The sequence below is a fragment of the Pinus tabuliformis genome, chromosome 7 (genome assembly GCF_031772625.1).
Source record: "Pinus tabuliformis cultivar Carrire ecotype Pingquan chromosome 7, CPIR1, whole genome shotgun sequence".
Taxonomy (NCBI): Eukaryota; Viridiplantae; Streptophyta; class Pinopsida; order Pinales; family Pinaceae; genus Pinus; species Pinus tabuliformis.
The window spans coordinates 1699866129-1700010307 of NC_142293.1; positions in this window are offsets into that span (position 1 = coordinate 1699866129).

Here is a 144179-nt window from a genome sequence, read left to right on the forward strand (position 1 = left end):
AGGGTGTGGCGCTTCCAGAGAAGCTACTGGAAGAAGATGTCTCGCCTTGGGTAGTCACTGAAGGATTTGGGCAAAGTTTTCCATCATCACATTCCTCTGTCACTTGAGGGATTCTTCAAGCAATATTTTGCAATGATCTCCTACCCCCTCATCTTTCTTCCCTTCTGCCATGGGAGGCCGTCGGGATTTGCGAGGTTGGTCTTGCAAAGGTTCGACAAATTCGAGCCCTAACTCCTTATATCTCAACCTCGTTGGGGACATGTAAGGAAACAGAGAAAGAGCGGACCACTATGATACCACCAATATGAAATTAAACAAGGATGCAACAAAGTACCGATATAACCATAAATACAAAGATGTAGCAGAAATAACACTTCATTTCATTAATATCAAGTACTCTTACAAACATAATGGAAATAAAACTAGCTCGGATGATGGTAGCTTATCTCAAAGAACAGATGTGGTGGATACATGCCTCTAAACTGTGTTATAATCAGGCTCAAAGTCCTATATATTATTGAGAAACAATGGAAAACCCTAAACATCCAAAAACCTAACCCTAGGAGATGAAGCACCAAAAATGTGGGCCTCGTTTGGGTAAATTGTTACATCAACTTCTTGGAGTCGTAACTTTGGCATATGATCTCAATTTCACTATAATAATAGCTCGTTTCAAATATCTTGAAGAGGAGGCTAAAAACATATCAGCAAATTGATTTGGGGTTTTTTCAGTCTCTCCGTTTTCCCTAAAAATGTCTTTTAGTCCCTCAAAACAGCTCTGGAAGTTTAGGACCCAAAAAACTACCAAAAATAGTAAGTTGTACTACAATTAACGAAACTGAAAAGAAACAACCTTGGGGGTCCAAGTGGAATAGGTGGGTGGCCACCAATATCCACCTGGATCAGTCCTCCCCCCTTAGGAAGCAATGGTCCTGTTAACACCCAGGTTGTTCCCTTTGACTCCCAAGGGAATACGGCCGGGGTAACCACTAACCAATCTTTGGATTACAGTTTCTAGCCAAACTGTAATCAGAGAGGGCTCTCTCTTTAAGATTTGTCTCTGTTTTGTGAAGATTTTAGGCTAGTTATAAGTTCAGGGTTTGGTTTTTATATTGGGTTGAATGATGTCTTTCAGTACCTAAGGTGGAAGTCTTCAGATAGTTTTAATCCATTGGGCAATGGAGTCTGTAGCTACAGGTAGTTTGGAGTATTGAGTTGGGTTGCTGAAACTGCAGGGCCATTTAAATATTTCATGAAACAAACTTGAAATTGTGATGATGAAATGTATTTAACCAGTGAAAAGCAATTAAGAATTTTCCACTAAGCTGGGGGTGTGAGAAAGAGATATATTGCACAGGAGAAAACTTGAATTCCTGAAACAATAATCATTGTGAAAGATATAGTGTGGAGGTGCAACAATTAAGAATTACACCTTTATAACTATAACAGAAGAAAACATTTATAACGGCATAGATTGAGTTTAGGGTATTGTGTGAATAAATCCTGGAACCATTCTTTTTCTTTGCCATTAACTGTGAAACACAGAACATGAATGAGCTATGAAGAAATAAAAAAAACACATAACGAAGAGTTTGAAGAAAACTTATTGTGCCATGAAATACGCAGGAATCCTTTAGCATCCAGCAAAACACCACAATGCCTCAGACAACACAGAGTTTTGGAAATTCCATCAGCCTTGGTATTAACACTCAGAAAATTTACAGCATAAGATCTTTATAAGAGAAAATCAACAACAACCACCCTGCAAGCTTATGCGAGGGGGAATATATACAATCGGTTACACAAAATATCTGAACTGCTGAGTCACTTGGGAAATAAATATGTTCAACAACTTTACAGAATAGCAGATAAGGAAGTTATTACTGCTATGAATACAAAACGAATGCTCTTAAATACTGTCAGGAGTCTTTTTGACCTTTGGAGGCCACTGAGTCGGTTGAACGTTCTGTTATAAATGCTGAATGATGTGTCTTTATGTCTTTTTCATCCTGTAGATTTCTCGGCCCTGTCATCTGTAACTGTCAGTGCTGCTTTAGTGGCCGAATAGGTTTGCTGAGTTGGCTCAGCCCATCCTTCTCCAACATATTGAATACATCAACTTTTCCTGTACATGATAACTTATTTTTATGATGAAAAAATTTGCTGAATGGCTCTTGTCTATAATATCATCTGTATCATCTTGGTCCACCATTCCTGTGTGGGCAGTTGATGTCTTAAGATTGCATCTAAGGTCTCATCTGCCTCTGTATATTTGTAGAAGTTTGGAGGCACTTCAAACAAATGTTTGATCTCATTCATGATAAAAAATAAATTCTCTACTCTGTCATAGAGACTTTGTCCTAATGCTGGCCCTGTTTCTTCTGAAGTACTTGGCCTTTCAGTGATCTGATTTGTGGCAAATGTGTTGACCCTCTTAGCATAATTTTCATGTGAAAGTAGCCTTCCCGCGCTGTTCAGTAAGCCAGGAAGACCTCTGCCTTGTAGTGCTACAAACTTGTCCATGAACTTATTTACTTCTATCTGCATGTCCTGGCTTCTTCTCTCCAGTGTTTGTACCAGGCTTCTTAGTGTAAGGACCCTCTTTATCAGCAAAATGGTTTCAGTCCTATTTGGAATTCCCATTGCTGCCAGCTGAGGACTTGTTCGGTTATTGAGCACATTAATCATTCTATTGGTAACCTCAGGCATATTGCCTAGAGATTCCCTTGCTCTCTGGATTTCTCTGTGTGCTTTTCCTATGAGCTCCATTTGCTCATGAATGGTCTCAATGTACTGCCATTGATCAGTGATGGATTGGCCAATTTTGGCCCATAAGACTGTCTTGAGCTCAGCCACCACTTTTTCAAGGGTGAGCTCTTTCTCCAGCTCCTTTATCTTCTCTTTGAGAGCCTTTACCTCTCTTCCTTTCTCAGCTACGCTTTGTTTTTATTTGTCATATTTTTCATTTAACTTGGCTAAATTCTCCCTGGCTTCATTTAGTTCTGCCATTTGGGCTTCCAGGGCTTGAATTTCACTCTTCAGCTTCTGCATATCCAGGCTTGGAGCTTGCTCTGTTGTTGGTGCTGGTGCTGATGTAGATGGTGCTGTTTGTACTGTCTTTTCTGTGGGAGGAGCAGTAGTTTGAAGAGGTTCCTCAAGGTTGATTATTTCTAGAGGGGGCTGAGAAGTTTGGCCTCCTTCCTTCTGTTGTAATGTTGCCTGCAGTGCAGCCTCTGACTCTCCTAATTTCTCCTCTATTTGGATCAGCTGTTTGTACAATGAGATCAACATAGCTGATGCATCCTGGTCATGTCTCAGTTGGGCAACCTCTTCTGTTTGAGGATGAAGAGTTTCTGGAATCTTTATCATTTTCCTCAATGCTGCCATGTCTGCATCTCTCAATTTCAACAGTGCTTGGATGGCCTTGGTGTCCTTGGGATCATGCCCAAGCTCTATAATGATGTCCTCCAGCGCTTTGATTCGGTTGTCCTTTGCCTGGGAGGAAGCCTTTTACAACTCAATTTGGGAAGCTGTATTATTTAGGCTGTTTTCCAGCCTGTAATTCACTAATGTTTTATCTGCCAAGGTGGCATATACCATCTCACCCGTTTGCTTATGCAATTCAATTTGATCCATCGGGTGGATGTCCTTGGCAAGGACCTCAAGGTTGGTCCTTATGTAGTCGGCAGGTGACTGTGGCTGCAGCATGGTTGGCATGAAGTGGCTCATGATCATTTTGCCCTCTTGGACATCATATGCAGACACCAATCTCTGCTGGTTAGTGGGAGCCATATTCAACAAATGATTGTAGAGTTGTATCTTGAGGGGCTCATTCCTCTTCTTTATCTCAATAAACTGCTGCTTGATGCCTGTTTCAGCTCCCCTTTGGTGGCTTGAGGAGCTGACTTCTCCTCCAACTGTCCTTTCTTGTTCCTGCTGAAAGGAACTTGCAGATGCTTCCATGCTTGGTGGGCCCATGCCCAAAGATTGCCCAATAGGCATTTCTTCCTCGGAGAGGGGATTCATTCTGTGCCTTTTCTCCCCTTGATTTGTGGATGTGGTGAGGGGAGTCTCTCTATCCCTCTTTCGGTTTCTGTCCTCATTCTGTGGGGTTTGGAGGACTGAAACCTCCACTATTGTTTCCTGCCTAGGAGGCAGAGTTTCTTGAGCCTGCTGCCCAGTGGATATTGGGGCCTGTGATGTTTGCTCTTGTTGCACTGGTTTCTCTTTTTCTTGTTGTTTTTTCTGCTGTACCTCTTGCTGTTGTACTTCCTGTTGCTGTTGCTCTTCTGTGGGAGCTAGCTGTTCTGGCTCCATCTGTTTCTCTTTGCCCTTGCTCGAAGTTTGATGAGTAGTTCTGGCTGCTTGCTGATGTGCTATGGAAGATGAGGCAGCTACCCCAAGTTGCCTTTGATATGATGAGGAAACCTGTCCACATGTTTCCAAGTCAGCTTCTTTTTCAATATTCTTTGCATTTCTTTGTATCATTTTCTCTCTAGTTACTGCCTCTTCTAGGGTGCCTTCTTTCCAACTCAATAAGTTGGCATACTTCTCAATGTGAGGCAATCTGACATGAGCATAGCCACCCAATTTATGTTTTACCCTCCTGAGAGAAATGAAATGATTAGGGTCATAGGGTACCCAGCGAAAACTAGTTTCCAATCGGAGGGCCTCTAGCATGGCATCTACTTCCTTCCATCCCTCCTCTCTTATGTTGTACAGAAAAGGACCTAGCTGATTCCTGGCCTTTAGTTGGAATTTCTTGCTTTTACTATGAAAATGGATCTGGTCTGCATTCCCAAACTGCCTGAAGTATTCCAAGGCAAATAGTATCATGGGGACATATCTTGGCAGCCTGTAAGGGTCCAGCTCGCAGCCATAAACTCTGATTACTGTGTGGTGTTGGTAAAAGTACCAATCACCAATGCTGTAGGTCTTAGAGAGATGAAGTATTCTTTGCATTTCATCAGTCAATCTTGGAGGAGGGACACCAAATAACAAAGTCATAGCAGGGTGAATGAAAAGGTCAATGAATTCACAGTAAGTGTATGGTGAATAGGAGGTATGATGAAAAACTGAACTCCAAAACACAACAGACCTTGGATTTCCCTGGGCATCAAGTTTCTTGAGAGGAATAGGGAATCCGTCAGGTTAATAAAATAGGAACAGATGATATATGTATGAGGTGTATCTAAACACCCTTTCCCTTTCTAGATTCATCAGTTGCTCATGAATCTTGTTTGCAATGTACTCAGCATAGTCATAGTGCACAGCAGGAGGCTTTCCAGGAGAAAATATGGACATCATGGCCATTATGGTGTCATCAACATCCTCAACTCCCTTGTACCCCAGGATATAGCTGATCAAATCTACAAGCATTTTTCCCAAGTCATTCAGATATGGATATCCTATGGGAGGTGTTCTCAGAGCTTCAGAGCTGGGCTGAATAAATAACTGATTGATTTTGATGACCTGGGCACTGGACAGCTTGCCCCCCTTCTTTAATAAGTCCATCATGGATAGAGGAGTCAATGGTCTTGCGGTGTGAAAGTGCAGCATCTCATTTATGGCCTCAGGGGTGATATGGAACAGGACTGCACCTGAGGAATTGAGGACAGCTCTTTGATAGGGATCATAGTTCTCACAGCATTTATGGATCAAGTCTGGAAGGACTTTGACTTGAGGGAGGTTGTAAATGGGCAAATTGGAGTCCCAAATTCCTAATATATCAGCTCCACTAAGGTGTTCAGCCTTTAACTCATTCAGCATATGGATGTTAAATTTGGAATTCATTGGAAATGAGTGTATCATCTGGTAATCTCTATCCCCCATGGCTTTCCATTCTAATTCTCTTTGTGGAGCATTCAGAGGTTGAATATTCAGGGCTACTGGTGTTTCGATGGCTACTTTAGGACTCTGTTTTTGTATATAAACTGGTGTTACTGAACAGAGCAACACAGAGGAGTATTTCTTGGACCAGAGAGGTGAATTACAAAGGAACAGAGGGTAAAAGGTAGTGATAGCAGTTGAAATACTGCACAAAGCACTGATAAAGCAAATGCTCGGCCTTAAAAACTCTCTTCACGGTGAATTGGTGCAGCTCGGGTTCTTAGTTCACGAATGCGCGAACTAACTGTATGTTTTGTGAAAACTTGGATAAACAAGGCCCTGCAGGTGAATTTCGACTTTACAATTGAAAATGCAGGCTGCCCACCGGGGACTTGCTGGTAAATACAAGCTTCCTCACTCTTTTTAAGCTATGTTTGGATAATGAAGGATACAACCAGGCGCAGGGGGAGTAATTTCGATAAATACCTGGTGAATTGCGACAATGGTTAGAAATGCAAGTGGGTTGAAGGTGCCAACGGTCTCCTGGTCGATTTCTGCAGGTTGGCGCCGGATGGTCGTAATTGCATGCAGAGTAGAACAGTTTGTTTTTTGCAAAAAGTGAGAAAAACCGCGTTTTTCGACAAAAATATGGACTTTTGGGTCATTGGCGCTTTTTTCGGATGACGTCAGCATGATGTCATCAGGTGGGGTCAGGTACGGAATGGCGACGTGGCAAGCTGTGAGTGGTTCACGGGGATGGTGAGGTGGTGGACAGGTCAGTGCAATGACGGGCCGGGCGATGATGCGGTGGTGAGGAAGCAATGACGTGGGCCTGACGTGGTAATGACGTGGGCATGGCGGGACCGGCCTAAAACCACAAGCGGTAAGTGGATTTTCTCGGACCGCCCTCGATACGGAAGTGGTTTTGTCAGAGGGCGACCCGAGAAAATCTAGGGGCGACGCGTGGCAGAGGCCTGACGTCACCCTCTGACAGTTTCTCGAGAGCTAACTTACAGACGTCGGGCCCGACCCGATATGCATGTGGGCCGTCGGATGAAAAGACCCAGATCCGGCGGTCGACGGATCGCTAAGGTGCCAGGACAATACGGCAGCAGGCGGGGAATATTTTAATATTTTCATTGATATACACGCCTGGCGGGGACTTTGGACTTTGGCAAATTATATGGTTTTTCCAATGTATTTTTTACGAAAATATGTATTGCGCCAAACTTTGGATAAAGCATAAGAGTGGGTTTTTTTGGTGCATTTTTGCCAATAATGCGGGTTAGGGGTAATAGTGGCTTATTACAAGGGTTTTTTGCAAATGAAGTGGGTAAATGGTTTCAAAGGTTTCTGAAGGGAAAAGAAGGGTAGGGCTTAAGTTGTTAAACTGACCAGAGGTCAATTTAATCCCTGACTTTGAACATATGGCTATAATGCCAGTGGGGGAATATTTATAGATTGCTTGGGGTTTATACACCATAGTGTTTATAATAGTAAGGGAAAAAGGGGAACATAGGGGATTTAGATAATAAGAAGTTAGGGGTTAATATGAATGGAAGAATAGAATGAGAAGTGATAATACCAAGTTTTATATGGAAACAACTTAGTTTAGGAAGTAGATCAAAATGAAAAGAATTTTACACAAGAAATGTGGCTCTTAAAGAAACAAGAACCAACATAAGACCTTGAATTGTTTCATGAACACAACTGGTGTAGGGATGTTAGTAATGAATGTGAGGGGGGGGAGGGGGGAATCAGGAAGTTAGACATGCTTCTTTGCGTCACTGCCAAATGATGGAGAAGAGGAGCTTCTCTGTGCATTGATGTTTCCTTTGTGTTAGATCAGCAAAATTCAATTGAAAGTAATGACATTTCAGCAACCCCATCTACCTACCCATCTACCTGCCTAACATTTTTGTTTCTTCATGGAGGGTGCACTTAGACTTGCAGACCCTCATGTGCCCTTTCTTTTCCTTTGGCTTTTTCTTGTGATTTTCTATCTAGAACTACCCTTATTCCTTCCAAGGTCCCAGATTAAGCAGTTGGGAACCTTAATTCTCTACCTAACTATTGGTCTGCCAAGATTAAACAGTTTGGATAGATTTCTTTCTCTATTCTACAACAGAAAATTGTAGCATGGCATGATCCAGATTAGGCTGTTGGACCATCCATCAAAATTGAGTAAACATCAAGCTATGTACACACATTACCTTCTCTTGGAAAATATGGATCTTTGCATCACCAAAGCAGAGCATATTTGGAACTTTCTTTGCCAATCATGAAATATGAAACCTATTGGTATAGGTAGCTAACAGTGGCTCCACATGGGGATGGTTTTTCCATTTTAAAGACCAAGAATAGCAGGTCAGAATGCCTTGGCCCTTAACTTCTTGTACCAAAACTTGGAATATTCTTCTTTGAAATCTCAAAATTGTGCTCTTCCCATCTTGGTAGATGTCTGAACTTATTTTCCTTTTGCTGATAACTTACAAAACTTGGGAAGCTGCATATGTTAGCAGAAAGTAATATATACACCTGAATATGTACAAGGGAGAATTGAGTTACAGACATGGATAGTAGTCAAAATAATGCTTCAACATCCTGCCATTCACAGGACCTTCATCCAAATCAGTTTCATTAAGATTCTTAAGGAAGTAAGTATTGTTTCCTTGCACTGCTTGAATAGCAAATGGTCCTCTCCAAAGGGAATCAAATTTTCCATGTTTTCCTTTATCTTCCCTCCTTGAATCCCATTTGAGGACTTTGTCACCAATGTTGAAATCTTCAGCCTTAGTCCTTCTATCAAAAGCTTTCTTTAACTTTTCTTGCAAAACTTGAACTCTGCTATAAACTTGGTCTCTAGTTTGCTGCAAACATATTATTTGATTGATCCTTCTTTGCATATCATTTGGCTCAGCTTGACTTTCTTGAAGTAGTTTCATAACGGGAACTCCTAGTGATGAAGGAAATTTGGCTTCTAATCCATAGACTAACTCATATGGGCTGACCCGAATAGATCTCTTGGTTGTTAGTCTATCTGCCCATAAGGCATTCACAAGCTTCTTATGCCAATTCTTCTTATTTTCTTCCAACACCTTCTTTATGATGTTTACAAGGCTTTTATTTGATGATTCAGCTAAGCCATTTCCTTGGGGATAGTATGCAGTGGAATGGCCCAAGGTAATGTGGAATTTGTGGCAGAAGTTCACCATCTTCTTAGATCTGAAAGCAGCAACATTGTCTGTTATTATCTTATCAGGACAACCAAATCTAGCAAGGATATTGGTCTCAAGGAACTGAATGATAGCGGAATCATTTGCTTGTCTGCATGGAATAGCTTCAATCCATTTAGTAAAGTAGTCTGTAGCTGTTAGAATCCATCTATGTTGGCCTGAAGATGAGGGATGAATTTCCCCAATGAAATCCAAGCCCCATTGTTGAAAAGGTCTCTCTGTTGAAAGAGGCCTCAAAGGAAGTGGCAGTAACTTTCTCTTTCCCTCAAACACTTGGCACTTATGACATGAAGTGGTAAATTTTTTGACATCTGAGAAGACAGTGGGCAAATAGTAACCAACCCTCAGTATTTTGTCCATAATGGACTTCCAATACAAGTGTCCACCACAATCACCTGCATGAAATTCTTTCATGACATTGTTAGTCTCATTCTCAATCAAGCAGTTTAACAATATACCCTCATGGTTTTTCCAAAGTAAATTGCCATCCATGATACAAAATCTTGAAGCTTTCATTTTTAGGAGCCTACATTTGGTTCTGGATAATCCTGGGGGAGCACACAGGTTTTGTAACACATAACAGATATCAGAATACCACGATGATTGTTCAAAGGCTACATTGATCTTTGGAGTCGCCAGCTCCGGTTCATTATCCAGTTGGTTTATGTCTAAGGCTTGGAAGTTTGCTTCTGTCATTAATTTGGCCAAACCTTGCCCTTTTATCAGTTTTGTAGGTTTTATTTCAATATCAAATTCCAAGATGTTGGCAATCCATTTTCCTCTTCTGCCCTCTAAGCCTTCTTGAGTGAGTATGTCTTTTACAATGGGACTTGGCACATAAGCTATAACATGGGAGTATAGGATGTAAATCCTAAAGTCTTTAATGGCCTTGACCAAAGCATAAGCTTGCTTCTCCATGATCTGATATTTCAGAGGTGCATCTCTAAGAGCTCTACTAAAGAAAGCAATGGGTTTTTCATTTCCTTGGTCATCTTTCTGTAATAAAACAGCAGCAATGGTATGCTGGGAGGCAAAAGAGAAAATGATAAATTCTCTGTCAAATTGAGGATTTGTTAAGACTGGGGTTTGGGTAAGGGCCACTTTTATACCTTCAAAAGCTTGATTTGCTTCTACTTTCCATTTCACTTTTGAATCCTTCTTTAGCATGTTATTTAGTAATCTGATCAATTCTGCTAAGTTTGGGATAAACCTCCTTAAGAAGTTGATCTTTCCCAAGAAGGCTTGTAATTCTTTAATGTTTCTTGGGTGGGGCATTATATAAGATAGCTTGTATCCTTTCTGGGTCAATTCTAATGCCATCCTTTGAAATGATATGACCTAATAGCTTACCTTCTTCCAAACCAAATAGAGACTTCTTGGGATTCAAGGAAATTCCATATTTCCTGCATGTTAAGAATATCTGTCTCAAATGCTTCAAGTGTTCTTGGTCAGATTTTGAGAAAGGTGTGAGGTCATCTAAATAAATAACAAGGAAGTCATGAATCTCCTTTGAAAAAGCAATATCCATTGCTCTTTGAAATGTAGCCCCTACATTTTTCAAACCAAAAGGCATTTTCACATATTTGAAAGTTCCCCATGGGGTTGTGAATGCAGTTTTGTCTTGATCATCAAGGTGTACTAGGATCTGATTAAAGCCTGAGAATCCATCAAGTAATGAAATCCTTGAAGCCCCTACCACTCTTTGGAGAATGTGATCCATATTAGGTAAGGGATAATTATCCTTGAGGGATACTTGGTTTAGATTTCTAAGATCAACACAAAGTCTTATCTCACCAGTTTTCTTTCTTGTGGGCACCAAATTTGAGATCCAGTCTGAAAACCTAATTGGTGCTATGATGCCAGCTTTGAACATTTTTTGCAGCTCTTTTTCAATTGAAGGGAGAAGCATGGGATTGATCCTTCTCAATTTCTGCTTAAATGTCTTTTGATTATGTTTGAGAGGGATAATGTGTTGGATAACAGAGGTGCCATAAGATTTTAAATCCTCATAACCCCATGCAAAGACATATTGAAACTCTTTGAAGAGGTCAATGTATTTAGGCTTCTGATCAGGAGGTAAGGATGCAGACAATTTTATTATCTTGCGTTTCTCAATGGTTCCAATGTTGCATTCCTCAATGGCAACATTAAGGGGCTGCATTTTTGGTTTTCTAGGGATATCATTTGAATAAAAAATGTCCTCCAATGGAGTTAGGCCTGTTGGAAGAAAATTGTCTTTCAGCTCTATGATTTCAGCCTCTGTACGAGCTATTTCTTCACAACTGATTTGTTGAATTTCTTGTATGTTGTCTTTATTAAAAATTGTTGGATGTAGCATTTGGTTAGCTGTTTTGGGTGATAATGCCTTGTGGTTCTGTTCACCTAGTATTTGTGATTGACTTGCACCCTCAGTATCAACGTTTAGTCCTGCAAATTCTTGCTGCAAGGTCAAGAAATTATTTATTTGTGTATCATCTTCAAACACTTGCCAGCTTTTAACATTGTTTGGGACAGAAAGTCTGTGTTTTATCTCAGCTGTGAAGCAATGGCTAGGTTCAAAGGGTAGTTTACAGGTGCTTGAAAATGTGGCTAAACTATGAGCATGAAGATTGTGGGCCCTAGAAATTTTGGTGATTTGAAAGTCAATGAAGGAATTTAATATTTCAGCAGCAGCAGACCTATAAGATCTCAATCTTTTGTCATTGGTGACAAAATTTCCCTTTACTTGTTGGATAATCAGGTCTGAATCTCCCATGATCGAAACTTTTGTGGCTTGTAAGGATTTTACTAGTTTGAGGCCTAGTAAAAGAGCTTCATATTCTGCCATATTATTGGTGCATCTGAAATTTAGTCTATAGGCTTGACCTTCTGCATGACTGTTTTTCTTGTTATATATCCAAACTCCAGCTCCTACCCCTAATTTGTTGACTGACCCATCAAATTCAAGAAACCATAAGACCTCTTGGTTTAGGGGAGGCTTAGTAGCTTCTCTGTAACATGGAATTGTGAGTTGAAGTTCTGGTTTTTCACCTGGTTTGTCTTATAGGACAGTTTCATCACCTGATTGCATCAGCTTGATTAAAGCAACAGTTTGTTCATTTATATCCTGATTTTGTTTGAGTGTCTTGACTTCATCATCATTTGTGGGACCTGTATTGTCATTGAAGAGAATGTAGGAATCTATATCAGAATGGACAACATATATGGGAAAATTTTGAGTTTTTTCTTCACTGCTGACCATGTATTTCATGAGTGTTTCTCTGTATAGTCTCTTTGGTTGCCCAAAGACAGAGATGGTAGCATATGACATGTCTAACTGCAGGGAACCTTGAAGTTTAGCCCCCCATGATCTTGATAACGACATTCCATATTTGGGTGGGATGTCAGCAACTACAACATCCATTAGGATTGTCTTATTAGGGTATTGCACAAGTGATACACAGAGATCTTTTATCAGACCTAAACACTTAACTTGGCTGGAGTCAAATGAATATAGGTCCTTATATGGTCTTGTAATATCTAAATTTAATCTTTCCATGACTGATTTGGGCATCAGGTTGTGAGAGGCACCTGAGTCAAACATTGCATTGTGTAATATCTTGTCATGCACATGCAGGCTGACATAAAAAGGTAGGATTCCTGTAACTGCTTTTTTTCCATCAACCTCTGGACCGAAAAGTAGTTCTGGGGTGTCATCCAGTACATTGACATCATCCTTGTTATGAGTAAGTTGAAGGGATCTCTTGATTTGTTGTTTATAGATGCTATGTTTGGCCAACTCTGAGAGAGGAATAGCTATCTTCAATTTTCCAATTTCAGCTTCTAAGTCAAAAGGTTTATCAGGTTGGGTCTTAGTGTTTTGGTTAACAACATTTTTCCTTTTCAGTGGAATCCTTAGTGCCTTCCTCCTGATTTTCCTTTTGATTTTGAGGCTTGTCCTTTTTACTTATCTTTTGAAAAATGTGGCTTGGGTTATGCTCCAAGGGTGATGTAGCCACCGGTTTTTGATTTGAGGGAGATGCTTCAGTTATTTCTTCAACTGTTATTTCATTTGTGATTGAATCAGTTTTGTCAATTGGCTGTGTGACAATAGCTTTCTTAGGCTGTGGGGTATCCTTTGTTTTGTTAGGCAGGGTCACATTTACTGTCCTACTTCTCATTTTATATTGCTTGTGAACTTCATAAACAGCTGTATCATAGCCTTGTTTGAAATCAAATGACTCACCTGATTTGGTTTGGAACTGCTTGACATCATCATCCTCATGATCTTCTTGACTTAGAAAAATTTGCTGATCATTGTTCAGGCCCATCAGGTTAATGTGGGTGTCATCTATTTGGTCATTTGAAGTTGATGCTTCAGTATAATTCTCTTGGAACGGGGGTCTAATCTCTGATTCAGCACTGGCTTTACCAACGTTGGGGTTCTGATTTCTCCTAAAATTTGGATTCCTGACAGGGTTATTTTGTGGTGCTTCCCATGATGACTTCCTCTCAACTGACTCTACTCTATCACCTAATCTCTACATACCAGTGATTATTGCATCTAACTTCTAGTCCCAGCCTGAAGGCTCTTCTTTAAAGGTAGTTTTTCTCTCAGTTCTTGTTCTATTTCTCTTGGCTATCAGGTTGGCTTCCACACTTACTGCTATGTCCTGCATTTCAGCTAGAGTTCGGGGAGCCCTTTCTCTTAGTTGATATGCCATATGTGAATCAAATCCATCAGGGAAAGTATATAAGGCAAGATCAGGTGGAGGCCTAAGATTTTGAGGAATAGCATTGTAGACATTGTTAAAACGAGCACAGTAATCCAAGACAGTTTCTTGTGGACCTCTTTTGATTGTGTTGTATTCAGATAAAATATGGAGTGGGTCCTTTTTCTTTTCCCATCTGTTGATAAATGTTTGATATAGGACTTCAGGGTCAGCTATAGAGTTTATTGGAAGTGACCTAAACCATGTTCTTACATCTCCTGTTAGGCTTTGCACAAATATTTTCATTCTAACCCCATCATCATCTATCTCATAGTTTTCAAAGTAATCTTGCATTTTCTTAGTATGTTGGAGGGCTGGATAAGAACCAGTACCATCAAAGTATGAAATCTTGCTTTGGTACTCTTGAGGCATAGGAGCTTGATTGGCTGGTAACTGAAGTGGAGCATATCTATTAGCCATGTTTGGAGGAACAACAGGGATGACAGGGATGAATGGGATAAGCGGAGGAGAGGGGATGACAGGGGTATTTGTAGTTGATAGAGGAGTTAAAAGGGTAGCTTGTGGGGTGGATGATGAACTAGTGAATTGTAAACCAGTAGTATGAGGACGAAGAGAGACCTTAGCAGGGGTTGGGATATTAGTTTGAAGACCTACTTCTGTGCTTGATTCTGATAAAGTCCCTTCTGATTTATGTCTCTTGAGGATTCTTGCAATCAAGTTTGGGTTTTGAAACTCAGGTGATGGGTCAGGATCTGGGTTGGATCTTGCATAGCGAGTTTTCTTCTTAGGAACCAGTTTCTAAATTTCCTTTTGGTATTTTTTAGGATATTTTTTGTACTATTTCAAGGGACTGCTCAAGCTGTTTTGGAAGCACTGTCTAAAGACAGACAACTGTTGAAAAATATGCTTTCTCTCCAGTGGAGTCGCCAATTATGTTAACACCCAGGTTGTTCCCTTTGACTCCCAAGGGAATACGGCCGGGGTAACCACTAACCAATCTTTGGATTACAGTGTCTAGCCAAACTGTAATCAGAGAGGGCTCTCTCTTTAAGATTTGTCTATGTTTTGTGAAGATTTTAGGCTAGTTATAAGTTCAGGGTTTGGATTTTATATTGGGTTGAATGATGTCTTTCAGTACCTAAGGTGGAAGTCTTTAGATAGTTTTAATCCATTGGGCAATGGAGTCTGTAGCTACAGGTAGTTTGGAGTATTGAGTTGGGTTGCTGAAACTGCAGGGCCATTTAAATATTTCATGAAACAAACTTGAAATTGTGATGATGAAATGTATTTAACCAGTGAAAAGCAATTAAGAATTTTCCACTAAGCTGGGGGTGTGAGAAAGAGATATATTGCACAGGAGAAAACTTGAATTCCTGAAACAATAATCACTGTGAAAGATATAGTGTGGAGGTGCAGCAATTAAGAATTACACCTTTATAACTATAACAGAAGAAAACATTTATATCGGCATAGATTGAGTTCAGGGTATTGTGTGAATAAATCCTGGAACCATTCTTTTTCTTTGCCATTAACTGTGAAGCACAGAACATGAATGAGCTATGAAGAAATAAAAAAAACACATAACAAAGAGTTTGAAGAAAACTTATTGTGCCATGAAATACGCAGGAATCCTGTAGCATCCAGCAAAACACCACAATGCCTCAGACAACACAGAGTTTTGGAAATTCCATCAGCCTTGGTATTAACACTCAGAAAATTTACAGCATAAGATCTTTATAAGAGAAAATCAACAACAACCACCCTGCAAGCTTATGCGAGGGGGAATATATACAATCGGTTACACAAAATATCTGAACTGCTGAGTCACTTGGGAAATAAATACGTTCAACAACTTTACAGAATAGCAGATAAGGAAGTTATTACTGCTATGAATACAAAACGAATGCTCTTAAATACTGTCAGGAGTCTTTTTGACCTTTGGAGGCCACTGAGTCGGTTGAACGTTCTGTTATAAATGCTGAATGATGTGTCTTTATGTCTTTTTCATCCTGTAGATTTCTCGGCCCTGTCATCTGTAACTGTCATTGCTGCTTTAGTGGCCGAATAGGTTTGCTGAGTTGGATCAGCCCATCCTTCTCCAACATATTGAATACATTAACTTTTCCTGTACATGATAACTTATTTTTATGATGAAAAAATTTGCTGAATGGCTCTTGTCTATAATATCATCTGTATCATCTTGGTCCACCATTCCTGTGTGGGCAGTTGATGTCTTAAGATTGCATCTAAGGTCTCATCTACCTCTGTATATTTGTAGAAGTTTGGAGGCACTTCAAACAAATGTTTGATCTCATTCATGATAAAAAATAAATTCTCTACTCTGTCATAGAGACTTTGTCCTGATGCTGGCCCTATTTCTTCTGAAGTACTTGGCCTTTCAGTGATCTGATTTGTGGCAAATGTGTTGACCCTCTTAGCATAATTTTCATGTTAAAGTAGCCTTCCCGCGCTGTTCAGTAAGCCAGGAAGACCTCTGCCTTGTAGTGCTACAAACTTGTCCATGAACTTATTTACTTCTGTCTGCATGTCCTGGCTTCTTCTCTCCAGTGTTTGTACCAGGCTTCTTAGTGTAAGGACCCTCTTTATCAGCAAAATGGTTTCAGTCGTGTTTGGAATTCCCATTGCTGCCAGCTGAGGACTTGTTTGGTTACTGAGCACATTAATCATTCTATTGGCAACCTCAGGCATATTGCCTAGAGATTCCCTTGCTCTCTGGATTTCTCTGTGTGCTTTTCCTATGAGCTCCATTTGCTCATGAATGGTCTCAATGTACTGCCATTGATCAGTGATGGATTGGCCAATTTTGGCCCATAAGACTGTCTTGAGCTCAGCCACCACTTTGTCAAGGGTGAGCTCTTTCTCCAGCTCCTTTATCTTCTCTTTGAGAGCCTTTACCTCTCTTCCTTTCTCAGCTACGCTTTGTTTTGATTTGTCATATTTTTCATTTAACTTGGCTGAATTCTCCCTGGCTTCATTTAGTTCTACCATTTGGGCTTCCAGGGCTTGAATTTCACTCTTCAGATTCTGCATATCCAGGCTTGGAGCCTGCTCTGTTGTTGGTGCTGGTGTTGATGTAGATGGTGTTGTTTGTGCTGTCTTTTCTGTGGGAGGAGCAGTAGTTTGAGGAGGTTCCTCAAGGTTGATTATTTCTGGAGGGGGCTGAGAAGTTTGGCCTCCTTCCTTCTATTGTAATGCTGCCTGCAGTGCAACCTCTGACTCTCCTAATTTCTCCTCTATTTGGATCAGTTGTTTGTACAATGAGATCAGCATAGCTGATGCATCCTGGTCATGTCTCAGCTGGGCAACCTCTTCTGTTTGAGGATGAAGAGTTGCTGGAATCTTTATCATTTTCCTCAATGCTGCCATGTCGGCATCTCTCAATTTCAACAGTTCTTGGATGGCCTTGGTGTCCTTGGGATGATGCCCAAACTCTATAATGATGTCCTCCAGCGCTTTGATTCGGTTGTCCTTTGCCTGGGAGGAAGCCTTCTCCAACTCAAGTTGGGCAGCTGTATTATTTAGGCTGTTTTCCGGCCTGTAATTCACTAATGTTTTATCTGCCAAGGTGGCATATACCATCTCACCCGTTTTCTTATGCAATTCAATTTGATCCATCGGGTGGATGTCCTTGGCAAGGACCTCAAGGTTGGTCCTTATGTAGTCGGCAGGTGACTGTGGCTGCAGCATGGTTGGCATGAAGTGGCTCATGATCATTTTTCCCTCTTGGAAATCATATGCAGACATCAATCTTTGTTGGTTAGTGGGAGCCATCTTCAACAAATGATTGTAGAGCTGTATCTTGAGGGGCTCATTCCTCTTCTTGATCTCAATAAACTGCTGCTTGATGCCTGTTTCAGCTCCCCTTTGGTGGCTTGAGGCGCTGACTTCTCCTCCAACTGTCCTTTCTTGTTCCTGCTGAAAGGAACTTGCAGATGCTTCCATGTTTGGTGGGCCCATGCCCAAAGATTGCCCAATAGGCATTTCTTCCTCGGAGAGGGGATTCATTCTGTGCATTTTATCCCCTTGATTTGTGGATGTGGTGAGGGGAGTCTCCTGCTCTCTATCCCTCTTTCGATTTCGGTCTTCATTCTGTGGGGTTTGGAGGACTGAAGCCCCCACTGTTGTTTCCTGCCTAGGAGGCAGAGTTTCTTGAGCCTGCTGCCCAGTGGATATTGGGGCCTGTGATGTTTGCTCTTGTTGCACTGGTTGCTCTTTTTCTTGTTGTTTTTTCTGCTGTACCTCTTGCTGTTGTACTTCCTGCTGCTGTTGCTCTTCTGTGGGAGCTAGCTGTTCTGGCTCCATCTGTTTCTCTTTGCCCTTGCTGGAAGTTTGATGAGTAGTTTTGGCTGCTTGCTGTTGTCATGTGGAAGATGAGGCAGCTGCTCCAAGTTGCCTTTGATATGATGAGGAAACCTATCCACCTGTTTCCAAGTCAGCTTCTTTTTCAATATTCTTTGCATTTCTTTGTATCATTTTCTCTCTAGTTACTGCCTCTTCTAGGGTGCCTTCTTTCCAACTCAATAAGTTGGCATACTTCTCAATGTGAGGCAATCTGACATGAGCATAGCCACCCAATTTATGTTTTACCCTCCTGAGAGAAATGAAATGATTAGGGTCATAGGGTACCCAACGAAAACTAGTTTCCAATCGAAGGGCCTCTAGCATGGCATCTGCTTCCTTCCATCCCTCCTCTCTTATGTTGTACAGAAAAGGACCTAGCTGATTCCTGGCCTTTAGTTGGAATTTCTTGTTTTTACTATGAAAATGGATCTGGTCTGCATTCCCAAACTGCCTGAAGTATTCCAAGGCAAATAGTCTCATGGGGACATATCTTGGCAGCTTGTAAGGGTCCAGCTCACAGCCATAAACTCTGATTACTGTGTGGTGTTGGTAAAAGTACCAATCACCAATGCTGTAGGTCTTAGAGAGATGAATTATTCTTTGCATTTCATCAGTCAATCTTGGAGGAGGGACACCAAATAACAAAGTCATAGCAGGGTGAATGAAAAGGTCAATGAATTCACAGTAAGTGTATGGTGAATAGGAGGTATGATGAAAAACTGAACTCCAAAACACAACAGACCTTGGATTTCCCTGGGCATCAAGTTTCTTGAGAGGAATAGGGAAACTTTCAGGTTGATAATATAGGAACAGATGATATATGTATGAGGTGTATCTAAACACCCTTTCCCTTTCTAGATTCATCAGCTGCTCATGAATCTTGTTTGCAATGTACTCAGCATAGTCAAAGTGCACAGCAGGAGGCTTTCCAGGAGAAAATATGGACAGCATGGCCATTATGGTGTCATCAACATCCTCAACTCCCTTGTACCCCAGGATATAGCTGATCAAATCTACAAGCATTTTGCCCAAGTCATTCAGATATGGATATCCTATAGGAGGTGTTCTAAGAGCTTCAGAGCTGGGCTGAATAAATAACTGATTGATTTTGATGACCTGGGCACTGGACAACTTGCCCCCCTTCTTTAATAAGTCCATCATGGATAGTGGAGTCAATGGTCTTGCAGTGTGAAAGTGCAGCATCTCATTTATGGCCTCAGGGGTGATATGGAACAGGACTGCACCTGAGGAATTGAGGACAGCTCTTTGACAGGGATCATAGTTCTCACAGCATTTATGGATCAAGTCTAGAAGGACTTTGACTTGAGGGAGGTTGTAAATGGGCAAATTGGAGTCCCAAATTCCTAATATATCAGCTCCACTAAGGTGTTCAGCCTTTAACTCATTCAGCATATGGATGTTAAATTTGGAATTCATTGGAAATGAGTCTATCATCTGGTAATCTCTATCCCCCATAGCTTTCCATTCTAATTCTCTTTGTGGAGCATTCAGAGGCTGAATATTCAGGGCTACTGGCATTTCGATGGCTACTTTAGGACTCTGTTTTTGTATATAAACTGGTGTTACTGAACAGCGCAACACAGAGGAGTATTTCTTGGACCAGAGAGGTGAATTACAAAGGAACAAAGGGTAAAAGGCAGTGCAGCAGTTGAAATACTGCACAGAGCACTGATAAAGAAAATGCTCCGCCTTAAAAACTCTCTTCACGGTGAATTGGTGCAACTCGGGTTCTTAGTTCACGAATGCGCGAACTAACTGTAGGTTTTGTGAAAACTTGTATAAACAAGGCTCTGCAGGTGAATTTCGACTTTACAATTGAAAATGCAGGCTGGCCACCGGGGACTTGCTAGTAAATACAAGCTTCCGCACTCTTTTTAAGCTATGTTTGGATAATGAAGGATACAACCAGGCGCAGGGGGAGTAATTTCGATAAATACCTGGTGAATTGCGGCAATGGTTAGAAATGCAGGTGGGTTGAAGGTGCCAACGGTCTCCTGGTCGATTTCTGCAGGTTGGCGCCGGATGGTCGTAATTTCATGCAGAGTAGAACAGTTTGTTTTTTGCAAAAAGTGAGAAAAACCACGTTTTTCGACAAAAATATGGACTTTTGGGTCATTGGCGCTTTTTTCGGATGACGTCAGCATGACATCATCAGGTGGGGTCGGGTACGGAAGGGCGACGTGGCAAGTTGTGAGTGGTTCACGGGGATGGTGAGGTGGCAGACAGGTCAGTGCAATGATGGGCCAGGCGATGATGTGGCGGTGAGGAAGCAATGATGTGGGCCTGACGTGGTAATGACGTGGGCATGGCGGGACCGGCCTAAAACCACAAGCGGTAAGTGGATTTTCTCAGACCGCCCTCGATACATAAGTGGTTTTGTTAGAGGGTGACCCGAGAAAATCTGGGGGCGACGCGTGGCAGAGGCCTGACGTCACCCTCTGACAGTTTCTCGGGAGCTAACTTACGGACGTCGGGCCCGACCCGATATGCATGTGGGCCGTCGGATGAAAAGACCCAGATTCAACGGTCGATGAATCGCTAAGGTGCCAGGACAATACGGCGGCAAGCGGGTAATATTTTAATATTTTCATTGATATACACGCCTGGCGGGGACTTTAGACTTTAGCAAATTATATGGTTTTTCCAATGTATTTTTTAAGAAAATATTTATTGCGCCAAACTTTGGCTAAAGCAGAAGAGTGAGTTTTTTTGGTGCATTTTTGCCAATAATGCGGGTTAGGGGTAATAGTGGCTTATTACAAGGGTTTTTTGCAAATGAAGTGGGTAAATGGTTTCAAAGGTTTCTGAAGGGAAAAGAAGGGTACGGCTTAAGTTGTTAAACTGACCAGAGGTCAATTTAATCCCTGACTTTGAACATATGGCTATAATGCCAGGGGGGAGAATATTTATAGATTGCTTGGGGTTTATGCACCATAGTGTTTATAATAGTAAGGGAAAAGGGGAACATAGGAGATTTAGATAATAAGAAGTTAGGGGTTAATATGAATGGAAGAATAGAATGAGAAGTGATAATACCAAGTTTTGTATGGAAACAACTTAGTTTAGGAAGTAGATCAAAATGAAAAGAATTTTACACAAGAAATGTGGCTCTTAAAGAAACAAGAACCAACATAAGACCTTGAATTCTTTCATGAACACAACTGGTGTAGGGATGTTAGCAATGAATGTGAGGGGGGGGGGGGAATCAGGAAGTTAGACATGCTTCTTTGTGTTGCTGCCAAATGATGGAGAAGAGGAGCTTCTCTGTGCATTGATGTTTCCTTTGTGTTAGATCAGCAAAATTCAATTGAAAGTAATGACATTCAGCAACCCCATCTACCTGCCTAACATTTTTGTTTCTTCATGGAGGGTGCACTTAGACTTGCAGACCCTCATGTGCCCTTTCTTTTCCTTTGGCTTTTTCTTGTGATTTTCTATCTAGAACTACCCTTATTCCTTCCAAGGTCCCAGATTAAGCAGTTGGGAACCTTAATTCTCTACCTAACTACTGGCCTGCCAAGATTAAACAGTTTGGACAGATTTCTTTCTCTATTCTACAACAGAAAATTGAAACATGGCATGATCCAGATTAGGCTGTTGGACCATCCATCAAAATTGAGTCAACATCAAGCTATGTACACACATTACCTTCTCTTGGAAAATATGGATCTTTGCATCACCAAAGTAGAGCATATTTGGAACTTTCTTTGCCAATCATGAAATATGAAGCCTATTGGTATAGGTAGCTAACAGGTCCCCAATGCGTTGAGTGCCTGCATGAGATGGGGAAACTTCTGTTGAACTTGGTCCCTGGTGAGCCACTTGCCTCGGTGTAGGAATTGGCCAGTTTTGACAACCCGATACAATTGGATCTCCTGCTAGAGAGTGTTCTTGATTTGCTTTTCCATGATCTAATCAGTTGTGGCATGTTCCATGCAATTTGGTTTTAGCTTTATTGGTGTGAGTTGTTCTGCAATGTCGGATATGTGTAGCAATGGTGTAAAGTATGGCCGAAGGCGGTCTACATTGAACACTGGGTGCAGACCAAGGAAAGGTGGAATGTTGAGCTCGAAGGCATTGTCTACTACAGCCTTGGTGGTGTATGGCCCATGTCAGACCGAGCGAAGCTTGCAATGGGGTCCAATAAGGCGCTCCTTCTGCAAATGTAGCTAAACTTTGTCTCCCACCTGGAACTTCTGTGACACCCGATGTTGATCATGGTACTGCTTGTACTTAGCATTGGCTTTGTCCAATATATCATGGACCTGATGGTGGATGTGTTGAATGCATTCAATGAAGTTGTTAGCCTTGTTGACATCAGACTGGACATGAGTCGAATCCTCCTGAGTGGATGCAAATGGTATGGCCACATCAATGAGACATAATCACTGAAATCCCAGCCCAACCTAAAAGAGATTGTCGCCTATTGAGTTGTGGAGATCTCTATTGTATTTGTGCTAGACATAGGGGATGCTTTCATCCCATGTGCGTAGATTCTTCGATTTGTACATGCACAGAATTTGTACGATCATCTTGTTGGCAACCTCTATTTGGCCATCAGTTTGGGGCTGGAAAGTCGTGGACTTAGTAAGTTTGGTATCCAGCTTCGAACAGAGACTTGACCAAAATGCACTTAGAAATCTATTGTCCTGATCTAAGTCAATGTACTGTGGGATCCCAAAGTGTACCCACACTCGCTCAAAGAATAACTTAGCAGTGGCCTCTATTGTAATACTCATCTTGCAGGCCGCCATAATGGCCATCTGTTGTAGCGGCTACAACCACCCTCCAAAATTTTTCCTTAGCCTGTTTTGGGGCCTTCCTACCAACCTTCACAACAGCTTGCCTTGCTTCGTCAAGTCCTCATGCTTCAGTGTCTTTCTTGCTCAAATGCAGCCTGTCAATCACAGTTTGATCTTTTCCCTTCATAGGTTTCTCACCCAGACTTGGTCTAGCTGCAGGCTGAGTAGCTTCCCAGTGAAATTTGCGCATTTATGGAGGGAAACTAGCCTTACCTCCAGGAATTGTGCAATTCACTCTGACAGCCTATGGGGCTCCAGGATTGCGCAATCCTGCCAGCCAACCCTCCCAGCAGGATTTGTGCAATTTTTTCCATCAACAGGCTGTTCATCCCAATATTTGCGCAAATTTGGGCAGCAGTCAGCTGCTCTACCCAGAAATTGTGCAAATCCCTTGGGCAATCAGCCCAGCTTACAGTCATAAATGTGCATTTTTCTCCAACAGTCGAGTAGTCGCTTGCATGTGCAGCTGAGTTGACCAGTTCCCTCCGGGACTGAGCAAATCAAACTTGCATGCATAGGCTGCTTCTCCCAAGGCAGCATGAAAAGGCATCCCTTGTTTCAGGGATATATGTTTCACAGCTGGAGGTTACATGCAAGGAGTAATTCCGAAACCTCCCACCAAGTGTCGCTTCCCCTAGATTTGTGGCATGCGTGTCACAACTTTGATGTTATCAAAACTCATCAACCGGACGTTGCAGAGCTCATTCCTCACATCAACCTTGTACCTCTGACATCCCACATCACATCTAGGAGCATTTGGCACATTCAGCTCAATTGTTTTGGGGTAATCTCGCTTCCCATGCCTTGTGTTGCATTTCTGTCGCTTTTTTTGTATTCGCTTGTGTGAGTGTTGTTTGCTTGATTTATTTGAACGCATGCTATCGTTTACATGTATTCTAGCTTGTCTTATCTATTTCAATTTTTGTTGTTATCTCACTGTTGTCGCATGCATGAAACTGTTTTCATGGACGTTCACCCAACTGGCGAACGACCTCACCCACATGCATGTTGATCTATTTGCTCAATCCTCCATCCATGTTTTGCCTGCATTGTTTATCACTTCTACTATCACTTAGTGTCTCCATGCATTTCATCGACTTACTTGCTTTCAGTTGCCTGTCGGCGAGTCGGGTCAACCTTGGCCTGGTATTTGCCTTCACCAAGGCTTCATTGCACAATCTGGAGAAGGAAGGCTCACATTCCTCTCCATATTTGCGCATTATAGCCCAACACTAGCCTTCTGGACTGCCCAACTAGGCCAGCAGCCAACTGCCCAACTGGATTGCGTATTTTTCAGTTCTAGCAGTCAATCAGTCTCCCAGTAAACCGGATTGTGCCTTGTACAGTCTTGGTAGTCGGTCTCTTGACCTCCCGGCCGAAATTGCATAGCCTTCATGATCATTCACCCAGGTATGTTGCAAGTCAATTCTCATGTTCATTTTGGTTTTCGACTGACAGATTGCCTGCTATGAGTGTTTCTATGTCTCCAGGTATCAAAAGTGTTCATATTCCTCTCAACAGTACAGCTACAATGGTTTCCAAGAGAGCAGAGATGAAGACACCATTCAAAGCACGCTTGGGGATGCAGTCAATCAAGTGTCCATGGGCTTACCTAGTCACGAAGACATCAACTTGTCTGTGGACAACGACATCAAGCAGCAAAATCACAGCAAGTAGCATCATAAACAACAGTTGAAGGTATCATACAGAATGCAGTGAATGCAACAAATGAAGCGAACACAATGAATGCAAGAGGAAGGTTGTTGACAACATAGAGGCAAAGAAAAGTTGCAACATCAAGCAGATCCACTGATAATGAAAGCAACTTTGGAGACTCAAGCTATGAAGTGATGGCGTGACATAAAGATTGTGTGAAGGCAAAATATGGAACAAAGAAGGAGTTGCATGTGCTGAAGCAGCAACTCAGGAAGAACATGAAGTTGCATAAACAGTCCAGTGAGTTGTAGCAGGAACAGGAACAACAGTGGATGCAACATGCACTCACGGATGAAACTGTGCCAGTACGAGTTAAGGATGCATCCCAGCAGCTGACGCAGAGCAAACATGGTGAGCAGTGTTGTTGATCGCATGCAAAGGATCCAACAACATGCATGTCATTGAGCGCACGCATGCAATCCAACCCATTCAACACACTCACCAAGGCGAAGACAAGAAGCAAATCCAACTGGGGCTAAACATGCACTTCGGCGAGTTGATGCGCATGACCACCAACACACACTTGAAGATCGGCGTGGACACTATGCATAAGTGTGTTGCCGGTTCAACCGTACCCAAGAAGACCATGTGCATGTTAGCAGACAATTTGGATGAAGGGGCCAAACCAATACACTAGTTGCAACAAAGGCAAGAGTTCGCTTCAGCAATATGTCACCATGAGGTGCATGCACACCATCAGAGACGATCAAGCTTGGCATCATCTCACCAGCTTCACCATCACAAGCATGTCAAAGAGTTGGTCTCACCATAGCAGACCGAGTGTCAATGATGTCTTGCAAGTCTTTCTCAAGCCATGTTGTCTCACATGAGTACATGTGCATTGTATTGTTGAGTCATGTCAAGTGTAAGTCGAGTGTCAACAGTCGGATGTAACAGTCATAGAGTAGGTGAAGAGTCATGAGGGTAGTTGAACTGCCACAAAGGGGAATGTCAAGGGTCACCCCACCCTTTTCTATAAATAGTCCCTCATAACTCATTGTATAGGCTTTTGGTCAGACAAGCTTCTACTAAGACTATCTTGAAGAAGGCTTGGACAGTATTGTAACGTACCTTGGCTTCTCCACTGCATAAAGCTAGTACATCTCTTTGGAGGAGTAGGCAGATGTGGCTGTAACGTTCCACTGATGGCGCTAGCAGGTTACATGGTGTATCGTATGATTGTGACTTACACTTCTTTTATAATAAGAGGCAACACATTTTCATGTATATGTTATTATTGTAGTTGGATTGTTTTGGTTGCCTTAATGATATATGTTGTTTAACTTAAGTACTTGTGTATGAACTGATTTGTATGCAATTATATGAATCTTGTTGTTAATGTGTTGCATATGTTATTAATATTTTCACCATCCGTGTCGACTACTCTACCGGACATCAGATGTACCTTTCTCATGAACCTGGTTATATTAACCATCAAACTCGTCTCAGACTGATCCATGAGTTTTGTTCATGTTATATTACCATGGATGTTGTGACTGCCTCATCCATGTCGACTGATCTGATGGAAGTTGTGCATGTCCTTTGTGTTGTGTGTTCTTGACACCCTTTCTACTGACAGAGTTATCTGTGCAACATCGCGGTCAAGGCATTACATTACGACCCACTGTTGGGACTCCTACACCAAATGATCTGAGGTCTAATTGGGACTTCTTACTAGGAGATCCCCTTTACAGGTTGGTGGGTCCAACACCGTCAAAATTTATGGTGCTAGAAGGAGGGCCTGATGACAAGCAGTGTCCTGTCATCTAGTTTTGAACCTTTGCATATCTTTCATAGAGTATTTCATTCTTCTTCCCCCAAGGTGTTTTTCAAATCATGAAGATGTCTCCATCTCGGGGAGGCTTTTCAATCTCTTGTTCACTCACATGTATGATGGTGAAGGAAAAGTGGCCTGGCCTGAGCACTTACATAACTTTCTTTACATGATTTATGAGGAAGAATACTTTACTAACGAATAGGTTGGTTTGTTGCTTACATTCACACTTCGCGAATCTCCATTTTGTTGGGTGCTCAGCCTACTCGCATACACCGTACACTCATGTGAGCACTTATGTGATCTTACTGAAGACATGTTCTATCATTTAGATCCAAACCATCTTGACCAGAAATTGTTACAGCAACGAAGGGCTCCGCATGAATCTGTTATTCATTTTTGGCAGCGCTTCCGAGACTTGCAGTTTCAAGCTCCGAAGAGCCAGATGAAGTTTTCTTATCTTTGGGACCGGTTCGAGAATTTCCTTAAGAAATCTGCCCATCCCAAGAGAAATCTTGATATCAAGCCTCACTCAACATTCTTCATTGATGGAATTGCACAATCTCATGTGGTAGCAGACACTGTCTCAACGGACCGTCTGCCTCCCTCTCATTCAACAGTTCCACCATTGTCCTGTGATGTTGAGGATCATGTTCACACACCTATTCAACCTTTGCACCCTCCCAACATCACTCCACAAAATTTTTGTGCAGATTTGGTTGTGAGTCCTTTGAGTTCTCATATACATTCTTTTGTTTAACCTCTGTCTTCGCACCCAGGTGTTCCTCCAGATGATGTTGTCTTCTGTTTGTCCATTCCAGACTCTTAACTTGTTGTGAATGAGGAAAAACCCGCTAACAGAGTTGGTGTTGCACAACCAACATGTGCTGTCATCATGAAGAGTATGAGTGGGAGCTTGAGCATCAACACTCGGTGAAGGATGAGTCCCTTCCGTCCGAGCCCCCTCCATTCTTTCCTAACATCATTGGTGAACCTGCCATCCATGATTTTGCATGTGTGTCTTCATCTATGGATGCAACCATTGTTGATCTTTTGCAGGACACACCGTATGTTAGCCCATCATCCAACAACGGAGAAGACCAATCATTCATTGAAAATCCACTTGATCTTTTATCTGCTCTTTCAGAAACGTAGAGGGTGAACATCCTTCCTTCTCATCTACCCCTTTGTGTGATTCGTCAAATCATGAGGATGTCGACCAACATCCCGAATTTTCTGATCATGGTTGTCATGACCTCTTCACCTCATCATCTGATCACGATGTTGATTCACTCTTTGTTAATCCATCTAAGCCATTGGTCTACAAATATCCATCTGTCAACGAATTCGAAACCCCACAGACCGTCGAGGGTCTTCAGCCCGAGTTGACGGTTATGTCAGGCCCTCGTTGTCCTGAGGTTGTTTCGCTTCTGATCAGGAAATTGTTCAAACACTCAAGGCTCCTCATCACTCATTTGTATGGACTCAATATCAATCTAAAACTCAGATCACACTTCCTCCACTCGAACTGCACGATCCCATTGCTCATGCATTGGAGGAGTCTTATATTTCAGGCACTCGCACTCGATGCAAGTTATCTTTGTTTCTTTCGTTTGCTTGCATGTCACAGTCAAGAGCGTGCTTGTGATTCAAAGTTGCATGTAGTGTCATGCAACACCATGATAAGTCCACGAACTATCCGTCATGCACATGCACTCACTTATGTCCCGTGGGCACTTTGAAACACGAGGTGTGGTTGTCTTCTCTCTTATATCTTTCTTGTATTCTAGTCCGCACGACTGGGTTACTCGCGGACCAAGCCTTCACCCACATGGGTCTACCAATGCGCCGGTGGTTGCATTGGAAGTATCACTTCACGTGATCAGGCCCATGAATTGTTAGTGTAGGTGGAGTAGTGTTTTCTTTCAGTTGTTTGCTTGCATGCTTATTTTCTTTCATGCTTTGTTTTCTTGATTGTTTTCTTTCTTGTTTTTCTGCTTGCTTTTCTCTCATTTTTTCTTCTGATTTTGCTTGGATTTGTTGTTAGTTCGTTCGCTTGTTTCGTTTGTAGGTTAGTTCGCATGAAACCATGTGTGACTCATGAAATGAGTTAGGTGAAGTACAAGAGGGCTTGTACAGCTATCACTACTTGGTTATCTATCATCTTTCCTCTGTATGATGAGCTTGTTACTTTTATTCCATAATACACAGAAGGAAAATGCGTACTGTTCGAAGTGAACCTTGGCGAAAACACAATGCTTGCATGCTAACTAGTGTCACTTGCTCTAGTCGGTTGTTTTTGGGTTAACCCTTGTCATCTCAATCAAGTAGAGTAAGGTGAGGGGAGAAACCTTAACAAACACATCAGAGATACAATAAAATACTTCTCTGTTGGAACAACCTCTTCTTCTCTCAATAAGTCAAAAAAATTCAATGAAAAATGAATAAGGTGAAAGAAGAGAAAGGCTTCTTGCATAGGGAGGTGATGCAAGTAACTTTGCCGGGGTACTTACCAAGCTCGGTAGTAGCGGAGCCATGCTTGTGTTCCTATGTGACTCCACGAGGTATTGTCCAGGCCTGCTGGCAGTGGAGAAACATCGGAGATGAAACTTAGACTCTTACGACTATACTGCTTGTGCACTTATATACCCCTCAAACCTAATCAAAACAATTGTGTTTCCTTGGCTTGTAATGTGTGTCAATAGACCAAGAGTCTGGAAGATGCTACATCTTACAATCAATCTAGTATTAAGCCAAGACGAGCTAAGAGCTGACCAATACTTCCGGAGGTGTTAGACTGGATTTTCATGAACAAGGTCCATTCAGAAAGATAGAGTTCTACCCGTGTCACCAAATGTTGTAGCGACTACAACCACCCTCCAAAATTTTTCCTTAGCTTGTTTTGGAGCCTCCCTACCAGCCTTCACAAAAGCTTGCCATGCTTCGTAAAGTACTGAAGCTTCAGTGTCTTTCTTGCTCAAAGGCAGCCTGTCGATCACAGTTTGATCTTTTCCCTTCATAGACTGCTCACCCGGACTTGGTCCAGCTACAGGTTGAGTAGCTTCCCAGTGAGATTTACGCATTTCTAGAGGGAAACTAGCCTTCCCTACAGGAATTGTGCAATTCCCTCTGACAGCCTGCTGGGATCTAGGATTGCGCAATCCTTCCAACCAACCCTCCCAGCAAGATTTGTGCAATTTTTTCCATCAATAGGCTGTTTAGCCCAGGATTTGCGCAAATCTGGGCAGAAGTTAGCTACTCTTCCAAGAAATTGTGCAAATCCCTTGGGAATTGAGCCCAGCTTACAGTCATAAATGCGCATTTTTCTCCAGCAGTCAAGCAGTCGCTTACATGTGTAGCTGAGTTGACCAATTCCCTTCGGGACCGAGAAAAACATACTTGCATGCATAGGTTTCTTTTCCCAAGGAAGCATGCAAAGGCATCCCTTGTTTCATGGATTTATGTTTAGCAGTTGGAGGTTACATGCAAGGAGTAATTCCGAAACCTCAAACCAAGTGTCACTTCCCCTAGATTTGTGGCATGCACGTCACAATCTCGATGTTATCAAAACTCATCAACCGGAAGTTGCAAAGCTCATTCCTCACATCAAAATTGTAGCTTTGACATCCCACATCACATCTAGGAGCAGTTGGCACATTCATCTCAGATATTTTACGGTAAGCTTGCTTCCCATGCCTTGTGCTACATTTTGTAGAAATTTTGAAAAAATTAACACATATTCACAGAGATTATCCTGATTATACACTATTGCGGAATGCATGCATAATACATAACCTCCTCTACGTTGATCAATTCAATTTGCGGAATCAAAACAAATCGCATGCACAATTTCATACATCAAACACACATATCAACACAGTATGTAACCCGGGGAAAGCATCTCGCTAAAAACCCCAAACTATCTGTATATTATATTGACTGAGAACATGTAACAAACATAGTACAATACTCCTTGCAAGTAATCAGTACTAGCTCCACCTGTTACACACAAAACTAGCTCAGATCCAAACAGGTCACAAGTTCAAATCTCCTCTGCTGCTTTGCCTGCCTCTATTGCACAATACTAAGTGAAAATCACGTGAGCGCAAGCTATATTTCACTGGGCATGTACTGTGAAATCCTCATGGGCAACTCAATCCATGATTGTGCAAATCTCATGCACAACTGATAGTAGCAACTCACCCTTTCACTTACCCCTAACACCTGTCTCCACTGAACTGAACATGCACTGACATGCACTGAGTTAACTAATGTATTCTTTAGTTGCTTTATTATGGTTAATTTTGAATTTTGCTTCCAGCTCGGGTTATGAGCATTGATTCTCATGAGCTGTTTCACTGTGGAGAATTTTGAGCTAAATAGTGGGTTTCACTATGGATGTATTACTGAAATTTATAGTGTTTTGGTTAAATTTTTTTTAAATTTTTGGAACTATAGCCCCTACGAGGGCAAAATGAACTTTCCTTACCTCATTCTCGAACTGGTTTCCCCAACTGGGGCAGTCGCGATTTCAAGGCTTGATGTTTAAATGGTCATATAACTGACCCAGTACTGCAGAGGCCGGTGCCTCTTTGTACATTATGTTTTTATTCATAGATCAGCTTTACTTAGAAAAAAAACTATTGACATGGAAATTCTAGTCGAGTAATAATATTCTGATTGGTTTTGACCCAATTCTGGGTGCTGATCCGAATCTATCCATATCAAACTATTTCTTGCAGTTCCTAAATGATCGTGGTGTCTTTTCTGGGGCCAAGTCATAAAAGACTGGCAAGGAAATATCCCTGTCTGGAAAAACGTAGATGAACTGGGTTTAACCGATTTTTGAAAAGAAAAATGGATTCAAATCACAACATCTATGAAACAATTGGGCATTTGTAGATCAGGGACACAGGACAAAATAATATGGTCGGGGAAAATGCAATCTGACAACATAGTGGTAGAAGACATCTACCAAACATTAACAAAAATAATTGTGAGGAGAGAGGAGAATCATACCCTTTATACCTTCTGGAAAACAAAAGCACCAGTCAAAGTTATTATCTTTAGTTGGCTAGTTTACCATAACAAGAATCTTGTTTGGGAAAGCTTGTAAAAAAGAAATTGGTATGGGTCAGGCATTTGCCACATATGCAAAAACCATTCAGAAGAAAATGATCATATTTTTCTACATTACCCTCCCACTACTTGGGTTTGGAAAAAAAATTATTCCCTTATAGGCTTCCCCTATATTCAACATTCTTGCATTAGAGAGTCCTTGGAATGGTGGAGTTCTCAGAAACCTGCATGGCGAATTATACCTCTTTATTTTCTAGGAAATTTGGAAATGGAGGAATAGAAACATATTTCAAAACAGTAGGGATGACTTCCTTATAATCATTGAAAAAATAATAACAAATCTTTCTTTTTATTCTACACAGTCATTATGCTCTAAAGAGAAATCCAAAATGAAAAATGACTTACATTTCTCTTATCCTATGGGTTTTTTGATGGGGCAGCGCAAGAAAACAAATGTGCAGGTGGATTTTGGATTGCTATAAATGCTGACTTGATATACAGGATGCATTGGAAATCTGGTGATGGTACCAATACCAAAGTTGAAGCTGTAGCTCTCTGGGGTCTCCTATGGTTCAATAGCTTCCTTGGAAAACACATATATGGTGACTCAAAAATCATGATCGACCAAGTCATGGGGAGAGCAACAATCAACAATCCCAGACTACAAGAATGGATGGAAATAATTGATTTTTTATGGAAAACAAAAGACAGATACACAATCCAACACATTGAAAAATGTTATAACAAAGATGCAGACAGATTTTCAAAAAAAGGATTACAAGGAAGCAATGATGATTGGCACTTAGAGATTACATGGGAGCAAACCATATTTAACACGGAGAGCTTCCCAAATCCAGGTTAACCATTTCTATGCAAGCCTCAAAGTTTTTTTTTTGTATAAAATACTATTTATATAGTGTGATAATGTACTAATTCCTCATGTTCTCTCACCAGAAGAATGAACACTCAACAAAACTCCTAAAAAAAAAAAAGAATGACATTCCATTTGTAACTGTTGTCTAAATTGTTCAGGGATACATAAATGTTTTTTGTTTTTTCTGAAGATATATGCCTCACCATTGGGAAAAAAACAGTGTCCTCTACGAGGAGCTTTCTATAGCTTCTTCGCTAGATGGTGTCATTACAGATCAAAAGTCGTGCTTCATAACTATGCTGACCATACTGTATTTTTTGTATGTGGAACTTTTTTTTCTCTGCACTGGCTCTTTACATGCTATAGGTCATACAGTGCCTACAGGTTTTCTCAAGGGAGGGGACTACTACTCTTCTATATGATGACTGTTCAACAATACAACAACAAATGATGTTTTCTTGTATATTCCTTACAGTGTTTTCCACTCTATATGGTGTTATCACTCAAGTTGTTCCCTTTGACTCCTAAGGGAATACGGCCGAGGTAACCACAAACCAATCTTTGGACTGCAGGTCCTAGCCTACTTGCAATCAGAGAGGGCTCTCTCTTTATGATTTAGCTTTGTTTAGGGGTGATTTTAGGCTAGTTATGATGTGCATGGGTTTGATTTAAGTTTGGGGGGATGGTTGATTTTTTTAGACATAGTTGGCATGCAAAGGCTGAGAAATTCAGACCATTGGGCATGGAGTCAATGAATGTGACCTGTTGGGTGTGTTTTCTTTGGTGGAAGAGAGGAATACAAAACATGATAGCTACACATGGCACAATGTTTAATGCTGGAACAAGGATGAAATGGAGGTCAGGGGATGAGAGGCAATTAAGGATCTCTCATCCAGCCAAAGAGGGAAAGTGGATGAAGGCTAAATAGGAGCAATGAAGGATTCCTAGACAACATTCAAAAATGAGAGAAATAGCTTAAACATGATCAATTAAGTATGCATATTCATCACTAATTCAGAGGAAAACATATAAAAACCACAGAAATTGAGCACAGAGCACATAGAAGGAGTTCTGAGCTATTCTTTCTTTCTGCAGCTTAGATTGTGATATATAGATGATCATACACATATAAACTGAAAAACAGAGGTAGGAAAAACTTATTGAACCATGAGGAAGCACGATAATTCCATATTATGCTCTTCAGCCATTAAAACCACAACTAGCCAGTTCAGAAGCAAATATTCCAGCAATCTTTGATTATAGAAGCTCTCAGGCTTACAACGCAAGTCTAGAATGAGAAAAACAACCAACCAACCCTTTAAACATTGCATAGGGTGGTATATATAGGCAAAATATCTACAAACACAGATCTCATAGCAGATCTAGGGAAATAATTGTCTTTAACCTAATCTCTACTGAAATAAATGCAAAAAATATCTATTTGAGCTGCGTTGGGGGCAGCAGCATCAAAACTGAGTTAATATGGGTCCTTTGTGCTATGTGCTGGCCATCTTGCCATAACTGTGCCTTGGGCGCCGCAGCGCTGCCCTCATATGGCTTTAATGTGCACAAATCTGTCTTGGTGAGCCTTAAATGGGCCTTTACTGCCTCTTTGACTTGGATGGAGGCCTCTTTATTGTCTATTTGCCTTGAAATAAAGATTTCCACTAAAAAACATTAACTGATACTCTCTGCCGCAACTTCTGATACACTTTAACTTGAATCGGGTCTCTTTCCTCCCACTGATACACTTCAAACTGTCAAATCACCCCTTTTCTGCTACTTTAAGGCAAAAATAGCTGCTGCAATACTTTCCGCGGGCTTCTGGAGGTTTCGGCGCCTGGACGATCAAAAATAGTGCTCAAATCTGAAGAAATGCTGCAAAAAAGGAGGATTTGTGGACTGATAGGTTGCTGAGGCTGAAAACTTGCATTTTGGAGCTGAACTGGGCATAAGCGATCTCAAAATGATGGAGGAATGACCCGCTTCCTTTGCTGAAGAAGCACGCGCAGGCGCGAATTGAAAAACACTTGAAAAAGCTCTTTTCCCCTTATAAAGCGAAAAATCACTTTACACAGGAAAATTGGTGAAAAATGGAGCGGGAGCGACACTGTAGCTCAAAATAAATCTTGGCTGTTGGATCTAGCGAAGGCAGATCCAACGGCTGCAATGAATATCGCAATATCGCAATCGGCAGGGGAGCGGGGGCGGAGTGGTTAACATATGTATGAGCCTCCCGACATAGCGATCGTCGATATCGCATCGGCGATTGCATGTCGGGGGGGAATGGGCGATGGTTATAATACATATGTGATGGGCGAGCGATATGGGGTGGAGTGACATGATCTGGACCGTTGATGCATGGGGGCGATCGGACGGCTGTCGCGCGATCGCAATATCGCGTCGGCGGGGGTCAATGCGATATGTGCTTTGTATATAAATGATTGCGATAGCGAAATGCATGATTTTTGCGATAAACACGGCTTAGCCACAAAACATGGTTTTGGCGATAAAAAGGGAATAATAATAAAAGCGGAGATATATATGGATTACAGGAGATGCGATAGGAGTAAACTGCGATAGCGATATCGCTAACGGATGCGATAGCGATATCACATAGGCGGAGGGGTCGGGGATATGTAATATGGCGCAGAACTCTTTGCAAATGCCGACTACCGATTGCGCATCAGCGAAATGATATCGGGGCACACATAAAAAAGGGCCAACAATGTTATTGCCACCTCCGACAGCGATATCGCGTCGGAGGGGGGGGGAATGTAATTTGGAGGGGGGTTCCAATGCCTTAGAAGGTTTTTTCAACGATTGGAGAAGAGAAACTAGGATCGGATGGAGGCTAATATGCATGAAAAAGGGTTGTTAATGCATCGGAAGGGGTATTTGTGCAAATGGAAGAAGTCCAAGTGCATCAGAGGAAGGGTTTTATGCCTTGAAAAGGTAAAAACAAGGTAAGAATAGGGCTTTTACACATCAGAGGAGGGGATTTATGCATAGGAAGGGGTCCGATGCATTGAAAACTGGTTTAAGAAGCAAAACTGAGGGTTCTTACTAGGTTTCAGGCAAACTTAGTAATTCCCAAGCATATTTATGGTTATATTTCAACCAAAGGGAGGGGATATGTATATAAGGGGATTTTTAACATATTTTTAGTAGGGGGAGGGGAAACAGATAGGGATTTACATAATAAGTTAGAAGTTAATATGAATTTTGATCAGAAAAGCGCTAAGGATAGAAATCTTAGGCTACAAAGGGGAAAAATGACTTATAGAAGGAATATGAGCACCCCTAAGCAAAGCAGATCTTTACTTAGGCAAATATTATGGAATATGATGAATTTTAGAGATATCAAGCAGATCTTAACACCTTTAACTGTAACAAAAGTGTTGATTGCTTGGAAATATGGAACCTTTGCAGCAATGGAAAGGATGAACATATTTGGCCCTTCCACAGTCAATCATGAAAAATGAAACCTATGGCAATAGGAGGCTAACATATGGTACTCTTTGTCATATCAATACAGAACAATATCATGTTTTATATGTAATTCATGTTGCTCAAATGTGTTTCTGGCTCTTGGTTTCTCTAGAATCACAATTAACATTTGATATCGTAAACACTGTTCTTAATTATCTTTTCTCGCAAATACTAGCATCTAAAAAAATGATACATGTATATTTCCTACTCATATAATATATATATATATCAAGCTTTTTTCACACTGAAAAAAAAAAAAAAAAAAAAAAAAAAAACCCACAACAACTGTAAAAATGAATTAAACCGAACTAAAGATGAAGCTCAATTTTTAATAATTTATTCAGCGCCTAAAAAGTGCTACTCGATCTCTTGAATATGATATGTTTTAGCCTCCAATTGTGATCTCAGCATTTTATAGGAATCAATCACAAACACAGTGGATATTCGTGGCCTTCAAACAATCAGTGCCCACAGTCCAAGTAAAATACGCTCTACGCTTAATATGCTCAACCTCCAAATAATGATCAATTCGGCCACAATAAGAATGTCTTGGTCCCTTCAATTGATTAGTCTCATTCATGGCTCCCTTCAACAACGATTTAATCTCCAGCTTCGCAATAATAACCAATTCGTCCCACTGAACATTGTCTTCCAATAACATGCAATTTAAGCACAAATGGGAAACCCGTATGATTTTCCCACAATTTCAACAACCACAAACAATATTACTCCAACGAATAATAGATTAAAAATTTTAACCCACTAGCTTGGCTCTTTAATTCTTTTGGAACAATACAACGAACTTAGTTTTTAACTCACAACTAACTAAATTCAAACTCATGATCTGATATTACTGTAATATCCCCTTTTGAGATTTTACTAAAAATATTTATGCCATAATTTTTTTTCTTAAATTCAATCAAATGGCATACTTGTATTACGAAATTAGCAACATAATAATTAAATTTATCAGAATAAATCAAGAAATAAATAATGCCAGCAATGATAATAAACAAATTTTTATTTTATTATTTACTGGGACAATTCACATACAAAACTATCAATAGAAAGTAGTTGTGGTGATGGCCTCAATAACATTTGCTACCACTATGAATATAAATGACACTAAATTGAGAATTTGGGTGATTCTCACTCCAATCTTCATATCTACTCTAGATCTGATCTCCAAGAGTGCTGTTGAAGCTCCGTGAGATTCTTACATGAATCTCTTCAACAGTGGGTTGGGTTTTCGTCCAATTCACAATATGAAACCCAAGGGTTTTGTCCTTGGGCTTGCTGAAAAATGAGAACCTCATTCCCAAACCTCTCCAGTAAGAAAATTACTCAACTCCAAGATATCCCAAATGATTTGCTTCCTTTCCATTTAAAGATTTGATGGATGACTCTCCAACCTTCTAAAACTATTTATTTTTATTATTTTGTTGCCAATTTAGAAGCTTCTCCGTCTTATTTTATTTTATTTTAGTCACTTTCCCCCTTTGGCCATTTTCTCTTATTAAGCACTTCCCCCCTCTTTTATCTAATAAAGTGACTAATTAAAATCACTTTTTAACCTTGAGAAATGATTATTCAACCACCATGCTTTCTCCAACCACTTGAAGTAACCTTTCACCATCCCATCCTATAGATCTCTTCTTTTTTATTCCAACCAGCTATTACACTAAGGTGTCTTTTCAATTATTCTTCTCCCAACAACACCTTTAGTATTTTAATTAAAATATGCTGATTATAACCCAATTTTACTCTCACTAACACCTTTAGTGTTTTTAACTAAAATATACTGATTATAACCCCGTTTTACAAAAAAATATTAAAATGCAACAAAACCAAGAATAATTTGTGCAAAATTGACCTCCATAAAACTCCTTAAAATCCTTTAGGCACCTTTAATAACATAATCAGGGTCTTATGACCTGGTCATCACACACCCTCGAAATCCATCCTAACTGAATTATAAAGCAAACTATATTATAAAGAAAACTGAAAATGGAGTAGTAGTCTAGTTTATTTCTGCGATATGATCCCAAGAAATACAATAAAAAACACTGTAAATTTGGAAAATTTAATACGATGATTATTGCCAAGAATTTATTTAGATGTGCAACAAAGTCCAAAAATACACAATGCAACTACTGTGACAACTTCATAAAAATATTGCAATATGATAAATAAGGTAACACTAAGAAAATATAGCTGATATCAATTTTATTATGTCAATATAAATCTAATGGTACCCAGAAAATGACTAAAATAATATCAATTTTATTATATCGATATAAATCTGATATTACTAGTGCCCAGAAAATGGCTGAGATGATGAGAACCTCCACAACAGTTGTAACACTGAATCAAACTAAAACTAAAGATGAAGCTCATTTTTTAAATAATTTATTTAGCTCTAAAAATGCTACTTTGTCTCCTGAATATGATATGTTTCAGCCTCCCATTGTGATCTTGGCCTTCTACACGAATCGATCACGAACATAGTGGATATTCATGGCCTTCAAACAATTAGTGCACGCAGTCCAAGTAAAGTAAGCTCTTGGCTTAATATGCTCAGCCTCCAAATAATGATCAATTCGACCACAATAAGAATGTATCGACCCCTTGTGTATGTTAATGGGGATACCTTCAAATATGTTTCCATTTCTAGCACGCCAGATCTCCCAGAAAATGAAGAGATGAATCGCCTGATATTCACCCCCCTTCTCGATCCACCAACGAAGACACTGATATATAGAGAGAAATGTTCTAAAAGGAATGTGAAAAAAATGTAAAATCCTTCTCCATACCTATGTAGCAGTTGAGCACTCCAATAAAAGACGTTGGTTTGTCTTAGTCGAATCTCGACATAGTGTGCACCATCAAGGCACTTTTACACTCCACTTATGGAGGTTCTCCCAGGTCAATGTTTCTTTGTGCCAGAATAACTAGGTGAAGAGAATAATATTTACGAGGACATCCAATATTGAAATCTTTCTGAACCATCAAGTATTATTTAAAGAAAATTTGGTGCACATAATGTACCTGTAGATGTCCGCCACCTCCACCGCATCCTTACATAATCTACCCCCCCCCCCCCCCCCCCCTGCAATGAAGTCCCCCACTCTATTATGCAAAGTCCCGCCATTTTAAGATACTGAATGTACCCATTCCATACATCATCTCTGTGCCTAACCAGACCAATATCCACGACTTTTATCTAAACATGAAACATTTCACACCAACGTTGTATGACTTGCTCCAAGAATATATATCCCCTGACATGTAATCTAACAATTATGTCCTCCATAAGGGGAGTGGAAATATAAACTCCCTGAATATTATCTATCCCAATTAAAATGTAGTTACCTTTTTCAAATGACCACTTGAGCCTCTAAAGAAACCAACTTTTTACCTTGTGGAAACTAGACCAAATGTAAGATCTAGTTTTTTGCCAATGCTTCCCTCGCTTATCCAGTCAGAGGCGCTCTTGTTTTTTAGGTACTTCGTCAATATGATGTCCCTCTAGATACCTTCTTGAAATAGTGCACGCCATAAAGATTTGATTAAAAAATCCCATCTAAAAACTCTCACATCCAGTATTCCCCAACCACCATATTCCTTCAGATGGTGATCTTTTCCCATTTGATTAGGTGACATTATTTTTTATTCTCTCCCGTGCCTGCCTAAATGAAATGTACCAATATAATCTTAATTCTGGAAATAATTTCCAAGGGGAGAATGTAAAGATGTGCCAAGTATACTGTTGAGAAATCTAGGGCATTCAGAGTTAAAATATTTCTTTGCTTGATAATTTCTTATGATGTGATTTTACTTCTTAGCTTATAGTTTTTCTTCATTATGATATTATTGTGTTCTCTTCATCAAGAAAATTACCAATATGCACAATAAAAGACAAGTGACACAATATTTAGGCTTCTCATCCAGGGCCAAAACGTCTCACCTCTTGAGAGGAAAACCTGATCAAAATCCTTCTTCTAGATATTCAATTGATAAGTACCAAGGCCATGACACAGACCCTTGACTCTAGTATCCTCCCAAGAACCTTGTCACTAACCTTGATGCTCTTCTTCTTCCTTTCTCGACTTTCAGCTTGATCTCTAACTACTCTCCTCAGATCCTTCTAGATAAACTCATCTCTATACTTTACACTGCTTCTACTTGGCTTCCCTTAGAGAATCTCAGTCTCTAGGCTTTCACTAGTCTCCAGAGGAGGTCAGTCTCTAGATCTCGGTCACCCAGAAGAATTCTTCTCTTTGCTGCCCCAGAAGAAACCCCCTTCACTTATACCCAGAAGAATCTCTCCTTCACAGATCTCAGAAGAATTCTCCTTCACTTGCCCAGAAGAATCATATCTTCGTACAACCTAGAAGAAACATTATTCTCTCTTCTTCGCACTTCCTTGAAACCGCTTTCTTCATACTTCTCTTAGACTCCTTCACACTTTTGTTTCCCTTCTAATTCGCACTTCTTCTTATCGAAGTTAAGCCAAGTTGCTTGATCGAATGTGTGTCTTCAAGTGAGGCCGAATTGGGCTATTTATACACTTCCACACATGTCCTTTAGGCTGACATGTTCACTTGAGGTTAGGTTGACTTCGTCTAGCAGTTTCTCCCATCGTTGTAGGCCGACTTGCAGAGGATAGGTGAAAAGGTCTTGGAGGATACTTTTACATAGACAAGATTGACTCTTTTACAAAGTGTAACGTGACTTCATTACATGACAATGACTCTAACATTTTATGACTAGATGACAAATAAATCCTAAAGACTCTCAATGGGAGTCTTGACTCAAAAACAAAATCCATTGCTCATGAAACCCATGAAGCAAGTCAATATAATAATTTTATTTGTCTTCTTTACATCTTATTACATAAAATCATAATTACATGTCATTATGAAGACCGAACCTAGATACACTTTTCAACACTGCCTATTAACTAGGGAGGTATTCATAATGGTACTTGGACTTTCTCAATCTGAAGAATTTCTCATAAGAAGAATTCATATTTGTAACTCATTTGTATAACATCATATCAACCAACATTGTTACATAGCAAGGCCTTGACTAAAAAATCCATCTCTCCTCAAGATCTGAGCTCAATGCTGGTGAGACCAATGATTTATAGACACACTCATAATTGCTCTTTCGGAACATACCCCACCCGGGTTCTCTTAGGGTAAGTTCCATGAGGACTATTCTTATCCTAGACTCCTCAGTCCCACAAAGAATACAGGTCCTCCATGACTACTCTTACTGTTGGATGCCCTATCTGATCCTCAAAGAGCATTAGATGCCAAATGATTACACAATCCTCCATTCTATCTTCCTAAGTGAAGACCAGAACGACATGTCTATCTCTCCTTTTCAAACAAGGAGGACATATTCCAATAAAGGAATGTACTCATTCCTATCATAAAGGAATGTACCTAATCTCCCTGCTTATGAATTTTCCAAGTTTCTTCGAAGTGAAAAACTTCTTTTTAGGCTCCTTCTTAACCAGGGACCTATCACAGCTCCTCATGTGGAGATCCTAGAATAATTAGTTGCTTGAAGAGCTCCTTCCTTTAATGTTATGAATTTCTCCTTCGTCAATGAGTCTTCGTCTTTTGGGAACTTCTACATAGGGAACAAATCATCCATCACTTTTATCCATGAGTTAGTCATCTCCTCAACTCATCAGAAATTAATCCATCTGGATTTGCTTCATGTCATTTTGCTTTCATGCCATATTTTTCGGAAGAAAATTACATCCTTCTATATGGTCTGCTTGGAAGTCATCCACATATTTCCCTTTGGTAGTCCTAAATAAGCCCATCCAGATATTAGTTCAAAATAATAAATGAACACTTTAAATCAAAATTACCTTTGTGATGATATTTCACCATGACATCTTCCTGTAGGTATCAGCATATTGCATGCATATTGACACATATCCCACTAATATCCATTTTCAAGGGTATCTATCTTTTTTGTTTTCCGTCAGAGCCTTCACATCCTTCTGAGAGATCTTCTAGTCAAATATTCTTGGACTTCGGATGTTGAATGCATTCTACCTTCGTTTGATATTATCACGATATCTTCGTATCTTTTCTCACACACTTTATTCCCAAGAACTTTCAATCAAAGTTTCTTGATTGTAGTAAGCTCCTTCATGATTGATATGAGAACATATTATGTTGATATCATCTAGTGTGGCTTATGCTTTTCTACAATCTTTCAGAGGAGAAGACCCCTTCTTCTCTTGATCATATTTTCCAAGATGAAAATAGTGATCCAAATTATCTGTAACCATATGACATGAATTTTATAATATCTTATGTAAGCATACATACCTCATCTTTCCTTTCGGTCATCCAGACTTCCTGTAGAAACTTCATTCAAACGAAGGCACTTCACCCTTTAACCATGCTTTCTTGTTATGTCATCATTCCATCATTCCTTGAATACCATGAGTTGGAATATTTAATGAAACATTTGCTTCCTTACTAGATCGGTGAATCCTTTGATCAAGATTTCATTAGAGAGACTTGAGGATCTTTCATATCCTCACCTGGATATTGATCATGATGATCCCAGTTAATGATGACCTGTGGTTCCTTTTTATAAGTATCAATGAGGTTTCCTAAGAGTTTCCTATTCTTTGTATAAGAAGAATTTGTACCAAACATTCTTTCTTCTTTCTATGTTGTGAGCTCTTACTTCTAATGCTTCTATCATGATGCTACCTTCTAATTTGATGCATCCTATCTTATTTTCACTACTTACTATCTATAAATTATAAGTGAAAGGTACCTTCTAGTGAAGAAGATCATCTCAGTCACAGTAGAGATATTTTTGCTTCTTCCTTCTTAAGTTTATTTGTCTCAGGTTATTTCACTTCCTTAATAGAATAGTCTTCTTCCCGATCCCTCTTATGATTAGAACAATATCTTCTCTAATGCCCAAGTTTTTGACAATCATAACATCTTTCCTTAGCCATGTTCTTCTTATTTTTCTTTGGAGTACCAAACTTTCCAAATTTTTCTTTTCATCTTGTCACTAATTTTTCTCGTCTATCTGATCTTTTGTCACTTTATTTATTCATCCTATATTCTTCTGCCTTGCAGAGAGACCATAATTTGATGAATGGGATAAATTCCTCTTCATCAGTAGATATGAGGTTACCTTTTTCATTAGTTAGTGCATTTATGATAATGAATATCATTTCTTTCTTAGATACCATCTCTCCTAGATCCTGCATGATCTGAATTTGAAACTACTTGAAATTTGTTTGCAAGGTATTCAATTCAGAATTAAACATGTTTAAAAGATTTCCATGTCTTGCAGAAATAAAACACATGAAATTTTCAGCTGTTCATGACCCATTTAAGCATAGCAGAGTTATTCCTTTTACTATTTAACAAATTAAAATGAATTTGTTCTGCAAAATAAATCAACCACAAATGCAAAAGAAGTTGATAAAGCAGTTCACCCCCTCCAGGGCTACGTCTGTTGGGTCCAAAGCTCCCAACCGCGCTTGTCCTTGTTTTTATTAAATGCTCAAATTGAAAATACAGCTGAATAGAAGCATCTACAAGAGAAATAGATGGTAAAAATGGATTCAGAACACTTGAATCCTTCAGGATTGACTATTGGATCACCTCCAATGGATACCTGCAATCCTATACAGTCTTCACAAAATTGGGCCCTGGTGGCCCCTAGAACTTTCACGGCTCCAAAACCTCTGCAAATGACCTCAGATGGCTGTAAGACCTACACCAATGGCTTCAGAAGGTCGAAAATACCCAAAATAATAATAATAATAATAATAATAAATAATAATAATAATAATAATAATAATAAATAAATTTCGTCCAAAACCAACTTTCCTAGCCAAAGTTATGGCCATTTAAAGTTTCTCCAGTTTGCCCCTAGAAAAACTCCAGCTAACTTTAGTTAACTCCAGTTAGCTCCGCCAATTATGGCGGGTCCACCAAATTTGGCGCTCCTGCCAAAATTCCGCCAAATTAACTGCAGTTACATTTAATGTTTGGTGGTTGCCTCGGATTTCGTGCCCAGCGGAATATTCCTTTTTTAATTTTTTTTTGAAAAATTAAAATTTCTAATGTTATGGACAAATTCTTCTTTTCTCCATAACTTCCTCATACGGCGACCGTTTTTCGAACCGTTTGCGGCGCCAGAATCGGGAAGACGAGCACTTTCCAGTCATTTAACTTTGAACTAGTTCTAAGCACTTTAAATTTTGAGCATTTTACGACACTTAGGACATGAGCACTTGATCACGCCTCCCCATTAGGAAGCTTTTGGACCCCAAAAGCCTTCAATTACCTGTTAAAGAGGTGAGGGTACAGCTCCCTCACTCTGTCCACCTCCATCCACTTTGCCTTGTTCGGTTTGCTGCCTTTGAAACCAACCCGAACATAATCTACATTGCCCCTTCTTGAAGTGCATGTCCTTCTGTCAAGGATGGTATCTTCTTTCAGCTCATCTAAGAATTCTGGCGAGAAATCTTCTATAGATGGCAGCTGAACAACACTTTCATGATCAACAATCAAAGGAGGTTCATACAAACGTAAGTTCTCCACATTGACAACAGAATACATTTGCATGTAGGAAGGAAAATCTAATTGAAAAGCATTATTTCCAACCTTCTTGAGGATTTTGAATGGACCATAACGAATAGGCTTCAGCTTTTTACCTTCTCCTTGCATCCTTTCCTTACTAATGTACAGCCATACCTCATCTCCTTATTGAAACTTATGATCGACTCTATGCTTGTCGTGTCTTTCCTTGTACTTGCCTTGACTCTTCTCAAGCTGTTCTTGAATTTGCTGAATTCTTTCAATGAATGAACGAGCTTTTTCAATGTCACTATGTCCCTCAATGGCAACATCTTTCTCAAGAATGAAATCAAGAGGTGATTTTGGCAAGTAACCAAAACAAGCTTCAAATGGTGAGGTGTTTGTGGAAGAGTGCTTGGCACGATTGTAAGCATGCTGTATGTAGTGCAAATGTTCATCCCAAAACTTGGGATGCTTGCTGCAATAACCTCTCAAGAGGTGCACAATGGTTCTATTCACAACTTCGGTTTGTCCATCTGTTTGCGGATGGAAAGCAATACTTTTCTTCAACTTTGTGTCCATCATCTCCCATAGGTTGGACCAAAAATTCCCCACAAATTTGGAATCCCTGTCACTAATAATGGAAGTAGGCAAACCAAAGTGAATCCATACATGATGAAAAAATAATTTAGCAGTTTGTTCAACAGTTATAGTTTTCTTACAAGGCATAAGTATACACATTTTGCTGAAACGATCAACTACTACATATAAATAATCATGCTGCTTTCGAGATTTTGGCAAACCTCCTACAAAATCCATAGAGATGCTCTCCCATGGTCTAGAAGGTACCGGCAAAGGAGTATACAAACCAAGCTTCCTGTTGCTAGGCTTGCTTGTAGCACATAATGAACAACCTCTTATGAACCTTGAAACATAATCTACCATGCGAGGCCAATAGCAATACCTCTGTAGATGTGCAACCGTTTTGCTCACACCAAAATGGCCAGCAATAAGAGAAGAATGAGCTTCTCTTATGACATTTATCCTCTCCCCCTGTGGTATACACAACTTGCCCAAATGAAACAGCAAATTGTTATGCAAGTGACATCTTTAAAGTCATCATCAGATGCATATTGTTCTATGTAACTATCATGTACAATGGAATCATAGTTAGCATACACATCTTTAAAGTCATCATCAGATGCATATTGTTCTATGTAACTATCATGTACAATGGAATCATTCTTAAGTAAAGTAACAGCACCAATAATAGGCCTTGAAAGCATATCAGCAACCTTATTCAAAGTACCTTTCTTATACCTTATTACCAAATGGAACTGTTGCAAGAAGCTCATCCATCTGAAGTGTCGTGACTGTTGTAACTTGCTTTGTGATTGCAAGTACTATAAGGGCTGATGGTCGGTATGTATAACAGTTTCTTTGCCCATCAAGTAGTGTTTCCACTTTTTGACGCTTTGTACCAACACATACAACTCCTTATCATATGTAGGATAATTTACAACAGCACCATTAAAAGTTTCAGAATGAAAAGCAATAGGCTTACCATGCTGTAGAAGAACTGCACCCATAGCATAATCACTAGCATAAGTTTGTATCTCAAATGGCTGTCTCAAATCCGGTAATGCAAGGACTGGAGCTGAACTAATCTTCTCTTTCAAAGATTCGAAAGCTTTTTGTTGCTTGCCTCCCCATTGGAAAGCATGCTTCACACTTGTCACTGCATGCATAGGAGCTGCTATAGAAGAGAAGTTAGAGATAAACTTCCTCCAATATTGAGCTGCACCCAAAAAACTTCTTATCTCTGTTATGGATTTGGGAGTAGGCCACTTCACAATAGCCTCAATCTTAGCAGGATCAATTCTCAAAGCACCTCCTCCTACTATGTGTCCCAAATAAACCAAAGAAGTCTTTCCAAATTCACACTTTGACATTTTAAGAAATAACTAATTCTTCTTCAAAACATCAAGTACTTTTCTAACATGCATGACATGATCTTCTCTAGACTTGCTGAAAATTAAGATGTCATCTAAGTAGACAATAACGAAATCATCAAGAAAAGGACGCAAGACATCATCCATTACCCGCATGAAAGTTGCAGGTGCATTGCACAAACCAAACGGCATCACAAGCCACTCAAAGAGTCCTTGTTTGGTTTTAAAGGCTATCTTCCAAATGTCACTTTCTTCAATTCTTACTTGATGATATCCACTGCACAAGTCTAGCTTAGTGAAATATCGAGCATCTTTCAGCTGATCTAGCAAATCATCTATCCTTGGGAGTGGGTAACGATTCTTTATCGTTATCTTGTTCAAGGCCCTGAAATCAACATACATACACCAAGTGCCATCTTTCTTTGGAATCAATACAATCGGTGACCCACATGGCGAAGTACTTGGCCTTATGAAACCCTTGTCCAACAAGTCGTTGATTTGCTTCTTTGTTTCAGCATTCTCCATAATAGACATGCGGTACATGCCTATGTTTGGAAGAGGACAATCTGGATGCAAATGGATTTCATGTTGAATCTCCCTCTTAGGAGGCAAACCTGTAGGCTCCTGAAACATCTCATGATATGCATCAACTACATCATACAGATCTGATTTAAGTTTTGGATCACAATTGTCAAATGACTCATGATTCACATCAACCTTGGGCTTAATCATAAGAAGAACAAAATTCTTACTTGAATTGACCAGCCTTTTTACCTGTCCTGCATTCACCATCGCTATATTTGTGTTCTTGTGATGAGCTCTAACAATGAACTCCTTGCCATCTTTGAACAGATGATATTTGTTTTCATGGCGATGAAAGATAGCTTTCCTGTCAAACAAGTAAGGACTTCCCAAAACAATTCCTGCTATATCAAAAGGTACCACATCAAGTTCAACTGTGTCAATAAAATGTGCAGTAATTGCAAAGCGCAATGTACACTTTCTTGAAACTTGTAAATTTGCATCCTTGCAAATCCATCCAAGTGGATATGGCTTCGGATGTGGAACGGTCTCAAGTTTAAGCTACTTGACCAAGTCCTCTGATATAAGGTTTGCTTGTGACCCACTATCAAAAAATGTGTCAATTTTAGTATGTTTTGAAATCACCCTCACATGAAACAGTTCAATTCTTTCTTCCTCATTAGGAGCTTGTACATGGCAGTTTGAGGTACTAGCGCTGGCTTGAGTTTCAATTTCTTTTCCCTTCAAGTTTTTCAAACCCATGGCTGCAATTTTGGTTTCATCACCTAAATCTTCCCCTAAATCTTGTGGTGTAGATGTAGTAGCAGCAGTTTTTTGTTTCCCTTTGGATTTGTTAGATTGAGGTCTTTTTTCTCCTCATGGCCTGGTTTAGAACAATATTTACAGATCACTTTCTCACTCTCCTATTTGACAGATGCATTCTTTTTTCTCTTTCCCTTGGAGGTTTTCTCTTTGTTTTTCCCCTTGGGGGGCTTGTTTCTACCCTCTTCAAATGTGTTTTTTCCCCTTGCCTCTAAATGGGTAGCTTGGACACAAACCTCGTCTAGGCTAGTAGGGTTAAACATCAAGATGGTGTGACTAAGGTAGCTATGCAAGCCACCAATGTATTTCGGCAAGGTTTCTTGGGTCTGTAAATCTACCCCTAACAAGAGAGCTCTTCTCCTGAATTCTTGGGTGTAGTCTTGGACACTCTGACCCTTAAGTTGTCTGAAATTTTTCCAATTCATAATGGCTTTCTGCATGTGAGCAAGAGGATAAAACTGTTTTCTAATGGCTAATAGAAATTCAGGCCATGTTAAGGTAACCTTACCAAATTTCTTGATCTCCTCTTTAGTCTTGGCCTCCCACTAGACCAATGCTGCTCCATCCATTCTCAAAGAAGCCAACTGAATCTTTGTGGCATCATCATGCATATTTTGGATCCTCAAGTAAACTTCCAACTACCTAATCCAGTTGTCAAGCTTTTCTGCATTCACTTCACCATTAAACATAGGTAATTCGAATTTTACATCAAGCTTCAAAAAAGGACTTTTTCCAGAGGATCTATGCTTATGAACAGAAGAAGACGAGGATGAAGAGGAAGAAGGTAAAGATGGGGGTGGTGGATCACCATTTCCTCCATGTCCTTTCTTGGAATGATCATCATCCTTCTTACCTCCTGAAGAGCCCTCTCCTTCATGTGGATGTTTGGACCCTTCTCCAGCCAATTTCTCATTTCTTTCTTGGTACAATATCCTCACCATTTCAGTGAGGTCCAAGAAAGCCTTTATGAAGACTCTTTCTTCTTCTCTTGGATTTGTCTCTGTAGGAATTTCTCCTTCATGTTCAGACATCCTTGAAGCTTCTTCTAAGACTCTTGAGGATGAAATTGAAGGGGGAGGTGATGGCTCTCTGGCCTTCCTTGACTGAGGATTCTCTCGTTCTCTAGTCAACTGTCCTTCCCCTCTTTTAAGTTTCAACCTGGTAAGAATCAATACTTTGCAAGACAGTTAGAAGATCTTTGCACAAAAACCCTAAGCTCTGATACCAACTTGATTTGAATTTGAAACTACTTGAAATTTTTTTGCAAGGTATTCAATTCAGAATTAAACACGTTTAAAAGATTTCCATGTCTTGCAGAAAGAAAACACATGAAATTTTCAGTTGTTCATGACCCATTTAAGCATAGCAGAGTTATTTCCTTTTACTATTTAACACATTAAAATGAATTTGTTTTGCAAAATAAATCAACCACAAATGCAAAGGAAGTTGATAAAGCAGTTCACCCCCTCCAGGGCTACGTCTGCTGGGTCCAAAGCTCCCAACCGCGCTTGTCCTTGTTTTTATTAAATGCTCAAATTGAAAATACAGCTGAATAGAAGCATCTACAGGAGAAATAGATGGTAAAAATGGATTTAGAACACTTGAATCCTTCAGGATTGACTATTGGATCACCTCCAATGGATACCTGCAACCCTATACAGTCTTCACAAAACTGGGCCCTAGTGGCTCCTAGAACTTTCACGGCTCCAAAACCTCTGAAAATGACCTCAGATGGCTGTAAGACCTGCACCAATGGCTTCAGAAGGTTGAAAAGACCCAAAATAAAAATAAAAAAAATCGTCCAAAACCAACTTTCCTAGCCAAAGTTATGGCCATTTAAAGTTTCTCCAGTTTGCCCCTAGAAAAACTCCAGCTAACTTTAGTTAACTCCAGTTAGCTCCGCCAATTATGGCAGGTCCGCCAAATTTGGCGCTCCTGCCAAAATTCTGCCAACTTAACTGCAGTTACATTTAATGTTTGGTGGTTGCCTCAGATTTCGTGCCCGGCGGAATATTCCTTTTTTTTTTTTTTTGAAAAATTAAAATTTCTAATGTTATGGACAAATTCTTCTTTTTGCCATAACTTCCTCATACGGCGACCGTTTTTCGGACCGTTTGCGGCGCCGGAATTGGGAAGACGAGCACTTTCCAGTCATTCAACTTTAAACCAGTTCTAAGTACTTTAAATTTTGAGCATTTTACGACACTTAGGACATGAGCACCTGATCACTGCAATTGACCTTTTATTTGAAATGATTTTGAAAGACATGACGATTTCCATTCATCCTTTGACACATTCAATTTATGTAGATTAGATCTAATTGATATGGTTTTTCCTCATTCTTTCAGAGAAAAGTTCTACCAACTTACCATAAGTTTCTTTAGATGTCTCTGGCTTGGCTACATAGGAAAGGAGAGGACCTTTGATAGATTCCTTGAGAATCTTTTGAGCCCTTAGATCCCTTTCCATGTACTCAGATAATGCTTGTTCTTCGGAAGGCTTGGAGACCTTTCCATGAACATGATCAATGATTTCATTTAATTTGAGGACTATGTCTATTCTTATTTTCCATTCAAGGAAGTTTGATATCCCAACCAACTTATGGTTCTCTTTGAAACATGAAGTCATTTTTACTAAATTAGATTATAATAAAAGGTACTTACTTGTGAAGATAAAATATTCAACTTGATGATGAACTTGTTGCTTCAGATGATCTCTTTCAAGTGAGATCCTTGCTTCAATAGAGATAATATTTCCTTTCGATCTATCCTTCCTTAGATTTGAAGAGCTTCCACATCTTTGGTGACGATGAAGTACTTCTAGGATTCAGTCTTTCTTCCTACTTCCTTCTTGAAGATAATTTTAAGACTCTTTCTTGGAGTATTCTTTGATCTAGGGTTTCGGTTTGATGAAGATCTATATCTCTTGCTTGGTGTTCTTTGACTTGCTTTGATACTTTTGATTCTTGTGTATCTACTTGCTTTGAATGCCCCTTCTTGTTTTCAACACCTAAGCTCTGATACCATGTTGAGAAATCTAGGGCATTCAAAGTTAAAAATTTTCTCTGCTTGATAATTTCTTGTGATGTACTTTTAGTTCTTAGATTATAGTATTTTCTTCATTTTGTTATTATTGTGTTCTCTTCATCACAACAATTACCAATATGCACAATAAAAGACAAGTGAGACAATATGTAGGATTCTCATCCAGGGCCAAAACCTCTCACCTCTTGAGAGGAAAACCCGATCAAAATTCTTCTTCTAGATTTTCAATTGATAAGGACCAAGACCATGACATATACCCTTGACTCTTGTATCCTCCCAAGAACCTTGTCACTAACCTTGATGCTCTACCTCTTCCTTTCTCAACTTTCTTCTTGATCTCGAATTGCTCTCCTCGGCTCCTTATAGAGAAACTTAGTCTCTGTACTTTACACTGCTTCTACTTGGATTCCTCTAGAGAATCTCAGTCTCTAGGCTTTCACTGGTCTCTAGATAAACTCGGTCTCTAGATCTTGATCACCCAAAAGAATTCTTCTCTTCGCTACCCCAGAAGAAACCTCCTTCGCTATACCCAGAAGAATCTCTCCTTCACAGATCCCAGAAGAATCCTCCTTTGCTTGCCCAAAATATTCCTATATTCGCATTACCCAGAAGAAACCTTCTTCTCTCTTCTTTTCACTTCCTTGAACCCTCTTTCTTCATACTTCTCTTAGACTCCTTTGCACTTCTATTTCCCTTCTACTTCGCACTTTCGCTTATTGAATTCAAGTCGATTTTCTTGATCGAATGTGTGTCTTTAAGTGAGGTCGAGCTGGGCTATTTATACAGTTCCACACATGTCCTTTAGGCCGACATGTTCCCTTGAGGTTAAGTTGACTTCATCTAGTAGTTTGTCCCATCGTTATAGGTTGACTTGAAGAGGATAGGTGACAAGGACTTGGAGGATACTTTTACATAGACAAGATTGACTCTTTTACAAAGTGTAACATGAATTCATTACATGACAATGACTCAAAGAAAAATAAATCCTAAAGACTCTCAATGGGAGTCTTGACTCAAAAAAAAATCCCTTGCTCATGAAACCCATGAAGTAAGTCAATATAATAATTTTATTTTTCTGCTTTACATATTATTACATAAAATCATAATTACATGTCATTATGAAGACCGAACCTAGTTACACTTTTCAACATATGTCGAGATCTGTTGGAGAACCGCCTGCGCAAGGTTGTATCTCACTCTTAGAGTAAGCCATCTATGAGACCAACCATGGAGTTTGTGACATAATTTATCCAGGAGCTAATGAAAATATGCTAGCCTATAATTCTTTGACTTGAGATGATATCTAAAGTAAGTGAAGCTATCACTCAATGGCTTAGTACAAACACCAAAATTTCCAACAATAAATGCAGTCACCTCGTGATCACCACCTGAATACAAGAGTAAAGAATTTCCACCATTGACCATCAACCCAGAAGCCTCACCATATCTCATAAAATTATAATGCAATTCCACCCATTGTGTTTTGGAAACCATCATGAAATTGAGGATATCATTTACGAAAAAACTATGGGAAATATCTATGCTATGTCCCAATATGAGGCCACAGAAAAGACCCGAGGACTGAGCCGCTTTAATTTTTAATCTGAGTCGATCCATAACCAAAATGAAGAGTAAGGGCGATAGTGAGTAGCCCTTCCTCAAACCCCTTCTCGCATTGAAAAAACAAGATGGATATCCATTTACTAGAACAACAAAATACATCGATGTAGAAAAAGCCATAATCCGTTCAACATTGTGCACCACTAGGCCAATATTAGTCAAGGCAAGGCATAAGAATGACCAGTCTACATATGCCTTATGCAAGTCCACCTTCATAACCAAAGCCTCCATTTTTCTTGAGTGGATGGAGTGTATACATTCCTGTGTAGTGGCCACAACATCATGTATCAAATGATTATGCAGGAAATAAATTTTTTCCCGAGAGATGTAGGCCGAGAGAGAATTCCTCATGTGCTCCACAATAATCTTAGAGATGAGTTTGTAAGTTATATTACACAAAAAAATTGACCTGAAATATATGAAATAGGAGGTGGCTGATACCTTCGAAATAAGAGCAATGAAAGTGGAGTTAATAACTCCATATATGTACCTAGAAGTCTTGGATTCTTCAAGCATATCCAGGAGGTCCACCCCATCAAATCAAAGAAATGGAGGAATATATCCACTGTCCAGTCATTCGGGCCTATATATTTGTCTTTAGTTAAAGATTTCAAAACCCTTTGTACTTCTTCAATCTAAATCAGGCTATATAATTCCTCATGTTGTTCCTCATTGAACATGAGTGGATAGTCCCCCGACCCCCAAATTTGGTCCTCAATATTAATACCATAACGTTCCTTGTAAAAATACTCAAATAAATGTACCACTTCTTTTTGTATCTCGAATGTAGTGTATACATTCTTCCCATTCTTTTCCTTTATATGCCAGATTGTATTGATTTTTTTCCCATGATTAGCATATTTATGAAAGAATGAGTGTTCTTGTCCCCATCACGAAGCCATAAAGCTATACTTTTTAGGTGCCAAGTAGTTTCTTGGATTTGTAAAATGTGTCTCTTCATGCCCTCCAGCTCCTTTAGTCACTCCAATAGAGAGTGGGAAGGGGCCCTCTGTTCCATGTTCCTGCCTAGACAATCAATCTCCTCAACAATATCCTTAAGTTCCAATAAAAGTGTTATTTATTTATTTATTTCGTTCCCATATCCAGACCCAAATCTTGAGATTATGAAGTTTCTTTGATATATTATACATTGGAGATATTCCAGGCTCCCTGTTGGCTTAGTGGGTCCTGACCCAGGTTCAGAGTTAATTGCGCCAAACAAAACCCTACACTACTGGCCCTTTTGTCATCAACCCCGTAGCGCAGGCTGAAGTCTCACCTGAACCAGTATGGGGGGATGATGGAACCAAGTTTCTGCATCCAAAGATCAGTGTGATGTCTTTTATTAACCTAGATCTACCTTCGTGTGGATTAATAAACCCCTAGGGCTCGGTACTAGAACTTCCTTTAAACACCTCTAGACCTTCGCGAAGGTCTATGATAGGTCTTTATGGACCCTTAACAGATGAATCATCCACTTCCATGCACCATAAGATAACCCTATATCTGAGCTCGTGCAAATCTATTTAAGTATTTAATAAACATAACATAACATATTATAATCTTCGCGAAAGTACTTAACATGCATTGCGTATAGTTAATAAGAATTATCCCATGGATTTGCGCATCAATATCAATAGATTATTATTTCATAGAGACATTTGTTCAATCACAACATATATCACAAACATAAATAACATAAGTAAACATATAAACATAAGGATTCTTCAACAGTCTTCTTTATTGATCTTCAATATGGTATTATAGACTCAAAACTACCCTGTGCACTCAGCTGCAGGGGTCTGCACACTCAGCCGCGTACACTACTCTAGGCCTTTGTGCACTTAGCTGTAGAGCCTTTCCCTCCTCTATGACTCACTTCTTTGTGCTAACTTCTATCGACCCATTACATCCATCATCTCTGATCATCATGTCTTAGAATCTCTAAGACACACCTATTTATACAATCCCATGGTCCGTAGACCATGGGGGGATCTTAAAACCGACTCAAATTTACATAGACAAGGGGCTAAAGCCCCATTTACTCCTAATTACCTACGCACTCCGCATCCACAAACCGCATATACTTTACATCTTTTACCAAAATTTACATCAAAACTTGGGTTTTTAACTCCAAAACTGACCCATGGGACCCCATCCCAACAGGCCCCCAACACAAAGGTCATGACTTTCCCTCGAGTCACTCGGTTGGTGTTGCGATCTTTCTCTTCTGATGATATACCTGGAACTCCTTAGTCAACGCGATGATTGTCTCATTTTGGAAGTGTGTACCTCGATCACTCATCAACACCTTTGGGCAGCCAAATCTAGTTAACACATATTCAAACAAAAACATTGTTGCCATAGCCCTTGTGCAATCCTTAACTGGCTATGCCTCTGCCCATATGTTTAGATACTCTGTCATGGTGATGATATAGCACACACCCGTCTTCTTCACTGGGGGTTGAATTGGCCCAACGCAATCAATGGCCCATTTTTCAAATGGTTGCAACGATACTTGAGGATTCAGTGGAAACTCGTCCCTCCGCGATGGTCTGCCCGTTCATTGACATGCATTGCATGCCCTACAATACGCTTTAGAATCTTTATGCAATGTAGGCCACCATAATCCTACACGCAAAATATTTTGTGTTGTCGTCTTTCTTGCATAATGTCCTCTCGCAACCCCTCCATGAACTTCAACGAGGATGTTATTCCGCTCAAAATCTAGCACATATCGTCGCAATATCTCGTCTGCACCCATTTTATACAAATGTCCTACAATCACTGAGAAATCCACTGCACACACTACTAGTTCCTTCTTTTTCTAACTGGTATACCCTTTCGGTGTCATCCCTGTAGTCAAAAAGTGGATAATATCTACAAAGTGGTTATCTGCTACACGCACGGCGAAGAGCTGGACATCAAGAAATCCTTCCTCCAAATTAGTAGGCTCCTCTCCTGTTTCAATCTGTGATAGATGGTCAGGTCCTGCATTCAACCTTCCTGGCTTCAATATTACCTCAAAGTCATACTCCTAGTATAGAAGCAACCATCAACAGATCTACCCCCCCAAGATAGGCTTATTGACCAGGTATTTCAAGGCAGAATGATCTATGTACATTTTGAAATGTCCACCCAACAAATAGTGCTTGAAATTTTGAAGCACGTACACCATAGCCAATCCTTCTCATTTTGTCGTTGAGTAATTCTTCTCAGCCTTCGATAATTTCCTGCTCGTAAAGGCTAAATGGTGATCCATCTCTCCTTCACCGACCTATGTTAGCACTGTTCCCAACGCAATGCAAGAGGCATCAACATGTACTTGGAATTCCTTCTTCCAATCGGGGAAGAGAAAAATCGATGTGGTGACCATATTTTCCTTCAAAACATCTAAACTACGCTGACATTCTTCATCCCAACAAAATGAAGCATCCTTCTTTAGCAGTTTCTCGATGGGTGCAGTAATCTGAGCATAAACCTTGATGAGCTTCCTGTAATACCCTGTATTCCTGAGCGTTGTGCACAGCTATTTGACACTTCTTGGGGCCTCCAAATTCACTATCACCGCGATCATGGCAGGTTCCACCATCAGCCATTGCTTGTACACCACATGACCCAACAAGATCCCAAAGGGGACACATAATAGCCACTTCTTCAGATTTAGCACGATATGGTATTTGTGGCACGTATCCAGCATTAGGCACAGACTTTCTACATGGCGCTTTACTAGACTGAACACCTCCCAGTCATCAAAATACACCTCCAAGAACTTATGAATGAACTCCTTAAATGTTACTATAACTATGTGAGAGAATATCACAGATGCATTCTTAAGTCCAAATGATATTACAGTATACTGGAAACAACCCCATTCCATCGTGAATGTTGTTTTGATCCTATCCTCTGGCGTGATCTTGATCTGGTGGTACCTAGAAAATCCATCAATGAACGAGTACGACTCCTACCCTCCAACGTTGTCCAATACCTCATCAGTAAATGGTGTCGGAAAATGATTATGGATGCAGACATCATTAAGTTTCCTTAGATCTACACAAATCCTTGTTTCTCCCTTATGTTTCTTCTCTTGAACCACCATCGGGCTCACCCAATCAGATTCTTCCACAGGTTCAATGATGCCTGCTTCTGTCATCTTATCCAACTCCAAGCAGAACTTTTCCTTGTATTTTGGATTAAGGCGATACGACCTCTGCTTAATAGGCTTCGCGTCTGGTTTCAAAGTGATTTTGATCACACCCAAGTCACCTATGATGCCCTTTAGGTTCGAAAACTTTGTAGGAAAAAGATCCTGGTACTCATGGAGTAGCTCAGCAACTTTATCCACTGTGGAATCATCCCAGTAATCCCTAATCTTTGCAAATTTTGGCTCTGCTTTAGTACCAATGTTCACTTGCTTGGTTTTCAATGGCGCGGTGATGTCTGGGTTCTCTATTTGCAGACCTTCGACCTCGCGATGGCCTTTTACCTATGGAATATTGATATTTCTTGGATCTTCATCCTCCCCCTCAATGGTCACATTATATCATTCCAGTGCATGGCATAGCTGGGTGCTCCAATCTGGTTGAACCAACTCCAAAGATTCCTGTGAAATTTTGAAGATCGTTGCCTTAATCTCCTGCAGAGATTCATCAATGCTTTCGAACCAATCTTCAAAACTGAAGGTCATCAAGAATCCTTCCCTTAATATATCCCACTTTGCAGTGCCATGGCAGGGCTCTGTTTCCAAATACTAATTCATAGGAATTGTATCCAAAGTATGACATAATAAGTGCACCCACTCCGGCTGCGGCTCCATTCCATAAGCTTTAGTCCACTTCACTAAATGATTGCACAGATAATTTCTCCCATCGTATATCTCAGTCAATCGAAATTTAGGATGACCAAATCGCAACATCATCATCCTTCTGTAATCTCACCATTCATCGAAGCTATCTTTGTGCATACCCCACCATCATGCGGGCATAGCGCGCAACGCCAAATCTAATGCTTGGAAGCGGTGATCCTCATGGACTTCTTGTTCAAAAGCATCCGAAAAATTATCGACGTCAGTTAAACCATCATAATAGAGTAAATTTCTTACCTCTGATGACACACAACGCAACGATTGCCTTCATGTTGCAACACAATGTAGATACTTCATGTAGCCTATTCTGCCAATGCTCCAATTCTTCATCTGAATCCAAGGTACAAGAACTTTCCCGATCCCATGTAATTTGTCCATCAATTGTTGGATTAATCCAATCTTGATCTCATGTTGTTATTTTGTAGATCTGATCTAAGTCATCATCACTTTCTTCATAGTTGCAGACCGGTTCAGTATAGCGCGGTCCTTCTGCAGGGTCCAATAGTGTTACAAACCGAAGCGATTTTCTTTCGAACGACATTGTTCTCTTCTTCAAGTTGATAAATCCATTCACATCAATGGCCTAGTCAATTCCAAGGAACGCGGGGTATGGATTGTTGTCGTCAATGATCTATATTACTTCAAAATCATCTAGCGCGCTCACACCTTCTATATCCACTATTACTCCATGTAGGTCCCATAGGGATGATATTCTGTTGGTTTGCCATTCTAAGATGGATCGGAGACCACTACAGCACGAGTCTCCCCATTCTCTCCCATGTTTGTTTAGGAAAAGCGTTCGCGTCAGACCCCAAATCCAGAATGACCTGGTCCATCTCATAATCTCCTATCTACATGATGAGCCTCATCTCGTGTCCTGTTCTTGCCTTATGTTTGCCAATTATTTTAACCACACAGTGTCCATCAGGGGCATTTTCTTTGCCAGAACACTTTTTTATCAATTCCTGTAGTCCTCTCACAACTTTGCTATCACACAATAGCTTCATGCAGGTCTCCAAGAACGTGGTAAGCACAGATGGATCAATCTCTGTAGGCACGCTAGTTTCTAGTACTTTGTTCTGGCTCCCTGATTTGGATGCCTCAACGAAGCTTTTCTTGGCCTCCATAAATGTTTCCTTCGCGTGCTCCAAATCGAACCCAACTTATTTTTATGGGGCTTTACGGACCCATCCGTCCTCTTCAACCTGTTTTCCCTTATCATCCCTAGTTGTAATCCTGCTTCTCAACACTATATTCACATTCAGATCTTCCTCGAGGGGCTCAGCTCTCATCATTTGTAAGTTTTGCGTAGGTTGCTAAGGCTGCGCCTTTTTCTACTACATCTTAGCGATCAACACAGGGAATTCTTCTATAGTGTGGTCAAATTGGATGCAGTATTGACATGACATGCGTGTTTGATTCTGACACTCCCACGCGTAGTTCCCTAGCGTCCCACAATTCTAACAAATAACTTGACCCCGACCTCTACCAGGCCCTCCTATTCCTCGGCCTTGTCCTTGTCCCTGATATCCTCTACACGCTCCTCTAGTGCCCTGCTCTAGAGGCTGAGTTTATGCTTGCATTTAGTAGGTAGGTGTTCTTTCCATCATCAACTCGTAGTTGCGACAGTGGCACTCATCGTGGCCCACTGATTTGCAGAAATCACAAAACAACTGTTGTGGTGTCTAAACGAACTTTTGCAGCAAATGACAATTATTCGTTACATGTTTTCCAACCACCAGGCAGATAGCACACCATAGCGTGGGCCCTGCACTCAGTCCTGCTAGAGTTTCTTGGCCTCAAGGGAATTGGTCCCCCCCGTAATATAATTTGCAAAGACATGGCAGTGATCTTTATCATTCCCCTAGCTCTTACATTTCAGACACCAACTTCCTCGCGTACCTCTGGCCTAACCTCCTTCTCTTACTTCAAGATCTGCAATTCCAAGCAGAGGTTCTGCAACTACGAGTGAATTTGTTGGACTCCCAGAGTCGCGTCCTAAATAGGCGTCGCATGCAATCTCATCGCGATTTCCAGGGCTTTTGCCTGATTTCCTATCTTCTGATGTGACAAAGCAATCCTCATGTGGGGCAGAAGTGAGGCTATAAACCACTCACGGTGCTGACCATTTGTGAGCTGCATATTAGCTTCACGGATCACACATTTCAACCTCTGATCTAACTCCCAAGTCATTTCATCAACCCTCATCATGATTTCCTTAAATCCAACCACTAACTGCGAGTCAGACTTAGGCTTACTAAACTCTTTGTTCCTTAGTCTCTATTAGTGTTGCTACAGGATGATCATCCCAATACTTAATATACCACGTTAGTTCACGATCCTGCAGAGCAGTAACTAAATGTGCCTTCTTTATGTTATCATCAATGATCTACTGTGCGGTCCACACAACATTCGCAAAAAAACAGAATTGTTCAGTATCTTCACTCCCGATACCTTTGAAAATTGGCAGCTTTATTGAGTTCGACATGTTGAATGACGGTGGTGGTGGTGGAGGTGTGGGCAAAGGTGTATGTTGTGGAGGTGAAGGTGGCGGCAGAGTGGATGGATGATGTATCTGTGGGAAACCTTGTCTTATCAGTTGGACATCACTCCACGGTGAGGCCCCTTTTACTCCTAATTACCTACGCACTCTATTTCCACAAATTGTGGAGACTTTACATCTTTTACCAAAATTTACATCAAAACTTGGGTTTTTAACCCCAAAACTGACCCAAGGGACCCCATTCCAACACTCCGACAACACCATATTCCAATAATATTTAATTGGATTATTAAAATCTTCATCCTCCAACTAGATTCTGTTGAATTTTAAAGGAATACTTAGATGAACATGCTTTGTCCGCCATTGTAGGACAATGGAAAGTTGATCCAAGATGAAGGTCCTATCAACCCAAGACCTCAGTTTACCCAAACGCTCAAACATGTTTTCATGTACCAAGAAGTGGGTCAATGGCAGGTTTCTCGCCTTTGACGTCAGTTTACATCATTGACTTTCGATCAAAGGATTCCGTGAAGTGTTCGACATCAAAACATCTATTCACATTTCACGGGTTGTGCTTGGTACTTTGAGAACCATTGACATTACTGGTGGTTTCTCTCACGCTTGTTAACAGTTTGCATCATCGACTGGTAATCAAGTGGTTTCTAACATGTTCGACATCGAATCATTTAATCACATGGCTAGAATCGTACCAATTCGGGAAGTAGAAGTGAAGACCCTGGATCTAGTTTCTACCATCCAGGCTGCGAGGAGTTTTGTATTCATTATCTATGTAGACTAATCATAAACAGATGGCTGCGTCCATACTGTGTCTACAAAAGTCTATAAAAATAATGTACTGCAAGATCATTCCTGTATCAGAATAGTTAGTCCATTAGTTAAAGTTTTGAATCTGAGTATGGGAATGCCTACCTCAGTGATGATATAATCTTATCCATGTATTTTGTGTTGAAAATTGCAGGTTCCAACCAGGCCATCCACAAGGCAATCCTTGAAATGATAAAGCGCTTCACCCTTCCTAGAATTACAAAACCCTATTCTATTCCAGGCTTCGCACTTTAGGGGGCAATCTGTTACACTAAAAAATGTCACCTTGACTACTTACAGTTAGTATGGCTCAAATCAACAGTCATGCTACCCTCTTAGGCAAGTCTCATGCCTCTGTTATCCATCTCAAACTCAAAGAAGAGAGAAAGTCTTGTAAAAACTATGTTTATCTCTGGGGTCGTAGGTTCTCTCTAGCCTTACCTGCGGGGACGCTGACCATGTTCACAAAATCTGCGTCCATGAACGCTCTGTATGTTAAGGGACAGGTGCGTCCCTCTGTAAAAGGCAAAATGCGCGAGTTTTATCTTGAAAAAGTTACTTGTGGTTACTTCTAGAACATTCTAGAGGTCGGTTTGATGAAATGGATGCGCCTCCAGTTGGTTCATGTATCTCTATTAAGGGGGAACTTATCCCATCAATAAGGGAGCTATCCCACCCATAGAGGGGGATGATCCCATTGATAGTGGACCTGAATAACCTCTTTACAGCACTATAAATAAAGGCATTGAGCCAGAAGGAGAAGAGGTTGGAGCTATACATTTTCTTTGGGTAAATGCTGCAGGATTTAGGTCTTCCATTAGAGCCTTTGTGAGGAGAGATTGTCTTTACTTGATTCTACTTGGAAGAGGGTGAGCTTTGTCAAAGTAGAGGAAAACCCTTGATGGACCCTGGGAGGAACTTGCACAACACCAAGGCCAGGTTGTAAGAGTTTCTTTGTTTCGTTATTAATACAAACTGGTTTATTTTTCTCAATAGCTTGTGTTAATGAGTTATTTCATGTGTTCCTTGGTCTGCATGTTGAATATATGTTTTATTATATGAAATGCAAGTGCTTGGTAATTGTTTGATTGTTTGTGGTTGCAGGAATTGACTTGAAGGAGGAGCTCATCCGGATCGTCAAGAACGGACCTCAACAACAGCGTTTTGGAATAAGGTAAGCCTAAACACTTGTAGTTTTCATGTTGTAAAAGGTGTATTTAGAGAAAGATCACTCCATTTTGTCTTGTTTGTCATTAGAATGTCTTAGACTTCTAGGAAGGTCAGCCGTGTCCGCACCCTTGACCAATTCCGTGTGACAAATTGGCGACCCCACTGGGGAATCCATTAATGTGAATCCATTAATGTGAAAAGTCTTTTCCTTTATGTGAACTTTGCTTTGAGAAAATTGGTTTATTTTTCTGGTTTTGGCTCTGTGATTCTGTCTCTGGGTGGGTTAGCTTAGGATTAGTTTTATTTTGGTTTTTCTTGAGTTTTTCAGACAGACGCACCCTCTGAGTACTGCACAGTGCGTCTTTGGACGCACTGTTGCCGTTTGCACAGAGCGGGCCCGCGCCTGTTCTAACGGGTTACCTGCGTCTTCCTGTAAAAATTTAGGAAAACTCCATTTTTGCTTTAATTGCTTTTAGATTTTGTTTTTTCTTAGTTTTTTCTGCCCAGATTCATTAGTCCCTTGTCCAGAATCTTCACCTAAGCTTGTTCCTGCTCTTAGCTTTCATCAATTGGGTGTTTTGAGTCTCTTTTTTGAGAAATTCTTGATTTGATTTCCTTTGATCATTACTTGGAGGTTTGTCTCAGTCTTTTCACAATTTTGCATCTTTTTGCTTTTGTTTTTGCAAAAAAATTTCCCCCTCATTCGCCGGGGGGGGCTAAATTGTGTATGAGTGTTAATCGCCTTTGAGTGTTTTTATGTTTTGATCTTTGGAACTCTCACCCAATTTTCTCAATTTGCACTTGATTGGTTCTTAGATTACATTAGAATCGTCTTGTGTTTGAGAATTCTTTTGCATAGATCACATTTGCACAATTAGAGTTCTCAGTTTCAGAATATGAATGAAAAATGTGCATAGATTACATTTGCATACTTTTCATGTGAATTGTGCATAGATTACAATTGCATAGTTTACATTCTGAAAAATCAATTGTAGATTTAGATCAGCTTTCTTTGATTTGAATTTACACAAAAATAAAATAAAAAAATGGTTTGGAATTGATTTGCATTAGTTTTTCTTGATGAAATTAGTGCATTAGAGAATTTGTTAAATTTTCTCTTAATGATCAATTTTTTGCATTGTTGGAAGTGAATGGAAACTCTCTCCTTACTCTAGTTAGGATTCATCGAATTGAAAGGATTGCATTATCATATTCGATTGCATTCAGTTGAGTCGGGTCATAACACCATTGGTTTCATCTCCATTTACCCATTTGAGTAATAACAGCCTTAATAACACAACGCTTAATTAAAATTCATCTAGTAATTTTTACATTTCTAGGGCTCTGAAACACCAACATAGCTTAGGCTAGGGTCTTGGAGTAGGTGAGTACTTAACTCTCCAAGACTACAAAACCAAACAGATAGTTTATCTTGAGTAGAATAAATCCAATTGTTTCAATTGCACTCTGGGAAAGCTCCTCTTAAAGGAGAAGCACGAGCTCGTGTCCGAACCAGTGAGGGGATCATTCCCCCCTCGTTGGGAACGACGCCAGACAGTACGTATTACAAACGGTAAACCTCGGATTAACCATTGTCGAGGAGCCAGGGGTCACTTATCGGTAAACCTTGGATTGTTGTCAAGGAGCCGGTAAGGGGATTGAGCTTGCTACTCTGCCCTTGCGTGCTGTCGGAGTTTAGACTGTTCCCCCAGGTGTATTTGTTACTGTTGGTGACCTTAGTGACCATAATCTTTAGGGTTCTATCGAGGTGACGGTGGAGGGAAGGTCCCACTGTACCTGGAGCAGACGTCGGTTATACTCACTTGGATTTTCCGGGGGGTTCACTTCACTCGAGACGGTTAAAGTGGAGGAACTTGGTCCGGTCTATTCATTAAGCAGGTTGCCGGGGTAACTGTTCCACCCGCCACTTCTGTACTGAATTCAGCTATGTTGGGCTTCATCACCAACTAGTGTTTTCGGTCCGGAAGGCTACTGTTTGTGTATGGTTTGACTCCTAGATTTGATAGCGCGTGTTAATTTGTTTGTTTTTACTTTTAGAGACCATAGGTGTGAATTGTGAATTTTAATTGTTAGGTGTGAATTGTGAATTGTTAATTTTAGTTATAAATTGTTAATAAAATTCACTGAAGTTGAATATAATGGCAAATGTTCCGGAATTTATCAACCTAGGAACCCCTCCTAATGAGAATCCTAGTACTTTTCCTTACTTTGGAAATGTTGGTCCTCCTTATATGGCTACTTTGTCATTACCTGGATTTACAATAGGTTTACCGATATGGTTATTTTCAACTTCGTTGGCCCAAAATACTCCAATTGTTCCATCTCAACCGGATGCTTCACCTCAACAGAGTTCACCATCTCAACATCACCAACCTTCTGTTGACCCTTTACCTTCTTCGCCTAATTTTTCTTCCTCCATTTCTTCCTCTTCGCCTGGTAAAAGCCTTGATGCTAGTAACCAGGAGGCTAAGAAGAAGAAGAAAGGGAAGAAGAAGAAGAAGAAGAAGAAGAAGAAAGATAAGAAAGAAGTCAACCAACCAACCATGGCTGTAAGTGTTAGTTGTGTTGAGGAAAATTCCGACATGCATCGTAAACCCAAATACCCTTGCAGGCTTTGTAAGGGTGACCACTTCCTTGTCAATTGTCCTGGTATTCCAAAGGTCTTGGAAGTATGGTCAGAAAAATCTCATCAACTTTCTGTTGATCCATCAACCAGTGATAGTCAGGTTCCTGGGAAAAAGGGTAAAGTTAGGTTTCCTTGTAAGTTATGCAAAGGGAGTCATCAAACTCACATTTGCCCTCACATGGAGGAAGCCTCAACATTGTTGGAAAACCTTACTGTTCCACAGCAAGAATTTCCAACTGGTTACCGTAAACTTTCTCCCAACCTACCGTCAACTGACGGAGTGATTGATCTAAATTCAAGTACAGTCGATCACACTCTCCCATTGGAGAGTGAAACTCATGTCACTCAGGTTGATGATCCATTAGTTGATCAAGTGGTCGATTCAATTTCACATTCGGTCGATCACACTCTCCTTTTCGAGAGTAAATTTCATACCGCTGATGTTCTTCTTGTTACATCGGATTCTTCTATGCCGGGGGGCATTTCACCTGTTTCTACAGAACCCCCTCCAAGTACTGAGGTCTTTTCCTTTGATTGGAATAGACTGACAGAACCTCGTCTTCCTTCCTCCATCCCTTTCCAAATCATTGTCAAGGCTGGTGGTAGGGACATACATCGTACTCAGGTAGATGAAGGTGCTTCTGTTAGTATTTTATCCTCAGCTGTTTGGAAAGCTTTGGGTTCCCCTCAGCTTGCGCCTATTACGCAGAATCTGAAAGCTTTTAACAGAACAATTAGTGAACCTTTAGGGATCCTTCCTAAGTTTTCTATTACCTTGGAAGGTAAAACTGTTTGTGTTGATCTTATGGTAGTTCGAGGTCCCTTGGATTTCAATTTACTCCTTGGGCGAGACTATGTTTATGCAATGAAAGCTGTCGTATCGACACTCTTTCGCGTGATGTCTTTCCCTCACAATGGCAGTATTGTGACTGTAGACCAGCTTTCATTCCCTAGTCTTTTTTCAACTACCAATAATATGACACCCCTAAATGTTCCTGATTCTAAAGTGGTATCTACCCTGCCACGGGTTAATTATGTGGCAACTGGTCCCATGATTTCAGTTACCGATGTAAGTGAGCCTCTCACTGTTTGCTCATCTTCCTTTGATTTAGATCCGGTAATTGACATGGAAAACTCTATGGGATTACTTGAACACGATGTTCCTATCCCTTTTGAGTCCCTTGACATGTGTTCCTTCCCAAGAAGTATTCTTCCTTCGGATGAAGACCTCTTGGAAGCCATGATCAAGGTGTGTCCATTGACATGTCTTTCCTCCAGTTGGAAGCCATGATCAATGTTACGAGGAAAGTTCTTTTTACTGAGTCAACCTCGTTAAAAAATGAATCAGTGAGTACGAGGATAGTTTTTTCCTGTATCAACCTCATTAAAAAATGAAACAGGTTAGTATGAGGATAGTTCTTTTACTAAGTCAACCTCATTAAAAAATGAATCAGCTAGATTTTAGGATATGTAGGTAGATTGTAGAAAGTAGGGTTTTGAGGACAGTTCCTGTTACTGAGTCAACCTCATTAAAAAATGAATCAGGTTTGAGGATAGTTCCTGTTACTGAGTCAACCTCGTTAAAAAATGAATCAGGTATGAGGATAGTTCTTTTCTTGTGTCAACCTCTTTAAAAATGAAACAACTCCCTTTTCAAGTTAAATATTGAAAGTAAACCTTCATTTCATCCAGCCGGTTGAATGCAATGAAGCCTGGGGGGCATGTACCTCATTTCGCATCATTATGCTGGGGGCATGCGAACTTTTTGAGCATAGTTCCTTGTCTTGTGTCAAGCTCATTAAAAAATGAAACACGGGTAGGTTAAGTAGGTAGATTGTAGAGAGTAGTCATGAGCATAGTTCTTTGTCTTGTGTCAAGCTCGTTAAAAAATGAAACAAGGATTTTAGAGCATAGTTCCTTGTCTTGTGTCAAGCTCATTAAAAAATGAATCAAGGTTTTTTAGAGCACAGTTCCTTGTCTTGTGTCAAGCTCGTTAAACAATGAATCAAGGTTTTTTAGAGTATAGTTTTTTGTTAGGTAGATTGTAGAAAGTAGTTATGAGCATAGTTCCTCGTCTTGTGTCAAGCTCACTAAAAAATGAAACAACTCCCACGAGTCTTTCCAAGATTTTGAAAGTAAAGCTTCATTCCATCCACCTCATTGAATGCAATGAAGCTTGGGGGGCATGTACCTTGATTTGCATCATTATGCCGGGGGCATGTGAACTTGTAACAAGCATAGTTTTTCGTTTCAAGCTTGTGTAAACATGAAACCGAATCCGAGCATAGTTCTTTTCCTGTGTCAAGCTCGTTAAAAAATGAAACAAATCCTCCTCTACTTGAGTCGAGAGATTGACTAGATCTCGTAAATGTTAAGTTGTATATTTAGGTTAGTTGTTTCGGTGTTTTGCATAATTTTCTTACAGTTTTAGGTCAAAGTCTTTTAGATGATCTCGTACTTGAACCTTCATTTCATCCTACTGGTTGAATGAAATGAAGCTGGGGGGCATGCGCTCTAGCAGTTATGCTTAGGGGGCATCAAGCACAGTTTTCTCTCTGTTTCGAGCTTGTGAAAAAATGAAACTACTCTGAAGCATAGTTTTTCTTTGTTTCAAGCTTTTGTAAAAATGAAACCTATCTCGAGTCAATTTCAGTTATTTTCAAGACTCGTTAAACTCATGAAAATACCGAGATTATTTTGCTATCTTTCATTCTCGTAAAACAAATGAAAAATGTCGAGTTCTTTCCGTCTTTTCCTGCTCGTAAATTAAATTGAAAACCATGAGTACATTTTTATCCCTTTTTCGAACTCGTTAAAACTTACGAAAAAGTGAAACCTAAGAGTCATCTTTTAAGCCCTTTTCTGACTCCTAAAATATGAAAAGATCGCCGAGCATTTCTTTTACACTCGTTAAAACGGAATTAAAAGACGGTCCCCTTTTAGCTCTTTTTTGACCGCAAAATCAGGAAAAGATTGCCGGGTTTTTGTCGTTTCAAACTCGATAAGGAAATAAAACGACGTGTCCTTGATCGCTTTTTACTTTTCAGGTCAACGACACTATTATGAAAGTACTCCTTGGTCGCAAGATCAAGCGGTTCCCCCAGGTATTATTTTATACTTTTTCGGGCTTGAGGGACACAAATATACGAAAAAGTTCAACGTGGAGTCTCCTTTAGTTTTTTCAGACTCTCTAAAAATGAAAAACGCCGAGTTTCTCCTATACTGGGCTCGTTAAACTTTTACAGTAAAGGACCTGTTCAATTACAAACAGGAACGAACCACTCCTTCCTAGGGTTCGAATTTAAACTAGGTTGGACTCGTCCGAAGGATGAGCTTATAATCAAGCATATGTTATCCTCCTCAAGCTTGTTAAAAATAAAGAGGTACTTGCCAGAAATGGTGGGGGAAAAGAGAGAAGAATGAGCCTATTTGTTACCTTTATCTCAAAAGAAACTTTATTACCACTCTTGAACACGACACTTTTCATTCACCTGGGTTGGGAAATCTTTTACCTCACAGTTGACCAAACCACTTTGAAAGTCTTTAACCGGGTTCCGGGGATTAACTTTGAGTTATTCGTCACCAAGCCATCTGTCGTGTCGTTACGTGTTCAAGAGGTCTGCAAGCAAAAACTTTCATCTGCAAAATACTTGTCATCCATTTGACCATCCCTGAGTCAGTCCTTACAGCAACATTTCTTCAACTTGAACAATGATTTCGTGTTGTGGGCTTGCCTGCAACGGGTCGCTTTCTATCGACATCAACACATTATCTAGAAAGATGACTTAGGAATCGACAGCACCTTGAAGTCTGCATGCATCAATGGCAGGTTTCTCGCCTTTGACGTCAGTTTACATCATTGACTTTCGATCAAAGGATTCCGTGAAGTGTTCGACATCAAAACATCTATTCACATTTCACGGGTTGTGCTTGGTACTTTGAGAACCATTGACATTACTGGTGGTTTCTCTCACGCTTGTTAACAGTTTGCATCATCGACTGGTAATCAAGTGGTTTCTAACATGTTCGACATCGAATCATTTAATCACATGGCTAGAATCGTACCAATTCGGGAAGTAGAAGTGAAGACCCTGGATCTAGTTTCTACCATCCAGGCTGCGAGGAGTTTTGTATTCATTATCTATGTAGACTAATCATAAACAGATGGCTGCGTCCATACTGTGTCTACAAAAGTCTATAAAAATAATGTACTGCAAGATCATTCCTGTATCAGAATAGTTAGTCCATTAGTTAAAGTTTTGAATCTGAGTATGGGAATGCCTACCTCAGTGATGATATAATCTTATCCATGTATTTTGTGTTGAAAATTGCAGGTTCCAACCAGGCCATCCACAAGGCAATCCTTGAAATGATAAAGCGCTTCACCCTTCCTAGAATTACAAAACCCTATTCTATTCCAGGCTTCGCACTTTAGGGGGCAATCTGTTACACTAAAAAATGTCACCTTGACTACTTACAGTTAGTATGGCTCAAATCAACAGTCATGCTACCCTCTTAGGCAAGTCTCATGCCTCTGTTATCCATCTCAAACTCAAAGAAGAGAGAAAGTCTTGTAAAAACTATGTTTATCTCTGGGGTCGCAGGTTCTCTCTAGCCTTACCTGCGGGGACGCTGACCATGTTCACAAAATCTGCGTCCATGAACGCTCTGTATGTTAAGGGACAGGTGCGTCCCTCTGTAAAAGGCAAAATGCGCGAGTTTTATCTTGAAAAAGTTACTTGTGGTTACTTCTAGAACATTCTAGAGGTCGGTTTGATGAAATGGATGCGCCTCCAGTTGGTTCATGTATCTCTATTAAGGGGGAACTTATCCCATCAATAAGGGAGCTATCCCACCCATAGAGGGGGATGATCCCATTGATAGTGGACCTGAATAACCTCTTTACAGCACTATAAATAAAGGCATTGAGCCAGAAGGAGAAGAGGTTGGAGCTATACATTTTCTTTGGGTAAATGCTGCAGGATTTAGGTCTTCCATTAGAGCCTTTGTGAGGAGAGATTGTCTTTACTTGATTCTACTTGGAAGAGGGTGAGCTTTGTCAAAGTAGAGGAAAACCCTTGATGGACCCTGGGAGGAACTTGCACAACACCAAGGCCAGGTTGTAAGAGTTTCTTTGTTTCGTTATTAATACAAACTGGTTTATTTTTCTCAATAGCTTGTGTTAATGAGTTATTTCATGTGTTCCTTGGTCTGCATGTTGAATATATGTTTTATTATATGAAATGCAAGTGCTTGGTAATTGTTTGATTGTTTGTGGTTGCAGGAATTGACTTGAAGGAGGAGCTCATCCGGATTGTCAAGAACGGACCTCAACAACAGCGTTTTGGAATAAGGTAAGCCTAAACACTTGTAGTTTTCATGTTGTAAAAGGTGTATTTAGAGAAAGATCACTCCATTTTGTCTTGTTTGTCATTAGAATGTCTTAGACTTCTAGGAAGGTCAGCCGTGTCCGCACCCTTGACCAATTCCGTGTGACAAGGATCCACCTGGAGGGGGGTCAAGACACGAAGACACTGCAGAGAGGATAACAAGATGAGAGGGGGTTTCTGTGATGTTCAATCGAACCAAGGTCCAAGGAGGCACAAAAGGAGGAGGTAGAGAAATCATGTCAAGAGGGATATCATCCCAAGACATATGGGACCGCCCCATATGATAAAAACATTAACCATCCTTGCTCGGGTAAAAGACGCAAGTGCAGGAGAAGTGCAAGGAGAAAGGGATAAAGAGGAAGTCGAAATATCATTTTGAAATGGAGATTAATTAGTAACAAATTCAATACCTAGTACCGGCATGTGTTTCAAATTATCTGAGAATTATCGACCATGTCCCTATCCTCCTCGACATCTACCATCTACACCATTTTTTCTGTGTCCCCGAGGGCATCGATCTATGAGGTGGCCCATATGATGGCATAGGAGGCACCTAAAAGGAATGCCACAATAGTCCAGATGTTTTCTGAGTCGAATCTTCCCCCAATCCAAATTGATGTGTCCAAGAAGACTACCCAAGAATCCAATCTCCACCAAGATCCATGCCACCCTCTTGTCTTTTGCACCCAAGCAACTAGGATCAATATATATAAAATGACCAATGGTGTCCCCAATCTCCATCAAACTCGATGGGTCTAGAATTCAAGTGGTAGTACCAAGAGTTTAATCCATACCATGTTGTTCTTTGGAGTGTCCCGAAGTGGGTTAAATACAACATACCATATGTGGAGCTGGAGAAATTTGTGTCCTCACACCCATGGAGTCCTAAGAATGCGCTCCAAATCATCCTGGCATAAGAAATGAAAGTTGTACCATGATTTTAGTAGCCTGCTTACCTTAGGAGAATATCCTAATATAGGAACCCACTGTGTTTTTACCCAATCCTACATATTTTGTTCTGGTAATTCAGTGAAGGCCCATCCTTCGACTAGTGCCCTCTTCTGTAAACTGGTAACACGGTCCCATAGTAAATCATATCCAAAACTCGAGAGTTTTGTTTTAGTAATTGAACATATAATCTTGCCCCGATCCTTTTTTCCCGCCCTCCACCCTGTGGTCTGATGTCATTGACACGTATCCCAATCCTTTGCGGACCGACTATGGGTAAGTAGATCTGAGGATGATGAGAAATGTGAACGATCTGATGGACCAAGTACACCCAAATGCTTCTGATTTTTAGTGTAGGCCAATTCGGCCTCTAATGTGGCTTGCATATATGCATCATGCGTTGATACATCCACATTCAATTTGTTGATACGAAGATCCATGTGTTCGAGAACCATCATCAAGGACAAGCGACATCCAAATCAACACAACATGCATGTAATTTTAAGTTTGATCAGGTAGTCCTGAGAAAGCAGTAAGGAAGTGACCACTTCAATCTACTCATAAATGGAAAAAACCTTCAACCTAGAAAAATAAGGAAAATTATATGTTGATCATAAGAAAGATGTCAAACAGTGTAAAAGTGGTAAGTATTGATAGTACGACCTCCACCCTAGTCTTGGGATCCACAAAGATTTGCAATCCCACCCACCTAGGTTTGTTCGATCCAACCACTCACAATGTTAATTGCACCTTCATAGAAAAATAAAAGGAAAACCGCCCGAGTAAGCACCCTGGAGATGTATGCCATCACTTATAAAATAAAATGTCTAAGTAGTGATAAAGAAGTGTCAGATGCATGGAAGAGGTATATAGAATAATCCACCTACACAACAGTTAAGTGATCCACCCAGATCTATGATCCCACCTACCTGGGCCAGAGGTAAGTGGCAGTAACAACCCACACCCTTAGTGCATGGTATTCCCTTCCTCCAAAAATAAATTCCAACCACTAGTGGGTGCACCCCAAGAAACAAATGCCACTACTCCCCCAAAGAGAATTCCCAGGAAACTAAAGACACCCCTAATCATGCAACCTCAGGGTCATATTTTTTGAAGGAGGAGAACAATTAATATGCCATCACATGGCCATGAGAATATTAGGGACCAATTCATTGGAAAATTCAAGCATAACTGAGAAATATCCCGTTGGGGAAAACACCCATTGAGGAATAATCTGCCACCTCAAGACAATATGCACTGCTCCACAAAGACACCGCTCAAACTAGAGAAAAAATAGAGCTTATAGATCCTTTAGAAACAACAACAACACCAAAATCCCATGCAGCACCAGCATATATAACAATATATAAAACCAAGTTCTTTGAAAGGACGAGAAATGTTAAAAGATGATAGCCACTTCTTCGACAAAAAATAAAGTCTTCTCTTACCTGGGCTCACTCTAGATTCTATGTCCTCACCATTGAATATCACCCTAAAGATTCTCTTCCAACTGTACATGGTTTTCTTTTGAGACATTCACAAATGTTCAACTAAAATATGGTACAAAATATATATCGCGCATAGAAACAAAAACACAATTTGTATCAAGTCATAGATCAAAAAGAGTGGCATCCCAAGTAAATAATATTTAAAATGAAAAAACCCTATCATGTTCAGAGTAAAAAGAGGAGCACAATCATAGAAAGTCCAAATCACCCATACTATAATCCTATTAAAACATCCCCTAAAATAAACCTATATATGAAGAAAAAAATCCATATTCCCTAACATTTAATACACACTCGAACTCCCACAAAACAGATTCCAGGCCAAAAAAAAAAACCTCAAAGATTACATGTGAAATTTATGTTGAGCATATGATGTAATAATGTCGTGGGATAAAAAGTGTATCCGAAGAACTCTTTCATAAGTGTATCCGAAGAACTCTTTCATATATACATTGGTGCATTGGTTGAGGATGCAATCTACAATGTAATTGATTCCATGAACTACCAAATTCAATTTTAAAGCTTTAGTATTTAAGAGTATTGAAAATGGATTACTGTTTGAGATTAAGGCAATTGTCAAAGATATTGAATCATTGAGATCTTTGCAAGAACTTATTCTTTAATTAAAAAAACTATCGGGTTCGATGTGAAAGTTCTTAATGCACCGAGAATTGATCAATATTCCAATTTGAATTTGGGGCAGATGTCGAAAGGTTTTAATTCACATGAGTATTTTCATGTGTTGAAGTTGGACTCCAGGGTCTTGATTTTCTTCCAAGTCTAATGCCAAATGCTGTCATATATCAATCCACTGGTTAGTGGTGCACCATCTAGTAGCTAGTTGGACATACCTTTTTCGCCTATTTTAGATTGGGATACCATGGGTTGAACAAATATTTCTTCTGTGTTTCTAGGTACTTGTCTCTGACAAAACACAACGAGAGGATGAACTTTGTGAAGAAAGTAACGAGGGGGTGGCTCCATTGATAGTTGCTCACTCTCATTGAGTTAACAGATATTTGATATTAACTGCAAGAGAGGTTTTGGGCTTTTGTGCAATGAAAATATTCATTCCTCTTTGCTAAGTTCAGGTGCGGAAACTCTAGTAAAAATATTTGTATACAATTTTTTGATTAATTTTATGAAATGTTATAAGCCCTTTCAATGTCTGCCTAAACTTTCTGTCCGTTTATACATCGTTAATCAATGACTCCAAAGACCCATTCACATATAAAAACTCTGGAGATCTCAACCTAACAATGACTCCAAATATCCCCATCCATATATAAGATCTATGGAGGTGTAACATTGTAAACATTGAATTAAAAAAATTATATAGGAGCTATGGAGGTGTAACATTGTAAAAATTAAATTAAAAAAACTATATAAGAGCTATGAAAGTGTAACATTGTAAACATTAAATTAAATAAGGGAAGCTGCGAGGCAGCAAGTCCCTGCATTAAGTTCAACCTGAGAATGCACCTACACCCGCAATGAGTAGGTAAGTCACAAAAATAATATAATATATTCTATCAAACTGAATTAGTTTACCCGAACTAGATGCTGAGAAAGTGCCACAGTTGCTTCCTGAGCAGATTTAAGTCCCTTCCCTTCTCATGCTTGTCCGATGACTGACCTTGATTGCAAAAGTCACCAAGGAATCAAGAAAACGTTGAATACAAGAGGAAATTCGCACTGATTATGTAACACAAGTTGAAACTTGGAGCAAAGAGTTGAAACTGAAGTGGAACCCAATAAACTGGAATACATGGAACAACCATGGATTAATTAGATGCGAGAACTTTGCAACGAGACAACGAGGATTTTGCAACGCAACCCTTGGATTTGAAAGTGTCACAAGCGTAGGGGCAAGCTCTCTGTCGCAATAGAAAAGTCTTGGAGCAAAGAGTTGAAACTGAAGTGGAACCCAATAAACTGGAATACATGGATCAACCATGGATTAATTAGATGAGAGAACTTTTCAACGAGACAACGAGGATTTTGCAACGCAGCCCTTGGATTTGAAAGTGTCACAAGCGTAGGAGCAAGCTCTCTGTCGCAATACAGACTTAGTAAAAAGGAAAGCATAAACATACGAACCATATAAAAGACTTGGCATGTAAATCATGAAAGAATTCTAAAAACCAGATCTGAAAAAGAGTTGACCCCATGCTCTTAGGGGTTTCATCATGCAATTGGCAGTGAATTCTATAGTACAGAAAATGATAATAAATCACATGCTCTGAATATGTTTCTTGTTCGGTCATTATGCAACTTGCAATTCAAAGACACATATGCATAAAGAAAAATTTGTTGTATGTAATTCAATGTGGGAACCAAATGCTTCTCGTGGTATCCTGAGCTCAATGTATGTGCAGCCATCTATTGAATCCTTGGGACCTCCAGCAAAGTTTGGTTGACTCAGTCCAAGACTTTATTGTAATATACCTTGATTGTGTAGAAAAGAAAAGAAATATATTCCTAAGTAACCATGCAAAGATAGAAGAAAAAATAATATACATTGAAAACCATGACTATGTAACTTGTATGAGAAAAAGACTGAGAAGCTATATTAGAATAGAGATTTAAGTTTGAGAAGTAGCTAAAAGAAGTATATTTGCATTATTGGCAGGAATTTAAAACATTTTTACTTACAGAACTCAAGAGATAGAAAACTCAGAAAATATCAATTTGATGTTTTAGTTTATATGGCTATAAAGAAGATACCTATACAATGTTTATATGTGAATTTAAACACCGGTAGTCTATATATATATATATATATATATTGAATATAAAAAATACACCGTAAACACTACTGTATAAATCAATGGAGTTGAGTGTTGACCGAATCAACTAAGAACTAACATATAAACAAAGATAAAGTTATTCCATACTTTGGCTATGAACGTAATAGGCCAGTGAATATCATCTCCAGGTCGGACATACCCTACAATAGAATGAAAGGAGTTCAATAGAAAACCAGGTACCTAAAATACAGTTGGAGTAATATGTTACGTTTAACGATAACCTCAGATAGAACTAAGTTTAACCTGGAGCAAGCAAAAGGAGAAAATCCTCTATTATTAGTCCATACTCATGTTTTACAAACCTTGAGATTAAATAAGTAATTTGTTCCCAATTATTTGTATCAAGAACACAAGAATTAATTGGCCAACGCTTCCATCGCCCATCTGTGGTTGCACAAGGACCTTCATTCAACTTTGGTGTGACCCAACAAAGTTCAGGAAATCCATGACTAAGGTGTTACATAATTCTCGAGATTTTCCCACTGCCTTTTTTTAATATAATCCAAAGAAAGCCTTAATGACTAAGAAACCCATCTCTTCTGATGAAAAGGAAAAAGGAAGATAATAGAGTATAAATCTTTGTATTTGAATTTTGGATACATTAGAGACAATTTCCTTCAGTTTTACCAAAGAATAGAAGGTCGGAAGAAGGTATGATTATCGCAATTGTATGTGAACTTCTTGTTGCTGGCAAGAAGCTTTTGCAGGCACTGAGCAGCAATACTTGTAAAATTGCCTTTGAAATCCGTGTACTCCGCAAGCACCACGGTGACCCTCGCGACAAAACTGTATATCAGAGATTGCTGCCCCATAATACCTTCGGATCTAAAGGCCCTTCGCTAATATTAACCGTAGATAACACTATAAAAAGCAAACCCTCGAAAAAATTAAGAGAACCTCCAGGATTTTGTGGAGAAAATTGATGAAACCACACCCGATTTAGTAAAGGAGGAAGAGGTCTTTTAGAAGGGAAGAAATCGCGCGTAAACCTGTTATGAGAAAGGAGGCAAGGAGTAGCATTAGAACGCTCAAACAATTAAAATATATGAAAAAGGGGGAAAACAAAATTTTATAAACAATTTAGTATATAATATAAATGTACGTTTCAATTATTTATAATAACAACTTTGCTTACATGCATTTTGACAGATGTTGTCTTGCTTGCTCCTGACGCTCAGCTTGTACTGAAGGAAGACATGTGGAAGGTGACCCTAAACACGTTGATAGATGCTTGTCTAAAGCCACACCCTTGAAGCCTCAGTACCCGCGACGAAGGTGTCGTCTGCTACACCAGCCACGCCCATGGAGGCTCAGTACGCGCCCTGAAGGTGTCATCAGCTGCAACAATGTCAAAATAAAACCAGATGGGAGTGGCATATGCTTCTGAAACCTCCTTTACCGTTGGAAGAAACGTTCTTGGTCTTTGTTTTTGTATGCTTTCATAATGCGGGTCAGTAGACGCGATGGTGGCCTCAATTGCTCCAACAACCCACAGGATTACAGCCAAACGATGGAGCGCTTCATCAGAGTATTAGCAACTGGCGACTTGGTATGATCTTTGAGCTATAAGCTTCCTCGCCAAATCGTTTATCTCTCTCCGGCATTGAACTGTACGAATAGAGTCTTTGAAATGAGTCTTATATATGTAAAAACAAATCCAATTCGATTTCTCTCGACCTGCGTTTCTCCTTACTAATTAATAGCGAGTCAGGTCGATTCTTACAATATTCACTTGTTTAAAATTGTATAATCTGCAATGCAAATTCGATTTTAGATTGCAAAGAGTTTTATTCCAGAAACATGTATATCAGGCTTTGTGTTAATTGTATTGAGTCTAAACTATCTGTAAATTGAAATGATATTATATATTTGAGGTTTATGGTGTTAAAAATATTTAAGTAAATGTTTTTTTTAAGTAAATCGACAAGAAATAGCAACCTAACCTTTGGTCGAGTGAATTTCCACTCCCAACCGCCCCCTTTTCTCCTGCTGAATGGATCGTTATCTCTAATAGATACAATCACTCATTGCTTTATGGATTGAATACAGGAGGGAAACTTGTTGCGGCTAGTGAATCCAGAAAGACTGTTAATCCTGTGCCAAGATTCTTCCTTCATCGGTTTCTTTCGTCAAGTCCGGATTGGTTGGGACCGCTTCCTTTTGTGATAAGCACCCGCCAAGAACGAAGCCAACTACCAAAAACGTGGAATACAAAACAGAAATATAAGTGTTAACCAAAAACAAACCGCCATTGCAAGTTGCTCTACAGGAGGCCTCAACTTTTTCCTGTAGAGCATCACTGGAAGTTGAATGTTACATCACTCTCTCATTGCTTATCTTTGCACGGCATTATTGCTTGTCTTTGCACGGCATGGTTATTCTTCAAGCCATCAATCTAGCCAGCCTGCACAACCTACACAAAGGTGAGTGTTTTTGTTTCATAATGGAAATTGATTTTGCATGAAATGAAAACAAAGAATGAAAAATTGTTTCTTACTTGTTGCTCTACTGTTCCAAGTTTCAAGCCGTAGACTGGCTCATCATAGCTTATCTTCATTATTATGAAGAAGAACTGACGTAGAAGAACTGGCTCATCATAGCTCATCTTCCTTATCATTCAAAAGACTCAGGGACTAGACTCCATTATGATGCAGAAGACTCAGGAACTCCGAAGACTCAAGGACTTTGGCTTATGGAAAACTCTCTTATGCAATCTGGCGAAAGGGACAACTGTTCCAGTTTATGGAATGGCACCTAGATTGAAGCGGTGGTACGTGGCAGGCGACAGGCGCACTAGACAGAAGCCTTCGCAGATGGACATGCCAAGTCTCTGACCTTGCCGACCTTGCCATGAAGCTTATGAGCTTAGGGTCAATTCAATTCAGTTGCTATAGGTTTAATTTAATTCAGTATAACACTTAATGTTTTAAACTAATGCGTGGCATTAGTTTACTCTGCTACGCAAAAATTCCAAATGCCAACGGAAAAAAGAATATAACCTATGTTTTAGCCCCTCCCGCCTCGAGAAGAGGCTAAATAAGACTATCAAACTAATTTTTCTTTAAAAGTTTGGTTATTCATAATAGTCGCTTGTCATTTGTAATGGTAAGCAGGTGAAATTAATGTTAAATTCCATCTTTTCGATTGCTATAGTCCCTGGCCATTGCCAGATGGCAGGGACTAAAAAAATATATAAGAGCTATGAAAGTGTAACATTGTAAACATTGAATTAAAAAAAAAATATTTAATTGTGAGTGACACGATGTTGAGGAATATTGTTAGAAGGTGTAGTATTATAAACATTGAATTAAAAAAATTATTCAATTTTGTGAGAGGAATATTGTTGTTGTAATGAATACATGCTTATTAATATTATTATATTGATTTTCACTTTCGAATATTATTATATTAACCTTGATTTTAGTCTTAAAATAAAAAAGATAATTTCCTTTTAGATATAAAAAAATTAATAGTATTATTTATAAAAATATAAAATGATCAATAATATGAAATGATCAATGATGTGGATATCTTATATCTGGTTCAATCCTCTTATTACAAGTTTTGTTTTTGTTTTTGATTTTTTTTTCCTATAATAAATAACGATGGAACATGTTGAATATAGTTTAACTTTTTTGAACGTTGTGTTTCTTTATAATACATAAAAAAAAGTGAATGATTTCAGATCCCTATTTACATCTATTAGGCTTTGATTTTGAGCTTTCGACGGAGTTGGTTTTAGTGCGGCTTTTTGGAGTTTCCGGTGATGAAATATAGCAGAAAAATTTGTGGTGAAATCTTGATTTGTGTTATTTAAACTAGTTTTTTGACTGTATATATGGATTCAGCACCTTGAAAAACCCCTAGGGCACTTCTATTGTGCAGGGGTTACCCATCAAACTTGTGATTTCAATGAATTCCTGCCGGATTTTAGAGAAATTAGACCGAAAAATCCACCAGAAAAGCTTCCAAAAAGTCGCACTAAAGACAACTCAGTTTTCAACTCTCTAGGTAAGAATTGAAAATAGAAGAAATTATACATACAAATAATTATATTAATAATAATAATATTTATGTGGATATCTTTCTTTTGGCCAATTATTTGCTAAATCACTTTTAATGTTTTGTTTATATATATATAATTTGATTAAAGTAAATAAAATTATGTTTCATAAAATTTGTTAAATTGTATTTCAAATATATTATTAAAACTTTATCGTAGATGTATTTTTATAAAAGAGTGTATCATTGATCACATCAAAGGTATTTAAAAAATTTAAAATCACATCAACATAAATGTCTTGAAAGAGAAGCAAAAGAAGATATACACATTTCATCATAAGCTAACAACAAAATCCATTTGTCATTATAGAAGTCTATTATTATAATCTTCTCAACTTAACCAAAGTAAAAAAAACTTGTTGTGTGCAGAGTATCAACTTAATAGAAACCGAGTGAATGAGGATGCACATGCTCATGAATAATCCACTTCTCATGTGTCAATAGAACATCATCCTTAGACAATTGACCTACAACTTGGTTTCTCCCTATATACATGGTGAAAAGAGACTTGATCAAAAGCACGTGACAAGTCTAGAATTTCATCTAACACATTTCGTAAGATGAAATTTCTTGCAGTGAACTCTTTCATCTATTTAATGACCAAAAATTGGTCTCCAAACCCTTGCAATATGTTAGCACCTTTTTCAAAAGCCAACAAAAGAGTAAAAACTCAAGGCGATTCACTCAACAAGATTGCTAGTTCCTAGGCCTAGCCCTATTTCAAAAATAAAATAAAATCTCCCAACTAGGATCCACCAACTCCACAAAGTTAGGGGTACTCTTGTGATGCAGCATCAAAATAGGCCTAGGCACCAGATTCACCAATTTTCTCTTGGACAATCTTCCTTCTAGCTATATCCTACCATTATCCTTACTGCACTACTTTAAAGAAGATTGAAAGATGAAACCTTGGGTAGCATAATGAAATAGAGGAGTGAATTTATTTTGAAAAAAAAATATAATTTCTTGTTTTTTAGATTCTCCATGATATTATTGCAAGAAGTGCCTTATCACTCTAATTTCCTTCACGTTAAAGTTTTTGTACCATTTTTTCAATGCTTCTTTAATATAGACCCTTGACCAAATATTATTCAACCTATTGATAGTATCCATCTCTTTCCAATCTTGAGTAGTATATTAACAAGTCATTGCTTGATTGGATCCCTATTTAAAACACCCTGGACACTTCTCTTCATTCTGAGTGGAAGGAACTGAGGGTAAACTATATTCTTTAAGGATCAATGCTAATACAACAATATACTCATAAGAGTTCAATACTTCACATGCATGAATTAATTCTAGGTAAGGAGGATAACACTCATTTTTTGAACTATTTTGGCTCAACCAAATTCATAATAAAATTCAAACACTTGTTGAGGTTGTTGCATAATTGAATATTGATAATTCAAAAACAACATGATTATATTGCTTATGGAAAATACTTCTCATTTGAGATTAATATATTAAGTTGAATTTTGGGTCGACATAAGCACACAAGAGGCTAAGATAGTTTCAAACCACAAAATGATTAACATTGTGGTCTGGTGTTTTGTGGGATGGTAAAAGGAAGTAATACCAAATTTCATTATCCCAAGAGGATCATAATATCAAGGTTATGGTATCCTAAGGGGTATACAACCACACCACAAAGGAGATTGCAACTCCTTATTCCAAGTAAATCATAACCCTAAAGGATTCATTGATTTAGGTTGTAAGAACCATGAGGCCACAACACCAAGGGTGCTAAACAAAAGGAAGAAATGATGACACTCTAGACAAATCTATGTAAGAAGGGGATAAGAAGGTACAATAAAATTATCTTCTAATAAAAAATATGGCTATTGAATAATTTAGTTTGATGGATTCCTTTCTCTAGTTGATGTATAAATTAAAAATGCTAACAAAAGAAAAATGGTTCTGAGCTTACTCTATTTCTTTGTCATTTTTTTATAAGCCTTTAATGCTTGTGGGTATATTAGTTAAATATTAACAAGCTAGAGATAAAATAGATGGCCAATATGTACTTAATTATGTTAAGCATTCTTCACATATCTTTTGACAACGAAAAATGGAAAACATCATGAGATTTAATTGATGGAGGAAACACCTGCCTATAGGACAATGACCATACCATTTCAAGTACTTCTAATGGCCCACAAAATCGTGGTGCCATCTTGGTACAAGACCCAGATTTCAAGGAGCTCTTATTGGGTCTAACTCATAGGAAAACATGTTCCTCTACTTGGAACTCCTTGTGCACTCTATGCTCGTCCACATATATTTTCTACATATCCCGTGCCACTTTTAAATTTATTCAGGCTCGATAAGGAACCTATTCACTAGATCACTCTAGCTAACAAGAGTGTTAAAACTCCTCCTGTAAAGTGCTTCAAATGGGTTCATTCTTAGCGACTCTTGATACCCATTGTTGTATGAAGATTCCACAAGTGGAAGTTAACCTTCCCACTTCTTGGGTTGGTGCATTACATACATTCTTAGCATGTATTCGAGAATGATGTTTGTTCTCTCATTTTTCCCATCGGTTTGAAGATGGTATACAGTGCTAAACGCTAGCTCTATTCCCAAGCTTGTAAATAATTTTCTCCAAAATTTTGAATTGAATTTGGCATCTCTATCTGAGATAATTTTCTTGGGAACTCCATGTAGTCTCACAATCTACTTTATGAAAACTTGAGCCAACTCATTAGCTAAATTTGAAGATTTAACAACCACGAAGTGAGCCACCTTGCTCAACTTTTCTACCACTACCATGATTACATCATGTCGTTTTGAAGTTCTTTGTAGCATTGTCATTAAGTCCATTGGAATCACTTCCCACTTCCATTCTAGAATGGGAATATGCTACAAAAAGCCACTTGGGTGCTTGCATTCAACCTTCACTTGTTGACACTCTATGTATTTTGAGATAAATCCATCTGCCTCCCTTTTTAATTCATGCTAGAAATACAATTTCTTGATGGATATCAACATCTTTTGGTAACCTGGGTGGCCAAAGTATGACTTGGCATGAAACTCCTTTAATATTATTTTCTTCAAGTCGTTGTTATTTGGCACATAAATTCAACTTTTGAATTTAATCAACCCTTTTTCTATAAGGAAATAGTTCTTATATTTGTTTCCTTAAGAGCCTTGCTGTAGATTCTCCTTTAATTGTTGATACTTTTCCTCTTATTGTCCAACATTTTTGATATTTTCTTCAAGATCAGTCCCATAGGAACTTATGGTTATTGAAGCTCCTATTAATTGCATCAACTACTAATTCTCCTTGCCCTTAATGTATTTGATCTCGAAGTCAAACTCGCTTAGCATGGCTAGCCATATGGATTTCCTTACCTTTAACTTGGGTTGTTCAAATAAATACTTCAACTATCCATGATCAGTCATTAGAGTGAATTTTCTACCAAGAAGGTAGTGTCTCCACATCTTTAATAAATGTATGATGGAATCCAATTCCAAGTCATTAATTACATAGTTTTGTTCATGCTCATTTTTTTTTCGAGATTCATAGTAGACCACTTGGCCTTCCTACATCAAGACTCCACCAAGTTTCTCCTTATAGGCATATTGTTATGAAACCAGCTCAAGAAAAGATAGAAAAGAAAGATCAAAGCCTTAGAATTCAGCCTCTTCGAGGGGGCAACCTCCTTTACATTACATAAATGAACAATTCTTGGATGATACAAATGAAAAGACCTCCTTTCTATATATAGGAGTCTAAGGGGTTATAACATAATCAGAGCCGACATAACAATAATAATGTAAGGGCACAATAATAACAATAGTGGGCTTCTATGTGGCACAATAGTAACAATATGGGCACTACATGGGTACATCAATATAATAAGTGGGTTATACTAACAACAATAGGGGGTTACACTAGTAGTATAGGGGCCTAACATGCCCTTCTCCTTCAAAAAGCGTTGTCCTCAACGCTTGAGTAGTTCTTGATGCTTCTGTATAAAATTCTTGTCCTCCCATGTGGAATATTCAGTGGGTAAGTTCTTCCACTTGATGAAATACTCTGAAATTGATCGATTTCGTAGCTGTCGGGTTCTTGTTTCTGTGACTGCTCCAGGTTCCAATATGATTTTTCCTTCCTCTTCAATTTCTGACAATATTGCTTGAATTGGGATCTTTTGCAACTTTTGAATAAGTGGCCATACTTCTTCGTCCTTCTTCCATTCATCCCTTGCTTTGTTTATCCAATTTGGTTGGATAATATAAATAGCAAAAAACAATGCTTCCACATCCTCATCCTTGAAGAGTATTCTCATTCGGTAAGGTCGCCATTTTTTAAGTGCATGTAGTATTGCCAACATTTCCTTCTCATAAATAGCTCGCTTGAGATGTAGCAGTAAAAATACCCAATCACCTACATCAAAACATTTTTCACTACAATGTTGATCTACCTGTTGTTTCATTTGATTTTGCATCGAAGTGGCGTTATCCTTTAAAAGTTGGAGAACTTGTTGTTGATGCTCGATGTGATCTTTCTCTGCTTGAACCTTTTTCTTCTTGATATGTCCTTCTATCTTTTGAGGAGTGGTAATTTCTTCCCGTCCTTTATAAGATATGGTCGGATTCATTTCTTGATGCTCAATTTGATCTTTCACTTCTTGAACATTTTTCTTCTTGATGTGTCCTTCTATCTTGATAGTTTGAGGAGTGGTAATTTCGTCCATTGAATTACAAGATATGGTTGGATTCATTTCTTCTTTCTCGATGTGATATTTCACTACTTGCACCTTTTTCTTCTTGATATGTCCTTCTATCTTGAGAGTTTGAGGAGTGGTAATTCTTTCCAATGCTTTACAAGATATGGTCTGATTCATTTCTTCTTTTTCTGGGGTGGTGTCCTGGCGTATATCCTCTTCTTTTGATGTTTCTTGATCCTTTTCTTCCTCCTCTTCATATTCTATGTAAAATAATTTCTTCTTAGCACACCTATGACCTTTAGTGCATTTGCTATCACAATTGTAACAAACCCCCCTTTCTCTTTTTTCTTCCAATTGTTGTGGTGTAACCCTTGTAGGTTGTGGAAGGCTGGGAGAAGCAACACTTCCATCTTTATAGTTGTGAGGGGTATGCTTCCTGGTTTCCATAATTTTTCTTTCCATTATGTCACAAAGCCCTTTTACTCTTTCCAATTGTTGTGGTGTTGCTCTAAAGAAGGTGTTGCTCTTTGTATCCTCATAATGTGCTATCATAACCTCCGTGAAAATTGACCACGTAATAAGTTTTTTACGAGAACAAAGCCCTTCATACCATAAAAATTGATCTGGTTCTAAATATGAAGATGCAATACATACCTTTTGTAACAGTTGTACACCATGTAGATCAAAATATTGCTCCCTTTGAAGTATCCAATTTACCGGATCCTTGCCATCAAACTTCCTCATCTTGTTTTTTCTTGATTTTAGGAGCTCGACCTTGAAACCACTGTAACTCTGTACTTTTCAATCACCTAGTTCTGAATTTGTGACTTGCGGTAGCCCTCTGTGTCCTCTTTCCAATGCCACAAGTCTCACCCAAATTGGATTCTCCAAGGAAGAGTTATGCGAAATATCCCACAGTGGCTTGATTATAGACTAGTTCATTAGAGTGAACTTGTACGACATACCACGAGTCACTGTTTCGACCTTTGGATCTGAAAAACACCCACAAGAAACTATAGTCCGTCCTCTTTCTATACCTTCTTACGCAACTTCAATCCGATGCTCAGAAAGAAAGTTATGATGATTTTCCCCAGGTCACCTGTTTTGATTATAATTCAGGAGTCTGCAAAAAGACCAACTTCCTCAGATCATATCTCCGAAAATATCGCTTGAAAAGCTCTGAAATTCGCACCCAAGGTTCAACGCGATTTCTTCTCAAATGAGTTTTTTTTGCGACTTCTGAAACGTCACAGAAAAAAGTTATCGCGGAAATGCCACGGTGACCTGTTTGGAGCAGCAAAACCCTAGAATCCAAAGCTCTAATACCAAATGTTATGAAACCAGCTCAAGAAAAGATAGAAAAGAAAGATCAACGCCTTAGAATTCAGCCTCTTCGAGGGGGCAACCTCCTTTACATTACATAAATGAACAATTCTTGGATGATACAAATGAAAAGACCTCCTTTCTATATATAGGAGTCTAAGGGGTTATAACATAATCAGAGCCGACATAACAATAATAATGTAAGGGCGCAATAATAACAATAGTGGGCTTCTATGTGGCACAATAGTAACAATATGGGCACTACATGGGTACATCAATATAATAAGTGGGTTATACTAACAACAATAGGGGGTTACACTAGTAGTATAGGGGCCTAACACATATGTACATACAATGAAATACTTTTCAGGATCTATTATTCTTAATACTAGTGCATTGGTTAATAATTGCGTAAGCTAATTGAAGCTTGCAGCATAATCAACTCTCCATTTGAACCTCTTTCCGTTCTTTTGCAAAGTAGTAACTAGACAACCAATATTGGAGAAATTATTAATAAATCTCCTGCAATATACCGCCAACCCCATGAAGGACCAAACTTCAACGACATTTCTAGATGTTAGCCATTCCTTAATAGCCTTGAACTTCTCCGGATCAACTGCTAGTCCTTCTCGCAAGACAACGTGTCCCAAGTAATGAATTTGTGATTGGAAGAAGTTGCACTTATTCAGCTTAGCATAAATCTTATGCTATCTTAGCAATTGTAGAACCATGTCCAGATTTTCTTCATGCTCCTCCTTGGTCTTTGAGTAGACCAAAAAGTCATCAACAAAGACTATGACAAACTTATCCAAATAAGGGTGCACCATGTTATCCATAAGGCACATAAAGGTTGCAAGTGCATTGGTAAGCCCAAAAGGCACTACCACGATTTTATAATGCCCATACCTTGTTCTAAAGGTTGTTTTAGGTATATCCTCATCCTTTATATGCACCTGGTGCTAGCATGATCTTATGTCAATTTTTGAGAAGATTGTTGCTCCTCTTAACTGATCAAATAGATCATCAATCTGTGGCAACGTATACCTATTCTTGATGGTCACCTTGTTTAGTTTCCTGTAATCAATGCACAGCCTGAGTGTGCCATCCTTCTTCTTAATAAACAAAACTGGTGCTCCCCATGGAGACTCACTTGGCATTATGTATCCCTTATCCAACATCTCCTTGAGGTGTAGCTTTAGCTCAACTAATTCTAGAGTGCTCATTCTATACAAAGCTTTGGATGTTGGAGCTGCCCGTGACATTGATTCAATGGAAAAGTATACTTCTCAATGAGGAGGTAAGGCAAAAATTTCTTCAGGAAATAGATCTAAAAACTATTTTAAAACATGGTATTTCCTCAAGATATCACCATAATCATCCTCAACACTGCGATTAACTTCAACACTGTTGGATATTTGCACAAAAAACAAAATACATCCTTTTTTGTGACTTCTTTTGGCTTGCATAGATGAAATTAATCTCATTGAAGTGAGTTTTTTCTTTCCACACTATATTTTATGCTTTCCAGCTTCATCCAAAACTTCAATGGTCTTATCAAAGTAGTCAACCTTGGTGTAGTGCACATATAACCAATCCATGCCCAATAATATGCTATGCTCCCAATGGAAGTACGTTGAGGTTTGCAAATATCGACATCCCATTTAATTTAATTGGGCAAGCCTTCACCCAATACTCCACTGTTCTTTTCGTGCTTTTGGACATTTAAACTAGCTAAGACTCGCCATGGACTTCCTTCTTTAGTATACATTTCTCAACAATAGTGGGATTGATGTGACTAAAATTTGAACTAGGGTCAATCAAAATCAAAATTTTTTAGTCATGGAGCATACCTTCCATCTCTATAATCGCTACTTGATGATCAACTTAGTGATTATCCACTGCTACATAAATTTTGGGCACATTTTGAGCCACGTCATTGACTGTCTCTACCTATTATGCATTATATAGTCTTTGGCCAACATTCTTATGTTGTAGGAAATCTTTCCTTATGTGATTTTCTCCACAAGTCCAACACTTCTATGGAATCTTCCCATAAATTTTGGCTTCATATTGAGTAGAACAACCTCAAATGCTACAGTGTTGGACTTGTGTCAATGTCCTTCATTAACATGAGTTGCACTCATTCCCTTGGTTTCCTTTTTCCTTTTCCCTTTAAACTTGGCATTTCCGTTGAATTTCCAATCTAATTTATATTCAAGCCCGTACCTAGAATTCTCATAGCAGTGCTTCAATTTACGAATTGGGTCCTTTATTGACTTGGGCTCATTAAACTTGATTCTATCCTTGAAAGGTTGTGGCAGTCCACTGACATAATTATGAATCTTTGATTTCTCCTCCTTATGGTAGGGAACTTACCTCAATAGCTCTAGGAATTTGATGGTGTACTCATCATCTGTCATTAACTTATTCTAAGCTCATAGAACTCCTTTTCCTTTTCACCGAAGTACCTCTTAGATAGATATTTGCTTATGAAGTACTCCTCGAACTTCTTGTAGGACAATGCTTATTCCTTTACGTCCTTTACTTTTTCAGATCTTCCCACCATATATAAGGCTTGCCTCTTAGGATGAAAGTAGCTACCTTTTATTTCATGTTTTTTGAATAAGTGTGGATGTGAAATAACTTCTTCATTCCCAACATCCAAGCTTCGACATCCTCTGAGTTTCTCATTTCTTCATCAAATATAGGAGGCTTATCATTTTTAAAATCCTCTAATATATACTCTCTTTCCCTTCTCATCCCATGATAATGATGATGATGATAGTGATGATGATGTGGCCTTATATGAGCATCCTCATACTGCTTCTCATGGGTGATTGAATTCCATTTTTGGGTACTTAATAAAATGCCTCCTTTTCGATGCCTTTTTTTTTATGTCTTCTCTCATTTTTCCCTTTGGTTCTTTCTTCCTACCCCAATGGGCTTTGCATCCCTCCATGGTTGATACTCAACTCATGTTGCCTCTGCCTTTGCATCTGTAATAAGCTTTGCAGTATCACTACATTGACTTCAACTTTATTTTCTTGTGTTATGGAAAGCCTTTCATTGACATATTTACAACTCCTTATTTTTGCTCTCAGGCTTCTCAATGTGTCTATCTAATCAAGAGAGCATGCCCCTCCTTTTTGTTTAACTGATATTTCCTCTTTGTGTCCATGTTGTGATTGGTCAAATCTATAATGCACCATTTTAATATTCTTTCCTTGGTCTGTTGGTTCTATATTGTAACACCCTTTGTTGTTCACGTGATCCTTAAAATTCATCTCTTTGAACCTTAATGTCTTTTATGTGTTGTCATACACACACATAACTATTAGATTTTAACAAAATTTAGTTGCATAATAAACACCATCACCTTGGCTTGTTAATGTAAATCTGTTGTTGCAAAGCTAGCTACAACATTACACCTCATTTAGTGCATTAGCATAGTAAATCATATAAATCATCAACACTATGCAATTATCATAGTAAAATATATCAAGAAGAATACATAATCAATACACAAACAACTATATTTCTAATGCTCGACATGAGGATTTAAGGTCTCACTGCATCTCCCAAAGTCCAATATCAAACCCTCGCTTGTTAGTTCTGTGATGATGCCCTTCTAGTCCAAGTGTTGAACCTGGAAGCTACGATACCACTCTATAAGATACCCCCCACTAATTCGAGCCCTAATCAAGGGTAGAAAGAGGTAGTTACTATGCTGACCCAATCTCCATGGTTCTATTATGGACATGGGGTCTAACATATAACAAACAATATCGTTGCATTCGTCTCATGGAGACATTTCCAATGATATAATTTTTTCTCCAATCTGACTTCCATATCAAAAGATATGACTAATTAAATTCTTGGCCAATCAAATTATGCCATGTCATTAGATTTTCCCCATGGAAGCCACATAGTCCCCACGTTGCTATCCACGTCATAAACCACATAGCAGTTGCCGACCCAGCCATGTATGGGATCCTATATATATATATATATATATATATATATATATATATATATATATATATATATACATATGTATATATACATATACATATGTATATAGATATACATATAGATATACATATACATATACATATGTATATACATATACATATACATATACATATATATATATATATATATATATATATATATATATATATATATATATATATAATCTATCGACCTGCTCATATGCCATACTCTTCCAAACCCATGAATACTCACATATAGGCATATGCGGGTTAAGAAGGTGTAGACCCTCTATGCCCACATCACCCTAAGAGTTGAATCCTAGTATGTCTCGACACTACTCCCCGTTCAAAATTCCGGAGACAATATTTAGGGCTACATGTCATTAGACACATCATGCTAAATTTTTCCATCCCTCTTTACCCATAAGCTAATGCCTTCACACCACATAATGCCTATCCCACTAAAAAATCCTACGCACCACATCATCCCGAGATCTTAAACTTGGAGGGCTTTACGATGTGATCCATCCAAAATTTGTGGGGAATGGGGTCCAGAGTGAATTCATCCTAAATGTATTAATTCAACGATCCAAATTATTCTTGCCAGATATACAATATGCGGGGGCCTGACCTAATTTGGTACAAAGGAGGGGGGTATGCGGTCATAGTTCCATAACCAGTTCCACTAGATTGATCCAACGACCCTATCTCATTTATGCCATATCTACGACATTCAAGGGCTTGACCTCATTAGGTATGGAGAAGGAGGGGGGGTATGTTATTGGATCCCCACGTTCTGATGGCATTTGCAACTGTCATTCAATTTGCATTAGCCCAAATGCACTTTGACATCAAGCCATATTTCCATATCACTTGCACCCCTCGACTTGTACACTATGAAGGTTAAGCCCCATTCCACTGAGGGCTCTACCACTTAGCCCTGCGTGATTGTTGTGAACAATGGCTTGAATTTGGTGGTTTTCAAGGGACTCTTCCCTAGTGCATATATATATATATATATATATATATATATATATATATATATAGATATATATATATAGATATATATATATATATAGTTGAAAAATGCAACAAGAAAGTCTCATTTGACTTTGCCTTGGTCAAATTGAGAAATTTCGAATTTCCACATCAGCAGACAGCTTGAATGTAGTTAACTTGTGTGACATGTCTCTTGTCACTCAGTTAGCTCAGTAAATTCAAGTTAGAGGAGTTGGATTTTAGTTAAGAATGTGTGATTACTAACTTGTAGCAATCAAGGTCGTTTATTTCAAGTTGTTTTCAGTTAAACTAGTTTTATCTGTTGGAGGAACTAGTGGAAGGTTAGTTATGTAGTGGGACAACAATCTAACTTAGTGATCATCCAATTAACTGATCAATCAACTCAACATAGCTATTGCATGCAGAGAATTCAAGTTCCCCAGTGGTGGTGGAGATTCCAAGGTAGTGTAACATCAATTATAGACTAGTCTTAAGTGTACAAGTGTTGCATGCAATCAAATGATCAACTTTGAGAATTGCACACTCATTTTTGAGGAAATTCCTAAATAATAGGGCCCTAATTCCTCATAAATTGCGCAAGGAAATAGGGGCTCAAGAAGATGAAGAAATTGATTAAATCTGGGCTAAAGCTTCTCAGTCAACAGAGAGATAGGTTATTCACTTGCATGTTAATCTTAGATTGATCTAGCAATTGTAATAAATCTCTATTCATCATATTAATGCAAGCAAGAAAAGGGGTTTTTAGCAGATGGATTTTCCGTGGAAAAATATTGTGTGCGTGTGTGTTATTTCTCAATCATATTAGTGATGGATGGGCCGAGTCAAGCTATCAAGGTTGCAAGGGAAGATGGTCGCATTTTGGGATGCAAGATAACAAACAACTTACAACTCTCCCACATTATGTTTGTGGATGATGTGTTGGGGATGGGGGCGTCCAAGCTAGTTGAATGACATTATATATCCTTAATACTTGCTAAATTTGGTAGAGCGTTTGGACTCTTACTAAACAAGGACAAGACTGAATTAATTGCAGATTGTGTGGAAGATATTGAAATTCAAAGGATTGCAAATATGTTTGGTATTAAAGTCATTCCCCTAGCGGATGGTTTTAAATACTTGGGCTTCCACTTGAAGCCATGCAATTATAGGAGGCAAGACTGGGATTGGATACTTGAAAAATTCAAGAGGAAGTTATCTCAGTGGGAGCATAAGTGGCTATCCTTGGGTGGTAGGATGATTTTGGCAAAGGTTGTGCTTCAGGGAATACTTGTCTATTGGATGCACATATTTCATCTCCCCATGGCAGTTATCCACAAAATCAATGCAATCATAACAAAGTTTATTTGGTCTGGCACAGGGGAAAAGAAAAAGTTTCACTTAACTGCTTTGGCTAATATCTGCAAGCCACTTGATTTTGGCGGTTGGGGTATCAAGGACATCAAATCCTTTAATGTCGAATTGCTTATAATTAATCTTTGGCGAGCATTAGTGGGGGAGGAGGAGGGATCTGGCATCAGATTATAAGAGATAAATATCTCGGCTCAGCTTCCTTGGAGGATTGGATTAGGGCTGGTGCCCCTGTTATGAGAAGGGCATCCTTCATTTGGCATAGTTTGATGCAAGCTCATCTATGGTTGTGCAACAATCTTCGTTGGGTTGTGGGTTGGGGAAACAACATTTTGGTTGGTCTTGATGCCATGGTGGGCATGGAGGGTTTTCATACCCTATCTGTGCCAATCATCCTCCACCTACACAATCGGGGTCTTCAACACCTGTCACAAATTGGACTGGTTCAACATGTGGGATTCCCTTCCACCCATTGGTACAGGGCTGACGAGTTGGAGCTATGCCCGGAGCTTCATTTAGAATGGGAGACCTTCCATTCCTATCTTACTCAGGCTAGCATTGTTCTCACTAAGAATGTTGATCAACTGACTTGGGGTGGGACTTCTCAGGGTGATGACATATCGGCAAAGGATGCTTATTTACATATCATAACTCGTCCCCAACATGATCCCCTCACTGGCTGGCTAGCTTAGATGTGGAAGTGGGAGGCGCCATTAAAACTCAAATGTTTCACTTGGTTGGCTGTACATAACCACATCTTGACTTGGGACAACCTTCTCAAGAGAGGTTTCATGGGTCCTAGTTGTTGCTGCCTCTGCAAATCAAACTCTAAGGACGGATCCCATTTATTTCTTCATTGTACCTTTGCCATCGTTGTTTGGGCAGATGTCTCCCCTGCCCTACATTTCAACTGTGATGTCAATCAATTCTACTTTTTTTCTTTCCTTTGCAGTTGGTCCACACGGCACCCTAATTTTCAGATCATTCCGCTTTATGTTCTCTGGGGGTTATGGCGTTGTCAGAATGCCAACATCTTTGAAACTATTGTCCCCGATCTATGTTTTACCACCCTCAAAATTGTTGCATATTTATCAGAGATCAACCCTATTAGCCCCATAATCATAGACGTGTTTGGTCCTATACATACTTCGGGCAGACCTTCCCCATTGGTTCCTTCGACGAGGCATTGTTGGATGGGTCTTATGGTTGTGGTGCGGTCATCTCCATTTCATCCTCCTAGAGCTATACGTTTTATTGGTCTGGAGGTTTGGGGACTAACATGAGCATTGAAGTATTGGCCTTATGGGGTACACTCAAATGTCCTATGTGGCTCGCGTTGGAGGAAATCTTAGTCATTGGAGATTTAAAGAAAACTATCGATTGGGACTTGGGGAAATCGTCTTTGGTTGTCTCGTCTCTCCGCCACTAGTTAGATTAGGTCTCCTCTATGTGTACATGTTTTCTCACCATGTTCTTTTTCCATATTTACAGGGAGCAGAATTTCTGGGCATATAGGCTCTCGCATCGTGGCTTAGCTTCCCAACCTGGACTGATCCACTTTGAATGCTTGGCTCATGATTCTATTATTGACTTTGGTGTCTTCCCCTATGCTTGAGTTTCTTTTTTCATTTTCCTAGGAAGTGTTTATGTTCATTTTCCTTCTGAACATTGGTTATTTCGGGCTACACTGTCTGCTCCCTTGTTTTTGCAGCAGGAGTGTTTTTTTTTTAATTCCTGCAAATGTCTAATTTGCAATCACTTATGATCCTTGCTATTAAGGCATATTATGGTTTATGTATATTGTGTATTTGTAACATATTATATTAATATATGAACTATTGTTTTTTTCTTCTCGAAAAAGAAAATCACTGTAAACTGTCCCAACCCTTGACATCTTCGCAAATCCATTAACATAAAACCGCTCCATTGACATCAAGCTTCAACCCTTGACATATCCTCTATGTTTTCACACCCATAAAGGTGAAGAGATTTAAGTTTTGGGAGACCACGTAGCCTTCCAATTTTCCTCAATTCCCTACGATTATCTAACAAAATATATTGAAGGTTAGGGAAAATACCTTGAACGTTCGGGCAGATACCTCCATGAAACATACATTTTTCCATTGTGTTTAACTTTGTTTCTGTTTCTCCTTCAACCCTTCTAAATGGAAGCTCGCTCAGTGGAGACCCTTCCACCTCTGAAACTTCGAGATTGTTCATCTTTTGAGGTAAGTACTCTATCCCACATCTCCTCATCCTCAAATCTGTCAACCGAGTCAACAATCCAAAGGAATCGGGTAAGCATTTCAACCCTGGGCAATCCTCGATCAAATTTTCCAATTGAGTCAACAGGCCGAATCGGGAAAGCATTTCAACTCTGGGCAATTTTTTATTTTCAAATACTCCAACCGACTCAAAAGTCCAAAAGAATTAGGCAAGCGTTTCAATTCCGGGCAATCGAAAAGCAACAAATCCTTCAAGCTCCTAAGATAAACAATCAAAGGTGAAGCATTTCCAACAAACGATCCCCCCTAATTCCAGATATTCCATCTTTGGATAGTTCTCCAACAACGTTTGCAGGCAATCTATTTAGCATCGTTCCAGACACATCTAATTTGACCAAGAACTACTGATGCCCCACTTGGGGAGGCAATTCCTCCACATGTCTACAACCTTTTAGATCTAAGAGTTTCAGGGTGTTAAAATTTCCAAATGCTTCGTTGGAGATGGTCAAATTTGAGCGACCTCTTAAAAATAGGTATTTCAGTCCAACTAGATTCCCAAAAGAATTTGGAAGCATTTGTCAAATCCATTTCCTGGCGGTTTGCTAGATTTCCCAACAAATAAGGAAGCGAGATAATTTCTGTACAGTTTCTTAACACTAAGTATTTCAAGGAGTGCAAATCACATAGTTTTTTCGGCAAAGTTTTGAAAAGTGCATGCCTTATGTCAATCTTTTCGAAGTTCTTCAACTGCATTATGGACTTGGGAAAGTGAGAAAGGGGAGCGCAGATAATCAGCTGTCGCAACTGGCGAGGCACCTGCAATGTTCGCATTTCAACCATAAGAAAATCTATTATGATGATTTTCGGTAAGAAAAGAAGTGGAAGAATGGAGGAAGAAAAAATAAACTTACATGATATTCATGTTCCCACAATACTCTTAATTTCTTGCCTTCCATTTCCAAAACTTTTAAATTCTCCATGGGAATCCAGAAAGGCAGGGAAGAGTGTGTAAACTTATACCACCAGATCCACTGGAGTTGTGGCAAATTCAAATTGCCACAAAAACAGAAATATGTAATAGACGCCTCACATAGTTCCCAAACAACTCATGACTCCATCTTTTGTACCATGATATCTCACTCATCAAGAAGCGAGTATTTTCTTCATTGAAAGCTTCTCTCCACTTTTGAATAGTCTCTGAGTCGTATCATTCTTTCTCTTCGTGGTTGCGTAGGACTTCGACATACCTTCCACGTCCATCTTTCCTCGTCCTGCGGAGCTCCCAAGGCTCCACATTGTAAAACACATGAAGAACAGTATCACCCAATTTTAACATGTGGGTGAGTTCATCTAGACACCACTGGCAGTTGGCATAGGTGGGAAAAAATGGCTACGTGAATAGCGACACTTTGAATTGCGGCTTCTATTCGACAGGGAAAGGTGCGCCCCTCTTCCAATTATGGTTTGTCCAAAAACACTTGCACATTGTCATTGTGTTGAGTAGCGGTTTGTGCCATTTGAATGGGAATTGGGATGAATGGATAAAATTGCAGACAAAAAATAATAAGTAGATGACAAGGCAAATAGATCAGATCGCGTAGGTCACCAGGTTTCAAATTGCAGAGAACTATCAGTGAGCCTTGTTAGATGATTGAAGCAGAGACAAGTAAATTAAAATGCTGGGATGTTTTTTAAATGGAGTGGAAATTTTGTTCTTTATACATACAAAGGACTTGGTGAGGATGTGGTTTAATGGTTAGGTGGGAGGTTTGGTTTCATTGATCTTGTGGTCTCAAGATTTGTCCAATCTTGAGGACGTGTTCCAATGGTTAGGGGAGTTTTGGTCCCCACAGATCTTGTGGTCCAATCCCACAAGACTAGATATGTCTTAGAGCTTCTCCATGCATGCTTTCTTCGATGTCTAAGAGCTGTTCCGACATGATTTCTTCAGATGCAAAAAACTGAAAAACTTGTCCACAATCATAGAGTAAGGTGTGGATTATTTCAATTTTCCACCCTTGCAAATTTAGTGGATCTAATGTTTCCTAGTGTGAAGACAAAAAATTTATATGACAATCATGGTATATTTCTATAGTCATGATATATTTTTATTAAAAATGATTAATTAAACTGTAATTTTATTTTAAATTATTATTATTATCAATTAAAAAAATACAATGACAACATTTAATTAACATTTTTTAATATTAATTATAATATTTAATTTGCGTGATTCATGTTGCTGAGTGTCTTTATCATATTCAATCAGATCTCAGGAATTGCATTTCTTTTTAAGAGATGGGAGATGTCCATATTATCTTGATAATTTTTTACTGGACCATAACTGTGAAAGTCATTGAAATGGAGTGGAGTTGAGGTTTTTAGTACATTGGAGGCAATGACCATAACCAAGTTAATAAGATATTTAAATAAGACTAGAAATATGGATAGGGAGCATTGACCCAAGATAGATATGGAAGAGGGATTAGATCATAGGAAGAAACGCTGGATGAAGCAAAACACAAAGTGGTTGAGTAAGTGGAATATCAAGTTGCATAAATGCCCTAGCAACAATGAAAAAATAAAAAACATTGTGATGGAAAAATTTAGGACTGCCATGTGGACCAATCATAATGGGCGTAAAAAAACGTACTACAATCCAACTTGTGACCATGGTGAGAAAACATATTTAGGAGAAGCTATTGAAGGAAAAGCAAGGGTGTTAGTGGCACAGTTGAGGACAAGGTCACATCACCTTAGATGTGACACTAGCAGGTGGAAGAACCCCAAGGAAGTTTGGGAAGAGAGAACTTGCATTTTCTGCCATAAGGGTGTGGTGGAGACGTAATGACACTTTGTCATGGAATGTGCAGCGTATAAATACATCCGCATTCAATATGAAAACAATCTAAATGTTGACAACATGCACAATTTATTTGACAAAGATAAGATCAATCAAATTGTTAGCTTTCTAGTCAAGACGCTTAGCCTAAAATCCTACATCTAAAAAAATATGAAAATGAATTAAAATTGTTATCCTCAAGGTCCCAGTCCCATAAACTTCTCAGCCTCGTAAATGTCATTAAAAGCATTCATTCATTCAATAAAAACAAAGCAAATGCGAACTCATTACTCACACTTTCTCCTAATGCAAGAGAGTCGCGACAAGTCGGGACAAAATCTCACGATTTCCTTGTAATATAGGCGTTGTCCACGCTTGAACATTCGCCTCAGCAAACACAGAAGAGTCCAATTTCCACCCCATGCGCACCGTAGACTGGGGCAGCAACGACCTCGTGAATCTTGGCCACTTCCATGCACACATAGGGGAGGGACGCCATTACCTGTGCGTCGTCCCCTCCATCTCGCCTAAACCCATGTGAACAACAAATGACCTTGTACGACACGTGTCCAACATGGACTGCCACGTGTTGTGTAGCGTGTCACCCCTTCAAAACTCGTTTGCCGACCTTCTGCCCGGTTGTTTCCGCCTATTTGCCACTATGTGTGGTTTGCCTCTTGTTTTTCTGTTCAGGTTCGGTGTTTGGGCGAAGCCCTCTGCCAACGATGGCGCGAGACGGCTCCATTACCTGCACAATTCGTCCGCCATGGTTGAGATGATGTCCACCATTGTTTGCTTGCACACATCCATGGTTGGAACAGAGTTTTTGTTGTTCTTGTGGTTTTCTGCCTGCAATTGTTGTTCATTCTGGACCGTCGATGATTTAGGGTTTCCTTGGTGGTTGTTTAATTCACGCAACTTATTGTTTGGGGAGGAGCCAGTAGCAATTTTAGCCAGGTCAAGGTCGAAGGTTGCATTTACAGGTAATTGCAGGTTTTTTTCGTTTTTGTTTGGTTTTTCTGTTTCTCCATTTGCTAATTTCCAATTTGTTGCAGGTGTGGTGAGCTCTGGAGAAGGTCTGGCAAAGGTGTGGCGAGCTCTGGACTTGGACATGGCTTCTATCCGGTAGGATTTTAATCCTACCAGCGATTGCTGATGTGTTTTTCAACACCTCACCTTGTTTATTGGAATTTTTGTTAAATTTGCACTTGGAGTTTCAGGCAGGTTTTGGGTTTTGTAGGTTAGGGGTTTTGTTTTGAGGGTTTAGGGTTTTGTAGGTTAGGGTTTTAGGGTTTTGTTTGCAGGGTTAAAACCGGTTAGATCTTTCCTTGAAGCATTCATATCTAGGGTTTTGATAATAATTGTTGGAGAACGATTGAAGGCAAAAATATCTCAGTTCGAAATTCAATTTTTTTTGGGCAAAATTCTAAATTTTTTAAGCCTTGAAACAACCCCTAAAAGCTCCTTGACACCTCATCCACTCAAGCCTTCTGCTGCTCCTCTTTTCAGCGGCTTACCTCCTCTTCTCCGCTGCCTGTAGCAGCTTCCCTTCCCTCTGCTTCAGCCCCTACCTTTCTTCTTCCTCCATCTCCTTGCCGCTGTCCCTTCCTCCTTCTGCCTATTGTTGCCTTCAACCCTATCGTAGCCTTGCCTCAGCCTTGCAACAACCTTCATTCCCTCCATGCTGCCTCCTTCTCGCCTTAAAGTTGCTTGTATCATCCTCTTTCCCTTGTCGCTATCCCTTAAGCCTCACTGTTGTAATTTTAGTACCAAAGCTGTCATATCAGTTATTTAAGAAGGGTTGTTAAGCCTTTAAGTTTTGCTTTCTATCATCCTTCTTGACTGCAATGAATAATTAGATCTGAAGCATACTGCTACTGTGACTTAATAAATACCATAAGACAATAATAATAAGCCTAAGACCATTGCACATTGACCATAAGAGGCTAATAAAGTCATATGTTTTTCTGTTGGTGACTTTCGAAGTGTTTTTCTAAGGTCTGGTATATGTTTTCAGATATTTGAAGTATGCTTTTCGAGATCTGGTGTACTTGTTTTAGTAGGAAGAAATCAATTTGCTAAGGTTTAATAGCCATAAAAAATCACTTATCAGTCTTGGGAGCATCATTTTGAAGCTAATGGTGAAGTATTAAGTGATTTATTTTGTGAAATATTGTTCATCTTTGCAGTGGAAAAAAGAAACCCCAAGACATAATATGAATTGACATAACAATTTCAAAAGGGGAATAAGTATCTAAGTTATCATTGTAGCATCTTTTGTGGACTGATATCATCTCACTTAAATATTTTAGAGGTTGGTGTATTTTTTGAGCCATTGGTTTCAAGGCTAACTATTATGTTTGCATCCATTGGGTGGTAGACTTCATTGGTTTCTCTTTTGTCTTTCTTATTTGAGCATTGCATGTTTGCATCTCATCTCATTGCAAAACATTACATTAACATTCTGATTTGTATTTTTCATATAACACAACATGTTCTAGCTACTCTTCGGGAATATTAACTCTTGCATAATATATCCTTCCTTACTTTTCATTGTTCCTTATAAAATTGTTGGATTATTAAAGTAGATAAGGATTCTTATAGAAGTTAGATCTAAAATTAACAGAAAGGTGACTTTTGTGCATGGCTTTTAGTTTCTAAATTAGCTACTTTCAGTTGAGGGTTGCTAAAATTTACTTTTCCTTCCACACCATCGTCTTGAAGAGAGGCTTGTGGATGTGACTGAACTTAGTAAGCATGTCGATTAGTGATTTTGAGATTGTGTGGATGTGGATGATTGCTTCAACTTTCCTCATCATTTGAAAAATTGATAGATCCCAAGCAGTTCAGTAGGTATTTGTCCTCTTTAATCTGTCTTTTGTCGGGGCAGAGGTCAAATTATAGTAAGGGACCTAGCAGGATATGAGACATGGAACCTAACTAGATGGTTTCTTCTTGTTGATGATTACTTCCTCATCATCTAAAAGAACTGCTAGATCCGAAGCAATTCAGGCATCATCCTACTCTCAGGCATCGTCACCCCTAGCTTCCTTTTCAGTTTCTCTTGATGTTGTTGCAGTGGACCATGGCACTACCCAGGTGTATGAAGGATCACATCCATATATCCTCCCTCTCATTCTCTTGGTTCTAGATGGTGAATTTATTATTCCTCTTCCTTTTCAAATTCATTTTCAATCGATGCTTGCATTTATTTGTCATAGCTCTATTAGTTATCCTATGGCTTTTGATGTATTATGCAAAGAAACCTCCTCTTCCTTATTTGCAAAACTTTCCTCTCATTTGGTCCCTGCTATTTCCCCTTTTTCTCTCACCACTGCAATAGATAGGCAGGTCAGGACTTGATCCTTGTTTATATTTTTAACCAAGACAAACTATATTTCTTCCACTGTAATAAATAGTCTTTCAATGTTATTAATCAATTCTTTATAAACATTTGTGCTTAGCTCGCAAACAAAACTGCTTTACAACCAACCAAGATGTTGTTGGCTTTTCAATGTAGTGAATGCATAGAACCATAATGTTGTTAGTGTTTCAAAGCAATGAAACAACCTAGGTTAAAGCATTTCTTCCACTGTAATAAATAGTCTTTCAATGTTATTAATCAATTTTTTATAAACATTTATGCTTAGCTCGCAAACAAAACTGCTTTACAACCAACCAAGCTACTGTTGGCTTTTCAATGTAGTGAATGCATAGAACCATAATATTGTTAGCGTTTCAAAGCAATAAAGCAACCTACGTTGTAAGATTTCTACATTATAATAGACTATAGATGTTCCTTCTAAAATGGATTTTGGCTACACTGTCGCACACATTATGAAATAAAACAACCTAGGTTGTAAGCCAAAATGTTTCTATGACAAGAAAAAGATACAATCCATTCAAAATCCACATCATAATGTGGTTACAACCAAAAACATATGACACCCCTATTCTTTATGGCCTTGAGAATCTTGAGTGCCAAAACTCCCCGAGTTACCTTCTTGCGCCAGGTAGGTCGGCCTACTTGTCAAGGGTTGATTAGGAAATGGTTGATTGTTGCCATATGATTGAGTCCAATTTGCAGCTTGCAACCATGGAGGTATTGAGTACCCATACCTCACATTTGCACTACTGACCCCTGCATTAAGTGGGGGTGTGTAATGAGCATACATAGAATTGACACCAACTCTGGTAGGAATAAGGCAAGTGGGTAAACCCTTAGTTTGGAAGTGAGGCACTTGAATGTTTATGAGATCTTGGAATAATGGTGTATTATCTGCAATGGAGCCCAATGAGTTTGAAATAATCCTGGTTTCATCAGTTATTCTTGTATCATTGTCAACCATATTGATCATCCCTTGTTCCTTTTCAAGCATTTGTTGTGCCTTTCTTTTCCTTTTTTTCCTATCTTGCCATTTGTTTTTGTTGGTCCTTAACTTGCCTTGCTTTATCTCTTGCAATCCTTTCATCTGCTCGACGTTGCGCTGCAACAATCCTTGTTGCCTTCTTCTCCTTGACTAGATCCTTATTTTTCTGTTTTAATTCTTGCATTTCAAATTTCTTTTTTTTCAGACTCAACTAACAAGTTTATATAGTCCTCTGAGGTGAGTAACTGTGAGCTTCGGCCCAGACGAAGACTACCCGATGCACCTTGCTTTTTTTCATTGATACTCTCTCTACTGGTAGCTTTAGGAACTAGCCAAGTGTTTTCTCCACCCCTCCCACCTGCATGTCATTGCTTGGTACTTCCCTTTCAGTATCTGATGGAACTGATTGAACTATATCATTATCTTCATTTGATGCCTCATTATGTGCTTCATCTTCTTCCATTGATCTATTGTCCACAAAAAAATGAACAATTTCACTATTTAATTCTACTGGTTGTGAGGGCATGTTCATGCTTTGTTCATTGGTTGCTGAGACACTATGTGCATTCATATTAATCATTGGTTGGTAAGACACTATGTGCATTCATATTAATCATTTCTTCTGCTAGCCATGAATGTGGGGTTACTTGGCTTGGCAATGTCAATTGGTCGTTGTCAACTACATGTTCAACAATGTCATTAACAATATCAGCAACAGGAGTTTCATGTTCTTGAGTTGGTGGAACGATCTCCATGTAACTGCAAATTTTTTCATGGTTATATTGTGTTTCACATACAGTTTCATCATCTTCATCATATAAGTGTCCTTAAGAGAGGGAAATCATATTACCAGCTGCAACAACATCATCTTTGCCATCTACTTCTTGCACTTCAAAACCTGTTTGGGTGTTCCCTTCTTTCTGACCATCCACATGAAACACTTGGCTACAACTATTATCATGCATAAGAGCATCATAATTCAATGGCCAGATTCCTGTCCTCCTAAAGCTAGCCTTGATATTTGATGGTGTCAAAGCCCTTTTAAAAGCTTTACTTGCAAGCTCTGCTAGCTCGAACCTTTTCACCTCAACCCCTGGATTCTTTGCCATCCATGCAGCGTGCTCCGACCTGAAATAGTTCTTGAAAGGGCCAAACACACTAACATCAAATGGTTGCAGTCTGTGAGTGGTATGAGCAGGCAATGTCAACAAGTCGATGCCTAAATTGTTTGCTTCCTCAATTGTTTGTATAGCCATGTGGCTCCCATGGCCATCTGATATCAATAGGTGTTTGATATTAGGCAAGACACCACCTGGTACTGATGCAACAAAGTGAAAAAGCGAACTTAAAAATAGTTCTTTAGTCATCCATGCATGGGGATGTGCAGCCATGCATGCACCTGGTTCACAGTTCTGTATATAGTTTTTCAGTTGATTTTTACCTTTGAATAGATAAAATCTTGGGATTGAAGTACCAATTGCATTGACACAACATAAAATAGTTATCCACTCCCTACTCTTCAGTAAAATATTTGGAACATTTCGGCTCCCTCGCTTGGCAATTAGCCGCATGCCACAATTCCTCCCTGCCTGTAAACCTGTTTCATCATAGTTCCATATATGGTCTGCTCCATAAGAATGTTTATCGTAAGCACTAGAAAGTGTGTCATAGAAATTTTGCACAACTGCAGGGCGCAAATTTAATGCTCTGTCTCTGTCAAGACCCTCAGCAGTACGCAATACAAGTTCTGGATGCCTTTTATTAAACCCAAACCACCATGATTTACTAGGAAACCCAACTTTGAATGGGTTTGGCCTCCCTTGACAGATTTGGGAAACTGTGGATTTGAGTTGTATCAACTGTAGCCCATGTCCCAATTGGGCCATCTGTTTACACCACTCAACCACCTCGGCCTCCTCCTCCTTAGTCATAACTGTAAGAGGCCCTCTACGTTTTGTATGAATTAGTCCATTTATCCATTAATGTATTGATGAGGGAGGAATCCCATTTTTCTTTTTGCAGATGCCCGAACTGAGTATCCATTAAACTCTATGTCGTCAATTGCAACTAACATTTTTCCTTTTGTCCATCCTCTTATAGCACTAATCTTTTTAGTTGAACTTGCCCCTTGAATTGTTGTTGACGGTGGTTTTGTGGTTGATGGTGTGTTAACATCAGCTTTCGTCACATGGTCATCCTCAACAATGTTCATTGGGGAATTGTTGACATTGACATCAGTTGTCTTGTCCTCATCAGACGATGTGCATCGCAGCTGCGCACCCCTTGTCACTCTCCTGCCACTTCTCCTTGTACGAGCAACATAACTACCTTTTTCCATAGATGCAACAACTTGTAAAATTATTGCATGCATTTAGACATTAGAATATTTGTAAATTATGCTTTCATACAAGGCAAAAATACTTCTGCTTTATTACAGGAAATTATCAACATGTATGTTAGTATCCTTGAAAAATCAAATATACAGAATCATTTTGTTGTATGTCTTCAAAATTATCAGTGAATATTGTTTTGATAACTTGTCTTTACACTTAAAATACCATGACTGTATCGATTGGTTTTGTTATGCATTTCCCAACAGAGCTCTTGTTCGGTTTGACTACTTAAAATATAGTTTTGTTGTTTTCTGTAAGGATGCACTTCTCAAAAAATGGATCTCTAGCTATAAAGGAGTTACCATTGGCCAAACCAAGCATGGTATTTAATTTGACCAAGGCTCCAACTTGAGACCCCCTGAAGCACTCTTGATCACAACTTTTCCACCATAACAAATTTTTTCCTCATGTCACTTACGGTTGAAGTTTCTAGTCATGTAAACATTCATTTCAACTACAACTCTTATTTGCATCTTGTCTACATATATAAGAGAGGCCATGCCTTTTTCTTAAATCAGGAAAGCATATTATCAATTTGTAAAGTTTTGAGTAATTATTGACCTCATATATCAAATCAGAATGAGGGTGCAGTTTGCCATATTTGCAATAGTTTGAGGCTAGTTGTGCCTTCTTTGTGGTCCTTCATTCTGATAGGTTTCCCCTTGTGTCCAACAACCTTCCAATAGGGCCCTTCGACTGCTTCTTGTTCATTTGTTTATGTTATTTTCTTCCTTTTACATTGTTTTGTTTACTTTCTGATCATATTTCAAGAATGATCTAAAACCCTTTTCCTTTTCTCCTTTCAACCTTTTCTTCAATTTATTTTGCAGGTCTTGTTTATGCTAGCATTAGTCTTGATGATGTTTATTGTTGGCCTCATACAAGGTTTTCGGTTACAGAAACGAGCCCCGAGATTTTCCTAGTAACTTCAATTTTATTTTCTTGATCGACATATTTATGGGATCTTGCTAAGTAGTAGTAATTTGATTATGCTTTTTAAGTAATCTCTCTTAGGAATTAGTTCTCATGGCAGCTGTAATGAAATTTTAGACTTACATTTTGACCCATTAATTGGGGGTTAGCATATGGTAGACTTTTAAGTGGAATTGCGAGCTGAGATGATGGCAGTAACTGCAGTCTTTTGTAAAATGATGGTCCATGGGTTGCATTTTTGGTTCTTGTTCACAGGTCATGTTAAAGTAGATTTCAATATTAACCTACCTGTTAATGAATTTCACCCACTAACTTAAACCCTGGTAACTCTAGGTTTTAGGAACAGAGAATGTAACTGCAGGTTATAGTAACATAGGATATAACAACAGGTCATTTGAATAGAGTCGATGTTACTGAAGCACTGCACTAAATTGTGGCAGGAATCCGTTATTCGCAAGTCTTCTAACCTATCTATCTCTGGATAGTAGCTCACAGAATTAGTCCAAATTTAAAATTAAGTTGATCATCATGTTCCTACATATTTTTGCATGATGTCTATATTTTCTTGCCGAGCACACCAAGCAAATAAAATCTTGCGGGGCACATCAATACGTCTATAAGTCTGAACATAGAAATAGAATTAGGTGAATTGTGAAATAGAACTATAGGTTGTGTGTTTATTTTCATGAAAGTGAAACCGAATCTATAAGAAGGTGAACTCTGAAATAGAACTGTAGGCTGTGTGTTGATTTTCATGAAAGTGAAACTGAATCTGTAAGAACTGAAACTCTTATAAATGAAAACAGAACTGTAAGAAAAATGTGTTGTAATTGATATAACTAATCTGGATATACTCGTAATTGTTTTGTGATGTTTTGTCTTCAAGGTTGCTAAATAGTTTGAAAGCATAACATGCAAATTCAACAATGGTTGAACTTCTTTTATAGTTTTTGGCACTTGAATTTAATTTGTGGACATGGATGGACATGGATTGCAATGGCTTCATTTTGAATGTGTGGTCTGGATTTAATTTGATGTGATCTAATGGTTGGGAATTTGTTATTTGTTGATCCATGTGCTTTGATTTGTTTTAATGAGAAATAGAATGAGTTGGGTGTCATTTATTGCAGTTATTGGGTTGAGTGTCATTTATTGAACAAAGTGGGTTTAAATGTTATTGAGTTGGGTGTCATTTATTGAACATAGGGGGTTTAGTTGTTGAACAACATAGCAGTTATGGCTGACATACATTCCCTTTTATTATGTGCAGGTATGGATATTTATTTGGGATACAAAGCTTCAGTTTTGATGAGTGGGGGTTGAAGTGACTGCTACTTTGTACTTCTGGAATAGACCATTTTGGAAGCATTTATGGTTTTATCTGTTTTCTAGTTGGGTCAATATGGTTTACATTCTTAAGTATTAAGATATTATTTATGGACAGTTGTGGGCCCAGTCAATGTATTTGGAAATTTTGGACATAAATTAATACTTATTTATACTTAATGTTATTTATCTTTGGTTAAATATTGGTTGCAAAAGTCTCAATAACCGGTGGTTTGGTGGGACCAGTACTATATCAATTACTGGTCCCTACACAACATTAGACATCTCTCCCCTAATCGTTCTGTTTTCTCAATTAAAAATATATCAGTCTCTTTGTTTGTCCTTTTTCAGATGGGAATGGGAAAAGTCGAGCTACTGCGACATTCTTAAAAGAAAATGTTAAATATTGTGGGCTCTCCGGATCTGTATCCCAGAGGGATTCTACTCAATCCATCTTTGCCGTCTGCCGGAGGTACAATCCATAAAAAAAATTGATGGTGGTCATTTGTTTTATATCACTGTTGTTTTTAGGTTCATGATTATGAATATAAAAATTAGTTTTACTGTCTCCCGGAGGTACAATCGGTCAAACATTTGATGGTGGTCATTTGTTTTATATCACTGTTGTTTTTATATTCATGGTTATGAATATAAAAATTAGTTTTGCAACTTTGAAACAAGTAAACAATATGTTTGCACAATAAGGGCATTCAAAGTTGGTGTGAATTCAACTTTTAAGATGAGAATATTAGTAAAAATAAAGTTCCCATTTCATAATTACAAATTATTACATTTATATTTATGTTTATATTTATATATATTATTAAATAATTTATAGATAAAAGTTTAATTATGTCACATGGAGCACATGTTATAAAAATACCAAACAACAATATATTTTCAATTTTATTAAAATAAAATTAAGTTGTTGCTCAATAAATTTCTTAGTAATTTGTCAACCTATTTTTATAAAAATTTGAAAATGTTACACGAAACATTAATCACAAGCAAGAAAGATTAATAGAAAAATATTTAATAATAATAAAGATTAATAGAAAAATATTTAATAATAATATACTTTTCATTTTATATGGAAATTAATTAGATTGTAGTTTTATAATAGATTTCTAAGAATTTAAGTATCTCATAAAAGAAATATAAGAACTTTAATATATTTGTGAGAAAATTAATTAGATTATAGTTTTATAATATATTTAAAAAAAAATTGAATGTCTAAAATGATATGTCACAAAAGAAGCTTCAAAACGGATTACATTTATGAAAATCAATGCCCTTTAAAAAAATACATGCTATTACACGTAGATATCATAATAAGGAAATATTATAGGAGTTGTCCAATGAGACAGAGGAATTGCTTAGACCGTCAAAAGTGGTTGGAATCAGGGCAAAAAATTTCAAAAAATCTTGTAAAGGCAGTGTTTGAATTGTGTTTTTAATGGTGGAAATGGATTCAACACCATCAAAAGTTTAGGACACCTAAAATTTTGAAGCCTTGCCGGATTTACAAAAATCCTTCCGGATTTTCTCTAAATATGACCGGAATTTCCATAACTTTCTAGTTAGACTAGGTGAATATTATAATCCATTGACTTCATGACATAACAAAAAAACAAATGAAAACCTCATACGAATTGCAACAAGTGCTACATAGTAGCTAATCTCTACTGCTTACTTTAAATATAACTAAAATTAAAGTAAAATCATTGAATTCAAGTTAGTGTTAATAGTTATTTGTATTTTCTTAGTTGACGTAGTTATTTTTAATCTATATTGAGCTTCCTCCATTGCTATATAGTTGATGTTGCTTTTATATGGTGAGTAATATATGGTATCAGAATCTTGGCTTGAGTTAGATTCTATAGTTGTGTTTGACTAGAGGTGTTGGAGTAATTGTTACATTCACCTCATTGGAAATCAATTACATGGACTAACTGCCACCGTGAAACATGAGACTAACCACCCATCAATGTAAGGTAAGAGTTTGGAAATTTACTAATGACTAACATGAGACTAACCACCCATCAAAGTAATGATAAGCTTTTGGAAATTTAAACATAACTCTAGATTTAATGTAATAAAAAACCTCATAGATGGAAGAAATAAGTTAATTTTATATTAAATTCATTAATAAATATACAATATTAATAAAATCAACCATGATTTTAAGTTCATATAAAATAAAATAATATTTATAATTTTTTTATTTTAAATTAAAGTCATTTAACTTATAATTTTTTGAGAAAAACTCTAATGCTTTATTTACCCTAATTTAGATAGGAGTTGTCTTTAGTGGGACTTTTTAAACTTTTAAAAAAACTTGAGGTGAAATTTTAGTTTGTGTTATTTAAACTGGTTTTTTGATTGGATATATAAATTCTGCATCCTAAAAATCCCATGACACTTTGATTGTGAATGAGTTACCCATCAAACTTGTGATTTCAAAAAATTTCCGGTTTACAATACATTTACTGTGACTTACATTGAGATATACACTTTTAATAAATATAAAATAAAATATAATAACTCAATCTTAATAAATACTATGCACTGATCATCGTGTGAATGACGGTTGCCCTTTCTGCTCAACCATGAGTACATTGACGTATTAAAAGCCCACCTCTCTTTAATGTCTTTCAATTTTTACATATATAATCTGTTACATGTCTGGAAAGCCCACTGTTTTTCTCGTCCTTCAATTTATTTGGGCGAGCGTAATTTACCGGACGAGTTTTTGCGTTTGTTTCTTATTTTTTAATATAAAATAAATTGATTGTTTTGATGTTGAGATATGTTTTTCGGATTAATCACATTGTTAAAATTTGATCGACATTTCAAACTAACTAATGTGGTTCATTTTCATAACAAGATGAGAAATCCATTGATCAGAAAGAAGAAATAGTAAAGATGCAACATAGCCACTAGAAATTAGCTGTTTGTGTTTTGATGCTCTTAAGTTTTTATTAATCATATTATGTCGTAAGTTTTTATTAATCATATTCTGATTAACTAACTAATGTGGTTCATCTTCAAGACAAGTTGAGAAATCTATTGATCAGAAAGAATAAATAATAAGGATGCAGCATAGCCATTAGAAATTAGCTGTTCATGTTTTGATGTTAAATTTTTATTAATCATATTATGTAGTAAGTTTTTATTAATCATATTCTAATTTAAGTTTAAATGTGAGATTGACTTGGACATAACTAAATTGGTTGATGAGTAGAAAATGATGCAACAATCCAGTATAAATGTATGACTAGATTTCAAAACAATCTGCAATAAAATGTCGAATTTGATAGCCAATTAGATTGCTAATAAATATTTTTCTTTAAAAAAATAATAAATTTCAATTTCTAAAGTTAAACTTCTTAAATTTTGCAAATTCTTTTGGTCAAATCCAAAATATTGATTTGATCCAAAAATCTAATGCATTATCTAGTGCAAAAAACAAGTGCTACATAGTAGCTATTCCCTGAAGTTGAGTTTAAATATTATAACTAACATTGCAATTTGATAGATGGATGATTGATTTTTGAACAAATATCACATATAAAACAAAGTAAATGAATAGTAAAGCTTTGTTCACCAAATTATTGAATATGCAATGTTTTCACTCTCAATAATAACTATCCCAAATGATATTTAAAATATGTTGTAGAAATGTCAGACATAAAACAAAATAAATAAATAGTAAAATTTAATTCTCTAAATTTTTCAATATATAATACCTAATTCACAATTATTATATGAATGGACATAGCATAAAATAAAAATAGTTTGTATTGTTTTTCTTTAAAATATTTTAAAGAAAAATATCAATTTTAATTACAAATTATATATATATATATATATATATATATATATATTTTCAGCCTAAACATTTTAAATAGAATTTAATAGAATTTTCAATGAATTGAAGATTATATGATAAAAATTTACATAAAATTTTCAACTTAAAATAAGATAAATTAAAAATATTTTTATTATTAATATTGATATGACTAAAAACAAATATTAAATATTTATTATTATTTTTATTAATATGATCAAAAAGTAAATATTAATAGAATTTAATGTTTTATATAACTTGCATTTATGTATCCCTTAATATTTAATCTTTGTAAAGTTGATTGACTTAAGATTTAATGATATTTTTAATGCACCATAAATTAAAAGAAAAGTTTAAGAATTGATTCTAATTTGGCTATCCATATCTTGAATGACAATAAATTAGCATGAAAACCAAACAATTGGTTATAATTTGGTAGTTTGACTAGAGCTTCATTTAACTTGCAGGTGCAGCCATTAATTGTAACCCAAGTCTAGTCTAAAATGGATCATGAAATTGAGCGGTTACAAACAATGAAATAAAATTTCAACCACCCAACACCAACATTTACTTCTATTCTATCACTAATAATCCCACCTAGGATAACAATAAACATAAATAGTCTGGATTTTCATTTCAAATTTCCATAGCAAATTTTCAAGTTGAGGTCCAATGAAACATTCATCTCCCCTTGCAATGTAGATGGCCATCTGTTCTCATGAAATGAAAGATATTACATCACAATTAATATTGTTGTCACATTAAACAAGTACAATCTATCTTAATTGAATTTAGATGGTTGTGAAATAAATTGTCCACTTTAAAATAATACCCCATATCAGTATTTACTTCTGCTCTATCATGGATTTATGATATTATGATATCTTGTCGAGTACGTTCTAATAAATTTGTATCGAAAATCAAACCAGAAATAAAAATTGATGAACGTCATTGTGTAATTCATGAAAAAAAGAAATAAAAATGATGGATGTCATTTAAGAGTATAATTCATGGAAGAATGATAGTGTGTTGTCTAACAAAATCTAAAGTATATATACTTAATAATCAATGAGAAGTTGAAGTGAACAAAATCTAAAGAAGTATATATACTCAGTAATCAATGGGAAGTTGAAGTGAACAAAATCTAAAGTATATATACTAAGTAATCAATAAGAAGTTGAAGCGATAAGATGTGCAGTCACTAACTGAAAGAAGTAATCGATTACAAAATAAGATGTTGTTGTTTTCAATAGGTGGGAAAACCTAGTAATCGATTACAAAATAAGATGTTGTTGTTTTCAATAGGTGGGAAAACCTATCATAACTTAGCTGTCAAACTAGCACTGATAATAAAAACTATAGACTGTTTCAAAAATTTAAATTTTTAGTCAAATATAAATTATTAAATAGTCATTGCAAAACCTAATTCTTTACACTACCTAAGGCAAGTATATAACAATAATTTTATTGAAAGTGTATGCACACCATGTCATCTTTTTCACTAAATCCAATGACCTTGAATTCGTGTCCATGTCTATTTTAAATACAACCATTTCTCATTTTTTTTTATAAAGTCTTTCGGATTAATCACATTATAAGTTGTTGGTCAAAGTTTGAAACCATCTAATGGACAAAGGATGAACCACATTAGATGGTTCGAAAAGTCAGTCAACAACTTATAATGTGATTAATCCGAAAAAATTTATCAAAATCAATATAGATCACAAAAATCTAAATTCAAACAAATATTCAAATTATTTAATTTGGACTTAAAAAACTTTTAAAATATTAATTAATACCCTGAACTCTAACAATATTTTCTCATTTCTCTTTTTTTAACCAGCGGAAATCCGTGTCCACTTTAACATGCAACTAAACCTCATATGGATAATCTTTAGTACTTGGGGTTTTATTGGTTGAATCCCTGTCCACTTTAAAATGCAACTAAGCCTCATGTCATAATTTTTTATAATTTGGATTCTTTTTTCACCATTACCAAATTAGCTTCTTCTTTTTTTTTAAATTTATATTCAGCTTTATTTCCTTTCTATGGTCTAACAATGAATGAGAGCAATGGTTTAATTTGTTATATTCTTCGTTTTTCTTCTCATTCTTTTTCTTTTATTTTCCTACGAAAAGACATAAAATTATTTAACGAGTAAACAAAAATTAAAGTAAAAAATTATTAGTTAATTTTGAAATAGAAATTGTTTTTTTATTTATTTTTAGCAGAGTATAAATGAAATTTTAATAATAGGTTTTATATAGCATTATTGTTATAGGTTTTCTCACAAAAATAAAAAATAAAAAGAATGTTACAATTTTCTTAATATAGTTTAAAAAGAAAATTATTTATTTTTTACAATATAATCTTATTGTTATGGAGCTTATGTATTTATGTATTATTTATTTATCAAAATTACGTTTTAGTAGTGGGAATTGAAGATAAAATGCTTTGGTTTTGGTGAATTTTTTTGCTACTTATAGAGGAGAAATAGTTTTAAAGAGTACCTAAAAATCTTCTATGGCTGGACCTAGATATTCTCATTGCCTAGTCTAGCTGCTTGTATTTATTTCCTATTATGTTTGCTTGTATATACTATTTACTCTACTTGCCTAGATTTATGAATATTACCGACATGTCCTCTGTATGTTTACTTAATATGAAGGCATGACAAATAACATTAGGGATCAAAATTGATTCAATGTAGGTTTGATTCCTTATTATAAGAAATTCAACATTGGTAAGTAATATTCAATTTTAATATTCTTTTTGTTTTGTTTTTTTGTTTTTTTAGGAAAGTAACTATTTTTTTGTCTTGTCTACCAATGATTGAGCTTATAATTCTTATGGCCAAAGATTCTTCTAAATTATATTTACGTTTATGAGAAATTATGTTGTTGGAGGTTTTAAATAGTTGGTTTTGTTTTTTTGTTTGTTTTAATTGGACATTGTAGTGATATGCATAAAATAATATTATATTTTTCTTTCATTTAAAAAACTCGATGCAATTGTCTGAACAATTGAACCAATTACCCTATAAGAAGAAAAGCATTTTCACTGTATCTAAGGAATAGTGTCCAAGAGATGAAAAAGTAAATAAATGAATTCCCTCGGTATGATTTGTATATGGACTATAAATGAAAGGTTGAATTGAATTTCTTCCATTATTCTTATATATAGTGTGAGTAAATGGTCCTATTAAATTCCATACATATGATTATGATAGAGATTATTATACTAGTGAACCAATGTTATATATGTTGTCACTGGACTTCTAGTTTGTAACCACGACTACATATTGGGAAGTGTGATATGCTAGGTATAATTGAGATTTTAAATTATTTTTCATTTTCATATCAAAAGAATAATTTATTTTAACTTTTTAATATTGAAAAGTCAAAATAAGATTAAGATTACTTGAAATAATGCTTACATTAGTACATAGATAGGATTGGGTTGTTAGTTGTTGGAGTTTTGTTGAGAGATTTTCTCAGCAACGTTCTCCTTGTTTGAAATCTGATAAATCTTATGGGCACTATTTATGTGGGTTGTAATTTGGCTTTTGAATGGAATATACAAATAAATTTGTGAATAATCTGTATCCAATGTATACACCTCTATTTTTTTTGTTAGTATCAGAACCCATATAGGCATAACTCCCTCAAGGGAATGCCCAAACAATGAGAGAGTCGTAAATCTTTAATTTATTGTATATTAAATATGTAAGAGAGTTAAATGTAAGAGAGTTGTGCGAAGACTTCTGTGTGGCTTATTTAATTCTTGTGTGTAGATCTTTCATTATGTATTGTTAGAAAGAGTGTGTTGACTGCAATACTATGAGAAGGAGTCGGATTATAGAAGCGTTATCCAACCTGCAAGCCGAACTAGACACTTTTTTTTTAAGAGAACTTATTTATGTTTGAGCAAGTTGTGATTAGGCGAGAAAGTGATTGGCGAATATGATGCCTTTGGGGGAACGAATTTGAAGGAGTTGACTTCTGTTTAAAAATGGTTTAGCTTAGGCTACTGCTGAACATTACACAGAGAAGGTGAACAATAGAGGTTTTTGTGCAATTGCTCAAGCTAACTCAGAGGCTGTGTATATAAATCACCATTGGTGCATGGGTTGAATTAAAGAAACACCATGGAGAGAGCCTGTATAGGTATTGTGCGATGATCAAATTTGAAGAGCTGGTTTTAATTTTATTTGGAAGGACATATATTTATTTAACTCTTCAAAGATGAAAAGTTATAAAAAAAATTATACTTCTATTAACAAGTGTATATTAAATAAACTATTTATATTAAAAAAAAATCCAAAATGAATGGTGTCCTTCTAAATATTTAAAATTTAAGAAGTGGCTACATTAAAACACTATAAAATTTTAATAGAATTTAGTAAATAGGCAAATATTTTTCTCAAATTTTATTAAAAAAAGTTAAACATATGCTTCGTCTATTCATTAGATAATCTTCCAAAGCATTTGAATTTACATCAATGAAAATATAAGTCTATTTGCACAATGGAAAAAGTTTTTAAAGTTTTCATTTGTTTCTAATTTATACTATGTGTTCTGTTTAGGTTGAAACAATTTAAAGCAAACCAAAAAAACAAATATATACCTTCAACAACCAAGGGAATTAAACTTTTCTCTTAAATTGGTCAATCAAAGAACACTATGAATAAAATTTCATCTCCATTAAAAACTTCAAGCTCTATAGATTCAAAAATTTATGTAATTAAAAGGAATGTTTTCCATATCTAATAGGGAAATATTGTAATATGTAATACACATCTCCAGTGTTGTTGTTGTATGGCTTGGTTGGTCATGTTTTTGGTTTAAGAATGGTTTTCAAATCTGGTCTTTACAATGAATTCAAGTTTGGTTGATATCTTTTTCTAATATTGTGGTTCTCTTCGTTGATGTATTTTTCTAATAATATGGTTTCTTTTCATTAACAATGTCGTTTAATTTTTCTATGATTTCAACATCTCCTTAAAAACCCTTCATAGCATCAGCTACATGGACACCCCAATGCACAACTTATTTCCTAGATGCCGAATGGAGAGAATGAAGTGGGAGACACAATAGTAATTGTATGGATAGCTATTGGCATTCTATATCTTTTGTAAAGACCAACCGGAAAAAGAAAATTAAGTTGTAGCCCAGATGAACCTTCGATTGTGTGGTTATTAATAGAGTCCTTGAGTTTCATTTTAACACTTATCCTCGGTTCAAAACTATACATAATTTTATGGGAGGCACAATTATTATTTCTCAATTTTTTTTATAGCATTAATTTTTATGTTTTCAAAAACTAGAGAGTTAATAAAGAAAAAGGGAAGCGTGATTACAGTAAGTTCAAATGGAAACAATGTTAGGCTTTGTAAGCATTATGGTTGTCAGTCACGGAATCATCTAAAAATAGAAAATAGATGGTAGTAGTTATTTACAAGAATATAAAAAAAGTTCGAATCACTAAGCCTAGTTACCACCATGTAATGGGGTAATTTCATAATTGAACAATCTTGTCTGAATGGTTGTCAAAATTGAACAATCTTGTCTGAATGGTTGGTTGACAAGAATGAAAGAAAAATTTGTAAATTAGGAAAGAAAATGAAGATACAACAGAAAATGTGGTTATGATGTAAAAATGTCAATATTATCACTTTAATCTATTTTTAATCACGATAAAATTCTTTAACTAATTTATTTCATTTCTTACTTTAAATTGAAAAATTCTTCATTTATTACTATAAAATGAGAATGTATTCATTTATTACTATAAAATAAGAATTCAAATTAATAAAGAGATTACTCTGCCTATACACCAGTGTTCACTAAAAAGAAACCCTAAAGAAATAACCTTATCGGTCTTATTATGCTATCTCAAGATTTCCATGTCGAACATCAGAGTTTCAAAGTAATGATGTCTTCATGGAAAATGTAAGGAACCCTATGGGCCTTACTATACGATGCCAAGATATCTATGTGGAGCATCAAAGTAATGTCATGAATATGTCCACTTAAAGGTAGGATGGAAAATGTTTCCATAGCCGTAGGATGATCAGTACTCGAATATTTGACTTCCTCGAAGATGTAGTAGACAGTAGTAGTTATTTACAAGATGAAAAAAAAAAGTTTGTGAATCAATGTGTAGTTATCACCATCTAATGGGGTAATCTCATAATTGAACAATCTTGTGTTAATGGTGGGTTGACAAGAAAGAATAAAATTTTACAAATTAAGGAAAATGGAGATACCATAGTAGAAAATGTAGTATGTGGTTATGATGTAAAAATGTTAATATTGTCACTTTAATCTATTTTTAAGCGCTCGAAAAGTATGAAAAATATCGTTTCAAATGTTGAATTGCATACCTGTTGAAGGCCATTGATTGGGATCGTGAAATCCCTTGCCTTTATCGACACTTCAAAAGCTTCATAACTCCCCTTCCAATACCCTAGAAAAACAAATATATGAAAAAAATATGAAGTGAAATACTTCAATGGATTGATTTTGCAGAGTTGAGCAGAGCAATATAGAATTATAAGGAGATACAAATCCACATCAAACCTTCGGGCTGAATGGAAAGATTAAGAGATTGTGCTTGATACGGGGTGTAACCTTGAATAGTTCTCATTCCACAGCAAGTTCATCGTCTCCTCCTTAGGAAGGGAGAAAAGCCGTCGACTTTGCTCAAAGACTTAGTCCAAGAAATCTTCATTGATGACATGATGGACGATCTAAAAAAAATCCAGAGTCTACACATGACTATATAAATATCAATCAACCATTCCATACATCATAATTTTAATCAGTTCCGCCTAAATCAATGACCTGAATGAAAGGCCAGGGAAATGAAAGTTGAAAATTAAAACTAAGAGTTAAAAATACCTTGCAAACTTGTGGTGCAGCCGCCGTAAGGTTGGGATTGAAAAAATCAATGCAGGAAAGATTCATAGGCTCAGAATAATCTACTTCAATCATTGTTAATTCTGTATTTTGTCATTTGTTTCTTCTAAATCTCTGATATCTTCAAAATATGCGTTTTTCACGAATACCAATACATAGCTACTTCTCCTCTGTTATCAATTAATGTGAAAAGAGACCTCTGTTAACAACGAATGCGAACATAAACCTCATATCATGACTGCTAACTCTATTAGTGTTGCCATTATGACTAATGGCATGGGAATGGATGAAAAACCTCCATTACATCCCATTGCACTTTCTTGAGTGTTGCCAGAACCTCCTGCAGACTTTAGAGTGTTACATCAGTCAGATAACTAGAATTTTCTAAAATGTCCTATGGACATGCAGCCCTTCATAGGGCATTTTCTAATTTTATTTAAATTTTTTAAAAAACTTGTAAAAATAAAAATTTATCTCCCAAACCGGATGCAATATGTCCAACCATTTTTGGGTCTTGGAGATCTCATGTGCTTTAGCCTCTCCACCAATTTTCATGGCTAGAGCACATTCGATGCTACCCCAAATCAACACTCCCTCTTAGCGAGGACGATGTTCTAGTAATACTCCCTACTGAGTATCACTTTGATTATCCGGCACCGATACCTTCGTTGATGCTAGGACACCCTACCCAACATTCGCTGCACTAATGCATCCTGTACTACTACCCATGGCTCTGTCACTGCCACTGCTGCATTCATACGAAAACTCCCTCTGCATCCGTGTTATTGCTGGTCCATCCTCTCAACACTGCATTTGCATTGCAACCCCCTCTCATCATTCTGCATCGTGCTACTGCTAGCTGCTACTGCACTGCAACTCAGTTACTGAGAAGTAAGTAACTGATCCACCCAACTTCTGATATCCCTGTCAGGCTAGAAACACTCTCGATGTTGAAGCTCTCTTTGCTTCTAACAAGTTCTCCCTTTACTGACCTCTACGCTGCTGCAACAACTCTTTGCATCTCGAACCACTACAACCCTCTCTGTGCCATCCTGCACCGTTACAACACTCCCATGCCTCTCGCACTTTTGGAGCCTGCTAGCCTCGCACTTCCTGGGGACTCTTGCACTGTAGCACTCTCTGCCGCTTCATCTGCATCCATCTCTACCTACATCCTCCAGTCTTGCTACTCCTCTTCAGGGCTCCCATAGCCAGGTATAATCCAAGAGGTTGGGTACCTCAAGGATCCTTCCCCTCGTCGCCTGTATGTCTGACTATAGCTCGATGTCTCCCCACTTCTTCTCGAGTGGCACATGAGCAGTCATGGCACAATCATCATCCTCCTCGACTTCTTTATTTGCCTTCACTGGCACTACCTTAGAGTCAGAAGCCTCTCCCTTACTCTTCTTCCTCAGAAATTGGTTTGCATAGTGACCCAGTTCCCCACAATGGAAGCACTTGCCCTTGGAGACTTCCTTCTTCTTCCTCTTCTCCTGCTTTCCCGCAAATTCTAGAGCCGCATCCTCTCCCTCTTCCTTCCTTATCCAGAGTCCTTTGTTGTTGCCTCCCATCTTGGTTAGTTGTCTGATATATTCTTAATGAAGAGCCACCCACAGTTCTTCCCAATTTGGAAGACTCGCCCTGCCCAGTATGCTATGGACAAATATCTCCCACTCCTCAGAGACTGCATTAAGTGCGGTCCTCACCATCAACTCCTGATCCGATGTGGCACCTATGGAAGTCGGTCCCATATCTCCTTCAACTAACTGAGGAAGAGATCTATCTACTCCCCCTTCTGCATCTGGTATGACCTTAGATGATTCTCAAGGAGCATCTTCCTCTGCACGGAAGTATGCTAGTACAATGTCTTCAAAGTGTCCCACATCTCCTTTTTCATTTCCTTCTCAGCAATATGTTGGACCACATGATCCTTGGCCCCATCAAGGATGATGCACTTTGCCTTAGCCATTTCCTCCTCGTACCTTTCATTATCTACCGGGTCAACTGGGATAGCCATTACTCTCAAGGCGAAGCCCTTGATACGATGTATATCTAGAATGGACAAGATCCTGGCCTTCCAAACCACAAAGTTGGACGCTTCGTCCAGCCTGTCCTGATCCCTTAGCCCATTCACATCCATCTCTCTGCTCTTCTCTGTTGACTCCTTCGAGTCTCTCTAGTTACTGCCTGGAAGTTCTCGTTTGAATCCTGTTGAGTCTCTCTACTTCCCGTCTAGAAGTTCTTGGTTCGACTCCTCCTGAGTCTCTCTACTTCCTGTCTGGAAGTTCTCTTTTGGAATCCCTCTTAGTCCTGATTTCCCTCCTAGAAATCCTTCTGCCAATCGTCAAGTTTCCCCTCTTCGATCGTCTGGAAAATGCAACAGTGATCAGGATTTCTTGGCTAGAAATCCATCTCGGCAGCAACTTCCTCTACCTTGGTCTTGCCCTGTTAGATATTGTTCTGACCATAGTACCCCACCAGTCTCGCTCCTGCAAACTGCTCAAATATTCCAAGTTCGCCCCAGCAACTAAAGACTGAGCCTCTAGGCTCTGCGTAATCCTGGCTATGGCAAAGACAACTCCGTCAACCACTGCATCAACCCTCCTGGTCTCTGTGTGGCTCTGCTTGAGCCTCTCTCTACCCTCCTTAGCCTTTCGTTGGCCTCTCTCTAGACCAGACTGATGACGCAGTCCCTCTGCTTCAACCCTTCCTCTGTCACTTCTACAAGGATCAACCACTTCCACTTGGGACAACTAATTCTACTACAAATGCTCTGCTTAGTTGATGCCTTTATCTTTCCTGTGATCTGCAACCACGCTCCGATACCATGTTGAATTTTCTAAGTCTATCTATTAGAAAATTAATCTGTATTCTGTTGGTTTATTTCTTCTACTTGTAAATTTTGAACAAGACATTTAAAACATTTAAACACTAAAATAAACACCATATAGTCACAACATCTACAAATCATCAGCTGAAAGAAAAACAAGCACACAAGTGACATCATTATTTTTGGACAAATGTCCTTGGAAAAACCAAATGCGGGAAAACTGGTGCAACTATTATGAGGGTTTATTATTACGCAGTATTTCCTTGAGTACAACTGGGTGCCTAACTAGCTCACCTGACAAAGATAAATACACGATAGTAATACCTCTATATTCAGAAACAGGTATTCAGAAAACCTGTCCCACGAAACCCTCTACGGCAACTCTGAAGCTCATTGCTAACCCTTCTGGCCTCTGCGTCAGCTTCCTGCTGACCTGCGTCAGCCCCAAGACCCTTTGCATTAGCCCTCTTAGGCATTGCGCAACCTATGGGACCCTTTTCATCACTCTAGTAGCCTCTGCGTGGACGACGCAGTCCCTCCGGCCTCTGCGTTGTCTCTGTTGGGCTCTGCATGGCCTGAACTGGTTGCTGCTCTCGCTCTCTTTACTTATGTGCTGGTTTCTTAGTACTGTCTCTACCTCTCTTCCTCGTACTCACTGCCTCTCTCTACTGATCACTGATTCAACTTTTCTTAGCAACCCTGCTCTAGCAAAATGAATCACTGATCACTCTAGTGTATTCTCCAACTGACCCTCAAGCCTCTTCTTATACTTTTCTCGTTGGTCCATCAATGGCCGAGATTAAATCTCTAATCAACAACTAAGATTAGGTTTGGCTAGATCCATGACTTTTGGAACATTCTAACCTAGTTTTATATTAATACCCATTAATATTTTATTTTTCCTAAGTTTAGACTTAGGAACTCCATTAAAAATATTAATTATTTTAATATCTCCCAAACCAGGTACAATCTATCCAAACCATTTCTGGGCCTTGGAGATCTCATGTGATTTAGCCTCTCCACCAATTTTCATGGCTAGAGCACATCCGGTACTACCCCAAATCAACACTATGAACCTCGTTGGCCTATCCTTCTTGTAGTTCACCTGAATGCTTACTAAATTTTGAGAATTTGAAGGGAAGCTTCACCATAGATTAGGCATATAAATTAAAATCAACCAAGATCATTTGAAGCACACAGTTTAATCTTGCATTCATTCATCGAACATTGTTTCATCTTGCATTTGTTGATTTGTCAGCATCTCATTTTACTTATTGCATTATATTACTTGCTCATTGTACTTTGATATTGTTCTATCTTTTTGAGCATCTCTTCAAAGTACAAGTTTTATTCGTCTTTCAAGTTATATATTGTTGCTTATATTTCAATATTGTGCTTTCATCTTGTACTAACCTAGTCTTGCAACATTGCCTATAATGTAACTTGAAGTTTCAATTTCTTATTTTGCAAGTATTGTATCTCTATTTGAGCATTGTTTATAAGGCACTGGTCTCTCACATTTTATCTTATTGAATGCCACATTGACTTAATTGAAACTATCTTTTGATAACTACATTTCTCATTAATCATCATACTTGCTAATTACGCCGTAAGGTGTTCCCCTCTAAAATGAACTCCCCTCATGTCCACCTGCCACCACTCTGCCCAGTTAGATTATATGTTAGACAATTGGAAGATGTTTAATCATTCAATCATGCTAAATTAATTTAGCAATAAGTTATTAAATTTTAGGGTTTAGTAGGGGAGCCGAGAGTTTAGTATAAGCAGAGTGGAGGTAGCAGCAGGTTCCCATTCCTTTCAATTTGGGGTTGGCTAATGTATCCTAGTTATGGCGGGTTAGGAAGTATATATTCGGGTATATATGCTTAATTGAATTGTTCGTGATCATGGAAGTAGGCGTAGGGATATAGTTTTGAGAGCCCCACACCATGTGTTCTGCAATCTCAAACTGGGCTTAATTTTGTTTTCAACATTGCAACTTTCTCGGTGCATATCAGGTTGAATGAAGAGCATGTGGCTGCTACAGTGGACAAGGGCAGTGGATGTCTTCCACAACAACTTGGGATTTCTGGGAGGAGTAGGTCCTATTGTTAAGACATGCATGGTTGAGTTCAATTTCACAATGGATGTCAATATTGGTGGATAATTTATTAGTGTCGAACACGTAGCCCAAACGATGAAAACATTGAGGAAACGATGCATCGTCTACAGGGGCAGCGTGGTAGGCACTGTGGGAGGATTGGGTCCTCGTGCCTATACAATTAGTAAGACGACTTTAGTTAGCTTTGTAATGTTAGCATCAGTGGAGTTCCTAGGGTTTGGAAATCACAGTAACATGATTTGTCTCCACGATGTTTGCACACACCTGGTTCATGATATTATTTTGCTTGACTATGAACCTGTATCCTTGGATCTGGCAGAAAAAGGGCAAAGATTTATACCTTCCTCAGTTTGTTCTTTAAACACTTGGGATGTGGCTCAACCATCTTTTTTTATTGTAACAAAGTATTCTAACTTTATTAGTGGACATTCTTTGATGGTGGATTATGGGAATAAGGTGACAAACCCCTATGATAATGATCGTTGGTACACCACTCATTCTCCTTTGTTTTGATTTCAATTTGGGCTTAGTTTTAATTTCAGATTGGCAACCTATAGGTGTATAGTTTTGATTTTGGTTTCCTTTGCATAAATTTTATTTATGCTTGTAAAACTCATTTCTTAGTATCAAACACCTAGCCTAGGTGATGAAGCCATTGAGGAAATAGTGCATCGTCTACAAGGACAACGTGGCAGACACTATGGGAGGGTTGGGTCCTCATGCCTATACTATTAGTAAGACGACTTTAGTTAGCCTTGTAAATTTGCCATCAGTGGAGTTCCGAGGGTTTGGAAATCACAGTAACAATATTTGTCTTGACGATGTTTGCACACACCTGGTTCAAGCTATTCTTTTGCTTGACTATGAACCTGTATCTTTGGATCTCACAGAAAAAGGGCAAAGAGTTTTTACCTCCCTCGATCTGTTCTTTAAACACTCGGGATGTGGCTCAACCATCTTATTTTATTGTAACAGAGTATTCCAACTTTATTAGTGGACATTCTTTGACGTTTGATTATGGGAATATGGTGACGAACCCCTATGATAATGATCACTGGTACACCACTCATTCTCCTTTATTTTGTTTTCATTTTAAGCTTAGTTTTATTTTCAGATTGACAACCTGTAGATGTCTAGTTTTGATTTTGGTTTCCTTTATAGCTTTGAATTATGCTTTTAAAACTCTAGGTACTAGGTTTAGTTCTAAAATATTGATTTTAGTGTTTGAAACTATGCAAATTTCTAGGAACATATTAGATAGGCTACGGTTTTGATTTCATCTCAAACTACGCTTAATTTTTTTTCAACATTGAAACCTTTGGGTGTGTATCAATTTGAATATTGTTTTTATCTCAATCTCCCCACACATAAAGAAGATTTAGTTTTAATTTTAGTTATAGAAGCTTTTGGATTCATATGATTTGAGATTTTAGATAATTTAGATGGGTTTTTCTACTGTAGTAATCCATGGTTTATATGTAGCTAAATATGATTAGGCTTGAAGGAAAGATGGAAATCATCATTGTTGCAACCATTGACATTGGAGAGACAACAGGTCATCTCTTTGCAGCACATGGTGCCCAAGACCTGAGAGAAGATGTGAAAAACACAAAGAGTTGGGAAATAGATTTGAGTTCATCCATTGCAATGTGAGGAATGAAGAGCGTGTGGCAACCACAATGGACAAGGGCAGTGGATTTCTTCCACCACAACCTAGGCATTCTAGGAGCAGTAGGTCCTATTGATGAGACATGCATGGTTGAGTTCGATTACACAATGATTGTCAATATTGGTGGAGCATTTCTTGGTGTCAAACAGGGAGCCTATGTGATGAAGCGAGAGAGGAAAGGGTCCCTCATGGTGTGGATGGGAATACATTTGGTGGTAGTTTGATGGAAACAAATAAGGGTCAGAGTGAACAAGTTTCAGGTCCTCAAGCAGAGCCCCAGGGAAAAAGTGAATCAACAGAGGATGTGGATGGTCAACAAGTTTTTTCTTATGATGATAGTGACGATACAGGTTTAAACTACATGAAAATAAGGATGGTGTTTCTCTCGAGGAACAACACGCAACGCGAGATTAGTGATGATATTTAAGAATTAGAAGAAGTTGGAATCTTTGCAGGGAGGTTATTTGGCAGAAGAGGCTTTGATCATCAAGGGGCAATGCCTCAAGGAACTGGTGCTACAGTGTTTTTTATACTATTTCTACTTTTTCGAGAGTTGGAAATGCTTCTTGTGGTAGAAACCTTACAACGTTTTGTTGCCTTTGGTGTTGTTACATACATTGTTGTGAGTACACATGAATAGAGTCTCCATCAAACTATCAGTAATATCAAGCCTTAGAACTGGCATCAGGAGACTAATATGGCTAGTCATTTTGCACAAAACTTTGCAGGCACTGTAATGATTGCTTTTGATGAAATCACTCTTTCGGAAAGTGTTGGAGTTAGAACAAATGAAGAGGTTGTTGTTGTGGTTTAAATCATGATTGTTGCATTTAGGGCTGCTTGGAAAGATGACTATGTCGTAGATATGTGAATGTCATCAAGGATAGGAGCATTTGTTACCTTGGATTACTTATTTGATGGGTTTGCTTACATCATTTATATTACTGCTTGTTGGGTATCCATTGTGGAGAGCCAATACAAAGGTGCTAAAACATTTTACAGAGGATATTTTTGTATTAGTAAGACAAAGTAAGGACCCAACCCACAGACCCACAAGATGAGGATTTCCCTGAATGAAGAAAAGAGCATTGTAAAGACTTCATATTGAATCTAGAGCCCAACTTATGCGTATGTGAGATGCAAAACTCTAGTGCATTCTTCATTTTTTTTAAATATCTGGTTAGACCATGGCCACTTGAATCTAATTATTGCAATCTGAATCTCAATGTGCAAGTGGAAGCAGACTGTGGATACTTTCCAGGTAAAGTGATAGTATTTTCTACTTGTGTTATAGCTATGGGAGAACTGCATTTATTATGGAAGTGGAATTCATGTCTTATCAACAATAAAAAAAAAAATTCTAAAATGTAGAGGCCAAAATGGCCATGATGATCTAGGTGGATGTAGGTGGCCACCCACCTGTCCCATTTGGACACCCACAACTATCTCTTTCAGTCTTTTTAGTTTCCTAAATTGTAGCACAGTTTACTATTTTTAGCAGTTCTTCAGGTCCTGAACTTCCGAAGCCGTTTTAAGGCCCTAAACGACGTTTTTTTGGGAATCTGGGGCAACATGGGTCCATGGACCCATGTTGCCTCCCAAAGTGGTAGTACTCGGATAGATTTTTCTAACGAGCTATCGTACGCGTCAAACAGAGATCGTATGCCAAAGTTACGACCCCGGGAAATTGATGTACCAATTTACCCAAACAGGGCCCACAATTTGGCGTTTCATCTTCTAGGGTTAGGTTTTGGGATGTGAAGGGTTTTCCATTGTTTCTCAACAATAAATAGGCCTTCGAGCCTCATTGTAATATAGTTTAGAACAGTTCAGAGGCATGTAGCTGCCACATCTCTCCTCAGAGATAAGCTACCATCGCCCTAACTGATTTATTTCTATTTCTGTTTGTAAGCACATTTCAGTATTTTACATTAATGAAATGAATTATTATTTCCGCTGCATCTTTGAGTATATGGTTATCTCTGTAATTTGTTGCATTCCTGTTTAAATCCGGATCAGTGGTATCAGAGCGGTCTGCTTTTTCTCAGTTTTTCTTTGCATGTCCCCAACGAGGTCGGGATATAAGGAGTTAGGGCTTGAACTGGTCGAACCTTTGCAAGACCAGCCTTGCAAATCCCGACGGCCTCCCATGGCGGATGAGAAGAAAGACGAGGGGGCAGGAGATCCTATCAAAATCTTGCTCAAAGAAGCGCTCGAGCGGCAAAGGAACGCGATGATGGATAACTTTGGCAGATCCTTTAGCGGCTACCCAGAGGCGACGCATCGGCTTCCAACAACGACTCTGGAAACGCCACACCGTTTAAGGTACAAGTTAATTTTGAAATCCCCATCTTCGAGGGTCAAATAGACGCAGATGTTGTAGATAAATGGTTAAATCTTCTAGATGGGTATTTTTCTGTTCATGAATTTTCAAATCAGGAAAAGATTGTTTTCGCTCTTCTCAAAGCAGCCCCCCACGTCAAGCACTGGTGGGAAACCTACTGGGAGCAAAAGGATGAAAGTACAGGCTCACTATTTTCAGCTGCACCCACTTGGAATGACTTTCGGGCTGCCATCAAGGAGCAGTACTACCCTGTCAGAAGCTATGAGGACAAATACATCAAATGGACCACACTGCGGCAGGGACGAGACCAAGATGTGCCGGAGTTCAGAAACATTTTTCATACCCTTCGCACACAGTTGGGTATCAAAGATTCTGAGCTGCATCTGGTACTCAAATACCGCGGATGCCTACACAAATACATCCAGGAAGAGATGGGGTTCTTGAACATCCCCTCACTCGGCACAGCATACCGATACGCTGTCAAAATCGAGCAAAAGTTCAAACAGAAGAAGCGAGACTTTGGATTTGCAAATCCGAAGCCCAAAGGACAAAGCCAAGGCGGGGTGACCCAAGACAACCCGTCGAAGCTGCAAGAAAATAACAACACCACGAAGCCGAAGAAGGACACAGGAAAGTGGTGTGAGTTCCACAAGAGTCCCACTCATAACACAAGTGAGTGTCGGACCAAGCAGTCGTTGGTGGCTGAGTTGAAGGCTTCTAAATCAGATGCATGTTCTGACCCTGAGCCAGAACTTGACAAGGGGAATGGCAAAGGGAAGCAGATCATTGATGCAGATCCCAGCGCCACTATTGCCACTGCCAAGATCCAGAAGAATGACCCTGCAGATCCAGAAGAGGGGGAGCGTCTTTTCCACTCACAGATGTGGGTGAAGGGTTCGCTGCTACAATTCATTGTCGACATTGGCAGCCAAAAGAACCTCATTTCAGCAGAGGTTGTGAAGCGGTTGGGCCTACCGACTACACCACACCCGCAGCCGTACAGTATTGGGTGGCTTCACGAAGGACGAGATCTGAAAGTTCGCCAGCAGTGTCGCCTTCCCTACAACATCAAACCCTTCACAGACGAGGTATTGTGTGATGTTACACCTCTGGATGTTTGTGATGTATTATTAGGCCATCCATACTTGTGGAGGAGACATGCTGTGTATGAGTCAAGGCCTGGTGCTGTCATTATTTCTTTGAGTAATTCATTATACAGGATACCATAGGTAGCCCCACCTACTGCCACATCTTTGATCACTACTAAGAAAGGCAGCAAGCTCATCTCACAGACCAGGAAATTTATCTGTCTGGTTCACTCCCAAAGTAAGGGGAAGATCGTTGCTACCTCCATGACCCCTGCAAAGGGTTCCTCCATGAAGCAGCAACAACAAAGGGATACGGTCATGACAAGACACAGGAATAACTTCTCCTCACCCACAGGGGTACCACACAAGTTTCAGGTGGGCGACAAAGTCTGGTTGCATCGACAGAGAGAACGCCTTACCAGAACCCATCAGAAACTCAGACCACTCCGACATGGTCCTTACACCAATACCAAGTCTACGGGCAACAATGCTTTCAAGCACAGTATTCCTCCATTCCTTGGCTTGCACCGAGTGTTCAATGTGGACCATCGTCGACCATGCTTTCCACCATTTCTGGACACATCAGAGATTGCAGAACAGCTCACCAGAGACCCAACTCAGTAGAAGCTTCCTCATCTCAGCGAGGAACTCAACGCAATGGGGACAATTGCTTCCTAAGGGGGGAGGAATGATCTAGGTGGATGTAGGTGGCCACCCACCTGTCCCATTTGGACCCCCATAACTATCTCTTTCAGTCTTTTTAGTTTCCTAAATTGTAGCACAGTTTACTATTTTTAGCAGTTTTTCAGGTCCTGAACTTCCGGAGCCGTTTTGAGGCCCTAAACGACGTTTTTTTGGGAATCTGGGGCAACATGGGTGTATGGATCGATGTTGCCTCCCAAAGTGGTAGTACTCGGATAGATCTTTCTAATGAGCTATCGTACGCATCAAACGGAGAACGTATGCCAAAGTTACGACCCCGGGAAATTGATGTACCAATTTACCCAAACGGGGCCCACAATTTGGTGTTTCATCTTCTACGGTTAGGTTTTGGGATGTGAAGGGTTTTCCATTGTTTCTCAACAATAAATAGGCCTTCGAGCCTCATTGTAATACAGTTCGGAACAGTTCAGAGGCATGTAGCTGCCACATCTCTCCTCAGAGATAAGCTACCATCGCCCTAACTGATTTATTTCTATTTCTGTTTGTAAGCACATTTCAATATTTTATATTAATGAAATGAAGTATTATTTCCGCTGCATCTTTGTGTATATGGTTATCTCTGTAATTTGTTTCGTTCCTGTTTAAATCCGGATCAATGGTATCAAAGCGGTTTGCTTTTTCTCTGTTTTTTTTTGCATGTCCCCAACAAGGTCGGGATATAAGGAGTTAGGGCTTGAACTGGTCGAACCTTTGCAAGACCAGTCTCGCAAATCTCGACGGCCTCCCATGGCGGATGAGAAGAAAGACGAGGGGGCAGGAGATCCTATCAAAATCTTGCTCGAAGAAGCGCTCGAGCGACAAAGGAACGCGATGATGGATAACTTTGCGCAGATCCTTCAGCGGCTACCCAGAGGCGACGCATCGGCTTCCAACTGCGACTCTGGAAACGCCACACCATTTAAGGTACAAGTTAATTTTGAAATCCCCATCTTCAAGGGTCAAATAGACGCAGATGCTGTAGATAAATGGTTAAATATGCTAGATGGGTATTTTTATGTTCATGAATTTTCAAATCGGGAAAAGATTGTTTTCGCTCTTCTCAAAGCAGCCCCCCACGTCAAGGACTGGTGGGAAACCTACTGCGAGTAGAAGGATGAAATTACAGGCTCACTATTTTCAGTCGCACCCACTTGGAATGACTTTCGGGATGCCATCAAGGAGCATTACTACCCTGTCGGAAGCTATGAAGACAAATACATCAAATGGACCACACTACGGCAGGGACGAGACCAAGATGTGCCGGGGTTCACAAACATTTTTCATACCCTTCGCACACAGTTGGGTATCAAAGATTCTGAGTTGCATCTGGTACTCAAATACCGCGGCTGCCTACACAAATACATCCAGGAAGAGATGGGGTTCTTGAACATCCCCTCACTCGGCACAGCATACCGATACGCTGTCAAAATCGAGCAAAAGTTCAAACAGAAGAAGCGAGACTTTGGATCTGCAAATCCGAAGCCCAAAGGACAAAGCCAAGGCGGGGTGACCCAAGACAACCCATCGAAGCTGCAAGAAAAGATTTAAAGAACAAAACCACGAAGCCGAAGAAGGACACGGGAAAGTGGTGTGAGTTCCACAAGAGTCCCACTCATAACACAAGTGAGTGTCGGACCAAGTAGTCGTTGGTGGCTGAGTTGAAGGCTTCTGAATCAGATGCATGTTCTGACCCTGAGCCAGAACTTGACAAGGGGAATGGCAAAGGGAAGCAGATCATTGATGCAGATCCCAGCGCCACTGTTGCCACTGCCAAGATCCAGAAGAATGACCCTGCAGATCCAGAAGAGGGGGAGCGTCTTTTCCACTCACAAATGTGGGTGAAGGGTTCGCCGCTACAATTCATTGTCGACAGTGGCAGCCAAAAGAACCTCATTTCAGCAGAGGTTGTGAAGCGGTTGGGCCTACCGACTACGCCACACCCGCAGCCGTACAGTATTGGGTGGCTTCACGAAGGACGAGATCTGAAAGTTCGCCAGTAGTGCCGCCTTCCCTACAGCATCAAACCCTTCACAGACGAGGTATTGTGTGATGTTACACCTCTGGATGTTTGTGATGTATTATTAGGCCAGCCATACTTGTGGAGGAGACATGCTGTGTATTAGTCAAGGCCTCGTGATGTCATTATTTCTTTGAGTGATTCATTATACAGGATACCAGAGGTAGCCCCACCTACTGCCACATCTTTGATCACTGCTAAGAAAGGCAGCAAGCTCATCTCACAGACCAGGAAATTTATCTGTCTGGTTCACTCCCAAAGTAAGGGGAAGATCGTTGCTACCTCCATGACCCCTGCAAAGGGTTCCTCCATGCAGCAGCAACAACAAAGAGATACGGTCATGATAAGACATAGGAACAACTTCTCCTCACCCACAGGGGTACCACACAAGTTTCAGGTGGGCGACAAAGTCTAGTTGCATCGACAGAGAGAACACCTTACTAGAACCCATCAGAAACTCAGACCACTTCGACATGGTCCTTACACCAATACCAAGTCTACGGGCATGTTGTGCTCTACAACAACCCCCCATTTCATATCATTTTTATTTATAAAGATTAACATATGGAATGGGTCCCTTTTAAAGTTTGATTGGCATCAATACTTCTGTTGTTCAAAAAGGTCTAATAATCAAATGAGCTTATTTATTTAAGCCTTTCGAACAATAATTTTTCAACAAATAAAATAATCTTTTATTATTGCGATAAAGCGATCGCAAGATCGCATATCGCAATGACATGGAACACACCCATAAGTGGCACATTGGTCTCCGCCGATGCGATTTCGCTATCGGCGATCGGCAATACTCCATACACATCTTATAAACGCACATAACATAAGCCCCGACGCGACGCGATATCGGCGATCAGCTATCGGCGATACCTCGTATGTGGTCAAAGCACTTTAAGTTATTTACCCCGACCCGATGCAATTTCGCAATCGGCAGTTGGCATCATCCCATGCACATTAATAAGGCGCCCAAGTCTTACCCCCGATGCGATGCGATATCGGCGATCGGGGAATCGGAAATTCACTTTAAATGCACCTTGTTATGTTTCTTCACACTAATCCGATGCGATGTCGCAATCGGCGATCGGGAGGGTCTTACACTTATGATTGTTTAATACCTATTCTCTGAAGCGATGCGATATCGGCTATCGGCAATCGGCGTTTCAAAAAGCCATAACTTGAAGATCTAAAGTATTATTGATATCCGATTGATAAAGCGCGGATTTCGAAAAAGCCGTTAAATGGAGGGATAAGGTGATGTATTTGTATTTAAAGTTTTGCCCCTTCGATTAACGATCACCTGCGCTCAACCGCCAAAATATCTATTGCATGCTTAAGGTGGTCATTCAGTCGGATAACGGTGTAATAAGCATTTAAGGAGTAGCAGGCCTTAAACGACCATTTAATGTATCTGTAAGATCTTCCCAGTGATTGGATCCGTAGCCATTTTTGAGAATTAATCTCAGCACGCTTCAATTGATATATCTTTCCCGCTATGGATTTTCATTGTTATGTTTCCTTGTTACGGTTTTTCTTGCCTTTGTGTAGAATTCATCTTTCGAGAGAAGCCTGAGCAAGATGGGAAAGAAATCCAAGAGGACCGCAGGTTCCGCTGCTACATCAGTTGCAGGACAAACTGCCGCCGATAAAAAGAAGGGTCTAATATCGGATACCACATGCACTGGTCTCACTAGAGCTACATGGCAAGGCACTTATAATCTGTTAGAGGCCGAACAACCAGTGGTAACAGTGACGGAAGCTGGTGTGGACTTGCTCAAGAAGTCTGATTCTACTCTCAAAGATTTGGCCGACTCTTTCCTTCATAGGATAGCGGCCAGAGAACAGATTCTCCCCTACACAGACGTAGTGCGATGGGCAATTGAGGAAATTCCAATCCTCGACAGAACTTTTAGCACCAGAGATGGGAGGATTTTCGGGTCGTTCAAGCCAGAGCATCTAGGGAAAATGTATCATTTTCCCGAGCCAGAAAAGGTGTACAACAAGACTTTCCTGGAGAAATTTGCAGCTGATAATGAAGTGGAATCCGAGCCCATCTGGGATTGGAGGCAGAATCCGGCCAAACACAAGCACGAGACTTCTGGTAAGTACTCAGTCGATTCTTTGGCTTCTCCCTATTGCTATGCGGGGATAATGATGTGTAGGCTATAGGGATTACACGACTATGCTAATTTTACCATAGAGATGGTTCCCCTAATGGAAGCAGCAATAAACAACATAATCATCGATTGGGCCACTATTCTCTCTGATAAGTTAGCCGTAGATGTCCGTGATTTTAGAGCTAATTCTGTTGTCACTGAAAGAAAAATTCCCCCGTTTTATTACAGTGCTTATATTTTAGATACATTATGTTTCAATTCTGAGTTTCCCGTCCTCGGTTGGAGGTGGACTGCCCAAGACCCCTCACCTATTCATATATATCACCAGAAATTGTGGAAGTCTTCTTACAAGCACCATTTGTACCAAATCTGCAATGGCTTTATGGTTCCCATTCATTATTCTATTTTTGATAGGCCCATTCCCAAAATCTCCTATCTAGCTTCCTTTGATTTACCAGCGGTAGCAAGTTGGTTTGGAGAAGAGAGATTTACCTATGTTAGGGTTTTCGGGAGCCAAGCCAATCCGCATGTTCTCCATTTGTATATTCCAGATAAATTGCTAGCACGATAAATCTCCTATCAGATTATGGCCGAGAGTACTACACAGACTCTCAAGAAAGAAAAGAAGAGGGGTTGGCCCCCTTTTCCCTTGAGAATTGGTGTCTATACTCTGCATGATCTCAAGCATGCAGAAAAGGAAGCCACAAAGATTCAATCTTTAACCCTGACCACTATCCCAAATAGACTCTATGATCCAAAGAAAACTGCTTACACTGCATTAGAATAGGCCAAATTGACAAAATTTGACCATCAAGAAGATATGTTTGATGACCTGTTCGTTGCCTCCGAAACAATAGGTCATGCTAAAGAACTCGCTAGGATGAAATATAATGATGAGGGGTTAACCGAGTTCAATAAGCTTAGAGAGCAGAGGTTGCAAACTCTGCCTCTAGATTTACTGGCAACAACCCCGGCGACTTCTTCAAGCGAGCCTGGTCGGCAACAGACGAGCCAGCCTCCTGTTACAACAAAAGATCAAAAGAAGCAACAGGAGGAAAGGCAAAAGAAGCTACAGGCAGAAAGGCAGAGAAAAGAGCAAGCGGAGAGGCAAAAGAAAGAACAGACAGAAAAACAGCAGAAAGCACAAATGGAACAAGAAGAGAGAAAGAAGAAAGAGGTAGAGGAACAGCAGAAGAGAGAAGAAGAGGAGAAATAGAAAAAAGAATTGGCAGATAGGCAGAAAAAGGAACAAGAAGAAAAACAGAGGAAAGAACTAGAGGAGTAGCAGAGGAAAGAGCAGGAAAAAGAGCGGAGTGAGTCCCAAGCCGAGAAGCAGAAACAAACCACCATTGATCCCAAATTGCTCCAGCAGTGGAAGCAATTCGATTCTATTATCAGTGGAAAGGAAGGTTCCAAAGATACAGACACCTCCAAAACAAATGACACACCGGACATTACTTCTCCTCAGGTTCTAAGTGGAACCAGCGGCCCACCCATTTCCAAGGATGTTGAGGTAATTCCTAAAGACCCTTCCGATCAAATCGTTCTCCAGGTGGAAGATATTCCTCCCCTGGATGTTTTCTACAGCCCAAGGCATAGAGCAGTTGTAAAGCGATCAAGGAAAAGACGAAGGATTGATCAACCTTCTATCTTTCCAGAGCAAACAGTCACGGGTAATGTAGTATGGAAGGAGGAATTGGACCCCTCCGATGACCTAACAAAGCTGTCACAGTATGCAGGAGCTTATTCTGCAGCGACTATTGATAAGGCATCGGAGGTAAGTCTTCTATTGAAGACTAAGGACCAGGAAATTTTTGCACTACAGGCAGAAGTGACCGAGGCAAAGCAGAAGGCAGCGCAAGCAGAGGAGCAATTGCTGGAACAACAGCAAGCGAACAATTCATTAATCCAGCAATTGCAAACAGAGAGGCAGAGGATCGACCAAAGCGCGATCCAGAAACAAAAGGAATTATCGGAGGCATTGGCGCAGTTGAGGACAGCAAATGAGCTGATGATGAAATCGAAGGACGAGCAAATCGCTCAATTGTCGGCACAGCTTGAAGTCATAAAGGGCACCCAAAAAGTGGAGGATTTCAGAGCCGAGGCATCGCAAATAAACAGTGCATTAATATCTCAGATTAGGCTCCTATGCCAACAACTCACTGAGGCAGAACCATTGTGAGAGCTAACTACATCAGTATGTCAGCAGGTAGAGAAGGCCAGGAATGAGTTAGATCAAGCTGAAGAAACCATAGTCGCATATCTTGATTGGCAAGATTCTGATGTGGGAAAAGCAGCGAATTTGCCCAGAATCCAAGAAACATACAAGGACATACTCTTCACAGAATGGCACACTCAAGTAATGAAAGCAGAAAGGGCGGCTGCGAGGTGTAAATTAACTGCCAGCAATATGGTTGATTTGGTCAACAACAACCTCTACTTGGCAAACATGATCTCCCAGTGTACACCTGGAAGCATAACAACAGCGAATATGATCGAGCAATCAAGTTATCCTGACTTGGAGGAGAAGGGAAGGTTAATCGCTGGAGTTAATACTTTGACTAACGATGCATATTGGCTCTTTCTGATCAAGCCACACACACAAAGGTCGGCCCTCAAGTGTTTAACTGATGCTCTTGGGTGCATAATTCCCGATATTCAAGATGCCACATACACTGCTCAGCTCAGTTCGCGCCTCAATAAACCGCCTGAAGTAGAGCCAATGCTGGCGATATGTCAGCTCAGGTTTAAAGGCAAAGAGCCTACCTGATGAATCATTGCCGCCGATTGCCAGATTGCTGAGAAAGATAGGAGAAATATTTATTGATGCCAACTTAATAGCATTTCAGTTTCTTAGATATTTAGATTAGTTTAGTATTTATAGACCCTTTCATGTTTTTAGAAAGGGTCGTAAAATTTTGTAATAGACTTAAATACTGAAGTTTGCACTACTGTGCTTCAGCCTATATTCTTTTATGAAACTCGACCAATGGTTCTTAGTTTAACCAGAAAGCTTCTTTATGCAATTGCACACTATTGTCTGTTGTTTGGGATGTTTTCTGAGTTGAAGGAAGGACTGCGACATAGCGATTGATATATGGGAGTGTTAAGCAGCTTATATGGTACTTTTATCTGCATCTGTATTCATTTCCTTTATATGAATTGTTATGCCATTATTCTTGCTATTGTTGAATACATGTATGCGCTGTAACAGAAAATCTCTATTTCATTCCACTATTGGATGTTTTGTGATATGCCTTTTCCTTTAATCATGCATGTAACAATGATATAAATGATAAAGTGTGGTAATTTCGCTGTTATCGCTCTGCGTAACTATTTATGCACAGCAGTCTTGAATGATTTAAATATCTATGTTTTAGCGATAGAGTCATCTATATGCCTGTCTTGAAGCATAGATCATCAAACGCTACGCTTTAGAAATCGATAAGTCCCCCGGGGTAGATCATAGTTATCATATTTTTGCTGATAGTTTTAGTTATTCGCTTATCGCCAGCATATTTTATAAGTCACTCATCCATCCCGTTTACCTATAAGTGTTGGGAAACTGGTCCCATTATCCCCAGTCGGAGCCACTATTCCAAACGGAAAAGGAGCTGTATTAAGGTCCGGACCGGGTGGTTTCCCCAATGTTGTTGCAGCGATTTTCGAGGCATCAACATTTTTGGCGCTAGAAGGAGGGCCCGACTGTGAATGGCAAACAAACCTAAATCTGCAAGCCATTCTAAGAGTAATTCTCCCTCCAAATCCCCTCAGACTTCCCATTCGCATGCTGGTTCGCCAGTATCCGAACAAGAAGAAGAGGAATCAACTACCACTGCTCAAGCCCATCATACTTCAGAACAATTAAGTCTTGAATCACCTGAAGTTCAATCTCTTATCCATAAACTTCAGAGTTTCTCGATTTCGCCACAAAGATCTGAGGTATCACACAGCAGTGCGACTTCACAGTTCAAATTACCCCACCCTCTCACTAGACTTCAGAGCGAAAAACTCGGTATTGAACCTACTGAGTTCCCTTTACCGAAAAGGAAAAAGGCAAAGAAAATTACTGAAGGATCTGATAGTGAGGAGATTTCATCCATATCCTCCATCTCAACTTCTCATCTGCAAAGTCAACCATCCACTCCTCCATCACATAGCAATGTTCACCAGGGACTAGGTGCTGTAACATCCCAACCTGCTCACTCCTCAATATTGTTTCCCTCCCAGGCATCTGGAATTTCAGCGGTAGTATCATCTACTACTATTATAATGGCAGACCCATGGTCAAGACCTGGTGCAGTCAATATGCCTGCACCATTGCATCCATTACCAGATCTTCCTGAAAAATGGCTGCCCAAGTTTAATCCAGATAATGGGACCCAAGCTGAGGAACATATCAACAATTTCATGTTGGCAGTCAACTTGAAAGGAGTAACAGAAGAAGATGTTGTTGTTAGGCTTTTCCCTTATACCTTGCAAGTATCAGCAGGATCCTGGTATTTTTATCTACCCTCTGGTTCCATTACCAGTTGGAATACTTGCCAAGAGTAGTTTCTTACCAAATATGGAGATGATCGGTCTTTGGCTACTTTAATAAACGATCTCTCCAATCTGAGAATAGAGCATAGGGAACCAATAAAGGAATTTAATGCTAGATTCAATAAGCTCTTGAACAAAATCCCTACAGCTTCCAAACCAAGTGAACAAATTCGGAGCGAATGGTATATAACCACTTTGCCTGCCAATATAGCCATTTTTGTAGACAGGGCTGGCAAACCAACCTTAGCCGAAAACATGAAAGAAGCACTTGATGTGGAAAAGCGCATTAATGCTCTAGAAAAGAAAGCTGCTCTGGAAGACATAAAAGCCAAAAAAGTCTCTTTTAAAGAGGATTCTAAGAAGAAAACCCCAAAAGACCCATACGACATGGAGGGTTTGCAAAAGGTCCTGAAGACTTTGTCCAACGAAATGGTTGACATAAAGAAACAGGTAGCCGAAACCTCAAACAAAAGACCATTTAGGACCTATAAGAGAACTGAATCAAAGCCACCGAATGTCATATCTAACGCAGATTCTGAGCAAGAAGAAGAGGAGGACGAAACAACCTCACAAACTGATGATGAAGAAGAAGTAGTTGAATGCCATGGAATGTGGGATTTTATACTCCCCAACTCTGATACCGATAACGAAGAAGAAGCCTTCCTTGTCACTACAAGAAGTAGAAGTACTCCTGACCCTATCCAGGCCACTTCTAAGAAAAGGAGTGCAGGAGCCGTCACAACAAAGGAAAAAGTACCTCCAAATAAATCACCTACAGTAAGTCCCCAAAACCAGCCGTCAACTTCTAATTCCCCCTCAACATCTAAAACGTTGGTGGTATCCGATTCAATGGAATACAACATTGTTGATGACATGAAGAAAACTAAAGCAAACATAACCATGTTTGAACTTAGTAAATTAAAACATCAGCAGAAATTACTTCTTAAAGAATTGAATGATGTTCCTTCTACACCTCTTCCCAGTGCTAAAGCTGCTAATGATTCAGGTCAACCTCCTCCGAGTATGGTTGAAGCTACTGATTCAGTTCTGGTTGGAGATATATCAAACTCTCATACTCCACCATTCCTTCTAACCTATGAGATTTATAATCGAAACCTGCACAACTGTTTAATTGACTCAAGGGCATCATCTAACATAATACCTGCTTCAGTTTGTTCTAAACTGAACATAGAACCCCAGAAGTCTGCCATCCATATTGTACAGTTGGACAGAACCAAAGTACAAGTTGTGGGAGAAATTAATTCCGTAACTATCAGATTGTCAGCTGATCCCAGGATAGTACAAAGAATTGATATCTTAATAGCTGATATACCTGAGTTTTATGGTTTAATTTTAAGCAGGGATTGGTCCGAAAAATTACATGGGTATATTTCAACCGATTGGTCACACATGTGGCTTCCCTATAAGGGTAAGCCAAATCAAATAAGGATCGATCGGGAAAAACATATGACCCACACAGTTACTGAATTTGAACAAGAAAACCCGCCTGTGGCGTTCAATAATAACATTTTGGGGAATTATTCATCAGAATCATTCTTTGGCAACTTTGTTGCTCAACCCTCACCTTTCTCAGTTAATCATTTTTCATCTCAGATTGAGAATTTTTCACAAACAGATAAATCTAGATGTTTCAATGATGATGAGAAAACTGTAAATATGATTCCTAATTTTCCTTTATTTTGGTCTTTGTATTTTGATGGCTCCAAGTCAAGCGAAGGCTCAGGTGCAGGATGTGTTTTGGTTAGCCCACATGGGGAGAAAACAATGCTGTCTTGTAGATTAGAATTTGAATGCACTAACAATACGGCCGAATATGAAGCCTTAGTCCAGGGGTTATATAAAGCGATCGGCCTTAAGGTACAATACCTTAAAGTATTTGGCGATTCTGAAATAATTGTTAAACAGGTGCGAAATGCAATTCATTGTCTCTCAAATCACCTCAAGCATTATCAATCGCTAGTGCAGGATCTTACATCACATTTCTCAGCATTCAACATTTCCTCAATTCCTAGGTCTCAGAACTCAGCAGCTGACCTACTAGCCAATGTCGCTTCCAAGCTTTTGCCTTCTGAAGACTACAGTCTTGATAGATTTTCTGTAGAATTGATTTTTAGGCCTTCAGTTCCTGATAATGTGACTAACTGGAGAGTGTTCAACCATGATGAGGATATTTTACAATTCTTAACCTCTGAAAAGTCCTATGATAACCAAATCATTGAAGAAAACGAGCATGACTCACAAATGAAAGAATCACCTCAAGAAAATGCAATTCCTAAGCCTGTAGTAAAGCTAGAAGATCTTTATGATATTAAAGACAGGTTTAGACCTGTAATTAATACAAAGCTCCAAAGCTCTACCCTAAGGTTTGAATTGATAAATTTAGGTACTGAGCAAGCTCCTCAAAATATCAATTTAGGATTAGGACTTTCTTCAAGTGAAAAGGAGGCATTCATTAGATTGTTAAAGAAAAACAAACAAATTTTTGCTTGGAAATATGATGATCTGAAAACCTATGACACATCTATTATTCAACACACCATTCCTATGCTTCCCGATCAAAAACCAATCCAGCAGAAGTTAAGAAAAATACACCCAAATTTAGAAAGCCAAATAAAGTCAGAACTTAACAAGCTCCTGAAGGCCAAGATTATTTTTCCAGTCCGACATTCAAACTGGGTTTCTAATATGGTGCCAGTCAGAAAGAAAAATGGCGACATTCGCATTTGTATTGATTTCAGGAACTTGAACAAAGCAAGCTTAAAAGACAATTTCCCATTACCCACTATGGAACAAATACTTCAATCTGTGGCAGGCTCTGAATTGATGTCCTTTCTGGATGGTTTCTCAGGATACAACCAAGTTCTGGTTCATCCTGATGACCAACTCAAAACCACATTTAGGACAAAATGGGGAACATATGCATATCAGAAAATGCCTTTTGGACTTATAAATGCAGGAGCGACATTCCAAAGAGCTATGGATACAGCTTTTAGAGGGTTGATTAATAGAACAGTGGTCGTCTATTTAGATGATATAACTGTATTCTCTAAAGAGAGGTCTAATCATTTGCATGACTTAAGTCAAATTTTTCAGCGATGCAAAAGGTATGGTATTTCTCTGAATCCGAAAAAGTCATTCTTTGCTCTTGATCAAGGGAAGCTCTTGGGCTTTATTGTATCCAAAAATGGCATTTATATTGATCCTGATCGGATCAAAGAAATCTCTGAAATCCCATTCCCTCACAATAAAAAATCGATGCAGTCGTTTTTAGGCCAGATAAATTTCGTTAAAAGATTTGTTCCAGATTTTTCTCAAGTTGTTTTGCCACTTCAAGCAATGATTAAGAAGAATTCAGTCTTTAAGTGGGGATCAGCGGAAAAGGAAGCTTTTGATCTAATCAAGCAATCAATAATCAATGCCCCAGCCTTAAGTACTCCAAATTTTTCCAATCACTTTACATTGTATACCATGGCATCTGACTTATCTTATGCTGCAGTACTCACGCAATTAAATGATGACAACTTGGAAGCACCTATCTCATTCTTTAGCTCTAATCTTCAAGGTGCTGAATTAAATTACTCTGATGTAGAAAAACAAGCCTTTGCCGTATTTAAAGCAGTCAAGCATTATAGACCCTTCCTTTTGAAAACCCACACAAAAGTTATAGTTCCTTTCCCAGCAGTTAGGAAACTATTAATCCAAAGGGAGCTGGGTGAAAAAAGAGCAAATTGGGTCACAACACTTCAAGAATATGACTTAGAACTTAAACCAGCAAAGATTGTTAGAGGTCAAGGTTTTTGCAGGATATTGGCAGGAGCATCCAACATTCCAGAATCAGGAGATACAAGCCAAGTTGAAGAAATCTATCAGCTAAGTGCCACTGATTCTCAATCACAATATGCAGATTTAATCTTTTTCTTAAAGAATGGCTATGCCCCCGCACATTTATCTTACAAAAGCAAAAGGGCCATAAGGTTAAAAGCAAAGAATTTCACTCTTATTGATGATGTGATTTTTAGGCGGAATTATGATTCTATCCTGTTAAGATGCCTTGAGAAGCCTGAAGCTCAAAAAGTTTTGCAGGAGCTACATGATGGACCAGCACGAGGACATTTTGGAGCAGACACAACAGCTCACAAAGTTATTCATGCTGGGTATTATTGGCCTACTCTGTTTAGAGATTCCCACGAATATGTAAGGAAATGTTTCAACTGCCAGACTTCTAGTGGAAGACAACGTAAATCAGCCTTCCCTCTGCAACCAGTCAACATTGAACAACCATTTGAACAATGGGGATTGGATATCATTGGGGAGATTACTCCACCATCTTCCAAACAACATAGGTATATCCTCACTGCTACCGATTATTTTACTAAATGGGCGGAGGCTATTCCTTTGAAGACAGCAAATTCAGAGGCAATCATTGAATTCATAGACCAATTCATCATTACCAGGTTTGGTGTCCCAAACGCTCTTGTTTTTTATAATGCTTCCTATTTCTCAGGCAATGCTATATATGATTTTGCTATTAAGAGGGGGTTTAAACTGAAGTATTCTGCTAATTATTATCCCCAGGGAAATGGCTTAGCCGAATCTACTAATAAGAATCTGATCAAAATCATTAAGCGAACTATTGAACAGAATCATAGAAACTGGCATAAATCTTTGATGTTTGCATTATGGGCTGATAGAATAACGCAAAAGGCTTCTATAGGATCCTCCCCATTTAATCTGGTATATGGAAAAGAAGCAGTATTGCCTACAAATCTTGTTCTTCCCTCTTTGGCCCTAGTACAGTACATTGAGGAGACTCCTTCTTCTTCTATCCAACTTAGACATGATCAAATTCTCAAATTAGAAGAGGAGAGAGAAAAAGCTAGAATCATTCATGCCAAACATCAGCAAATCATTAAAGCATCTTTTGACTCAGCCTCATCCGGTTCAAAACAGTTTCAAGTCGGTGACTTAGTTCTGAAATGGGACAAAGCCCATGAAGATAAAGGTAAGCATACCAAGTTTCAGAAGATGTGGCTTGGACCATTTCAGATCTGTGAAAAGATAGGCCATTCGACCTTTGTACTGCAAGACTTATCAGGGTTGAGAGATTCTCTCCCTGTTAATGGCCTGATCTTGAAGAAATTCTTTAATTGAGGAGGTAATCCCTTCTCCTTTTTGTAGATTTGTGTAGTTTGTAGGATTTGCAGAAAATAAAGTTGTGGGATATCTTCCATTGACCTTTTGTTGTGTTTGAAGAAGTTGTCTCACAAGAGTAATATGAATATTTGCTTTTAGATAATAGAACCCTCAACCAAAAGGGATAATTTCTAGGAAATTAGATATCTTTGTATTCTGAAACCACAGTCTAACTTTTGAAGACTCCTCTCAAAATGTAGAAGTTCTGTGAATCATTTTCTGTTTTCAAAATTGGTCTCCAAAGGTTATCCATATTAAGATAGAAGCTAATCCATTTTCAGCACCTTCAACTCTTGACCTGTCATCCATTTGCTCTTAAGGAGAAGATTGTTCACCCCATTCACTAAAGTTTATGATTACTCAGAGTGTAATTCTAAAATATAAGATATTAAAGATAAGAGGTCTTATTACAAGCCTGCTTACCATGTTCATAGGAAAATAGTTTGACTGACATTACCAATACTGCATATCAAAACAGGGTAATGGCTTGAAATTACAAGACAAGGGGTCTCATCACGAGCCAGCTTGTTCAGTTAAATTACTACCAGTGAATGGCATTGTCAACAGCTGGCCACCAAACCAGGACAATGGCTTTTTATCTTATCAATAACAAAGAAGAAAAAGGAAATGAAATACAAAATATGAAAGCATGTTTTGGATTCATTCTGTTAGTCACACTCTTAAGTGAATGGAACAATGAATAATAGCATGGTTAAAAGGTATCCCTGTCGAGACTATAAACGTTTGCTGGCAACAGAGGCTCTACCTATGACAGAGGGGTTCATTTTAAAGGCTGATTTGGAAAAGTTTTCTATTTTATCATTATAAACCAACAAAGGCCTATTTTAAAACTTAGAATGCATTTATTTTCTTTAAAAAGGGAGGAAGTTAACAAAATAATTTCACTTTGTTCAGAATGCACATATATCTAGTTATATTAGAATTTTCCCCTTCTGATTGAGACTCTATTTGAAAAAGCTTAAGTGTTTTTATCAGTTCCAGAGATAACTGGTTCTTCCAGTGAATCGCCAATTGTTGTGCTCTACAACAACCCCCCATTTCATATCATTTTTATTTATAAAGATTAACATATGGAATGGGTCCCTTTTAAAGTTTGATTGGCATCAATACTTCTGTTGTTCAAAAAGGTCTGATAATCAAATGAGCTTATTTATTTAAGCCTTTCGAACAATAATTTTTCAACAAATAAAATAATCTTTTATTATTGCGATAAAGCGATCGCAAGATCGCATATCGCAATGACATTGAACACACCCATAAGTGGCACATTGGTCTCCGCCGATGCAATTTCGCTATCGGCGATCGACAATACTCCATACACATCTTATAAACGCACATAACATAAGCCCCGACGCGATGCGCAATCGGCGATCGGCTATCGGCGATACCTCGTATGTGGTCAAAGCACTTTAAGTTATTTACCCCGACCCGATGCAATTTCGCAATCGGCAGTCGGCAACATCCCATGCACATTAATAAGGCGCCCAGGTCTTACCCCCGATGCGATGCGATATCGGCGATCGGGGAATCGGCAATTCACTTTAAATGCACCTTGTTATGTTTCTTCACACTAATCCGATGCGATGTCGCAATCGGCGATCGGGAGGATCCTACGCTTATGATTGTATAATACCTATTCTCCGAAGCGATGCGATATCGGCTATCGTCAATCGGCGTTTCAAAAATCCATAACTTGAAGATCTAAAGTATTATTGATATCCGATTGATAAAGCGCGGGTTTCGAAAAAGCCGTTAAATGGAGGGATAAGGTGATGTATTTGTATTTAAAGTTTTGCCCCTTCGATTAACGATCACCTGCGCTCAACCGCCAAAATATCTATTGCACGCTTAAGGTGGTCATTCAGCCGGATAACGGTGTAATAAGCATTTAAGGAGTAGCAGGCCTTAAACGACCATTTAATGTATCTGTAAGATCTTCCCAGTGATTGGATCTGCAGCCATTTTTGAGAATTAATCTCAGCACGCTTCAATTGATATATCTTTCCCGCTATGGATTTTCATTGTTATGTTTCCTTGTTACGGTTTTTCTTGCCTTTGTGTAGAATTCATCTTTCGAGAGAAGCCTGAGCAAGATGGGAAAGAAATCCAAGAGGACCGCGGGTTCCGCTGCTACATCAGTTGCAGGACAAACTGCCGCCGATAAAAAGAAGGGTCTAATATCGGATACCACATGCACTGGTCTCACTAGAGCTACATGGCAAGGCACTTATAATCTGTTAGAGGCCGAACAACCAGTGGTAACAGTGACGGAAGCTGGTGTGGACTTGCTCAAGAAGTCTGATTCTACTCTCAAAGATTTGGCCGACTCTTTCCTTCACAGGATAGCGGCCAGAGAACAAATTCTCCCCTACACAGACGTAGTGCGATGGGCAATTGAGGAAATTCCAATCCTCGACAGAACGTTTAGCACCAGAGATGGGAGGATTTTCGGGTCGTTCAAGCCAGAGCATCTAAGGCAAATGTATCATTTGCCCGAGCCAGAGAAGGTGTACAACAAGACTTTCCTGGAGAAATTTGCAGCTGATAATGAAGTGGAATCCGAGCCCATCCGGGATTGGAGGCAGAATCCGGCCAAACACAAGCACGAGACTTCCGGTAAGTACTCAGTCGATTCTTTGGCTTCTCCCTATTGCTATGCGGGGATAATGATGTGTAGGCTATGGGGATTACACGACTCTGCTAATTTTACCATAGAGATGGTTCCCCTAATGGAAGCAGCAGTAAACAACATAATCATGGATTGGGCCACTATTCTCTCTGATAAGTTAGCCGTAGCTGTCCGTGATTTTAGAGCTAATTCTGTTGTCACTGAAAGAAAAATTCCCCCGTTTTATTACAGTGCTTATATTTTAGATACATTATGTTTCAATTCTGAGTTTCTCGTCCTCGGTTGGAGGTGGACTGCCCAAGACCCCTCACCTATTCATATATATCACCAGAAATTGTGGAAGTCTTCTTACAAGCACCATTTGTACCAAATCTACAATGGCTTTATGGTTCCCATTCATTATTCTATTTTTGATAGGCCCATTCCCAAAATCTCCTATCTAGCTTCCTTTGATTTACCAGCGGTAGCAAGTTGGTTTGGAGAAG